At 37.1% G+C, this 144,179-nt stretch overlaps 10 protein-coding genes and 1 pseudogene across 13 annotated transcripts in view; 8 read left to right on the top strand and 3 right to left on the bottom strand.

Annotated features, from left to right (window-relative positions):
* The window catches only part of LOC145564788 (protein FAR1-RELATED SEQUENCE 5-like), a 1,382-nt gene extending 1,228 nt beyond the window's left edge, over positions 1-154 (top strand). The window contains exon 3 of the mRNA XM_081624988.1: positions 1-154. This exon is cut by the window's left edge and continues 55 nt beyond it. Coding sequence (XP_081481114.1) covers positions 1-154 — 154 coding nt within the window.
* Positions 155-3,045: 2,891 nt separating this feature from the next.
* On the top strand, positions 3,046-7,128 carry LOC145564787 (uncharacterized). Its single transcript, XM_081624987.1, has 7 exons — positions 3,046-3,417; positions 4,554-4,919; positions 5,356-5,420; positions 5,617-5,719; positions 6,369-6,599; positions 6,672-6,850; positions 6,990-7,128. Exons 1-7 carry the CDS (start codon positions 3,046-3,048, stop codon positions 7,126-7,128), a joined length of 1,455 nt encoding a protein of 484 aa, XP_081481113.1.
* Positions 7,129-57,496: 50,368 nt separating this feature from the next.
* Positions 57,497-58,113, bottom strand: LOC145564786 (nodulin-related protein 2 pseudogene; annotated as a pseudogene).
* An 8,205-nt stretch (positions 58,114-66,318) lies between these two features.
* LOC145563515 (uncharacterized) lies at positions 66,319-67,468 on the bottom strand. The gene has a single exon (XM_081623962.1). The coding sequence runs from the start codon at positions 67,361-67,363 to the stop codon at positions 66,635-66,637; it is 729 nt and encodes a 242-aa protein (XP_081480088.1). The 5' UTR covers positions 67,364-67,468; the 3' UTR covers positions 66,319-66,634.
* Positions 67,469-72,844: 5,376 nt separating this feature from the next.
* LOC145563514 (thiamine biosynthetic bifunctional enzyme TH1, chloroplastic-like) lies at positions 72,845-80,402 on the top strand. The gene is made up of 10 exons (XM_081623961.1): positions 72,845-72,982; positions 73,328-73,561; positions 74,824-74,898; positions 75,649-75,724; positions 75,812-75,887; positions 76,379-76,513; positions 77,623-77,687; positions 77,807-77,934; positions 78,128-78,378; positions 79,522-80,402. Exons 1-10 carry the CDS (start codon positions 72,944-72,946, stop codon positions 80,051-80,053), a joined length of 1,611 nt encoding a protein of 536 aa, XP_081480087.1. The 5' UTR covers positions 72,845-72,943; the 3' UTR covers positions 80,054-80,402.
* A 1,876-nt stretch (positions 80,403-82,278) lies between these two features.
* On the top strand, positions 82,279-93,152 carry LOC145562224 (uncharacterized). Of its 3 annotated transcripts, none has more exons than XR_014094298.1 (6): positions 82,279-82,529; positions 82,618-82,750; positions 91,431-91,555; positions 91,679-91,825; positions 92,608-92,817; positions 93,000-93,152. XR_014094298.1 is itself a non-coding variant. In XM_081622430.1 (6 exons), exons 1-5 carry the CDS (start codon positions 82,341-82,343, stop codon positions 92,740-92,742), a joined length of 729 nt encoding a protein of 242 aa, XP_081478556.1. In that variant the 5' UTR covers positions 82,279-82,340; the 3' UTR covers positions 92,743-92,750; positions 93,000-93,152. The 3 variants fall into 3 exon arrangements, 2 of the variants coding, with proteins under 2 accessions (XP_081478556.1, XP_081478557.1); XM_081622430.1 differs by having other exon boundaries at positions 92,608-92,750; XM_081622431.1 differs by having other exon boundaries at positions 92,608-92,750; positions 92,997-93,152.
* A 955-nt stretch (positions 93,153-94,107) lies between these two features.
* LOC145562226 (uncharacterized) lies at positions 94,108-95,451 on the top strand. Its single transcript, XM_081622432.1, has 4 exons — positions 94,108-94,465; positions 94,571-94,660; positions 94,830-94,926; positions 95,202-95,451. Exons 1-4 carry the CDS (start codon positions 94,117-94,119, stop codon positions 95,338-95,340), a joined length of 675 nt encoding a protein of 224 aa, XP_081478558.1. The 5' UTR covers positions 94,108-94,116; the 3' UTR covers positions 95,341-95,451.
* Positions 95,452-96,790: 1,339 nt separating this feature from the next.
* LOC145562223 (uncharacterized) lies at positions 96,791-103,511 on the top strand. The gene is made up of 15 exons (XM_081622429.1): positions 96,791-97,003; positions 97,477-97,868; positions 98,312-98,389; positions 98,807-98,862; positions 99,341-99,460; positions 99,543-99,613; positions 100,341-100,434; positions 100,568-100,777; positions 101,544-101,795; positions 101,995-102,103; positions 102,200-102,267; positions 102,452-102,521; positions 102,635-102,709; positions 102,815-102,906; positions 103,117-103,511. The coding sequence occupies exons 2-15, from the start codon at positions 97,551-97,553 to the stop codon at positions 103,190-103,192; spliced, it is 1,689 nt and encodes a 562-aa protein (XP_081478555.1). The 5' UTR covers positions 96,791-97,003; positions 97,477-97,550; the 3' UTR covers positions 103,193-103,511.
* An 896-nt stretch (positions 103,512-104,407) lies between these two features.
* Positions 104,408-106,751, top strand: LOC145563513 (pentatricopeptide repeat-containing protein At2g03380, mitochondrial-like). The gene has a single exon (XM_081623959.1). It carries the CDS (start codon positions 104,577-104,579, stop codon positions 106,728-106,730), a length of 2,154 nt encoding a protein of 717 aa, XP_081480085.1. The 5' UTR covers positions 104,408-104,576; the 3' UTR covers positions 106,731-106,751.
* A 2,338-nt stretch (positions 106,752-109,089) lies between these two features.
* Positions 109,090-116,040, bottom strand: LOC145562222 (uncharacterized). Of its 2 annotated transcripts, XM_081622427.1 has the most exons (5): positions 115,623-116,040; positions 113,390-113,569; positions 112,667-112,902; positions 111,721-112,522; positions 109,090-111,523 (listed from the first exon to the last, which is right to left on the bottom strand). In XM_081622427.1, exons 3-5 carry the CDS (start codon positions 112,898-112,900, stop codon positions 109,473-109,475), a joined length of 3,087 nt encoding a protein of 1,028 aa, XP_081478553.1. In that variant the 5' UTR covers positions 112,901-112,902; positions 113,390-113,569; positions 115,623-116,040; the 3' UTR covers positions 109,090-109,472. The 2 variants fall into 2 exon arrangements, with proteins under 2 accessions (XP_081478553.1, XP_081478552.1); XM_081622426.1 differs by lacking the exon at positions 113,390-113,569.
* Positions 116,041-125,801: 9,761 nt separating this feature from the next.
* Positions 125,802-130,214, top strand: LOC145564785 (uncharacterized). The gene is made up of 2 exons (XM_081624986.1): positions 125,802-127,515; positions 128,155-130,214. The coding sequence occupies exons 1-2, from the start codon at positions 125,802-125,804 to the stop codon at positions 130,212-130,214; spliced, it is 3,774 nt and encodes a 1,257-aa protein (XP_081481112.1).
* Positions 130,215-144,179: the final 13,965 nt, after the last annotated feature.

Raw genomic sequence — 144,179 nt, 5'->3', positions numbered from 1 at the left:
TAAGGATGTCGAAGCTTATGTGACTGGATTGTTCAAGGACAAGACGGTGGGTGCAAAGTTCAAAAATGGTAGATGGAAACGAGTCATGGATGCTGCAGCTGAGCCGGAATATGAGTTAGCCTTGCAGAGATTGAAAACAAGTTGGGGTCGGTAATCTGATATCAAGTTGAGATTATAACATTTACTCATTATAAAGCCCTATTATCTATTTCTGCTTATCATCACTGTTTTGAGGCAAATGTAGAGTCTGTAGACTGATGCATGGTAATTTCATAGGATTTTCCTTGTTATTCTTCGTGAATCAATGCTTATTTTGTGATACTAGGTTTATTTTTTCTTCATCTTGTTGTAATTGTACAGCTGATGTTGCTCCCCTTTCTGCCGCTCATTTTCCTCTTCAACTGCTATCCTTTCTGCTGCTCACCCTCCTCTTCTACTGCTCCCCTGCTTCCCACTCTCCCTTATGCTGCTCCCCCATTCTGCTGCTCCAAGCTGTAGCCCCCCATTCTGCTGCTTCCTTGGTTTCCAACCTGCTGCTCCCCTGCTACCCTTTTGCTGCCCTGTTGCTTCCCCTTGCCACCTGCTGTTGTTGCTGCCCCCTAACGCCGTGTGGCAGTTGCTGCTGATGTTTCAGGCCATGTGGCGTGCACCGCTAGATTATTCCGTTACGTTTGAGTTGTTTATGTAGCTATGTTTAGTGTATATGTACTTTTCTTTTTCAGCAGTTTCTTAACAACTAACACATTACTAAAATTGGTAAAATAATATATACCCACTTTCACTCAAACATTCTACTAACTTCACTTTAATGATGAGTAATGATCCATGCACTATTTGTACAAATAAAATAAGATGCCATGGATCTTATTTTATTTGTACAAATAGTGTATGGTTACTTCATTTCCATTTCAACGTGTCAATTAAATAAGAACGGAGGGAATAATTTCTAACTACATGTGGAATAATGATAATCTGTATTCAATAATTATTGGTTTGTATGATTTTGACACTAAATTTAACAAGTTACTTCCGGTGGTAAGTGTACCGGCTACAACGAACCCAGCGGCGGGGTCAGCGGTGTACTTGCTTCCGGTGTCCAGAGAGGCAGAGATCGAACTGCACTTGGTTGTAACTGTATTTTTGCTAGACACAAGATTGGAGGGAATTTAAACTGGATATCCTACATTTTTAAAGGAAAGGGGATGAAAATGCTGATACTTCTTCCCTATGAAATTTTTTGTAGTTCAACATCCCTTTATAATAGTTCAGGTCTTTTATATTAAGTTTTCACGAATAAGAGAAGCTGCTGGTTTGTTCAGGTTACTCGAACATTATTACATTACTTTGTGATGACCAAGGGTCTTGTTATCGGTAAACTTAATTTGAATCTTTTGCTACTGCATAAACATAGAATTGCTTCAGTTATGTCTTAACTGTTTTTGTTAATTGATTAATCACTCCAGTTATATTTGGTAAAGATTCTATGCTTTTCTGATCTCGTGGTAACATCAAGCAATGTATCCGAATTCCTTGTTGGCGATCACAAATTAGTGAGATATTTGATTAACAAGAAATTCATATTGCTCTTAACTTCTGACCAAGTTGAGGATTAAGTAATTAGGAATTTAGAAGATATGTCGAGGTTTGAGGCCAGCATATAAGAGTGGGTAAGCCTATAACATGATTATAGTCCTCAAAACTTCAACTATGTGGTTGAAGAACAAGCAATGATAATATTTTGTTAGACACCTTAGGGCATATGCTTTTTGTATTGCAACATAACATACTTATTATTTAACCTGTACCTATGGCCAAGTATTCAAGTAATTCTTAGTAAGTTCTCAGGCTGAACATTAGGCCTTCCCCCGTTCCTTTTTTTTTTTTTTTGTTTTTTTTTTTGATGCTATCAATCTCTAGTTGTTGAGCTGTAGACGATAAGGTACCATGACATTAAGGCTCTTAAGTCTCAACACCGAGACACACTCTTGCATTATCGCGTGTGACCCAAACGATCATACACTAACTCCAAACATAATTACATCATTGCAGTTTTCGTAATGGTTTTTAAACCCTCAATCATTCGAAAAAAAAAATAATAAATAACCTAATAAATAAATTATACATTTAGGGGGCGTTTGGTTCGGAAAATAAAATGGAGTGGAAAGGAAACAAATAAGAAGGGGAGAAAAGGAATCATTTAGCTATACCTTTTCATTTATTTGGTTTAACCATGGAAAGAGTATTTGTTAAGAGGAGGTAAGGGTATTTGTTACCCCAAGTTTTTAAGAGGTAGCAAATGAGAGGTAACCATTACCCTTAGGTAATGGTAATTGTTACCATGCCTTCAAACCAAACACACGGTAATGGTATTAGTTTAATCAAATCCGTTTTCAATCCAAAAAATAAATACACTAATCAAACACCCCCTTAACTCTTTCGAAAAACATGTACAATCATTAATTTTTAATGTAATTCAATTTATCAATATGTACGTTCACTAATTAATCTACATTTAATTATAATTACCTAAAAACCCTATAAATTAGCCAAAAAAAAAAAAAAAAAAAAAATCATACTTCCAATCTCACACACTAGCTTCTTAAAAGTTAACGCCACTACCATATTTATTTTCCAACCGATATAAACTTCAACTTAGTAAAAAAAAAATTTTTAAATCAAGTTATCAAGTGAAAAAATAATTTCCAAACTTTGGAATAAGACAAACATCCACAAACCTTTTAAAAAAAAGAAATAGTTCCTGTAGTCACAACTCACACATCCCGCGCATTTTATAGCACGTCCTTAATTTTCGCTGATCACCTTTCTTTTCAGTCTTCTTGACATACGCTTCCTTTCATTTCCACTCCTTCCATACTCTACAATTCTGGGTTTCAAAAACCATGAAAAAAAATCCAGAAAAAACCCACCGGAAAACCCGGGAACAACACCAGTAAACCCCACCTTAAACCACCTCAAGGACACGTGGCATTCCGCCTACTTTCCCCCATTCAAGCCGGCAGCGCCGTCATCGGGCACGGCGGTGCCATGTCCCAGAAGATTGCACGTGAAACCGGTCTCTCCTTACTTCGCGTGGAAGACCCACTTTCTGGGTGCGACGAGCGTATCGTCAACATCGTAGGACCTGGAAGCTTGGATAAGACTCTTGTTTTGAGGGATGGTAATGCTAATGGTGGAGGAGGAGAGAGAAAATTCGAGGTTTCTTCGGCGCAGTTGGCGGTGTTTAGGGTTTGGGAGATTCTGGAAGAGAATACGGCGGAGTGTTGCCGGTTGTTGACGGTGAAGGGAGAAGTGAAGATTAAGTCGTTGATTGGAATTGTGGGTGTAGCTATTAGGGTTTTGCCTTTGGAGGAGCATCCTCTTTGTGCTGATACTTCTGATGATTTGATTCAGATTTATGTTTTTCAACTTTTTGTTTTGTTTAATTTAAGTAGAATTAGTGAAATTAGGAATATTTTTTATAATCCATAATTAGTATTGTTGTGATCCACGCCTGAATTTTAGTTAATTTTGTTCATTATATTTTGGTTATCGTAGGATTTTGGTTCACGTAGTCAACCCATCGTTAGGATTAAGAATTTAAGACTGATAATGTCGTTATTGACTTATTGTAAAATGATTTATGTTTTCAACTCTTCAAGATACGAGTATAATTAATCTGATTATCTGAGTTTATTTTTAGAATTGGGAAGTAGGGACTTGGATGTTGGTCCCAATTGTCTTCCCCACTTGATATTCCAAAAGTATACAATAACATAAATCTAACAACTTACTTTTTAACATTTTATTTTATATAATAGACAAACAAAGTTATGAAAAAGTCTACGCGTGTCAATTATTATGGAACAGACAGAGTAAAAAAATTTGCAATGAGGTGTGATATGAAGACACTAATGTTAGATTTTTTTTACTAAGAAAGGTGATTATAATTTGAACAATTTATAAAATGATTGTAGAGTTTATTCTAGTTGCAATGTGCATCATGTTGATTAGGTTTTGGTTATTTATTTGAACAAATTCATGTATAATCTCGGTTGTAGTTGATGATATGTTAAACTCATATATTGGCAATATTGCTTTGTTGTCAAACACATAGCAAACCATTTTGGGAATTTCTAAATGGAGTGGTATTTATTCTGTTGTTGCTATTTGAACAGGAGAAAACCATTGTTTTCAGCTCACAAAAGTCACAACCATTGCATTCAGACTTCAGTTAGGGACAGAAAATGCTAGCCCAATATCAACCTTTAATGGTATCAACATGTCATCTTTGGACCTTCATGGCTAAATAGTTTTGACCGTACTTCCATTATAGTTGAGAAGAGAATTACCAATATTCTAAGTGCTTCAAATTTTACCCCAAACCTTGATATGCTTGAGAAACCTCACTTTTATTGATTTTTTTCTTATTTTTATTTTTGTAAAATGTGGTGAACTCGCGTCTATGTGACTGAGCCTGTTTTTTATTGTGTCCATAAGATCTGGTCATGAGTTCTTTTTTTGACTGATTTTTCAGATGCACTTCTGTGTTACAGATTACAGGTGATTCCCTGGCAGTAAGAAAGGCACTGCTTGCTGTTACATATTGTCTTCAAGTAAACAGTTCAAGAGCTTTAAGTCAATTTCGTGGTTCAGTTTCCGATTGGGTATCACATGATCTGCATGCACAAAAACATCTAAGCATTGATACAGATGCTGGAGAAAGGGGCCAAAGTTGTGTGGCTGCAGGGACCAAAGAAGTGGCTTTCAGGCTGCTTTTCCCCACTTATGCGGCTGATGGTTTGATTGACTGGGGAGGGAGCATAATGAAAGCCCTAAAAAGGGAAACAGGAACTCGTATAGAAGTGTTAGACCCAGTAGTGGGTAGTGATGAGTGTGTTATTATGGTGTCTGCTATGGAGGTTTGTTAATAACATTTTTGATGTATATTCTGGTTCCTTCTTGTCCCTTTTAAGTTTTGCATGGTTCTATTACATATACTACTATCCTAGATTTTTAACACTTTAGAATTTGATATTCTACTTGCTCATTATTATCATTCAGCACCTTGTTGTTTCAGTTTGCCGAAATGATAAGTTGTACTTAGATTACGTTTAGATAAATACCCTACTTGCATTTCAAAATTTACAAGTATAATGATTAATGTCTTTTAGAGCTCCTTCTTTCATCATGTCTTGTAGAAATGTAAATTTTGCAAGTAAAGGGTGCGATGATATTGAGGTAAATCCACATAGTGTAAATTGCCAAAACTGAGATTTTTTTTTTATTTTATTTTTCAAATTCTCTTATCTTTGCTTCTGCTGTTATTGTATGTTTAGTATTATCATTAATTTTTAGTTTAGGCCTAAGTATGTTTACAAGCTATGCATATTCAGCATTGTGTTTTTGGGTAAGAGACTTGCGTGAGCTTGATCTCTGATAAGCTTCTTGTCTTATGCATGGTGGCTTGTCATTTTTAGAACAAGGAATGTTAGTATTCCCCAGCTCAAGAAGCCACTCTCCGTGTTTTCACAAGATTAGTGGAAGCTGCCTCAGGATCTGGGCATGCATGTCAAAATAGAGGAGACTCTGTGACTGCAAACTTCTGATTTCATGTAGTCAAGTCAACATGTTGGATATGAAAGTTACTGCTGGTGCTGAAGTGCAGATATTAGACACTCATTGTACTTCTGCTACTTTGGTGGGTAAGAAAATTATACAGGTATGATTATCTATCTGTGAAGGATGATGCCTATGCTCTGACATTTTCATTCTGATTGTTGAGCTTGGGGGATCAACATCATCTGTTTTATACATTCTCAAGTTCTCTTTGCTATTGTTTACATGATCTTTGCAAAGAATGCTGATGAAAGTTGTCTTCTGTTACCAATAATTTAATGGTAATATGTTACATGCTCATTTTGTCCCCCATTTATGACATGAATAGCTGTCCCCAAGCTACTGACAATTTTTATTTGAACCATAAATCATGTTAATATTTGTCCCTCCCTCGCCCTTAACCCTGGGCGTACTCCTATAGCAAAGAAGCAAAAAGGGGCAATATTCTTTACATACCAAGGCAAAATTTATTAGTCTTATCCCCTATATCTCTTTGGGAATTTCTTGCTTCTTATCAGTGCACTTGACCCCCCCCCCCCCCCCCCCCCCCCCCCCCCCCTTCTTTTTTTTTTTTTTATGAGTTAAGTAATAAGAAAGGTAAGTTTCCTAGTATCAGTTTCTTCTGTTGATTTCAATAACTATGGCATTTATATTGCACTTTCAAAGCGTATAGACCATGATATATGCGCTGGATATGCCTTGTCGACATATTTAATTCCCTTTTAAAGATTGAACACAATACCTTCTTGTAGATAGTTGGTGAATATTCTGATGTGCATACTTGTCTGCTTCAAGTCACATGGACGCTGAGGAAAAGCATATTTTCTGACAGAGCAATAAATACACCTCTTCTACCACACACACTTTACAATGTTTATGGTCGGCCTCCTCATGTCCAGGCAACAACTACCTTGTCAAAGGAAGAAAACCGTGTGATTTCTTATGATAAAGACATGTCATCATCCACAGTTCAGTCATCTGAGGTGAAATCTCATTAGTCAATACTATTGGATTTGTCATCTATCATTAGGTTGTAGTTAAACTTAAGTATTTAGGTGGTTGTTGATCGCAGTGTTCATTTGGACATTCTCAGACTACATTTAAGAAAAATTGAGGTGATTTTATGGCATTTTGCAGCTCAGAACTTGGCAGGTCAGTACTATATGGATCTCATCAATGTAGCTCTTTCATGTTTCATCACTAGTGTTAAGGGCAGTCGAGAGACCTTGGAATGGTAATAAAATGAATATTTTCCTTTTTCATTCTGAGTGTTTTTTTTTTCCTCCTGCTTAGTTTTACCGCATATTTTGTTTCACTTGCTCCCCTCATTCCGAAGGACTATTTAGTCTGTACGCTGTTGCACCCTTGCACAGTCTCTGGTTACAGCACTGCAACCGTCTTCCTGCAGTCCCACCGCCATTGCAATTGTCACATCTAGCACCACCACCTCACCCTTCCTCTACCCATACCATCATCTGCATCCTCTCCATTTCAGCCCAGACTCCTCACTGATCGCAATCTTCTTCCCTACCACCACCACTGTCTAACCCCTAAAAACACCCCCATACATATCAATTGTATTACTCATTAATAAAATCCATGATAACCATCATCTCTCATCCATTCCAGAAAGTAATCAAAACACCACCTCAAGGAAGTATATGAGACTTGTAAGGGCAATAAAAAATTTACCGGCTAACTACTCTCCTCCTAAACACTTAGTCTTATACTGCATGAGATATTCCTGAGGAAGTTGGCCCAGATCAGATTTACTGTTGGTATAAATCAAGTTTATGGCATAAAGAGGCCAAACTTGCTATGATGGAGGTGGAACGTACAAGTGATGAAGGATGAGGTTATTGTAGTGATGAGAAAGATAATGGTGGTGGCATAGATGAAAAAGAGCATTAGAGCAGTGGCAGAGGAATAATTCTTTTTTGTATCTGATATGATTTGATCAGTGTGTGTAACAGCAACAATATGTCTACCGTGCAAGTGAGTCAATTAGATCTTTGTATTCTTGATTGACGCCTTACTTTACTTAAGTGACTATAAGAGTTGTACTAATTGATGTAATAGTGACAATGTGGTCTACATTTGCATGAATGATGATTTGATGTTAATTGCTGGTTGCAACTGTCTGAAGTGAGCTTTTGATGATTTGATGTTAATTGCTGGTAGCAACTGTTTGAAGTGGGTTTTTGATGATTTGATATTAATTGCTGGTATCTTCTGAAGGAAGAAATTGTGATTGTTTTGGTTTATCCGTCAATGATGTGATATTCATAATGTAAACAGCCATATTGGATATTTTCAAACTACTATTGTATTATTTTGATTGTATCTTTGTGTTTAAATTAGCGGCAAGAGTATGGAAATTGCAAGTATATTGAGTGAAAATTTTGTTTGACTCCATTTCTTTTTAATGCTTTTGAGCTACCTGCTTGTGCAGTGGGGATGAGTGTTCTGTCATCAGAAGTATGGAAGTCGAAATTGTGGTTCCTGCTCATGTATTTGGTCTTGTGTATGGTGAAGGCGGTGCTAATCTGTCTCGTCTGAGACAGGTAATCAGCCTTTCTAGACTCTTACTTTTCATTGGGGGTGTGGGGTGGAATTTGGGAAGGGTGATTCAAACAGAATAGTATCTTGAAGTGATTACCTTGGATGCTGTCTTTCTGCATTATGCATTATGTCATAAGATAGCTGCTTGGAGTCTAAAATTTAAATCTGCAAAGATTTCTGGTCACTACTTCTTCGTATCTACACCTTTAACCTTTTAGTGCTTTTTTGAATATGTACCTTCTCAAAATTCTTGTTTTAAAAATCCTTTTGATGACTTGTGCTGTCTGATCCTTTCTGACATCTGGTACCCAAGATCACTTAAGGTCTGGGATCTACAATTCTACATGAATGCATTACATATATAGCATGCTAAAAAAAAAGTTACGATTCTTAGTAAATCACACCAAGCTGTATTAATGATATGTAGCTTGTCCAACATAAAAGTGATGTGCTTTAATTTAGCAATATGTCAAAGCGTAATTTTTGTGATTTTCAAAGCAAACTACAAACACTCCTATCATCTTAATATCTTATGTATGAGCTTACGAAAACATTACTATTTAGAGATGCATCAAAATTTGTTAAACAAAAAGCAACAAAGAAACACACCTTGCAATGGTTTACACCACTCGGTGTAGAATAATTGAACCTTTTGGCTAAGAATCCACTGCAAGCCGCTATAGCAATGATTAGCATTGGCATCATTTCCACGGTGAATTAGCCAATATTCTGAAACTCAAAATACAGTGAAGCTTAGATCTTCATTCTTTATAGTACAATAATCCGTTTGACACAATATTCTTTACACTTTCTTTATTGTGTGTTGCGAAGTGAAGCCCAAAAGTCCCTTATACATATAACTAACTTTTAACCCTTCTGAATTTTAAAATGCATGTAATAAAAAATTAATGAATCTATGATTAATGTCATAGAATGTAGATTTCAGATACTATAGATTTATTTAAAACATGGTTTTCCTAGCAGCCCCATCTTTTTCCTTAAAAAAAATCTAAATTGATAACAATGTCTAAATCTAATGACTTGAGATTTTATCATAATAACCTAATTGACAAAAGACTTGAGCGTATGACCAAATACTTCGTAATTGTATCCAAACATACCTCATTGAATCAAAAACTCATGATAATCCTTATTCCTACCCATGTACCCGATTATTAAAAGAGAAAAGAAAACATTAGAAAAGAATAAAAGTTTTTTCCCATAATAATAGATTAATAGTTATATCCTATGAATCCTATCATTTAGTATAGTACTACTTGACTTGGTGAACCTTTATACAAAGTATATATATGCATAGATAAATAAAGTATTGCTAAAGTTATGCTAGTTTTTATCATAAACAATATGCAAATAACACTATTTTGTTAACATTTGAGCTATGTTTTCAATTGCAAAAGAGTATTCAATTGTTCTCACTTAGAAGAATCAAACAATTTCGAAAGTTCTATGTCAACTAAACTACTTAAAGCAAGATGATTGAAAGAGGACACTCAAAAGTTCAATGTCAAATAAAATTTAATAAAACAGTTAGTGGAGGCGATAATTCCAATTATTAGAGTTGGGTGGAATTACGTTTTTATTTCCTATATTGAATTTAGTTTATGAATGAACACAATGACGTTTTTGTTTTCTATGATCAAGTCTCAAGTGTTATTGTTGGTTTTCTACCTGATTTATCCAATACATTACTTTTTGCGAAATTCGTATTAAATTTATCTAATATATTGCCTTTTTAACCCAATCCTCCTTCACTTTGTTCTTACATTACCAATATACCTAACGTTCTTACACTACCAATATATTCCATCCTTATCAATAATGTCAGGTCAGTACACAGAATTCCTCTTTTTTCTTCTTATATAAATCATCCTTTTTTTTTTTTTGAAATAAGGGATGCAAATTTAATTAGTAGTTAAGTTACAAGGAGGTTCAGCCGAGACATCACCAGCACAAATGAGAGGAGAGTTTTCACTACTAGGAGTTAAATCTTACAAAAGAATCATTACAAATTAGAGGTGGGTGTGACAAAATACAGATTTGGTTCATGATCTCCAAATTTCTTCTTGCATCCTTAGCTAGAACATCTGCTACCGCATTGCTATCCCTTGCTTCAAAGCGCATATCCACTCGGAGCTCCGTTTGTAGGTCCCTGCATTTTTTGATTAATGATGGCGCGTTAGGGACATAATCAATAGAATTAATCTCCTCTACTACCCTTTTAGCATCTGTGCATAGGATAACATTGTTCCAGTTTTTGTTTCGAATTAAATTCAGAGCAATTTCCAGAGCTTTTAATTCAGCGTCATGACTGGATGGTAAGTAGCCTTTCCAGACTAGACCTACAATCCAATCACCCAGACTGTTTCGACAAATCACAACGCACCCCGCTTCTTTTGTAGAGTCTATGAAGGAAGCATCACAGTTAATTTTTAGGGAGTTTGGAGGGGAGGAAGCCAGCGAAGGGGGATGGGATTTTGACTTTCAAAGTTGGGCTTGGAGAAGTGGAACTCTAAAGCAGCCCAAATACACTGGTGGATTGATGAGATTAGGGGGGTGTTGATGCGAGAGAAAGACCATGAATTTCTTCTTAGCCAGATATGCCAAATAGAAAAACAGAATATCACATTCCAAGGCAATCCTTTATTATTTTCTAATGTAAGGCTCAGGTTTTGAGTAAGCCAAGTAGTCCATGATCCGTGATAAAAAATGGGAGAAGGGCACGGGACACAATCCCAAAACTCTTTTGCTCTTGGGAAATGAATGAAAATGTGGGGAGAGGACTTATCTTCTGCTGGACAGAAAGGACATTTTGGAGAGATGGGGCTAATTCTTTTGTGGAGATTTTTTTTGTGAGGGATGCGATCCCAAGCAAGCAACCAAATAAAGGATCTGATTTTTGGATGATAGGGAGAAGCCTAGGCTAGATCCCAATTGAAAGCAGGAGGGTGGGTGTTATCCACTGTCATCTAAAGAAGAGTTGTTTTTGCTTTGTGAGAATCGAACTTACCTTTATATGACCAAGTGGAGAAGTGAGAATCAGGGCTGTTTGAGAAGGTAATGGAGTGGATGAGAGTGAAGAGATGGTCATTTATCTAAAAGGACAGGAGGTCTTCGAGCTGGTGCTTGGAAAGAGTTCTTATGGCATTAAGAGTGACAGCAGCAGCTTGGAGATTAAGGGGGCCATGAAGAAAGTCCCTAAGGGAAAAGTTAACAAGCCATTTATCCTCCCATAGGCTGATGGAAGTACTATCCCCTACTTCCCAAGCAAGGCTCTTTTGAAACAAAGGCCATGCCTTACCAATACCACTCCAAATATATGAACCCTTGTTGATATGGGTGGGGTTTTGTTTGTTGTCAATATAAATTTCTCTAAGAAGATGGGCAGCCCACCCTTTCTTATTATAGATATTCCAACATAACTTGGCTAAAGAAATTAGATTGAGGTGATCATGCTTAACGAACCCCAAGCCACCTTGAATCTTCGGCTTGCACATCTTATCCCAAGATATCCAAGATATCTTCCTAGCCTCTCCATAACTACCCGAATAGAAATTAAAGCAAGTAGAATCTAGCCTTTTGCAAATAGATGTAGGGAAGAACAATGATTGCATGTAGTATCTAGGAATGGATTGGAGAGTGGACTGAATAAGTATTTGCCGTCTTGCTTTTGTCAAAGTTCTACTTTTCCAAGAAGCAAGTTTAGCACCTTATTTATCCACTAAGAATTGGAGGGTCTTTTTGCTCGGTTTTTTTGAGGATAAGGGAAAACCTAAGTATTTCCCTAAATCCGAAGTTGCTGTGACATTGAGGTCTTGCTCAAATTCATCAATCATAGCTTGTGGTGTATTTGGTGAAAAGAAAATAGAGCTTTTTTCATCATTCATTCTCTGACCGGAAATTTTGAAAAAATCAAAAAGAGTTTTGGTCATGGAATGTAGGGTTTTCTTATTTGTTTGACCAAAAAGAATGACATTATCCGCGAAAAGGAGATGAGAGATTGATGTTTTCCCCCCCAAACCGAAAGGGACTCCACTTATTCCCCTCACACTCCTTATGAATCATTCTCGAAAGGTATTCCATGCAAATAATGAATAGGTAGGGGGAAAGAGGGTCACCTTGACGCAATCCTCTAGAAGGGGTGAAAGGTTGAGAAAGGCGGCCATTTATTAGAATGGAGGAGGAAACGGAGGTCACACAACTCATGATAAGATCAATTGTGTCAATGGAGAAATTGAAATAAAGGAGGCAATGGCGTATGAGAGGCCATTCAAGGCGATCATACGCCTTCTCAAAATCGATTTTAGAGCAAAAATGCCCTTTCTACCCTTCTTTTTTTGCCCCATTGAATGGATGATCTTAGAGGCAATGACAAAATTGATGTCAGTTCCTCGGCTCGAGAGGAAGCTATTTTGATTTGGAGAAATTATCGAATTTAAATGGGGTCTAATTCGATGAACAAGAATTTTAGACACAAATTTATAGCAAGAGTTGACGAGGCTTATGGGCCTAAAGCTGGTTATTTTAGTTGGTGTAGGGAATATTTCAAGCATTATGATCCCAAACTTGAACCCCACTGTGATCATACACTAAAGTATGGTGGCGTTCCAAAGGGAAAGAAAAGAGAGCAAAAGAGTCGCCAACAAGTTTTAGGAACTTGTAAACCCAAAAGACAATCCAAAAGGACCATCAACTCCATAAGGTCTTGAACCAAACAGGGTCCGGGGATGAGGGTACGAATCCAATCTACAAAAGAAAGGACCCGCCCTATAAAATAGGCCTCTACTTTGTTCTACTCGTATTCATGCGCGCTTTTCGAATAACATACAAACATTATATTAAACCTAACCTGTTTATCTATGTTGATTGAATATTAATGCACAAATAATACTATTATTGGCGATCACTTGAGTTAAAATCACATTAACCTAAACAAGATTATTAATTATCTTATTAAGCGTGATTTCAAGTACAAATTCCCTTTAACAATCATAAAAGGTGTGATCAAGCAATAACAATAAAATATATCAAGCAACAATAATAACAAACAAAATTAAATAATAACGATGATAATAGCATGATAAGGCATAATAAAGCTTAATAATAATAGCAAGATCCTAAGCATGATACTAACAAGATTAATAACAAATCCTAGCATGTCACTAAACGATAAAGATCAAAGCTTTAAACCTAACATGGTACTAACATACTAACATGATATTAGAAATAAGTAAAGGCACCCTAAACATGATTCTAGAAAGCATAAAATAACATCCTAACATGATACTAGGAATCATAAAACAATAATAAGCATGCTTTCTACATTGTTAATAAAATAGGGAGTAAGCTAATCTACTTACTTTGAAGCCTCGTACCTCTTTCTAATAACAAAATACACAAGTTAGTAAACTTCAATGAAAATAATAAAGAACAATTAAATAATTAAATTGAAATCAAATTAAATAAAGTTTTGACTAGTTTTGGACCAAACCCTCAGAAATTATCAAACTTTCACGTCTAGGGCGAAGGCAACTTCGAACTTGGCTAAGAGACTCTAAGTCTTGTGAATGCGGAATATTGTATGTAAAAAGGTTGGTTTAGAAATAGGGAGAGAAAGAATAAGCTATATTGCTTAGAGGGAGAATAGAGAGAATTGATGATGAGAGTTGATGAAAGTTGATGCTCTGAAAACAGAAGTTCGGGACCCTATTTATAATGAAAATAGTCCGGAAAAATACAGAATTTGATAAGGAATAAAACTACACGCTGTCGCCAGGAATCGACTCTGTCGCGAGGCGACAGGGTCAGTCGCGAGGCGACAGCGTCTGTCGCGTGGCAACAGACTTGTCGTTTGGCGACAACCTGTATTAGCGCGTTTTCTTCACGCGGAATTCGATCTTTAATCAACTTGATCTACGGAATCCGTACAGAAGATAAAATACGTATTTTTAAGATAATATTAATAATAAAATAATGTTTTACTCCAAAGAAAAGTCTATTTTAAAATAAATAATTATTAAATCTAATAATACTAGAATTAAAAAGAACCTTCTAGAAATTTCTAGAAAATTATAATTAATCCTAATGATTTTAGGAATAATAATTAACATTGGGCCCTCTTCTAGATCATTGGGCCGTATGTAAATAATTAACCGGGCCCAGTTTAGTATTTTGGCCATAACTTCCTCAATATTCATCGGAATTGGGCTTATAATATATCGTTGGAAAGGTCTTTTCGAGCCCCATCCAACTATTCTATTATTGGACCTTAATTATGGACCAAACTAAACTGGTTTGGCTATTTTCATAAAATAGAGTGGGTTTTCGAAAACAGAAAGAAAGATTTTAATAAAAACTAACCGCAACATTTTTCACATTTTCACCTCATTCGTTTATGGTTCGACGTGAAAGGTATTCATCACTGGGTTTGGTTTTGGGGAGACACAAATGGGTGTCTACAGAAGCCCCCACTTTGACTGAGTTTGGAGAAACTTAGGTTTCGAAAACAAAAGTCAAAGTAGCGATAGGGACGGAGAATGATTCAGAACGTTCTGCGATTCCAAATCATTCTTGTAACGCCGATACCTGCAAACATTGTTAGTTAAACAGATAAAAGAGTTAAGAAACGCGTATCTTGCACCGTCGAGCACACGTCTCTGAAAGTAACCATTTTGCTGCTTCATCTGTTGTTTGTGACAACATTCACAGTATTTCGTGAACGCCATCATTGAAAATAACCGTATGTCGTCGTCTTCAATATTCTTGGTGACAATCCTCCACAGTATTTCGGGAACATCGTCGAAAATAACTGTATGTCGTCATCTCCAGGGTTGTGGCCGTATGTCGCCACGGTAGTGTATCGCCGCTATAGACAATTTCTTCTTTACCTTGAGGGACCGTCGAAGGTGACCATATCTTGTCATCTTCAGAACTTGTGACAACTCTCCACATCCTAGGGAATGCTGTCTATCATTGCAGCTACATCTCGAGCTTTTCCTTGAATCATGGTGACAACCTTCCCAATCATAGCGAATGTCGTCGAAGACCGCCTCATCACGAACCGCTTTTCTTAAATATAGGTGACAACTTCCACAATCTTAGTGAATGTCGTCGAAGAACGCCTCATCACGGACCGCTCTTCTCAAATATAAGTGACAACTTCCACAATCTTAGCGGGCGTTGTCGAAGATTGCTCATCTCGTGCTATCTTCTCAAATCAAGGTGACAACTTCCACAATCTTAGTGAATGTTGTCGAAGATCGCCCATCTCGTGCTATCTTCTCAAATCTTGATGACAACTTCCACAATCTTAGCGAAGGTCGTCGAAGATTGCTCATCTCGTGCTATCTTCTCAAATCTAGCGATAACTTCCTCAATCTTAGCGAAAGCTATCAAAGACCACTTCATCTTGAATCGTTCTTCTCAAATCTAATAATAACCTCCCCAATCATAGTGAAAGCTATTGAAGGTCGCTTCATCTCAAACCGCCCTTCTTAAATCCAAGCAATAGACTCTTTTAAATCTTAAAGCCCCCTGTTGAAGGCTTTGTCTTCTTGAACCTTCAAATCATCTTCCATCCTAGGAAATCATTGTGAACCGTTACTCCGGTGCTTGCGATGAGCCAATGCTTAGGCGCTTTAAGCTAAGTGAGACGATCTTTTGTCAGGTCGATCACTTATTGTTGATCGTAATCGAGCCGATTACTAAATCATGTCAAATTGCTTAGAGGGGCTAACTGGCGTACCAAGGAACCCGAAATTTCTGTAAAAGGTCCGCATAATCCAATATGGGGCCACACATTCTGTCGCTGCAGTGGCGCATACCAGAACCTTCTGTCGCCGCAATATCGTTCTGTCGCCAGGCGACAAACCTGTCGTTTGGCGACAGATTCCTTTTCCATTTCTACTGTTGCTGCTGCTGTTCATTGCCTTGGAAAAGTTTCATACATCTATATTTGCGGTTTTTCGAAAAAATCCGGAAATATTCTTGCTCGCTGGAATGTACCTGCATCTATATTTCAGACTATAGGACTTTGCTCATCTTTTATTATCTTAGGGTTGACCTAAGGCTTAGTGTTGCTTGACTCATTGACTTGACATGACTCAAATCAAAGCGTTTGACACATGTGTTAGCTAGACTCCACTCGATGTGATATGACACGACATGACTCAATGTACATGACTCGTGTGTAAAGTGCGACTTGAAAATGCAAAAAAGCAAAAATTTTCCGTCATTTTTGTGGAGGGTACCGACTTTCTCCCGAAAAAGAAAGACGCGAAAAAGAATCGAAGTGTTTGATGGTGCATGTTGAATGAGCTTGATCAAGTATATGCATTTGATACTATCCCTCAAGGTGCAAGGATTAATTCCTCCTAAACTATCTTAGTTGACTTGATTATGAAAGTATTTAGGTAACTTAGGCACGGAGGCTAAGCACTTCATACTTTGATACAATGATGATTATAAGTGATGAGTGATGTTGATATGACAAAGCATGCTTCAACATTATGTTAAGACTTCATGACAAAGGGTTCCTAATTGGAAGTCTATTTAGTCATGTATATGTGCAGTGTGTGAAAGTGACACTAAAGTTAGGCTATAAAGGCTAAGTGTATGAAAAAGTATTATTTGATAAGAGTCAAATAATGATGACTCTTAGGCTAGGTAGGCTAATGATGTAAGGATCAAGCCCCCAAGTCTAGCTCTAAGTAAATAGGGATGAGCATTGGAAATCCCTTGATATGATCATGGTGTAAGTGTGTGAATGTGAAAATGAATGCATTTTTATTATGGCCGCACCTCAATATAAGGTTGCCTACGTATCCGTTAGGAATCAGGCCAAACGTAGCTCTAGCCGAACCTCGCACAAGTATGTATACCTCAAAAAGGTCTTTTTAAGGGTTGTAACGTGGTTAGGCTAAAGGTTAGAGAAGAAGGGGATAAAGGCTCAAGACCCTAGATAAGCCCCCAAGGTGTGCAACCTTGCTTTTGAATCTTTGTATTTTTATGCTTGAGGTTTCTCATTTTTGAGCTCTCTCTTTTTTGTTTGCTCTTCTTTTTTGCTTTTGCATTTTTTTTCATATTCGCATTTTTTTTTATAAGTGTGGGCAATCCCGATCATGCGGTCTATCACTCACTTGGCATTCATGTTTCTCAGGCACGGTACCGAGCACTCGATAAGAAACGCAATCTGAGACATGTTCTTATCAAAGATATTTTTATATCAAAGACATTGGAACACTTGCCCTTTTGTACACTTTTATTATTTTTATATTTTTTTTATTTTATTCTTTTGAGATCACTCAAGCTTTCATATTTGTAAATTGCATAAGTTACACACCATCCCATCCCAAGGTTAAGTAGATGTGGGTTGAAGAAAAAAAAGGTCTATCGTTAGACGAGGCTCAAAGTGGTTTATCAAGAAAGGGATTATATATTTGAAGGGTAAGAGATATGATATGGCTACAAGAGGTGCCTCTAATCATGGGTATACCTTGTGCTTAATTCGACATGGATTTTTTTTTTTTTTTTTTTAATAATGCAATGATCATATGCAAGAAATTAAAATGCTCATTTTTTTATTAAAAGGAAAAAAGTACATGAAAGTCCTACAAAGTAAAAACTAGGGGAAAATGAAAGGTGCCTATGCTAGACTTTATTGGGGAAAGGAATAAAAAAAGAAATAGAAAAAAGAGGTCACGAAATCTTGTCGTTGAAGCTCGCCTCTTGTCTTGTGCTTTATCATCACCCGGTCTTCTTGCCGACTGGAGGTATAGGAAGCTTGTTATTGTCGATCAAATATTGGATGGCCTCCTTTAGCTTCCAACAGCTCTCAGTAGTATGACCCCTACCTTGATGGTACTTACAATGTGCATCTGGATTCCAACTAGGTAATCTCTTTTCAGGTGCGGGATCTTGAATAGGTCCAATGGGAGTAATGAGCCCCTTAGTATGGAGTCGATCGAAGGCAACATCATAGCTCATCCCAATAGGAGTGAATTCTTTCCTTAATTCTTTCTTAGATTCTTGGTTATTAATGGCTAAGACTTCATTGAGGTCAAAGGTACTAACATTGTTACTAGAGTGGGTGTTTTCAGAAGAAGGAGGATTGTCGTTCTTCTTTCCTTTCCAGCCACTGTGGTTACTATTGTTAGTAGCTTTTTGTTTTGCAAGGTCATCTTCAATCTCTATGCCTATGTCGTAGACTGCCTTGAAAGTGTTCAAGTTGTGTTGATATCTCAAATGCTTCAAATACTTCTCTTGTAAATTCTTGATAAACAACCTCACAGACTCCTTCTCAGTAGGGACTTCAATCATATTAGCGGAAGTTTCCCTCCACTTGTTGAAAAAGGAAGTGAAACTTTCATTTTCTTTTTGTCTTAGCATCTCAAGTTGTCTATGGTCAGTTTCAACTTGAATGTTACATTTATATCTATTGATGAAAGCATTTTTTATTTCTTCCCAATTGGAGGTCTTCTCTTTATCAAGAGAAAAGTACCATTGTTGACATATAGCTTCTAAAGACAAAGAAAATAGAGAATGAAAGACTTTCTTGTCTATCCCCTTAATATTCATTATAGTTTCAAATGCTCTTAAATGAAAGTAAGGGTTATCCATAGGCTTAAATTTAGGGATGTCATTGGGATTGAACTTCTGCGGGAGAAGGTCCTTATCCACCGAAACCCCTTGTGAGCTAATCCCTTGGAATCTAAAGTCGTTGGACAGCTTGCCCAAGCTTTCCTGGATTAGGTCCATTTGTTTCTGTCTTGCAGGGTCACTTATTTGCAGTGATAAGTTTTGTAATGTCTCAGCCAAGTTGGCTACCTGTCCCTTGACTTCATTAAGTTCTTCTTGACTAGCCATTGCCTTCTTAGCTTTCCTTTTCCTACTAACCGGATTGTCAAAAAGTGCTACTTGAATGAAAGTGTTGTCCTTTATTAATCGCCCTTCTCTCCTTGACCAAGTACTGTAGAAAGGGAAATTAGGGATAAGTTTTATACCAATTATTTTGACTCAAGCTTCATTCAACATGCAATAGATGGGAAAAGATTATGGAAGAGTGAGAATTATGATATGCATGGGGAGAGAATGTAGTAAGTGGGAAGATAATGGAGATGGAGAAATATGGAAGAATTAAGAATAGAATGGACCCCCAACTCAAATGACGGAAGAACGACTCATGCATGAACCTAAGACATGGTCATAGTGTGACAAACATGTTATGTGTGTGCTAAGACTAATGAGTGTAGGTGACATGTTAAGACTTGTTTCATGACCATGTGGCTAGACTATGTGACTAGACTCAAGTAAAGACTAAGTTAAGACTTCACGTATGTGCACTAAACTGGACAGGCTGTGGTATTTTAGTCATAATTTTTTATCTGTGACTCTGATTGGGACGAAACCAACGCCTAATTAAAGATAAAATCCAGGGCTACAGATCCATAGGTTGTACGACTCGTGGTTCTTCCTAGAACTCCGGCTATGACCAAAATAAGTTGACGCATGTGCAGTATACGGGAATAAAAATCCGGGTTGACTAAAAAGAATTATGACTCGACTTTAGGCTTTTTTATTAGTTCAAATTAATTAATTAATTAATTAATAAAACAAAGTTCTTTAATCATTGGTTAGTTTATTTAGACTTATTTACGAACACAAGTCAAACCAAACGGTTAGTTTAGTCACATATAAGCTGTGCACAAGCAAATAATGCACAAGTAGTTCACATAGTCACAATATGATGCAATGAGTTTGCAACCTAACCATGGCTCTAGTTCTCTAAAGTTCAAGGATATGGGTTAAGTCAAAAAAGTTCCATGGTTATGAATCCATATGCATTGCACACAAGCCTACCGTGAGGGTTGGAGCGAATGGACGGGACCCCGCGAGTTCGTGATGAAATCGAACTCAACTCCGTGGTTTGGTGGATTCACAAACTTTGCACGTACCCAAATTTGAACTTTGCACATGATAGTGGGATATTCCATTGGGCAGGTGAAGCAGGAACCCCCAGAGGGTTATATCCATATGTAGAACACATATGGGTTCAGAAAAGTGAGAAAAGGACTCAATCAATAAGTAAAATCAAGCCAACAATGCTAGAAATGGTCAAAGCAAGAAGGCAGACCCCTGGCTCGGTATTGGAAGAACTTGGCGCCAGACTACAGGGACTGTCGCCGCGAAAAAGCCTCTGTCGCCAAGCGACAGAACTGTCGATAGGCGACAGAAACTTTTTACGGGCGACAAGCCCTGTTTTCTAGACACTAGTTCCTACATGCCTTGGCAAGTTTCTATGTTCTTAGAATTTTCCAGATTTCGCATCATCTTTTCGATTCTAGTCATGAAAGATATTTCTCAAATTTCCTACGTGTAAAATTCCTAGGTATTGACTCACGGGGCTCTCCCATGAGAACCTTTTAATGCATATGACAATGATGTTAATCAAATCACGCACATGAAATACTTAGAATTTTTCGAGTCTCATCCGCTCATTCTAAATAATTGCCAAAATAAATTTCAGGAATATAAATAGAAATCCTCCCCAGTGGAGTCGCCAAAAAACTGTAGGGAATATTTCAAGCATTATGATCCCAAACTTGAACCCCACTGTGATCATACACTAAAGTATGGTGGCGTTCCAAAGGGAAAGAAAAGAGAGCAAAAGAGTCGCCAACAAGTTTTAGGAACTTGTAAACCCAAAAGACAATCCAAAAGGACCATCAACTCCATAAGGTCTTGAACCAAACAGGGTCCGGGGATGAGGGTACGAATCCAATCTACAAAAGAAAGGACCCGCCCTATAAAATAGGCCTCTACTTTGTTCTACTCGTATTCATGCGCGTTTTTCGAATAACATACAAACATTATATTAAACCTAACCTGTTTATCTATGTTGGTTGAATATTAATGCACAAATAATACTATTATTGGCGATCACTTGAGTTAAAATCACAAACCTAAACAAGATTATTAATTATCTTATTAAGCGTGATTTCAAGTACAAATTCCCTTTAACAATCATAAAAGGTGTAATCAAGCAATAACAATAAAATATATCAAGCAACAATAATAACAAACAAAATTAAATAATAACGATGATAATAGCATGATAAGGCATAATAAAGCTTAATAATAATAGCAAGATCCTAAGCATGATACTAACAAGATTAATAACAAATCCTAGCATGTCACTAAACGATAAAGATCAAAGCTTTAAACCTAACATGGTACTAACATACTAACATGATATTAGAAATAAGTAAAGGCACCCTAAACATGATTCTAGAAAGCATAAAATAACATCCTAACATGATACTAGGAATCATAAAACAATAATAAGCATGCTTTCTACATTGTTAATAAAATAGGAAGTAAGCTAATCTACTTACTTTGAAGCCTCGTACCTCTTTCTAATAACAAAATACACAAGTTAGTAAACTTCAATGAAAATAATAAAGAACAATTAAATAATTAAATTGAAATCAAATTAAATAAAGTTTTGACTAGTTTTAGACCAAACCCTCAGAAATTATCAACCTTTCACGTCTAGGGCGAAGGTAACTTCGAACTTGGCTAAGAGACTCTAAGTCTTGTGAATGCGGAATATTGTATGTAAAAAGGTTGGTTTAGAAATAGGGAGAGAAAGAATAAGCTATATTGCTTAGAGGGAGAATAGAGAGAATTGATGATGAGAGTTGATGAAAGTTGATGCTCTGAAAACAGAAGTTCGGGACCCTATTTATAATGAAAATAGTCCTGAAAAATACAGAATTTGATAAGGAATAAAACTACACGCTGTCGCCAGGAATCGAGTCTGTCGCGAGGCAACAGGGTCTGTCGCGTGGCGACATACTTGTCGTTTGGCGACAACCTGTATTAGCGCGTTTTCTTCACGCGGAATTCGATCTTTAATCAACTTGATCTACGGAATCCGTACAGAAGATAAAATACGTATTTTTAAGATAATAATAATAATAATAAAATAATAATACTAGAATGAAAAAGAACCTTCTAGAAACTTCTAGAAAATTATAATTAATCCTAATAATTTTAGGAATAATAATTAACATTGGGCCCTCCTCTAGATCATTGGGCCGTACGTAAATAATTAACCGGGCCCAGTTTAGTATTTTGGCCATAACTTCCTCAATATTCATCGGAATTGGGCTTATAATATATCGTTGGAAAGGTCTTTTCGAGCCCCATCCAACTATGCTATTATTGGACCTTAATTATGGACCAAACTAAACTGGTTTGGCTATTTTCATAAAATAGAGTGGGTTTTTGAAAACAGAAAGAAAGATTTTAATAAAAACTAACCGCAACACTTGACTTTTCACATTTTCACCTCATTCGTTTATGGTTTGACGTGAAAGGTATTCATCACTGGGTTTGGTTTTGGGGAGACACAAATGGGTGTCTACAGTTGGGTTTTGAATCTTTGGCACAAGGCAAATGACTGTTTTATTGAGAGAAGGAGGGACAGATTTGGAGTGGAAGATGGACGAGATTAGGGAGTGGCAGTCAGTTTTTATTAGCTCCCAGTATTTTTAGAAGAACAAGGCGTGAAAACCGTCTTCTCCCGGAGCTTTGAGGGCCCCAACAGAGAAAACCGCTTCCCTTAATTCAAGGAGAGAGGGGATGGAGGAGCAACAGATAATTTGTGAGGAGGAGGTGGGAGGGGGAGTGTCAATGTTGTCTGAAGTGAAAAGAGAGGAGAAATGGGAGAGAATATGGTCATGGATTTGAGTAGGATCAGAGAGCCAAATGCCCACATCATTTTTCAGAGATGTGATTTTATTTTTATTTTTCCGGATGGTTGAACTGAGATGGAAAAATTAAGTATTTCGATCTCCATTAATTAACCAATTCGTACGAGCTCTAGCCGGCCAATACATCTCTTCTTGTTCAAGAAGAAGGTGTAATTCATCACATAGGGATTTTTCCAAATTAAACAGAAACAAATTTGAAGGATTATTTTGAAAAGCAAGTTGAGCCCCTTCCATTCTGGATTTAACTCTTTTGATTTTCTTTTAAACTGATCCAAAATGATTGCCGGCCCAACTCACTAGAGACTTGGAAAGATCCACTAATTTGGACGGTAAAGGGGTATGGATCGTAGCCCATTGGTTACCAATAAACGGTTCAAATTCTGGATCCGACATCCACATGGGTTCAAAACGAAATAATTTTTGACTTGGAATTTGAATCCATTTGTCAAGAGAAAGCAGAAGCAACGGGTTATGATCCGAAGACATTTTTGGTAAGTTTTGGGCCACCGCCTCTTGAAATTGGTGGATCCAAGTGGGATTGGCCCAAAACCTATCCAACCTTTCAAAAATGGGAGAATTTCTCCTTTTATTAAACCATGTAAATTTGTGGCCTGTATAACCGAGGTCCAAAAGGTTGCATTTATCCATGGTTTCCTTGTACGCTCTCATTTGAGTTATGGGGTGGGGGTTACCCCCCCCCCCCCATTTCTCGCGAGCGAAACAAATATCATTAAAATCGCCACACATTAACCAAGGGATTGTAATGGTTGGCGCTAAATTTAAAAAATCATTCCACATTTCTAACCTAGAATTAAAACATGTGCTAGCATACACGACTGAAATAAAAAAAAAGGGGGTTTATTAGTCACCTGCACAACTGCGTGAATGAGTCTGCGATCTTTGTTCACAGTGGTGATGGAATTCACTCCACTGTTCCAAAGAATAAGAATGCCCCCCGACAAGCCCATCGGGTCGACCACCTCAAAGGAGTTGAATGGCAGATTTTGGATGAGTTCCTCCACCCCAGATTTCTTGACCTTTGTTTTGGTAAGGATCATGATTTCGGGGTCGTGATTCTTCAATAGCTGCCAGAAGTTTTTCTTGAACCCCCGGCGAGCAATTCCCTAGCGTTCCAGAACAAGATCGACATTCCCGCTTTCATCACAGGGAATTTTGTCATCTCCACCTTTGTTTCGTAGGCCGCATCGTTGTCTAGAGTGACATATTGGCCTGAGTAATGGCTGAATTTCTCCAAGGTGTTTTTCTTTATTTTGGTTCCCGACATTTCCAAATTCGAGTTTCTCTTTGTCCCCCAGCCACAATGAAGTTGAATTTGAGTTGCTTCCCGGGTTAGGTGAAGCCATTTCACATTGTTTGTTCTGGCGACGGACTGAACCACTAGCCATTCGCTTGCAATAGATAGAGCTTTTCATTCTTTTGGACGAACGGGCTCCGGGTCGGACAGTAGTTGGAGTTCCCACGGCATCACCAACCCCGAGTAGTTCTTCTGCAACTCGTTTATCCACCACTTTAGGAGGATGCCGAGCGGTTTGCACATCAAGGTCATGTCCGCCAGAGAAGGGACGTGTGCTGGCACCAACACTCTCGGGTCCACAGGGTCCCCTATTTTCAGATTGGTAAATATTGGAGTTGTTGAAGCTGGTTCCAGGAGGATTTTTCAAACAATTCCCGCCGTAAGTGCATGCCACGTGCCTAATATCCCCTGGGCATCGAACGACTGAAGATTTATCAGCGCTTCTGACTCGGTGAATTGAGGTTTTGTTGAGGTGATTAGGTTTCTCGCCGGTGAGAGGATCACCATCACTGGGTTGCTTGATGGGCAGCGTTGTTGAATTGCTCTGATAAGAGCCTGGGTTTTTTCCTTCTTTTCATTTCTGTTTTCCATCTTTCTGGAGAGGGGGTGAAGAGAGAGGAAGATTTTTGGAGTTTAGGATAGAAAGAGAAAGGAGGAGGGTAGGAGAAGTTAGGGATTCTGAGATGAGAGGAGTGCCAGATATAGGGAAGGGAACTTGGGGTAAGGCGATTTGACATTGGAGTTGATAGGACGAGTTTAGGCGGCTTAGTTTTGAAAAGAAATTGGGAAGGATGAAAAGAGGATTGTGGAAGGATTTTTCGTTCAGGGAAAGAAGGGGATTTTCAGAGCTATTATAATTTAGGGTGGGCCTACTATCTTCAGTTTGTAATTGGAGCAATTGGAACTTATTTGTCGTATCCACATGAGGTGGATTAATTGTTATTACCTAGTGGGCCCCTTTGTGCTTTGCTGGATGTCCAATGGGTAATAAGGCCAAATTGAAACTTTTTCGTGACACCATCTGCCATGCCTGCTGGTTTTTTGGATGCACATCTTCTGTGCTGTTCCGAACGCTGGTAGGCTGCTGGTTGTTTTGAGAGGTGGTAGGGTGGACTGGCGTAGGGGTTGGGGTTGTGGTGGGAGTATTTTGTGGTTTGGGGGGTTGAGGTTTCTTTTGGGTGGGATCTTTGTAGCAAATTTCTTGTTTCACTCTGCCTAGCCAAATATGGCTTTTTCTTGGATGGTCTTCATTGATCAGAACAAGCAATCTGGCTGTTCTTAAGAAGTTTATGCCTCGGGAGGTATCCGTTTCACAAAGGAGCCAATAGCATTCCCTATCTTTACGAGCATGGCATGGGTATGAAGCTCAGCAGGGAGTTCTGGTAATTCTACCTAGATAGATGTTCTGTTTGGTGGAGCGTTTGAGGGCTTGAACCCTGGTTTCCAAAGTTCCACATATATGAATGTTCCATTCAAGAACCACGGCCCTGTAGAAAGGACACGATCAAGGTCTTCTTGGTGCTTAAACTTCGAGATGAAAAAGCCCTTACCAATTGGATAAGTGGTAATTTGAGCCTTGGTTTTCCAAATTTTGCTAAGATTGTCCACGTAGAACTCCGTGGAGAACGATTTTCCACAAGGTTTGGAGATGATTGAGTCTAACCATTTATCACAAAGGGTTTCATATTCCCTTTCATCAATTGGGATAAACACTTCTTTTTCAGCATTGAAAGACTCGAGGGGGAAGTGGCAGCTTGGGGGCACGTAAGGGGCGACAAATGTCTATTTATCACAGCATCTAAGAAAGACTAAGGATGGGTAGTAGGGGTGATAGAGGGTTGAAGAGTGGAAGAAACACTTTCATCAATTGGGATAAACACTTCTTTTTCAGCATTGAAAGACTCAAGGGGGAAGTGGCAGCTTGGGGGCACGTAAGGGGAGACAAATGTCTATTTATCACAACATCTAAGAAAGACTAAGGATGGGTAGTAGGGGTGACAGAGGGTTGAAGAGTGGAAGAAGGGGTGGACAGGGAATGGAGGGAGGAGGAAGGGAAAGGAGGAAGTGGAGCAATTGGTGAGGGTTGAGTAGGGGGCTGTTGTTTGGATGGGCTTTGGGACTCTATCTCACTAGGTTTCTCTCTCATCTTTGTGTCAAAATAATTTATTCCACCCATATATAAATCATCCTCATTCCCAAAATAACTTCCCATTTCGAAATCAAAATGCTGAAATTTCATCTGATTTCCAAGTTAGTTAGACATTCGTCAAAAGATGGGTTGATTAGTAATCTTAAACATCTAATTCCCACTAAACTAAATCGACAAATAGCTCAAATTCCCAGAAAACTTCCAATTTCCAGAATAATTACTCATCAGCCTTAAGTTTCAGCTAAGTTTATACCTAATTTTAAGCTTCAAACCACTCCTCTTAACCGTCAATTTCAACTTGCCTCAACTATTCAGATATATTCAACTTACTCATTAATGATGAATATTGATCTCGAATGTCCAACTCTTCAAACTAAATGATATACCAACGCGATTGACGAGCTCAGAAAAATTTTAGCCGGAAGCGAGTTGAATGGTATTAAATCTCTGAGTTCAAGGAATACACCTCCATTTAAAGAGATACATTTAACTATTTCAACTAAAGATAACCATCATCAAATCGAGGTTCAGATGAAAATAAGAACAGAGGATGTCTACATTATGGGATCTAAATTGCTCTATGAGGATAACTGGCAAAGTTTGAAGGACCTGCAATATGGTTTTTCTGGGCCTGTAAGAATAGGGCCAACCACATTCAATGCTGCTGTAAGCGAAGTTTATCATTTTCTTCGGAAAAAAAGACGTGAGTACTCCCTATTTGAGAGTCATGTTAATGTGATTTGTATCCACATAGCTGAAGCAGTACGATTCAAACTGATAAAGAATTTGATAGTTGATCTAATGGCTACAGGGCACGATGACTACTTAACAGCAAAGCAGATGAATTTGATCAAAAATTGGGAGTTTGTTTCTAATAAAATGAGAGAAGTCATAAACAAGAAAATAACCGAATCACAGTTTAACGAAGATGACAAAGTGAAAGCGATGGAGCTACGATTTGAAAGTCTGGCCGCGTCATCGGACTACTTAGGCCCTTTTTGGTTGAAGGGATTTGGATGGAAAAGAAAAGAAAGGAAATTGTTTTAATCATATTCCTATGTTTGGTTGAATAAATGACATAAAAATCTAAAGGAAAGGAACGGAAGTGGAAGGAAATTCTCTTAATAAAATTTTGGCTTTCCTTTCCTCCCAAAATTGGAGGAATTTGACTGGAAAGAGAAAAATAAAAGTAATTTCCTTTCTCTTCCCTTTATTTCCTTTCATCAACCAAATGTTGGAAAATAAAATCACATTCCTTTCCCTTCTTTTCCTTTCTTTTCCCTTCCCATCCTTTCTCTTCTTTTCCTTTACTAATATTGAACCAAATAAAGCCTTAAAGCCGATTGAGTCTTGAAGATGGTAGCATTATGGAATCCAAGTGCAAATCAGATAATATAGATGGGCAATAATGGTAGAGAAAGTGGGTTAATGTTAGTATCATATGCAAATGTGCAAATCAGCTTAATCTATTTGAATGTTGATTAGGTTTTGGTTATTTATTTGAACAAATTCATGTATAATCTCGGTTGTAGTTGATGATACATTAAACTCATATATTGGCAACATTGCTTTGTTGTCAAACACATAGCAAACCATTTTGGGAATTTCTAAATAGAGTGGTATTTATTCTGTTGTTGCTATTTGAAGAGGAGAAAACCATTGTTTTCAGCTCACAAAAGTCACAACCATTGATGTTTCCAATTTTAAACTCATAGTCTAGGATTGATGTTTCCAGTATTCAACTCATTATCAATTAAATGAATTGAATTTAGATTTAGTGATGAAATAGCTTGTTTATGTTGACACGAACCTTTTTTTTTTCCCTCCTATTTCTAAGCACCTTGAATAGAGAACGCCAACAAGCAATAGCTTATATATAGATCTATAACAATGTTTGTAAGTGAGCAATTTTTATGTCTCCTCCAAAACCAAAGCATACACTTACAAGTTGTTGAGTCAGACAGAAATATAATACAAATTTTGCTATTGCAGACCTACAACACGAAGAAATCGCAGTAATTTTCTGAACGCCTACATAAGAACATAACTTATATCAGTATAGATGCAGGAAAATATGAAAGATTTTTCGATATATGCTAACTGAGTATTATTTGTGTTCTTATGTTCCAAGTTTCGTACTACATACAGTATGTCTCCTTTTGTACAAGACAAAGCAAATAAGCAGTTCCACTACTTTATATAGTCTCCTATTGACCCCCTCTCCTCCAACTTTCTAATTCCACAAGTTAGCACTAAAAGAATATAAAATCGGCTAGAAACAGCAGGAAACTCATCTACAGAATACAATAAGTCCACACAATTAATCAAAAGAGTTTAAGGTTTCCTAGAAGTGAACATGAATCATCCAAGTAGGCCTACGATCATGGAGTGGAAAATCATTGAGTGGTGCCATCTTGGGAAGTATCAGCATTCTTCTTTTCATCTTGTGATCCATCTGATTCTGCGGTTGCCTTGTTTCCATCCGTGTTGGCTGCAGATAACCCGTCTCCAGCAGCTACTGTGACTGGTCCCTCGGACTCATCATCATTCCCTGAGGTGGAACCAGGACCACTCCTAGCTCTCATATCAGAAGGCATCTCTGCATCAACTGAAGGAATAGGCCTAATCTGCCCACCTGAACTACAGCTTATGTCATCCTGAGAAGTGCTAGCATTCTTCGCCTTTGCATCTTGTGATTCATCTGGTTCTGTAGGTGCCTTGTTTCTGTCTGTGTTGGCTGCAGTTAACCCATCTCCAGCAGCTATTGTGACCGGTCCCTCGGACTCATCATCATCTTTCCCTGAGATGGAACCAGGACCACTCCTAGCTCTCATACCAGAAGGCGCCTCTGCATCAGCTGCAGGACTAGACCTTATCTTAATACTCGAATTACATCTTTTGTGATCAGTTGTAACTTGTCCCTCTGATGACTTTCCCAGCTCAGCTTGCAAGCCACTACTGCTACCCCTCAGATTCTTTACCACATTCTCCAGTGATGAAACACGGCTTTGGCAATGTTCCACTTCTAATAGCACGCCATCAGTGACATCCTCCAGAATAGACCTCACGTCATTAATGTTACCCTTCAGATGATTCAACTCAGCTTCCAGCTTTGTTATGCGACTTACGATAGCATAATACGGATGTAAAACACCTCCAGCTTGGTGCATTCTTTGTTTTTGAGCTACACATTTCATTCAACACCATAAGTTTTTTCATGACAGATGTTTGATATTATCAAAAGGCAATTGGCCAAGCAAGTAACAGATTCAGCAGATTCATTCTAAACAAAAAGCAATGAAAATAAAAGTGCCCATTCATTTAGAAACAAAAAGAAACATTTTACTACCTATGTATATATGCTGCTTGCCCTTGTCAACTGCGAAATAAAAACTTTGTTTTTTTTTTACTGTTATTTATGATTCCCTAACAAAGACTTTCAGAAGGCTGTTACAGCTTCAGTTGTAATTCGAATATCTTATCCCAAATCAAAGTGGTCAAATATAGGTGTCATGTGAGCAATGTTAAGATATAACTTCATGATTTCAAATTCTAAATAACACCAGACAGTTACAATACAGCAATGACTAATAGTGTAATTCGAGTAAAGAAGTGCTAATCTACAACAGACCAAGTAACTAAGGTTATCGAGTCCTCAAGCATACCTGAACTAGGATCTTTAACTCCCTGCTGACTACCAACATTAGGTGGGCTTTGGCTTCCAGATCCGGCAGCACTTGTCTGAGGACGTTGCTGCCCCAACTCTAGACTCGGCATTGATCCAGGTGGTCTAGGAGGTCTAGGTGCTCTCGAAACATTGCCAACTCCAGGAATTGACAATGTATTTCTTGGAGGCATTGGAGCAAAGGTTCTGATATGAGTCCTCAACCATGACTCTATCACAGGTATAACTTTGTGACAGATCAGATCAGTCAGTGCATCAGCTGGTGGGATTTCATGAAAAGCAGAACTCGTCGATATCTCAGGACTATTTTCCTGATATACTGGAAAGTCCTGATCAGAAAGGGTACTGTCAGGTGAACTGCTACCATATCTGGGTCTTTTCCCCTCAGGTTCTACTTCTTCACTAGTTGGACTTATAGACCGCCGGTTTCGTAAAGATTGTGGATCAATTTCAGAAGCCTCCTTTTCAAGACCTTCCTCAGTAGATGAGGATTCGACTGAATGACACAGATATAATTTAAACTTTAAAAGCAGGTATAAATTTCAAGAAAAACCATCATATGATAAATCAAGAAAAACCCTAATGAACCAGCAATATAAATAGTTAAATACCCAATCTACTTCTTTTTCTAAATCCACCATTAATTAGTCATTTCAAAGGTATAATTAACATGAAAACTCGAAATGCAGTGATCAATTTTAATAAAGCAGGACACAAAAATGTCATAATTATAACCGATTAATTAAATCAACCTGGAAAATATTTCAAGAAAATCATGGTATTAAGAAATTTAAATCAAAAAGAACTAAAATCAACCAGCAATGTAGATAGATACCCATCTATTTTTTTCTCTATATCCACCATTATTATTAACCCAAAAAATCGAAATGCAGTAATCAAAGCAGGACATGATAATTTCATAGTTCTAAGAAACAATCAAATAACAACACCAAGAATCTGATAATGAGAGTAAAAGTAATCAAATTCGAAACATGAAGAATTAAGCAGAAAATGTACAGCAAGCAGTTGTTCTATTTGTTAGGTTTCGGGAAAACTCCTTGATCTGGAGTGTATACCATTGATCAAATATATAGAGTTTACAACGCTAGGCCTAATCACGTTAGGAATCCTAGATACGATAAACATACAAAATATACATTTAATATATCCTAATCTGCGACAAATATTATCCTAAATATAATATCTATCACACCCCCGCAGTCGTAGCGGGAGGAGGTCGTACGCTAAGACTGGACCTAAATTCCAGAAATAATTCTCGTGGTAGGCCTTTAGTGAAAATGTCCGCAAACTGATATCTAGTAGGAACATGTAGAACCCGTACTTCCCCCAAAGCAACCTTTTCTCGAACAAAATGAATGTCCATCTCCACATGTTTGGTGCGTTGGTGTTGTACCGGGTTTCCAGAAAGGTAGATAGCACTGACATTATCACAATAAACTATAGTAGCCTGCCGTAGAGGACAGTGTAACTCAAGTAATAAATTACGAAGCCAACACGCCTCAGAGACAACATTCGCGACGCCTCGATATTCTGCTTCTGCACTCGATTTAGACAAAGTATGTTGACGCTTAGATGACCAAGACACGAGGTTGTCCCCAAGGAAACAACAATAGCCCGAAGTAGAACGCCGGGTATCGGGACAACCTCCCCAGTCAGCGTCAGTGTAAGTAATCAATCGATGTGAAACAGTAGGATATAAATGTAAGCCGTGATCAATGGTACCCTGAACATAACGCAAAATGCGTTTCAAAGCCTCATAATGAGGTTCCCGGGGATCATGCATAAATAGACACACCTGTTGTACCGCATAAGAAATATCTGGCCTGGTAAATGTGAGGTACTGAAGAGCACCTGCTAAACTGCGATATAAAGTAGGATCCCGAAAAGGTGGTCCTGCATCTGCACTAAGTTTGGACTTAGTATCAACTGGAGTAGCTGCAGGCTTACAAGAGGCCATACGTGCACGCTCTAAAATCTCCTGTGAATACTTTTCCTGTGAAAGTAGCATATAAGCAAAGAAAGCAGAGAATAAGATTGCGGAAATAATGGTGAAAACAAGGTCCCAATAAAACAAAAAAACCAAATTAATTGGAAAAATTAAAAATTGAGATCTAAAACCTAAACTGTGATACCATGTTAGGTTTCGGGAAAACTCCTTGATCTGGAGTGTATACCATTGATCAAATATATAGAGTTTACAACGCTAGGCCTAATCACGTTAGGAATCCTAGATACGATAAACATACAAAATATACATTTAATATATCCTAATCTGCGACAAATATTATCCTAAATATAATATCTATCACTATTTAATGTCGAGTTGAATGAACCAAAATTTAAACACCCTTTAATTTGTTTTAATCTTAATTTGCAATTAAACGTTAATCAGAATATGAGTAACCCAGAAAAATCGAAAATGCAGAAATAATCAAGAATTAATCAAAGAGCATTAAGAAAAAAAGAAAAACAGAGATGAAGGAATGAAGTAGAAAATCTTACAGAAGAGGCTGATGTTTGTGAATCTTCATCACAGTAGTCGATTAATTTGCCCTTCATCTTCTTGTCTGCCATGATGATTTACAGTCTTCAAAGATTTAGTTGTAGGGCAAGGAGAGAGGTTGAATTTTATTGAGAGCAAGATATTGAAATGTGTTTTTTGGCGGTAGAATATAACGATTTGTAACTATATTTCTCTTTACTGTTACACGGCTTCACGTCACCACTTCATTGGATATTTTGGTAAATACAAAGTTTCATGTGAGTGGTCATACCGTATTATCGGTGTTGATCATTTAAGAGTTACTCGGTCAGAAATTACAAGTTACTCGGTTAGTGGTTACTCGATCTGGAATTATTCAATCGGTTAAGAAAAAAAAATTGCTTCCCCTATTCTGTTGTTAGTTTCCAAACTATTACTCGTATGATTTTAATAAGTTTAGCCATAATTGGATTTTTTAAATGACATATATCATACTACTCTGTATATTTTTAAAACCAAAATACAGAAAACTACATCGATACCAAACAAACCCATGATTTTTTGTTTTTTGGCTATTTGTTTTTGAAAATCAATGATATATGTCATATAAAGATTTTCAAATTAGTCATACCTATTTGAATCATAATAATTTAGAAAACTGACAACGAGTGAAAACAACTTTTTTGAATTTCTGTTTTTAGTTTGCATTGAAAACTGAAAACATAAATCAATAACGAACAAACCCTAAATTTTAAATTGGTGAGTTGAATGGATTAAATAATAATGTATTACTACATGTATATATAAATCGAGTATTTTGGAAAATTAAAGTTATTTTAAAAGATATTAAGTTAATTCTTTGTTCAAAATTAAGTGAGAGAGTTATTAAGATATTAAGTTATTTTAAAACACATGAGAGAGTTATTGTAAAAGATATTGAGTTAATTCTTTGTCCACATTAAGTGATAACTCAGTTGGTAAAAGATTCCCTCTCGATTTCAGGGGATCTTAAATTCGATCTTCATCATTCTCTAGATGTATTTTTTTTTATTATTATTTATATAGGAAAGTTGACCCACAATGATATTTTTGTTTAGAATCTTTTTGTGAGACAAATCTACTCAAAGTAGGAACATCATTGTGAAAAGGAGGGAGCATTAGTAGAAAAAATGAAAAAGGCACCCCTTAATGGCCTCCGGTTCAGTCTAAACCGGTGGCAAAAAAGGCGAAAAAATGGGCTAGGAAGCTTAATGGCACCGGTTCAGTTCAAACCGGTGGCAAAAATATTTAGCCCACCGGTTTGAACCGGTGCCAATGTGAACCGGTGGCAATTTTTTTAAAAAAAAACCCGCCTTTCTCCTTCCCCCTCCTTTCTTCCTTCTCTTTCCTTTTCATTTTCGTTCGAACCCTCAGCTCACTGTTGCATTCGAAAACACGAAAACCCTCACTGTCCTTCTCCCCTATTCCCTCCACCATAGCCGCCACCTTCAATGCCGGCCGCCACCTGCATTACCGGAGGATCGAAAACCCTCCACCACAGCCGCCTTCTCTTTCTCCCTTGTCCTTCTCTTTCCCCTTTCTTTCTCTTTCATTTTTGGAGGTTTGAAAACCACTCCACCACAGCCGCCTCCACCACTCCACAGCCGCCACCACCACTCCAACGTCGCGCCACCGCCGCTGGGTCGTCCTCAATCTCTCCTCCCCTTAGCTTCCACCTCCAACTAGCTTAGGGTAAGTTTTAATTTTTTTGTTAAAATTTGAACAATTATTTTGAAATATTTACTTATATTATTTTCAATTGCATTTTGAACAATTGTTAAGCAAATTAAAGTTAAGGTTTGAATATAATTTTACCCTAATTTTTCTTAATTTTTGGTTGTTTATTGGGAAATTTTGAATACATTATAGATTAGATAGTAACCTTGTTCCTTAGTTGAAATTTTGTATGTTTTAATGGGTAATTTTAGGTTGATTTAATGAGTAATTTTGAATATATTAGAGATTAGTAAAAGTGTTACTTAATTAGTTGAATTTTGGTATGTTTTAATGTGTAATTTTAGGTTGTTTTAATGGGTAATTGTGAATATATTAGAGAATTAGTGACCTTGCTACTTAGTTGTGAATAAATTAGAGAATTGTGAATACATTAGAGAATTGTGAATGATTTAGAGAATTGTGAATAAATTAGAGGATTAGTGATCTTGCTACTTAGTTGTGAATAAATTAGAGAATTAGTGACCTTGCTACTTAGTTTTGAATAAATTAGAGAATTGTGAATACACTAGAGAATTGTGAATAATTTAGAGAATTGTGAATAAATTAGAGAATTGTGAATAAATTAAAGAATTAGTGATCTTGCTACTTAGTTGTGAATAAATTAGAGAATTGTGAATACATTAGAGAATTGTGAATAAATTAGAGAATTATTGACGTTGCTAATTTTTGTTTTTTTTTTAATAGATTCATATGTGAAGCACGAGTTTAGCTTGAGGACTACATATTTAGCTCAAGTGGGAAGTTCATAAGTGTACATCCATTGTACTTGCTATATTGGTATGAATTATAAACTTTACTAAGCTGTATTTCTTTCTACTTATCCATTTAATAAAAGTTTTTTCATGATATTACAACTTGTGTATTGTGTAATTGCAAATAAATACAACAATATATAGAATTCTTGCATCATCATATGCCTAGATACCCGTTCAAGGCTTTCTCATTAGGAGAAAGTCTTGAATAGTCTCCGGTTGGGACTGTTCTTGAATGTGTACTCTCACTTAGGTGGTGAATGTATGTCTTCTTTTCAATTTTAAAGAACATCTTGGCTTACCATTTCCTCACTATGTTCTCTGGGTACATATGTGGGTAAGTAATTATCTACATCGTGTACTTGGAGAAATAGGAGGAAATGCTGCCAGATTTTCCTTAAAATTGAAAAGTTGACATACATTCACTAGTGAGAGTAGACATTCAAGGATGGGTTAGGTTGGAGTGATAAGGACCCTTTGGAAACATGCATTTTTTCACTATATGAATGGTATATTCACGATGTGTACTTGAATTTGATTTACATAAAATATGTAGCAATTACACATTATTCATAATATGTTGCTATATATGTTTAGAGACAATTTACTAAATGGAGAAGGATCGTGGTAGGAAGCATGGTAGACGCGATACATTGGAATTTTGAAATGGGGTTCAAGAGTTTTGCGAGAGGGCTTTATCTTATCAACGCAAACTGGGTGACAAAGGCTTTTATGAAGGATTTATGTCTTCATCATGTGCAATTACTAGATATATAAATGGATCAAATTATGGAGATAATTAAGTTCGGACATTTGGGTCGTCGTTTTATCATAGCTAGAGGTACTAACAATCTTTGGGCTAGTAAAATAGCCCAAAGTCCAATTGGACGGATCCTATAAGGTCACACAAAGGGTCTAGATCGGGCACGAGAGGACAAGGCCCATGATGGGCCTCATCCTCTAGTATGGCCGGCCATGTAGAGTGAGTTTGAAGGGTTTTGGGCTTCCTAACCCTAGTCTAGTTATAATGTGATTATAAATAAACTAGGTGCCTAGGGTTTGCAAGTAAGCAATTCAGTTGATCAGTAAGATCAAAACCCGAATTAGCAAACACGAGACCAAGCTCTCAAACTCTCCTCTCTTTCACGGCTCTCTCTCCTCCCTCGGCGCCAGTGTGGTGGTTCGTGGTGGTCGGCTTAGTCCATTAAAGGTGGTGATCGCGGTTTTCCTCAATCACTTGACCAATCTAGTATTGGTGGACGGCTCGTTCGAAGCTCGTGGACTAAGTAGAGGAGCAACGCTTGGGGCTCTATTCTCTCCCTGATTTGTCAATCAAATAGCTACGTGGAATTCACGCTTCAAAGGTATGATTATGTGTCTTGTGTGTTATGCATGTGATCTTGGGATTAGGTACTTGATTGAATATGATTCATGATTTTTCCGTTGCGTAGTACCTATAAACTCCTACAGTGATATCAGTTAGCCTCTTGCATGAACACACTTGATCATATTAATACTGTAATACCCCGTATTTTTATGTATTTTTATAAAGTATTTAAGTATTAATAAAATGTATTGTTAAGGGCTCAAGTATTTTAATTAAATATTTTAAAGGGTTAAAGTATTTTAAATATAAGGTTTTATAAAAGTAAAATATATTTTGGGCCAAACGTTTATTAATTATTGGGCAATGTAAATTATTCCTACATACTCTTATTGGAATAACCCATTCCAAAACCCATAACTTAATTCCTATCCCATAACTTAAGCCCACATTTTTATAAGCCCAAATTTAACCCTACACTCTCTATTCTATAAATACACCATGAATCCCCAAAAATTTCCCACAAAAAAAGGTTATTCTTATTTTCTTTCTCCTTTATTTTATTAATTTGTGTAATTATAATTATTGATTTATGGGTTTTGATTTTATTGTTTGAAATTAATTTAATTAGTATCAAATTGTATTTTGATGATTAAACTTTATAATTTCAGATTTTATACATGTCATAATTTTCAGATTTTGTAAATTTTATAACCTAGGGTTTTTAATTATTGAAAATCACGATTTCAGGGTTTTTACGAACAATTGATTTCGGGCTTTTATAGTAATGATGTTTGAAATTTTGGTGATTATAACTACTAATTAGTTTAACTTAATTCCAGATTATTTTGAACACGTAAATTCGTGTTTTAATTTTTAGATTTCCGTTCGTTAATATTAATCCTGTTTTAATCCCGATCAGGTTCTGAACTCATCCGATTTTGATAAAAAAAAAAAAGTAGTGTTTTCCATGTGGAAACAACGTTTTAAGAAAGACTCACTACCTATAGTAGTGAGCACCACCCTCTCGTGGCCAAATTCAGCTTCTAAATATGATTTTCGGGCAGTTTTTGATTTTTAACGAAGTTTTTTTTATGATTAAAATTTTATCCTTGAGTTTGATTAATAAAATAAATTATGTTTAAAGTTAATTAAGCATATATATATGTTTTTATTGAAGTTTTAAGAGGTTTTTCATCATATTATATTGTTGGGAATTACTTGGGTTAGTAATATTAATTGTTGGTTGTTTTTTTTTTTTAGGAAGTGATTATTTCCTAGGAGACTTTTAATTGAGTATAAAAGTGATGTGTTGATAAAGTTTTGAAGGGTTTTTAATTAATCTAAAGTGCTAGAAATAGTTTTTAAGTACTACTTTTGATGTTTTATAAAGAGGGTTTAATCACCCATTAAAAAGGGAGATTATTAGGGGTTTTTAAATAATTTTCAGATTTTTATTAAACTTTAAACTTGCTGTAATTTCATGTATAAGAGTATATTTTAAGGTTTTTATGAAGAAAATTTAAAGAATATATAAGCCTTTAATTTTAACTAAAGGGAAGGTTTTAAAGTGTTGTTTAATTGGATTTTGAAGGTTTTTAAGTAAGATAGTATTGCTGTAAATTTATTTGCTCGGGTATTAATTTAATTCTCGTTGTTTGGTTTAGGAGAGGATTTTATAGAAGGTGATTTCTAGTGAGTAAAGTGGCATACCAATTCGTTTACTCAAGGTACGTACGAGTTACGAAACCTTGCCTTTAGAAACATGTTTAGGGATGTATCGCGAACTTAGTATCATGTATATAGAAGACTGGGAATGATTGTTTGGTTGTACATTGTGATTTCCGTATGATGTGCACTATTTTACTTTGCAAATATTATTTATGCATTAACTTTTCAAGATGCGCTTAGAGGCAAAGGTATGTGAATATGTGGAATGATTTATTTATTACTCATTTATGATTATTGAAATAGAATGAGTAAAGGAAGAATTCAAGTCTTATGAGACGAGGTTAAGGTTTTGGGGGTGCCTTATGCACTCAGGGTGTTTATACACCGAGGTAGTTAAAGGAACCAATAATGAACATTGCTTGTCACTAATTAATCAAGAATTGAATTGGAAATTTGGTGCACTTGATTGAATGGATATTGGATTGATTGTGTTGTTTGCAAATGAGTCATCACCAAGTCTAAACTTGTAAATCACGTAAAGTGCAAGATGGATGAGCAACAAAACTCTAGATTTGTGCACATCTGGAGTAATGACAATCAGGGGTTGGGGTACACGGGGTATTAGCCGTGCACTTTTCTCGAGGCCGTCTGATTTACAAGTCTCTTATTTCAAATAATTTTCAAAAACTAGGAGTTAGATGAGATCTCATACTAGCTACAGTCACGGAGTCGCGCCCGTGGTCGTTGGATGTTTTATTGATGTTTCCGAAAGGAGGCATGGGGTTTTCTTTTATTGATGTTCCAAATGGAGCATGGGTTGGACAACCTTGTCTATTGTTTAATCCAATGAATAAAAATGATGAGTTAACTACTTTTAACTAATGGAATCTTAGTAAATTGATAGTTGAGTCTAGGGGTGATAATGAGACTGAGCTATTCGTGAACTATTCGAGCTCGATTCGGTCAAAGCTCGGTCAAAGCTCGATTCGTGGTGGCTCGACTCGGGTTTGAGCTCGGCTCGAGACCTTAACGAGCCAAGCTGAGTTATGCCAAGTTCGGCTCGAAAGTTCGTGAACAAGCTCGATTATTTTTTTCATATAAAGAAATCATGTATATAAATATAAATATATTTATCAATAGATATTACACAATAATAAGTTAGTGTTTTCATTATTAAAAAAATAAACTTGTTGTAAAATAAAAATAATTAATAATAAACAATAAAGAAGACAAGTAAACTAGGGATAAGAATAAATCAAGTTTGTTCGTGAACAGTTCGAGTTCGGCTCGGTCAACGCTTAGTCAAAGCTCGGCTCGGTCAAAGCTCGACTCTTAAAGGTTTGAACTCGGTTCGAGTTCGAACAAATTTAAACGATCACGAGCCGAGCTGACCATAGTTCGGGCTCGGCTCGCCCGATTAGCACCCCTAGTTGAGTCATGTGTTGAGTCTACAAATTAATGATGTGTGTTGATTGATTATTAGTAGCATGCTAGGGATTTCTTATTATGTTTCGCAGCTTGTATGTACTCAGCTTTGCTGATTGCGTGCTTTGTGTGTCTTTCTTTGGTCATGGCCTTCGCCTTTCAATGACCCTGTGATGATCCAATTTTTACACTTGTAATATTGGGGAGCAGATTAACCACAGGTTCTTACACATGCAGCATCCGTAGCTAAGTGGTGGGATCTTGAGTGGAGTGTTGGTTGCTTTTCTTATTTTTATTGCTGTTTATTTTTGAAGTTATTTAAACTTAATTTCACTTTTATACTACTTCTATTGGTTTGAGTTTTGAATAAGGGCCTTAATGGTTCTAAGTTGTAAAACTTAATTTGGTTTTGGTTATTGGTTTTGAAACTTATTTATAACTAATTTAGTTTTCCGCTGCTAATTACTGATATAGCCTTAATGTTTGTACACGTGGCGGTAGCACACCAGTAATTTTCTTGAATATTGTTCAGGTTACTCCCAGGTTTAAAGAGAGAATTATTGGGGTGTTACAAATACGATTAATTTGAAGTCCATATTAATTTTATAATCAATTAAGAGGGAGAAATTAATTTAATTATGGTTCAATTATTATTTTTAATGTGATTAAAATTTTGGAATTGATTAAATGTGATTTAATTATGCTCAAAATAGCCATGAAGAGAACCGAATTAAGCCCTAGAGTTTTCAAAATTTTCGAACCCTAGAACCCTAGTTTTGATTTTTTCGAAAAACCCTAACCCTAATTTTTGAATTTTTCGAAAATTCAAAGCCTAAAATATGATTTTAGTGCTTGATTTTGATATAATTCGAATTGTTTTATGTTTCATAATTTTAATCGGATTGATTTATGCATAAAAATGTTTTGTGTATGATCATCGATTTAATTTTAAGAGTTAAAATTAAATTGGGATTAATTTTATGATGAACCCTAATTTTAAAATTGATTGTTGATTTAATTTTAATTTTTGGACTGATTTGATTTAATTTTTATAAAAGTTATTTTAATTAAATTGAAAAAAAAAAATCTGTTTTGAAAATATATATATATATATATATATATATATATATATATATATATATATATATATATATATATATATATATATATATATATATATATATATATATATATATATATATATATATATATATATATATATATATATATATATATATATATATATATATATATATATATTTCAAGATAAATATGATTTTATTTTGGAATAAAATAAAATATTTTAAAAGATAAAATCGATTTTATTTTGGATAAAATCTTTTATTTTAGGATAAAATCAAATATTCAAAAGTTGTTATATTTGATATTATCCACATTTAAAGTTGTTATAGAGCTGTGCCTATCACTTGCTTGATGATTGCTACCATGGAACCTAGTCTTTAAAAGCGTTTTGAGGATCAGGATGCGTACACAATCATGCAAGAACTCAAAGCTTTGTTTAAGAAACAAGCTAGAGTTGAAACGTACGAGCTCCATCGTGAGATTCTGGATTGTAGGATGGAGAAGGGTGCCACAGTTCATGATCGTGTTTTCAAAATGATTGTCCTTATTCAAAATATGGAGAAACTGGGGCACCCATACAGTGATGAGATGGCAACAGACATCATTCTCCACTCACTTCCAGAAAGTTTCAACCAGTTTATCATGAACTTTAACATGACTGCGACTGCAAAGACTATGAATCAATTGCACGCAATGCTGGTTAGTGCTGAAAAGCAAATCCCTAAGGAACCTAAGAAGGAAGTTCTTATGATTCAAAAGGGAAAGAGGTTCAAGAAGAAGGGGAAAAAGGATAGTGCCAAGAGCAAGGGCAAGCAAGTTGCCAAGGCTCCTGAGAAGCCTAAGGCGAGTCCAAAACCCAAGGCTGCAAGTGAAAGTGAATGCTTTTACTGCAAGAAGAAGGGGCATTGGAAACGCAATTGCCAGAAATACCTTGACTTCCTCAAGAAGAATGGAGCATCAACCTCAGGTATTATGTTATAAACATTTTAACTTTCACTTAGGTATGTGATACCAAGTTGCAGTGCTTAACATTATGAATGTTGTGCAGGAACTGCAAAAAAGTGAGGCTGCCAACAGAAATGGAGTTTGAAGGTGCACTAGAAGTGTTCGAGTGGCCAGAGATAGCTTCATAGTTTTATTTTCTGATTAGTTTATCATGATTTTAGAACAATTTCCAGTATTGATGAGACAATTTTCAGTGTTAGTTTGACTACTGATTTGGTTTTACTTGGCTTGGACAAGTGTTGATCCATGACCAAGATAATAAATTGTTTTCATTTTGCTAGATACGAGTTAAAATTTGTTTTATGACATTGATATAAGTAGATCACAAAAGTAATTTAGATGATTCAAAGATAAACTTACTTACAACAAAGTAAGGTTAGGTCACATAACCATTTTGCACATCCAAAGTAACAATTGGATGGACTCTTATTCTAAATTGATTATGAATCACTTGAAAATTAGAAGTCATGCTTGATAAGGTAAGATGACCAAGTTGCCTTTTAGTTGAAAGGGTAAAAGAGCTAAAATGACCTTTTGGAACACAAACATATGATGTGTGTGGACCATAAGTTCAAGAATTAGTAAGAGATTTAACTATTTCATTGCTTTTACTAACTATTTAAGTAAATATATCGATAATTACTTAATGAGTAGAGCTTGGAATCATTGAAATGTTTAAAATTCCAAAATGAAATGTAAAATCACTTTGAGATAAACAAATTAGCACCACAATATGATTGTTGTGATAAATATTTAACTCTAAAGGAATGATCATCTAAAGGGAATTGTTGAATTAGTTCCCAATCCAGAAACATTACAATTAAAATGTATGTTTATGAAGAAGGAATCAAACTTTTCTTGTCATTGTTCGATCCAAGATTTAATGATTTACAAATATCGTTTTGAGGATATGCATTACAACAACAATTGCGAATATACTAAACAGAAAACTTAACCAAAGCAGTAGAAAAGATGTCATAAGAGTTATGATTTGGAAAGGTTCCACAAGTTATCTTTTCTAAACAGGATTAAGGGTTATGAAATCAATGTAAAATGTTTACAAAGATGAAATAATAGACCCTAAATTAGACAATAGTTCTTCATGGGTTTTCTCATGGAAACTAAGAGGTATTATTCCTACAATTGCGTAGAAATAAAGTGTTTGTTGCTCGCGATAATGTCTTTATAGAAAGAAATATCTTCCTACAAAGCCAAGTGGGAGTAAAGTTAGATCTCGATGAGATTCGAGATGAGCAACAAATGGATGTGGATAACACTACATCAGAGACGAAGGCATATGAAATCAGCTAATTTGATAAACCATGTGTCGAAGCAAGCTAATTCCACTAGCGAGGCTTCTATCGTCCCACTTGAATGAAAGGCTTCAAAGAGTTGAAGAGAATAATTCTATTGTTGCTCATACCTATTGTAGGTTACTTTGGATCAAAACAAATAGTTGTTGAAATTATGAGAAAAGGTGGATTATAAAATTTTCCTATTGAAATGGTTAGAATCCATGCCCTACAAGAAAGTTTTGGATAAGTGCCAACTCAAGAAGTGGCTTAAAGCCAAGAAATCTAGTAAGGACTCCATGTCTGTAAAGATGTGTTAGTCCATGATAGTCTTACAAATAGGGTCAAACCTATTAGATGCGTAAGCCTATTCGGATTATTCTAGTGATTGCTGATTTCGATTACGAAGTTTAGCAATGGATATCAAAATCACCTTCTTAAAATGTTCTTGATGGAGGATATGTATATGATACAACCTAAGAATTTTGAAATCCATAAGTCCTAGAAAGTTTTGCAAACTACAGAAATTCATTTAATGGATTAAAGTAAGCATCAGGGAGTTGGAACATTCGTTTCGATTAGGCGATCAAACAGTTTGATTTCCTTAAAGAGTGAAAAGGAATCTTGTAGAGACAAGAAGTTTAGTGGGAGCAATTAATCTTCTTAGTCATGTATGTAGATGACATATAGTTCATATGAAATGACATATCAATGCTTGAGTAAGTCAAGCAGTGGTTAGAGAGTTGTTTCAATATGAGAGACTTAGAGATGTCGAGTGCATATTGGGAATCAAGATCCATGAAGTAAATCTTGAAGAATGATTAGACAACATCGAGAGACTTATGTTGATAAGGTTCTTGACAAGTTCATGAAGCAAGAATCTAAGAGAGGATATTTTCCCATGTTTCTTGGTAATACACTCAGTAAAACTCAGTGCCTTCAAAAGCTAATAGAGTTGAGTTGTATGGGTAGTGTACCTCATGCTTTTGCAAAAGGGTCCACTATATATGCCATGATATGTACAAAACAAGATGTTACATATGACTTGTGCATGTGTAGCAAGTTTCAAGTAAATTCAGAACAAGCATACTGAAAGTTGCAAAGAGCAAATCCTTGAGTACTTGAGAAGAACTAAGGGAATTTTTCTAGCTAATGGTGTTAAAAGTGAATAAGTTGTCAAAAAGGTTATACAAATGCAAGTTACCAAACAGGCAAGATGACTCTAGATGTTGATCTAGATGCATATTCATGTCTGTATGTAGAAGGACAGTAAGCTTGAAGTGTTCAAAGCAGAGTGTTGTCGCATACCCAATGTTAGAATATATGCATGTAGCTACAGTAAGAGTAGTTAATGAGGAAGTTTGGATCAACTTGTCTTGTGAATAAAGGATACCTTTGCCAAAACAAAGGAGTCAGGGTCACATCACAAATCCAAACAAATAGATATGAGATATCACCTCATGAGATCAATGACAAGCAGGATGTCGTGGTCTGCAAAGTTTTATTATGAGTGAGAAATCACTAAACCCCTTCCATAACTAAGGTATGAGAGTCATATTAAAGTCTTGGATTGAAGCAAGATGTGTAATTCAAGGTGTATATGTTTTGAGAAAACATGTTACATAAGGAATGCATTAATTTGCAGAATTATGTTTAAATAGAAATTATCATTTCTCTTATTTAATTATGGTTTTGGAAATTGAATAAATGTCCAAAATAATTATGAATTGATGGGCTCATCAGGTTAATGACCTGGTGAATGAAACCCCACAGGTGAACAAAATTCATATATTATTTAAGTTCCTAGTTCGAAATCATTAAAGTGGACATAAATGATTTTAATAAATGGACTAGCATGTAAGATTGATTGGGTAGCGCAGTTTCATGGGCTATAGGGGCATAGTGATGCTCGGTCAATCACTTGGATATAAATGAATGATGCATGATCGAACTATTGACCTACTTTGAAGTTCAAGTGTAGAGCTTCCGGATATATTAGTGGATTCCTTTGACATGAGTGGAACATTGATTTCATTCAATGGATGTTATGACTGTGGTACACTCAAACGTCTGTCCATAACTGGAGATTATAAAGTGTGTTTCCCGGTTATTTCAAAAGTAGAGTAGGAGCCTTGTTGCCACAAGATTGGATTGAGTCTACCTATTAAATTAAGAAATGTGTCATGGCCGCTTGAGGAGGGAGAATTCAGAAAATATGTGGCCGCCTTCAAATGCATTACTTAGTAATCATTTGGTTTTGTAATTCTAACTTAGATTTCAAGAAATGATTTGTAGATTAATATGATCTCGACATGTGATGCAATCATATTATCAAATCGACACATATTGACTTAAGGAATTTGAATATTGCACACTTGTCTCAAACAAGTGGGAGATTGAAGGATTTATGTCTTCGTCGTGTGCAATTACTAGATATATAAATGGATCAAATTATGGAGATAATTAAGTTCAGACATTTGGGTTGTCGTTTTATCATAGCTAGAGGTACTAACAATCTTTGGGCTAGTAAAATAGCCCAAAGTCCAATTGGACGGATCCTATAAGGTCACACAAAGGGTCTAGATCGGGCACGAGAGGACAAGGCCCATGATGGGCCTCATCCTCTAGTATGGCCGGCCATGTAGAGTGAGTTTGAAGGGTTTTGGGCTTCCTAACCCTAGTCTAGTTATAATGTGATTATAAATAAACTAGGTGCCCAGGGTATGCAAGTAAGCAATTTAGTTGATCAGTAAGATCAAAACTCGAATTAGCAAACACGAGACCAACCTCTCAAACTCTCCTCTCTCTCACGGCTCTCTCTCCTCCCTCAGCGCCAGTGTGGTGGTTCGTGGTGGTCGGCTTAGTCCATTAAAGGTGGTGATCGCGGTTTTCCTCAATCACTTGACCAATCTAGTATTGGTGGACGGCTCGTTCGTAGCTCGTGGACTAAGTAGAGGAGCAACGCTTGGGGCTCTATTCTCTCCCTGATTTGTCAATTAAATAGCTACGTGGAATTCATGCTTCAAAGGTATGATTATGTGTCTTGTGTGTTATGCATGTGATCTTGGGATTAGGTACTTGATTGAATATGATTCATGATTTTTCCGCTGCGTAGTACCTATAAACTCCTACACTTTATGGTCCTTGTGTTAATTATAATAATGTGAATGTGGTCAACAGTGTTGAAATCCTTAGAGATCATGTATTATGTCGTGGGTTTAGGCATAAATACCATGTATGGATTTGGCACGGTGAAGGTGGAGAGTACAGTGGGGATCTTGATCGGAATGATGTGCGTGTTAGAAGCAATGAGATTCATGTGGACGAGGAATACGAGAATTATGACTATATTGTTGATAATGGTAAGGATGGAGCCGATGATGATCAGGCGGATGAGGTCGAGGATGAAGACGTGGATGAGATGTTGCATGGTGTTAAAGGTGGCGTGTTTGAGTTATTATCGGAGGCTTCCAAAAAGCCTTTGTATCCTGGGTGCAAAAAATACTCCAAACTATCAGCCGTGCTAACACTTTTCAACATTAAGTCGAAGCATGGGTGGACGGACATTAGTTTTACTTCTTTGTTGACCGCATTAAGTGATATGTTGTCTGATGGGAATGAAATTCCTAAGTCTTACTATTATGCAAAGAAGCTCATGTGTCCCTTTGGTTTGGAGTATAAGAAGATACATGCATGTCCTAATGATTAATTGTATTCTTTATCGAAATGAGTATGAACAATTGCAGGAGTGTCCACGATGCAAGCTATCGCGCTACAAGCGCATGAGTTGCAATCCTGGTACGGAGGGACCTCTTGCTAAGGTGTTGTGGTATCTTCCCATTATTCCAAGGTTTAAGCGTCTTTTCTCAATACCAAAAGACGTTAAAAACTTGAGGTGGCATGCAGAGGGAAGAAAGAAAAACAGAATGCTGAAGCATCCAGCTGACTCCCCGTAGTGGAAGAACATTGATTTGAATTTTGGGAAATTTGGTGATGAAGTCAGAAATTTAAGGCTTGGGTTGTGCACGGACGGGATGAATCCATTTGGCACTCTTAGTACCCAACACAGCACATGGACGGTACTTTTAGTGATCTATAATTTGCCTCCTTGGTTGTGCATGAAACGTAAGTATGTAATGCTTTCATTGCTAATAACGGGGCCTAGGCAACCTGGAAACGACATAGATGTTTACCTTGCACCACTTATTGACGACTTGAGAAAGATGTGGGACGAAGGGGTTTCCGTTTTTGATGCTCATAAGAACGAGATGTTCACATTACGTGCAGCCCTTATGTGGACCATGAATGACTTCCCTACATAGCCGGGAAGCATCGACACCATGTGGCATCATCCAACCCCTGTAGGTACATAAGGTTGGTGTATGCCATGAGGTGGTCTTCCGGGTTGGAGGTACCATCATAAGTACCTACCAACACGTTTTTAACCTTGGTCGGTTGTGCCGCCTCGGTTATTTCCCTGGTGAACGCAGAAGGTTGTTCACCAAGTCGGAGCAGACGAAGCTGTCAGTCCAGTGGCTGGACATTGTTGTATGCCGCCTGACCTCCATAGAGGGCCGGCTGTATGAAGTGAGGAGAATACGGGCCGTAGACCATAGGCAGTACGTACGGTGCATTCCCAATCATCTGAAGGCTAGAGTGGACGGTATTAGCACATGTATGGCTGTCATGTAAGGATTGAACGTTCCCTGCTGATGTATTTTTGAAGCTGTCTGGAAAGCTCGAGGTAGAGGCTGACTCAGACAGTTCATGACTTCTCCTGTGGGTGATGATTTCTCGGGCGTCAGGAGTAGATTTTTTGTTTCCCACCGGCTGTTCACCCCGGCGGGGGTTTCTTGTATTCTTCTGGGGTAGAAGAATTTTGGACCAGTCAAGGGTCCCGGCTGCCTTGTCCTTTGGATGCGGAGTCGGCTGCCTGTCCCTGACTGGCTTTCTCCTCTCCGGAGGAGTCTTCCTTGCCGACTGACCCTTGCTTGGGCCAGCCCTACTTTTGGTGATCAGATCCTTGATTTCACCCTAGAAACTAGTCATGAATTTCATGAGTTCGTCCTGGGTGACTGGGGCGGATCCGCTCGCCATGTGGGTTTCCCCTTCCGACTGGCCAGGGGGCTTGCTTGTACCTGCCTGGCTTGCACCCCGCTCCAGAGTGTCTCTGGGACGGATGCGCTTAGTGATCAGAGAGCCATCCTTGGCTATGTAGGTTTCGACCTGAGGATCATCATCCTCATGGTCAGTAAAGACCTCCGGCTGATTAACCGGGTGGTCAGGAGGTGGTACAGACTCTTGAACCATCCTTGAGGTACTCTCCCCACAGACGGTGCCAAATGTTTTGGGTGTTTTTGTCCTTCGGGAGAGTTACGGCTCGAAGACTGGTCCGGCTCGAGTTATACCTGCAAAAACAACGGAGACTCCTGGTGGTTGGAGCTCTGCCTCCAAAGATCAAGTTAGAACTTGAATAAGAGAAAAAGGTGCGGAAATTTAGGTGGGATCTTTTCGAATTTCGAGATCAGGTGTTCTCTGATGAGAGAGAAAGTGGGTGTAATAAATGATTGAGTGTGTCCCCAAAATGGGGGAAATATCTCCCTATTTATAGGGTCATTTTGGAAAAGTGTCCCTCCCTAGGTCACTCTGACCTAGGTTTGGTGGGCTGCGCCGCAATTGCGGCTTTTCTCGGGAATTGGGCCTTAAAGGCAGCAATTCTGCTGATGTATCTGAGGCTGCCACGTGTCAGCTGGTGAGAGGTCTATGGTAACCTGTCCAGACTTGATACGTGGACCTCTCTGATTGGTCCACATGTCTAGGGTATTTTTACCCTAAACACAGCCCATTCTACTTGGATTCGTGAGCTTCAAGAGCCCAATGTATGGTTCCGCCTCATTCATCAAGTCACCATCATCATCTATTATGCTAGCTATTCATGATAATTGAGTTCAATTTAATTTGTTCAATCATCTACTCCATTAATTTCTTCAGTTCAACTTCTTCAATTATCATAACTTATTATGATGTATGAGTACCAATCTACCAAAAAATTAGTCACTATAAACACTACACTTTTTGTAATATTTATAAACAAACAATATAGAGTACGAAGTACTAACTTTGAATTAATTTTTTTTAAAAAAAAAAAAAAAAAAAAAAAAAAACAGGCGTGCGACGAATAATAACCGCATAAAGTTGTCTTAAAAAGATAAAAAAAATTGCCCGAAAATAAAAGAATAGTTACTCCTGTATAAATAAATTTACCCCATATAAGGTTTTATTGATAAATACAAGAAAAAATTGTCTTATAAGGTCATCAATTAAATGTATAGTTTGAAAGCCATCAATTTTTTTTTTTTACATAGATATGTATAATACGGAGAATTTTTTAAAGCATATTAAAAGATGTTAGCATATGTGCATTAAAAATAAAATCAAACAAGAGACAAATATAAAAAAAAAGTATGGAGTTGTCTTAAAAAAAATATATGGAGTTGAAATAATAAGTGGATAATTGTTGAAAATGTTATAGTTTACAAATATTAACATTTTATGATTTACGAGTATACTTATTTCTATAATAATTAGAGATATTATCAATCACAACTTTATTTTGGCATACGTGCCCAGTGAAATTGAGACACTTTATAAAATAAAACAAAAGGAGTATTGGATGCCTTATAACATCAACTCGTCAAAGTCACACACTCACAAGTTATAAAGTAGTTACTTACATTATCCAACTCAAACTTATTGTTAATTTGGCTTTTTAAAAATTGGATCAAGCCGACCTCGGAGTTGGTGACTTTAAGGAGGGGCGAATGTTATAGGATTGTCCATTGCAAGGCCTAGGACTTGAGTCCCACATCGATCATATGGGGGGTTGATGTGGGGTTTATATAGGATAATGGGCTCTCCTCCCCTTGAGCTAGCTTTTTGGGAATGGCTCTCATATTGTCCTATAACAGTTTTATTTATGTATTTTATAACATTACATAGTATATGAAAAATCTGTTTAATTAACAATTGTGATATAAATGTTTTATTTTTTTATCGAATTTTTTAAACATCAATTGTTTATGCCTTTTTTAAAAATGTAGTATTAATAGTGATGAAGTTTGTGCTTTAAAAATCGTTACAAGTCAAATATTATACTTTCTTTTTTTTTTTTTTTTTTTTGAGAACAGTCAAATATTATACTTGGTATTACACATATATTAAACGAAAACACATGTATATTACATGAACAAAAACAATAATTTTACACACTTAAGAAAGCCTACAAATTTACGAAGTAAATAAAAATAACACACAACTAACAACATTTTTTTTGACAAGTATACAACATCGATCTTTTATAACTAGATTGGTCTCCATGAAATCCAGTATGTAATAATAAATAAAAATGATGAAACAATGATTACTTGAATAATCTTTTAGCTTTATTGATCAAACCTCCAACACCACCACTGCCACTAGTAGACTCAACCTTCTTTTCACCACCTTCCGCAGCCGCAGCAGTAGCAGCAGACTCAGCCTTCTTTTCACCACCCTCGGCTGCTACAACAACAGACTCGGCGGCCTTCTTTTCACCACCCTCGGCTGCTACAACAACAGACTCGGCCTTCTTTTCAGCACCCTCAGCTGTTACAACAGATTCGGCCTTCTTAGGTTGATCAGAGGGGGAGTGAAGCTGGTGTAGATAATCCTCAGCTTTGCCAACATAATGTCCAACACCGCTATCTCCGTCGGGCTTCCCGTAGCTCTTGGCAGCATTTATAACATCTGTAGCAGCTCCGGATACCTGAACCTTGGCACTTGCCATCAACTCAGATGGGGTTTGGCTTTTAGGAGTTTCTTCTGCCATACTAAAGTTTTACGTATTATTTAACAATTTAGATGTAATTATTTTGTTGGAAGTTTAAGATGATGTTAGCTTAGAAATGGCCAGGAATTTAAAGGGGTTTAGGATATGATCATATATTATATAAATGATGTGTAGGATTAGATATTTTCTATCGTATAATAAAGTTTGTGAGGTGGTGTTTAATCATGGGCCCATTGAGATGATTAAACTCTTAAGAATTAAGAGTTTTTAATCTGTTAAAGTCATTGCCGACATGTTAAATTATAGAGAAGGCTTAGGACCTGTTCACTTCAGCTTAATTTCAGTTCAGTTTCAATCAGTTCAGTTCAGTTCAGTTCAGATTTTAATTTCCTTCTCTTATAAAATTTTCATTTCAGCTCAGTTCAATCAGTTCAGCTCTAATCAGTGTTAGATTTCGGGAAAACTCCTTGGGTTGGAGTGTGTACCATTGAATAATATATATAGTGTTACAATACTAGTCCTAATCTTGTTAGGAAACCTAGTACGATAAGAATACAAACTATATCACAAATATATACAAATATATCCTACTCTGCGACAAATATTATAATAATCCTATAATATCTATCACACCCCCGCAGTCGTAGCAGGAGGAGGGCGAACGCTAAGACTGGACCTAAATTCCAAAAATAAATCTCGTGGTAGGCCTTTGGTGAAAATGTCTGCAAACTGATATCTAGTAGGAACATGCAAAACCCGAACTTGTCCCAAAGCAACCTTTTCTCGAACAAAATGAATATCCATCTCCACATATTTGGTGCGTTGGTGTTGTACCGGGTTGCCAGAAAGGTAGATAGCACTGACATTATCACAATAAACAATAGCAGCCTGCCGTAGAGGACAATGTAACTCAAGTAAAAGATTACGAAGCCAACATGCCTCTGAGACAACATTCGCGACGCCTCGATATTCCGCTTCTGCACTCGACTTAGACAAAGTATGCTGACGCTTAGATGACCAAGACACGAGGTTGTCCCCAAGGAAACAACAATAGCCCGATGTGGAACGTCGGGTATCGGGACAACCTTCCCAGTCAGCGTCAGTGTAAGTAATAAATGTAAGCCGTGATCAATGGTACCCTGAACATAACGCAGAATGCGTTTCAATGCCTCAAAGTGAGGTTCCCGAGGATCATTCATAAAAAGACACACCTGTTGTACCGCATAGGCAATATCTGGCCTAGTGAAAGTGAGGTACTGAAGAGCACCTGCTAAACTACGATACAAAGTCGGATCCCGAAATGGTGGTCCTGCATCTGCACTAAGCTCTGACTTAGTGTCAACTGGAGTAGCTGCAAGTTTGCATGAGCCCATACCTGCACGCTCTAAAATCTCCTGTGCATACTTTTCCTATGAAAGTAGCAAATAAGAGGGAGTACGGGTTACCGCTATCCCTAAAAAATAACTCAACGGACCCAAATCAGTCATAGGGAACTCAGTTTGTAATTGAGATATGATCCCTGCACGCAACTTGTCAGAAGAGGTAGTTAATATAATATCATCAACATATAGAAGCAAATATGCCATATCATCACCCTGTCGAAAAATAAACAGAGAGTTGTCACTCTGAGAGATGACAAAACCCAATTTGATGAGAAAATTTGCAAAGCGTTGGTACCAAGCTCTGGGAGCTTGTTTCAAACCATAGAGAGCCCTGCGGAGTCGACAAACATGAGTGGGAGCTTTCTAATCAATAAAACCCGGAGGTTGGCGCATATAAACAGTTTCCTGCAAGTCACCATGTAAAAATGCATTTTTGACATCTAGTTGATGTATCGACCACTTTTTAGCCATAGCTAAACTGAGAACAGTACGAATAGTGGCCGGTTTAACTACCGGACTGAAAGTCTCATCACAATCCACACCAATTTCCTGCGACCTGCCATCACATACAAGACGAGCTTTGTGCCTTTCAAGGTCACCATTAGACTTGTATTTATGTTTAAATAGCCACATGCAATTAACAATATTCACCCCCGCAGGCCTAGGCACCAATTCCCATGTCCCTGTCTTAATTAAAGCACTATATTCATCATTCATCGCCGCATTCCAATTATGGTCATTTAAAGCTTGTTTATAGGACTTTGGAAGGGGTGATTTATGAAGAGTGGGACCCGAAGGTTGAACTGTAAGGTTACAATATTTCGGGTTGGGTTTAAAAATACCACGTTGACTACAGGTGACCCGGGGCGAGGGAGGTGGTGGCCGAGTTGGTTGTATGGGAGGAACGCCACGCATCGGTGGCGGAGAGTAGGCTGCTGTGGCTGGGCCGGGGCTGCTGGCCGTGGGAGGTGAGGGCAGTGGGGTCCGCGGGCTACCCGCGGCTGGGACTGGGCTGCCGCAGCCAGCCTGCGGAGTAGCCTGCTGGACAGGCGTGTGTCTGGGCTGGTGGGCAGGTGACACGGGGCTGGGATGCTGGGCAGGTGGGCCGTATGTGGGCTGTTGGATAGGGGAGATTTGTGGGCTGACAGGATTGGCAGTTGGGCCTTGTGTGTTTGGGTTGGTTTGTTGCGGGCTATGGAGTAAGGGGTGCAACAAATGGGGTGAAGGTGTATCATCATCACTTAAAAAATCATAATCCTTACTTCGGGATTGAGCGAGATTTCGGAAAGGAAAAGTCGCTTCATCAAAGGTGACATGACGGGAAATGATTATTTTATTTGTGGTGAGATCAAGACATCTATAGCCTCTATGGTCAATAGGATAGCCCAAGAAAACACATGGTGTAGACCGAGGAGCTAGTTTATGTGGAGCTGTTGCGGATAAATTAGGAAAACATAGACACCCAAAGATACGAATGTGATCATACGAAGGAGTTTTTCCAAACAAGGCAAAAGCCGGAGTATTGTTTTTAAGAGCTTTTGTGGGCAAAATATTTAGGAGATAAGTGGCCGTTTCAAGAGCATATAACCAATATGAAGGGGGAAGAGACGCATGAAAAAGAATAGTATGCGTAATATTATTAAGAGTACGAATCATACGCTCGGCTTTGCCATTTTGTGAAGAAGTGTGTGGACAAGAAAAACGAAAAAGCATCCCATGGTCAATACATTTCTGCTTAAAGGGGTCATTATCAAATTCCCTACCATGATCACATTGGAAGCTTTTAATTTAACGTTCAAATTGGGTTTCAACATATTTTCGAAAATTGATAAAAGATTGAAAAGCTTGAGATTTGTATTTTAACGGAATGGTCCACACAAAATGAGTATGATCATCTAATAAAACTAGATAATATTTGTGACCTTGAGCACTACGAATAGGAGAAGTCCATAAATCGGCATGTATAATATCAAAAGCACAAACTATAGTATTATTAGAATTATCAAAGGGAAGTCGAGTGTGTTTTCCTAATTGACATGAATTGCAAAAATGGGAGACATGCTCCTTATTACAATAAATATGATTTTTAGACTTAAGAAAGCTAAAAACTTGAGCACCAGGATGTCCTAAACGACTATGCCAAGTAGAAGGGGAAACGGCATTGAGGGTAGTAGCAAGACAGGTTGATGGAGTGGACTTGGTGGTTCTGACTGGATATAAATCTCCCGAACTATCACATCTCGTTATTAGCCTCCCCGTATGAAGATCATTCACAGAAAAACCAAAAGGATCAAACTCAATAGACACAGAGTTATCAGTAGTAAATTTACGAACTGAAATAAGGTTCTTAATGAGTTGAGGTGCTAGGAGGACATCACGAAGGATAAGAGGTGTGTTAGGATAGGGAAGGGAGCCATGACCATAACCAGTTACTGGAATACTATGACCATTACCAACTAAAATATGATTTTTAGTGCTTAAATTAAACAGGGGTAAGAGATTACCAGCGTTATTTGTCATATGAGATGTGGCACCCGAATCCACGTACCACTGATTGTCGGGATTTGGAAGTGTCATTGTGGAAAATGAAGAAGCCAAGTCTGTTGGAGTCATGGGCTGCCCATATTGGGCTGTATAGGCCTGCTGAGGTCTAGGCTGTCCAAGAATGGACTGTTGGTGCTGCTGAACAGGAAAGGGTGCTGGCGGCCTGGCCCATGTTGCCTGCTGGGCCCATTGCTGGAAGCTCGCCCATAACTGTTGCTGCGTTGGGCCTGACGGATTAGGTGGGGTGGTATGGGCTTGGGCCGATTGATGCTGATGTGTCTGGCCACGGCCCTTGCCCTTTCCCTTGGGTTTTCCACCCCGGCCTTTACTGTTGCTGCCACGTCCTCCGCCACCACCACCCCGGCCTTGCTGTTGCGGTGGCTGCTGCTGGGCGGCTGCCGCGGGGGTGGTGGTGGTGTTGGTTGTTTGCTTGAGAAACGCTTGCCCGGAGTTGTCCTTTGCCGATTTTCGAGACTCCTCTAACAAAATTCTTGATCTTGCTTCATCAAATCCGGGTAGAGGTCGAATTTGAGTGATGGACTGAGCCACTCCATCATAGTCTGAGTCAATTAATCCGGCACAAAGACGTAACACCAAGGTTCTCTCGGACACGGGTTGACCAACGTTAGCAAGTTGATCTTTTAATTCCTTCAATTTCTGACAATAAGAAGACACATCTGGAAAATTCTCAATAAACAAATTGTTAAACTGATTTTCAAGATAAATAGCACGAATTTCACCATTGTCTTGAAAAATATTAGCGAGCCTATCCCAAGTTTCTTGTGCCGTAGCATTCTTGTACAACACCGTGCTTCGTAAATCTGCAGAAATTGTGTTATAAATCCACTTTTTCACAATTGAGTCAAGGCGGTTCCACTGCGCCGTGGTGAGGTCCGTAGGACGAGGTGATTTTGGATCTATATGGTCGATAACATTGCAGGAATGACAATGAATCTCAAAGAGTTCTACCCAACTACCATAATTCCCTTTGTCACGATCAAGAATTTCAGGCACCTCATTCTTGATATTGCTAATAGAATTAGCAGGGTGATAGTCGTTGGAAGGTGGAGGAGGAGGTGGGGAAGGTGGTCCATCATCTTTGGCCATTGTTAATTAAGGAAAAAAAAAACAAAAGGCTGCTACTGGAAACAAACAATCGTCAATCTTGCGGCAAGAAGGACAAAGAAGGTAGCAAAATTTGGTGATGAATAACCACGTGAAAGAAGAGTGTTGCGGAAGAAAGGATCGGATTTTTTTAGAAAATTAAAAATTTTGTGGAACCCTAAAAAAATCTAGGCTGTGATACCATGTTAGATTTCGGGAAAACTCCTTGGGTTGGAGTGTGTACCATTGAATAATATATATAGTGTTACAATACTAGTCCTAATCATGTTAGGAAACCTAGTACGATAAGAATACAAACTATATCACAAATATATACAAATATATCCTACTCTGCGACAAATATTATAATAATCCTATAATATCTATCAATCAGTTCATTTCACTTTACTTTAACTCAGTTCAGTAAATATGAACAGTCCCTTAGCCTTTATGTATTCTACGAGTATAAAACTAGAGCTCTATTATTGATTTTGTTTTTTTGACATGAATATTACTGATATTGATTGAAATATAGAGTATTATACTCAAGTACTCCAATCCACTAATAATTTACTTTAATATTCACAATAAGTAAAGAATAGATGATTGAATAGTAAGAGATCAAGATATCTGAAAGTGGCAAATTTGTAAAAGTTGTGTGCTTCGTATAGTATGTCATTATTAGTGATGCGAATACAGTTCAACAAAAACTAACACGGAGTGAGTTTTACTTTGCATAGGTCCATTTAACTGGTTAGATTGATTTTCAATGTTCATTAGTACCCCGTAATTAATTCTAAAAGAAATTTTTATTTTAATATCTTGATTTTTTTTAAAGGTTACGTAAGTGCATGAGTACATAATAATCTGTATTGAATAATCTTAAAAACTTATTCAAACTATTTTCAATAAATTGAAAATTATATAAATTGAATGTATGTGTATGTAATTGGAGTATTGGACTAATTATTATATAGCACATAAGCCTTGTGTAATAATTCCTATTTGACATATTATATAGAGTAATTTCTTGTTAATAAGATTTCATATTGGATATAAATATAGAAAAAGTAATACTCCATAATAATAATAATAATAATAATAATAATAATAATAATAATAATAATAATAATAATAATAATAATAATAATAATAATAATTCAGGTTATTTTGTTGTATTTCCTATAGCAAAACTTAAATTCATACTCCTACCGATCATTTTAATTTATTGGAATTTTTAACTGGAGAGTAGAGAAAAAATATAACATGTTCATAGGAGAAAAATTATAACATGTTCATAATGGAGGATCGGATCTTGTTATATATAGTATATATTGATACTTAATTTGAGTATATAAAAACTTGTGTAAAAAACAAATAAGACAAACATAGAAGAATAAAAGGATTTTATTTTACTATCTCGTTATATGCATCAAATGTAAGAAGTAGTTTATTTTACTAAACTTGCTTTAACATATTAATTAAATTAGTTGGTCGATTTTTATATAAAAAGTAGTGTAATTCAGTCAAATAATGATAATTAACAACTCAAGTACACGACGTATTTCATCAAAAATAATATTTCCTTACATAATATGTTGAAAACGTACAAGATTACAACTAATTTAACTTACAAAGAGTAGTACTGTTTTTTTTTTTTTTTCTCACTAATATACAAATCTAGTGTATCACCAGCTACATCACACAAACACAAACAAATTACATTACTTTAATTTACACACCCATATCACAAACATTTTTTTCTTTCTTTAATTTATTTTTCTACTTAATAAACAACGTACCATGACAACGACAACAAAAACGTACAATAACTAACAATTACTCCGTAACAAACAGGATATACTAGAAGAATTTATTCAATATCCCATAAAATTAAGTTAAATATTATAAAGTGATCATCCGATGATCACTTGAAAAGTCCTTTAGCCATACCCATCAAACCACCACCACTAGACTCCTTCTTGTCACCACTCTCCGGCACCGCCGACTCTGCCTTCTTTTCACCACCCTCCACCGCAGCAGCACCGTGTTCGCCATGAAGGTTATGGAGATAACCTTCCGCCTTACCAACATATTGTCCAACACCGCTATTATCGTCGAGTTTACCATACGTCTTAGCGGCTTCTAGAACATCTTCAGCAGCTTCCGAGACCTTAGCCTTGTCGATCTTATCAGTCTGGTTGGAGCAGGCAAACTGTGCCGCCTCGGCTACGGTCTTGGCGCTTCCCATCAGATCGGATGTGGATGATGGTGCACTGTGGGTATTAGTAGCTTCTTCAGCCATAATGAACAAAATATGAATGAGAAAATTAGATAAAGTTGGCTAAGTTTTAGAGAATGAATGAACCTTTTTTTTTTTTTTTTTGGTTGTTTGTTTGTTTGGTTTATGGGATGTTAGAAAATAGTAGGGGATTTAAAGGGGTTAAGGAATGTGGAGTATAGTGGATAAATGTATGATTGAGATATTTTTTTTTGGAAAAATTATGGTGGTGTTTAAAATAGGGCCCATATTTGAATTGCTTTGCCAAGTCGTTACCGACACAACCATAAGTTTAATGCAATTACGTATACAACCTTTGATATTAAAGTGCTACGTGCCTTTTTCTTCTTGAACCTTCTAACGACGTACTGTTTACTCATAAGAGGTGAGAGGGACTGAGGCTATTCCTTGGACAATTCGAAGGAAAGTATGTATCAATGTATGTGATTATGTGAATGTTGTGGCCATGTCATTGCATGCGTAGATATTACTCTCTCCGCTTATTTAACTGTTACTTCATACAATTTAATTGACATATAGCTAATTTTAAAAGGTACTCCGTAGTTTAAATGACTACTGACTTTGTGAGTAGAAAGTTAATATGGAGTAGTTAATTGAAAGGTATACAAGAGTAGATGTACAATAAGAATGCAGTGATTTGTACAAAAGTAGAAAAAAATACAACTTTAATACTTTTAAAAAAAAAAAAAAAAGGTCAATTACAATAGGTGTAACATTTTTTTAAAAAAAAATTACAAGGATTGGAGTAGTTATTAGTTAAGATTGTCATCATCGAAGTATTTATAATTGATATTACTCATTACATTTAGGTTATTGTTAGTCAAACTATTTCTAAATATCCCTAATTCTTATCCAAATTAAATCATACATAGCCATATTTTGGGAAGCTCATTAATACAAGGATTTTTTGTCAGAAAATACCTAATAAACCCCATAATTTGTGACAAAATTACCTAATAAAAAAATGTTGTAAGAAACTAGTACCTAATAAGGTAAATTAATGTTGTAATAGACTACCTCTATCTAGATATCCATTGTTGCCAACCTTTCCAGCGTTGACCCACCAAAAATTGCCTTCGAAACTGCTTGCTTTGGGGATGGAGACTTGGAGGGTGGATTCTGCTTGGTGGAGGCAATTTTAAGCAAGTTGTATTGATTTTGGGGATAAAAGTGAGTGATTTTGAAGGTGTTTTATGGTGGGTCAACGTCGAAAAACTAGGTCAATGGTGGAAATTCGACCAAATGTAGATTTTTTTTACAACATTTTACCTTTTAGGCAGTTTTAACATTTTTTTATTAAGTAGTTTTTTACAAATTCTAGATTTTATTAGGTAATTTTTGACAAAAAAAATCCTTAATGTAATTCAGCTTTTTCTGGTAATTTTGTCAACAACTATCATTTAAATGACCGCTTTTGGAAACAACTACCGTTTAAATTTTTTTAAAAAAAAATCTCCACAAAAACACAAAAACTTTGAGTAGTACTACCACATTTTGTTTTTCTAGCAAGAATCTCTGTTTCAGGGGCGTATTTTATAAAATTTCCCGCCAAAATAACCAAATTAAGTGACAATATTGGTCTAAATTTACCCTAAATTTGGTAATACACATCAATTGCCCTAAATTCCCCAATTTTACAAAACCCTAAGTTCAATTTTTTGCTTATGAACCCTAAGTTTAATAATCAATTGAGAAATTAAAACATTTACAATACGAAATTAAAGACAATTTATATGTAATTATGTTAGGCTACCGAATTCCCTTGTTTTCTCTACCGCAATTGATTGAGCTCTTATAAATTAAGCACCCTCAACCGAAGTTTCTTGCCGGAAAATTAATTTTAGTAGTGCTACTCAAAGTTTTTGTGTGTTTTGTGGTAGTTGTTTCAAAAAATAAAAAAAAATAAAAAAATTAAATGGTAGTTGTTCTCAAAAGTGAACATTTTAATGGTAGTTGTTGGCAAAATTTTTGATTTTTTTAAGTCTATCTTCATTATTCCCGAAAATTAATTGAAATAACAAATGATAATCAATTATGAATTGTGATTACAAGTATCACATATTTTTTAAATTTTATAATTCAAGTAAATTAATTGACATTTATTCTTAAGACTAAAATTCTTATAAGCCTTGTTAATAGCCTCATATCTGTGTGTAAAGGTGGGCACGGGCCGTGCCGGCACGCGGGCGGCACGGGCCCGGCACGGGCACGGTGGCGGCACGGCACGGCACGGCACGGCGGCCCACCTGTGGGCCGTGGGCCGTGCCGTGAACAAAATTCCTGGGTCTGGCACGGGCACGGCGGGTGGCACGGTGGCCGGCACGTGGGCCGGCACGGCCCGGCACGAAGCCAGGCACGGCCCGACACGGCACGGCCCGTGCCTTATGGCCGTTGGAAAGTAGCCGTTTATGGCCGTTTTCCAACAGCTATAAACGGCTACTTTTCCACCCAATTTCCCACCCAAATCCCCTATAAATACCTCATATTTTCCTCCAAAATTTTCACAATTCATCAACTCATCTCTTCTCTCTTATTCTCTAATTTTCTTACTCCCAAATTCTCAATTCTCAATTCTCAAATTCCTACAAATCATACAATCTTCCTCTCTTTTGTGAAAAGAAAAAAAAAAAATCCTACTCTCTTATAAATTTTACAATTTTACTATTATTACTTTTATTAGTCTACTACCAAAAAAAAAAAAAAAAAATTGTTATATTTACATTCGGGAAATTAAAAATTCGGGAAATTATAAGTTCAAGAAATTATAAATTTGGGAAAGCATTGAAGCGTCATTGTAAGATCTAACTCAACTTTATTCTAATTTGTTATTGTTATTGTTATTATTATTGTTGTTATTATTATTATTATTATTATTATTATTATTATTATTATTATTATTATTATTATTATTATTATTATTATTGTATTCTTGGAACTACTTAATTATATAAAAACTACTTTCTATTTTAATTGTGGGTTATTTGGATTGTTGAAATCTGTCTAAGGCGGGATTTGGGCTCTGGACAACGTCGATCCTAACCTCTCCTACCTGGGATCTCATTGATCCAAGTAATCTACTATTATTATAATTATTTTTGAAAATTTAATTTATATAAAAACTACTTACTAATTAATTCTCATTGATCTCATTGTTGTTAATTGTTACTTTGTTATTGTTAGTTGTGTTATTATTATTAATTAATCATGGCATCAAACCAGAACGTTTCCTCCTCCTCTAGAAAAGCCAAGTCAAAACGTAGGGAATCACCAAACCCAAACACTTCAATTCTATGCCCCCCTCCTAACATGCCCTTTCCCTCTTCTAACATGCCCTTTCCAAACACTTCCACCCCTTTCTTTCATCCCCAAAACACGGGAGGGCAAGAACAAATGGATGATATGGCTCCTTGGACCCAATTTCAACAAACCCAATTTCAACAAACCCAATTTCAACAATATGAATTTCCTTTTCCTCATCCTCCTCCTCCTTCCCAAGGTAGCCAAACACAAGCCTCCAGGTCGAGTGAACCATCCACCCAAAATCCTAACATATTAGAGTGGTGTACCGAAGAGGATTTTGCTCAAACCAAAGAAAGAGTGAATGTTGGGCACATTATCAATTAAGTAAAGATGGAAAAAAATGCAAGTGTCGGACTTGTGGTAAAATTTTCTCGGCCGATACCAAGGGAGGGACGGGACACCTTACTAGACATACAAAAAAATGTGGTGGACCATCTAGTGATCCAACCCAACCTAAAATTTCTCAATTCCATCCACAAGGTTTCATTTACAATTACGAGAGAGATAGGGATGAACTTGGGAGAATGATTGTACATGCAGAACAACCTTTTGTTTTCGCCGAAAATGATGCCTTCAACAACTATATTAACCGAGCACTACAACCAAAACACAAAAAAATCTCCCGAAAAACCGTTCGATCTGCTGCCATGAAGACTTATCTAGAGTACAAATTGAAATTAGTAAATGAATTAGCTAATCTTCCTAGTAGAGTTTCTTTAACCGCCGATGCATGGGATGGTGGGTACGGACTTCACTATTTATGTGTTACTTGTCATTGGTTAGATAATGAGTGGATGTTACAAAAACGCATCATTCATTTCAAAATGCTTGAATACCCTCATACCGGTCTTAACATTTCACATCATTTAATGGAAGCTATTGATGCATATAGTCTTAGGGATAAAATCATGTCTATGACTTTCGATAATGCAACTTCTATGACATATAGTGCGAATTTGGTCAAATCCCAATTGAACGATGTTATATTAGATGGAGATGCACTTCATGTTAGATGCATTTGTCATGTTCTTAACTTGTGTGTGAAGGATGGAACACAAGCAATTGGTCCATTTTATCACAAAATAAGGAATGCTATTTGCACTATTAATAGCTCTAACATGAGATATCAAGAATGGAAAGGTTTTTGCAGGCAACAACGGATAAAAACCATAAAAATAGCACCGGATTGTCCAACTAGGTGGAACTCCACCTATGAAATGTTGAGTCAGGCAATCGAGTACAAGGTTCATTTAACACTTTTTTATAATATGAAATTTCCACAAAATGCTTTACTTGAAGATGATTGGGCTAATTGTGAAATATATATGCAGTTTTTACAATTACTATATGGTATGACACATTGTTTTTCTTCTGTATATAATCCTTGTGCTCATTCTTTTCTTAGCAATGCATGTTTACTTGCACAACTTTTTGCGGAACACCGATCACAACATGTTTATCGTGGATATCTTCCATCCATGGAGGATAAATGGCGTAAATATTACACCGATATTCCTATGATTTATATTTTTGCTTCTATTTTAGATCCTAGACAAAAATATGATGGCACCTTTTTATTAATTGATATTTATTATAGTAACATGAATTTTGAAGATGATGTTGAAACTTTTAAGAATAAGGTGACGGATGAGTTTTTTAATTTATATAATGTTTATGAAAGTAAATATGGAACCGTGTCTCGATTTGCCCCTTCTCAAACATCCAAAAATGTAAGTAAACGGGCCAAAGGTTTATTTGCACAAGCTGCTAACTTGATGTCTAAGTATTCAGGTACAGAATCATCATCATCTAGGAGAACACAAAGCGATGTTTCGGAGTTGCAAATGTACTTAAGTTACGACTTCATGAAAGGCATGGACGATGAAGAGAAGTTTGGCCTCGACATCCTCGATTGGTGGAAATCACAAGCCGTGAAACATCCAATTTTGTCGGCAATGGCTCGTGATATTTTTGCTATCCAAGTCTCCTCCGTTGCTTCCGAAAGAGCTTTTAGTGCGTCGGGAAGAGTTCTAGACGATAGAAGAACAAGACTAAAACCCGAAACACTTGAAATGTGTGTTTGCTTCAAGGATTGGTTGGATGCCGAAACTCGTTCTCAAGATCGTACTTATGCACAAAACGACGACGATGAAGGAACATCGACTTCTTTTAGTTCTCATACTTCTCAATCCACTCAATTGGCGGATGAACTTGAACCTCTAGGAGACGAAGACGAAGACGACCAATAATAATTACATGATTACATATTTACATTATACACTATTGTATTCTTTTTGTATTATCGAACTTCGTATTCCGTATAATAAATGAAGTTATTCAATATTCATACACTATTGTACGATTTTTAATTATCATTACTTATTTTGTAATTTTGTATTATTGAATTATCGTACATTCCTACCGGCTACCGTCATATAATAAAATAAGTTATTCTTCAATTTTTTGTGTTTTCGGATTATCGCACTCGTATTTTTTTTTATTATATGCATTTTTGTTTTTAATTCGTTTTTTTTTAACATTTATTTTTTTTAAAAAAAAAAAAAAAATTAAGGTAGGCACGGTTTGGCCCGCGGCCCGGCACGGCACGGCCCGCTAGGCACGTGGGCCGTGCCGTGCCGTGGGCTGGGGTGTGCCAATTTCAGGCACGGCACGGCCCGCCGCGGAGCCGGCACGGCACGGCCAGGCACGGCCCCCACCCCGGCACGGGCACGGCCCGTGCCCATGTTTATCTGTGTGCTTGCTTTACTCTTTATCTTTGGCTTTAAAGAGACCCATCCTGAAACATGCCACGATACCATCTCGCAATTTGAGTACATTTTGTCACTGTCCCTCATGAATAATTTACCTAAGCCCATGCTTAGTGCCCACCATCCACCAATCACGGACCTTATCAGTCGACTCACGATTATGATTTTTCACTTATAATATATTCACGGGTATATTGTCTTGCTGTGTTACTTTTGTAAAGTTGCATTCGAGTACATCTTATGAGCATGAACCAATTTGATGGTTCATAGTCTTCATACACATTGTAAATAATTATAAAATGTTCAAGTTTATAAACAAGCAATTTTATTTGTGGAAATGAACGAGAAATTAAATGAGATGTTCAAGTCCAATTCGTTTATTAATCATCATTGAGGATAAGGAAATTGAATTCTTCCTAATAGTGTAGCCATGTAGCCTGTAGGGATTCACTTACTGTAATCAATTTTTAACTTCGGATAAAATTTCATGATTTCATCTACTATATTTTTTCCTCAACCCACTAGTAAAAGAGAGCACACTATGAACATTCACAGTTGCTACGAAAGAGCAAGGGTCAATTGCATTTCACTCGTCTATTTAATTACTGTATTTGTCAACGACGACGAAATTGATATTTAGATAGGCTATTGCAAACATCAATGAAAAACTACTCCACAACTAAATGTGTCCCAATTGCCTTATTTAGTCCTAGGCTTGTGTAGGTTTGATTTGTGATCCAAAATAAACCCAAGGCCCAATTGACGTCATCCTATTGTCAACATTAACAACAATAATAAGCCTCAATCTCAATTTGACCAAGAAAATAATCATACAAAGTAATTATATGCTCCATCCTAAGATAAATACACCGAAAATTATTTCAAAACGTAGCACATTCATCAATCCTACAATTGAAACTATATAAGATGTATATAGTAAAATAATACTTCGATCCGATGGTACTCTATAATATACTGTATATACAACATTGTCCACCCAGAATCACTTATAACATCATTTCTTTAGAATTCCTTGAGCCATTTTCAAATAATCTCCATACCCTCCTCCACCTCCACTATTTGAATGTCCATGATGATCACCATCCCCACCTTTTTTAGCACCATCTTTCTTTGCTCCACCATCATTACTTGAATGTCCATGATCATCATCTTTCTTCAAAAACCCTTGAGCCATCTTCACATACTCCCCATACCCACCACCGCCGCCGCCACCACTTGAAGAATGCCCGTGCTCTTTCCCACCTCCTTCGACGTGTGACCCACAATGCACGGTAGAGGAGGTGGAGTTACTAGAAGAATGATAATTATGAAGGTAATCCTCAGCCTTGTCTAGGACTTTTCCATAGCTTTTGTCCTCCAATTTGCCATACTTTTTGGCAGCTCCTAGAAGGTCAGCCGCGGCTTCAGCAACTTCATCCTTGTTAATCTTGTCATTCTCTTGACGAAATGAGGATTTCGCCGAAGCAGCTATCACCTTGGCGCTAGACATTATATCTGCATGGGAAGCCGGGGTTTGCTTAGTGTTGCTTTTGGTGGTTGACCGTTCTTCTTCCATTATTTTAGCTATGTGCACTTGATATAATCCGGATTAGTCTTGGTTGTTTAGATTACGGAGTATAATTGGAGAGGAATTAAAAATGAAAAAAGTTTGAGGCAAGGAAGAAACATGGATTATAAAACAACCTGATTTTTCTAATGATTATTGATCTTCGATGAAGGGTGGTTAAGAGAGATTTTAGCTGATTTTAAGCGTTTTTAGATATTTGACTTAGCCAAAATACTTTAATTAGTACTATTAAATTCTAATATTATTGTCCCCTCATAGAGCTATAGAAGGACATGCATTGTAAAATCTTAAGGTATCATATGGAAAGGAGAGTATAGAGGGCTAAAATCTTATAAGAAGCCGAATGAGCATACTTTATAGGCTTATAACATTACATTTCTACTGAGTTTTGAATATCATTCATCTCACTTGATCATACAATACAAGTAATACACATATATACTTCGTACTCTGTAGTATACAAATAGATTGATCGTGCTTGATAAGATCATAATATCGTAAACCCTCAATTTGTCAAACCTTCTGGGTGCCACAAATTAAATAATACAAATATAATAAAAAAAAAAATTATTTCACGTTTGACCAAGAACCGATCAAAATTCCTCATTTTCTCGTCTGTATAAGCCAATTCACAAAATTATTGTACTAGAGCAAATGAAAGGAATTGGTCAATCGGAATACAACTTCAATTCTAGTTGCTCAAGATTACAAGCATAATTCTTCGCATAAGCTAAACTTAGAAATAACAAAGTACAAAATTAATCAAGTAATTAACATTCATACAATAACCATACTCATAATCCAATACAACAAGTCAGTATGTAACACAATTTCAAACAACATTAACCCAAAACATCAAATTAATTACTCAATGTTTCTTCATAAACCCTTGAGCCAATTTGATATAATCTCCAGCACCACCACTTCCACCACTAGAATGACCCGTTCCACCGCCTTCGCCGCCATGATCCTGTTTCTTATTCAACAACCCTTGAGCCAACTTAATATAATCCCCAGCACCACCACTACTAGAATGTCCCGATCCACCGCCCTCGCCGCCATGATCTTGCTTCTTATTCAACAACCCTTGCGCCAACTTCACATACTCCCCATACCCCCCACCACTTCCACCACCACCACCACCACCACTTCCGCCGGAATTACCACCGGAATGACCATGACCATAACCATGGCCGTACTTCCCTTCACCGCCGTCGTGGGGCTCTCCGTACCCGGAGGAATGCGCGGTGGTTGAAGAGGTATACGATGAGGAATGAGATTGAGTTTGAGAAGAAGAAGCTGATGAGTTATATTTGTGAAGATAAGTTTCAGCCTTACCAACGTATTTACCGTAACTCTTCTCATCGAGTTTACCGTAATGTTTGGCGGCGCCGAGGAGGTTACCGGCGGCTCCGGCGACTTTAGCTTTATCAATCTTTTCGGTGTCGTGGGCTAAAGCCGATTTAGCTGCGTCTGCCATGAGTTTGGCGCTTGCCATGAGTTCTGATGTGCTGGGGGTGTGACCCTGACCCGGAACTTGGCCCGGACCCGAGTGGGGTTTGGTGGGTTTGCCTCTGGTGTAGTAATCGTCTTCCATTGTTTTGGATCTGAGATGGGGTTTTGGAAATTGAATAGTCAATGGAGTTGTGATAATGGGAAAGAGAGGTTTAATTTATTTGTGGATGAGGAAGAAACGTTGGTTTGTTGTATTAATAGTGGACTATTACGCGGTGGAAGAGCGGGGAGGTTGTGTGCGCGCTGTCGCAAAGACTTGAGTTGAGTTGTCAACGCCGAGGGTGAATGACTTAACAAACAAGATTTAACCTTCACTAATTTTCAGAAAAATTACACTTCCTCTTTTTTTTTTTTAATTACACCACGCTTATCAATGCATTTTTTTAGCTATTAATATCTAAGATTATACTTTTGTAAAAATTATAAAAAAAATTGATATTTAAAAAGAAGATTTCTAGAAGAATCTAACTAGATCCCACATGACTATATTTTTCCGAATGGATAAATCACAAATGATGGTTAAAGAAGATTAAGTGAATAGTGTAAAAGTCCTAATGGTGCAATAAAATAAAAACGGAGGAAGTAAATTACTTTATTTATTAGATTGTGTAATACTCCCTCTGTCCTATAATACATGCATGAGACGTTGGGCTTTTTTTCACTGTTCATGCATTAGGTTTGACCATAATTTTATACTAATGTAATAAAAATATATTTTATTATAGAATATGTTGTTAGATAGGTTTTAATATAAAATTTCATAATATAATTTTAAAAATAATTTTCATTAATATTTAATTATATAAAAATAAAGTCAAATTAGTGCATTGGCATGTGTGCAATATAATGTTTGACTGTGTCACGTATTATGGGACAGAGGAAGTATATGAATTAATAAGAATATCTCAGTTTTGGCAGGGATTATTTATTCAGGGGTTACTTGTATGAGTTACTCATTCAGGGGTTACTTGTATGAGACTATGAGTTACTTATTTGGGAATTACTTGTATGGGTTACTTATTCAGGGGTTACTTACTCAGTCGCTTAGCACAATTTTCATGTGAGAGTAACCCCTGACGGACCAAGTAACCCTTGAATAAATAAATCCTATAATTTACCCCTGACCAAACATGTAACCCTTGACCAAATAAGTAGCCCCAAAATAAGTAACCCTAGACCAAACAAATAACCCCTTACAAGTAATCCCTGACCGAATGAGTAATCCCCTACAAGTAACCCCTGACCAAACGAGTAACCCCTTACAAGTAACCTATGACCAAACAAGTAACCCCTGTCACATGGTATGGCCAACCACATTTAAAAATTGTGTAAGAATATTATATTTGGAATATTAAAATGATAGATTTAAGTTCTAAAAAAAATGATTAGTTTAAAATTTTGAAACATATTGAACCTATTGAATTAATTTTTACTATGTAATACTTGGTTTAATGGTAAGTATGTATCTCATAAAACACAACCTCAAAATTGTAGAATTGATATGATTTTTAGAAATGCGTATTGAGAAATGGAAGAAGATTTTTTTTTCCATAAATAACAAGAAAAGAGAAAAGTGAATATTGATAGTTTATATGCAATTACATTCTTTGGTTATATCCATTCAAAAAAAAAAAAAAAAAAAAAAAAAAACTTTGGTTACGTTATTTATACTTCAAGATCCAAAGAGCAAGAGTTTCTTTCACTTTAGAAAAACTAGATCATAATAAATAAGAGTGTTAATGAGTCGTAGACACTTGTGATTTCAGGCCCAAGCTTGACACTAGTGAGCTTAGGCTTATCTCAAGCTCGAAGCTAGTCGAGTTTGAGAAAATCGAGCTCGACTTTTATTCAACGGAAGACAATGAAATCAAGTTCAATGTTGATTCATATATTTTTAAGAATTCAGTTCTTAGTTTGCAGAATCGCTATAGTTAAACTATTGATGAATTAAGAACAAAGTGTAATACCCCGTAATTTTGAATATTATTTTCTTAATTAATTTAATTTGAAATGAGTATTTTAGTAATTTTACATTATTTGAATATAAGATCCAAATTAAGTTTTCAAATTTAGGCGCCAAAATATTGGAGTAGATATAAATATTTTATCACTTTTGGATTTTAAAGTTTATATAATTAGATTTGAATTTTAATTTAGTGATGTCTAATTTAATAATTCATCACATAATAATATTCCAAAACTTTATCTAAACTATATAATTTAGTTTAGTATTTTATGAATTCATTAATTAATTTTCATATTGTATTTATTTAATTTTGGATCTATGGATTAATTAAATATAATTATTAATAATTATCTTAAAAATTCCGAAAAGTAATTATTAATTATGAAAACTATTTTTCTGATTTTCTAACTGATTTTATCTTTTGGAATCAATTTTTAATTAATAATTTTTAAATATCTTGAGCTTTTTAATTATCTTTTACCTTGCAATTCAAAATTAATCATTTTCAGTTTATAAAACTTATCTAGCTTCAAATTCTTGATCATGATAATTATTAAATGATATCTTATTAATCCTAAATTTTCAGATTTTATAAAGTTATTTTCGGATTTTAAGTTATTGAATTTTCGAATTAATTATGATTTATGATTTTATTATTATTTAAAAAAATATATGTGGATGAAGATAATATTAGAAAATAATCATAATTTATGGATATTTTCATCAAAATAATTTAAAGATATATTTTAGTTATTTTCCTAATTATATATGAATTAAAAACCAATGTTAATCTTATTTCTTTTCACACTCTAAATTCTATCTTTATTATTAACCATAAAACCTTAATCCCATACTCCCTAAACACTATAAATACCCCTTCCTCACCTCTCATATTCTTCGCACCGAAAATACAATCCACTTCTTTTCTCTTAACTTTCTTTTCCCTAAACATCTTCCTACTTTCTAAACCTTTTTTTGTAAGATAATCAACCCATATACATTTAAAGCCGGTTTTCGGACATTTTTGGTCATTTTTAGCATTTTACTACTTCTCATAAAGTTTTTCCTCTAAAAAATCCTTGAGGTTAGGCACAAGAATCACCCAATTCCGAATTATATTCTAGGACTTATGACCTCTGCAAGTTATGCCTATTCTTTCCAACGGAAATTCAACCTTTTAATCCTACCTTTAATTCTTCCATGGAGATCATTGTGATTGTAATTGATGGGATAATAATTTTTTTTTTCTTTTTGAAGGTTGAGGTACGTATAGATGGCTAGACCTTTGAAAAAGATTTTTCTATATATGTAAATGTTTGAATAATTGTTTTTATGAATGTTTGAATAAATTGTTTAATGGATCGATTTCGAAATCATGTTTGAATTAAATTGAATTTATGTATAATTAAAATAATTGGATTAAATTTGCAGCTCATTATGGGCCCGAGTATTTATTGTCCCTTTACCTGGGACTGGTTAAGTAAGACCATGAACTTTGAATGATCTGCTATTTCCTCGAGTATAGTTTGACTTACTTGGAAGGGCACACTTAGATGAGGAAAATTGATTTTTAAAATGTCGATGAATTTTTGAGAAAGTCATATTTTAAAAGCTTTTACATGTCTTGCGCTTATATGTACTTATCGTTTTGCTAATCCATTTTCCTTTTTGTTTTTGATTCGCCCTATTTACCAATTTTGGTAAGCAGTTGTGTTTTTAGGTGGAGTGTATGTGCTGCATCGTGCATTGGGAGTTCAGAATTGATCACATAGTCTAGGGTCTAGTTTCATATGAGTTTGTACTCAACAATTTTGGTCAAGTGATTACTAATATAAAGTTGGTTATGTTTTCCGCTACTAAGTTAGTTGGTTTGAGTTAGCCTTAGCTTACGTTTTTACGTGTAGGTAATACGTCAAAGTCTATCTCTACGGTATCTTATACGTATAAATATAGTATTTACATAGAGGGAGATTTGGGGGTGTTATACAAGGTTAAAAGATGGTCAAGTTTATGGTATAGCATCTTGGTAAAGAGTTTCATCTTCATCTCGAAACCAAAAGTCGGGAGATATTAAGCTTATTATCAAGATAATGAAACATGATGCTTACGGAGTAGCTAGCAAACTTCCTGAACACAATAACACAATCAGTGTTATAAGTTTTCAAAGTCTAATACAATTAGGGTCGTATGCTCTTAACCATGCTGCTGTTGCTAATCTGTATTATTATCTGAAGAGAAGAAAAAATATATAAAAATGATGAGTAATCTATCAATGCATATAATTATATGTATCAACAATGTGTAATATAATATATATGTAGTTTCACGTAATTTGTTAATTTATAAATTATTTAATATAATCAAATAATAGTATTTGAACTTATAATTTTTCAATATCGAAAACAAGAGGAATATGACAACAATAGCCAAAACGGTGCTTGATGTCATTGTCATTATTATTGATTAAAACGGAGAGTGGGATTTGGATTTTGTTTAACCCGACCTCAAATTGAAAAAATGAGTCATAGTTAATAATTTTAGAGAAAGAGTGAAAAAACTCAAAAATTTATCATCAAGAACTCAATTAAGGATGACAAGAATTAATGAGTAAAAAGAAATAAATTTGGAGAAATTTCAGGAATTAAACGAAGAAAGGAAGAATTGATGAGAGAGTGGTTGGAAGAAAATAAAAATGATGACGATTATTTAAGTGGAGGTGGATTTAAGAAATAAAAGGGCAATTGTGTCATTTTTCTTTTTATTTTGTCATTACAAATTAACCACGATTAAGAAATTGATAAAAATCCTCATTAATTTTATAAAGAGAAAATTAAGGGTTACAAAAGAATTTCTAAGAATATTGTATTTGGAGTTTATAAATGGAGTAAATTTAAGTTCTAAAAAAAATAATAAATTAAAAAATTTGAAACTTATTGAACATATTGAATTAATTTTACTTTGTAGTACTTGGTTTAATGGTAAGTATTTTATAATTGATTTGAATTTTAGAAATGTGTATTGAGAAACGAAAGAGAATTTTTTTTTTCCATAAATAACGAGAAAAGAGAAATGTCAATATTGAAAGCATATATACAGTTACATTATCTGGTTACATCCATTTAAAAAAATTCACAAAAAAAAAGTAGACACTTGTGATTTCAGGCCCGAGCTTAACACTAGTGAGCTTAGGCTTAGCTCAAGCTCGAAGCTGAAGCTAGTCGAGCTTGAGAAAATCGAGCTCAAAACCTTCGATACAAGCTCGGCTTACGGCTCGAACATCAAATGCTCGATCCTAGTCTCAAAATTACTTGTGTTTTTATCAAATGATAATAGGAATCCCTCACTAAAAACCCAAATATGATAATAAATTAATAACTCTCAAAATCCAAATGTTAATAAATAATTTTAGACTACAAATTTTATACTTTAACTTTTGAGTACAGTAAAAAAAATAAAGTTTGTTCACAAAATTTCAAGTCTAACCAAAGATAGTTCAACTCTTACCTTCTTAAACTTAACCTGATCTTGAGACAGAGCCCACTCGAGCCGAGGTTTGACATATATTCCATGTTTTGTAATCCACGCATTGTCTTGGACAGAAGAGTTCATTTAGCCATTTCTAAGCAGCTCGCCTTCCCGGCTCCTGACGTACGTTAGAAAAGTGACATTCTGGATTCAGGAACCTCTTTCATCTTCATGCTGCATTCTCACTCATTTTCTCTCTCCTCCACTCTGGTATTTTCTCTTTCCCCTCTCTATATTTTTCGCTCTAATTCCCCTCTATTTTTTAATATTATTCTGAAATCGAATTGCTTGATTACGACCCAAATTACAACATTTCATTTCGGAATTTGATTGAAGCAATATACGATGATTTACATAAACCCGAAATCTTGCTCTTAATTTGTCTTCGTTTATCGAAATTTGGACCTAAAATCACTGATAGCAATTCTAATTTTCGTTCCCTAATCACCCCAATTGATGTGTTTAGAGAACAAACCAAGTTAATTGCTAAAATTTGTTGGTTTTCATGAATTATTAATAGAAATGGGTATTGATGATGTTTAACATTTGGACTAGGGTAAATTGAGTTTACCTAGGGCTATCAGAAGCTCTAATTGCCCTAGATTTTCAATGGTTTCAACGGAGAACAACGGCCACAAGATGAAAATACCGCATGTTATGACGGTGGCGGGTTCGGACTCGGGGGCGGGTGCAGGAATACAGGCTGATTTGAAGGCCTGTGCTGCACTTGGGGTTTATTGTTCAACTGTGATCACTGCTGTTACTGCTCAGAATACTGTTGGGGTTCAGGTCTATTATTTATCTTCATTGTTTTTGATGTATATGTGATATAAGAGGATGTGCATTTTGGTATGTTGTTGTGTGTCTTGAAGAGAATTTGAACTATGTTCTGTTATTGATCAATGGTCTATGGAATTATAACCTCTTATTAGTAATTGTAGGGGATGACTAACAGTTGATTGTAAATGTAATGGTAATGCTTCGTAGATTTGACCTTGTCTAATCCAGCATTCGAGGTTGTAGCCTTGTTATTAAGGTTGGTGGTATGTCGAAGGAACATATGATAAAATATATCATGATAAACTCTATAGTGATATTAAAAAATTCAGCTTGGTGCTCACTGACACTTGTGAAATCTTAGAAAGTTAGAAGTTTAGTACGGAGTACTATGTTCGCCACATATACTGATAACACTTGGGCAGGGAATCTAAGGTGCCAATTCTTGATTTGACATTGGTAGAAGGTTATCTATAGTCATTCAGAGCCTACACTTTACAGGATTAGTTAATAATTATATGATTGTATCTTGTATCCATATGGGTTCCACAATCGTTTTGATCCATACAAATGGATGATTGTAGGATAGTGATTGGTTTATTTAGCATGCAATATTGTTCGCATACCTTTGAATTTTGAAGGTTCTCAATTGATGAGTTATGTGTGAAGTTTGAAGATAACTCGTGGTCTAGGAGTTTTAATGTGCTAAGAGATTTTGCCAAAGTATCAAGCACTGTTATATATCGGGGAGTGCAACGTGTAAAAAGTCTCCAATCTAGCTTGAGTTGAGGAAAGCACAAGCTTTTATTGAGGGTGTAACAGAATTTCTGGATAAAAGGAGTGCACAATCCACGTAGTATGTAGGGTGTACAATTGCGCATAATATTTACACATTAGTTTAACTATCTCTCAGGGTATTAAATGTATTCTTAGGTGAGGGTGAGAAAGTGCAATTATATTCGAATAAAGCTGCCATTGTATTCCACTGTTATTTATTTATTTATTTATTTATTTATTTTTAATGGGGACTAACCTTTGCGAAAGAGGTTGTGGTGTAGGTCTATTAGGAGACTAAAGCTCGTACTTATTGTGTGGTCTCATTCCTGTCTTCCTAGATGTTTTACTATTGGTTGATCTAGTTGCTTGAACACTTGTGGAATCCTATAGGGAACTATTTTTTTGTATTGTGTGCTAACATGTCATGTTTTAATACAATGGTGAGCTGTTTGCGAACTTTGATGTTACTAATGGGAAATATTTGGCTTGTTTTATAGGGTGTCAACATATTGCCAGAGGACTTTGTGGCTGAGCAAATGAAGTCTGTGCTTTCAGATATGGAAGTTGATGTGGTAAGTTCAGTTGAAGTTATTTGAATCCTTTTTGTGAAGGGTTTTTCGTCAAGAGGTATATTAGTGGCTGAACTTGGTCCTGATAGGACATTTCCTTGGGTTAGGTTTTGCTGAGCTGCTAGGCCTGCTACTTTATGCACCTTCGTTGATTGCTTCAACTAAACATGCTCTAGTCTCTCATGATGAATGAATGTATTTATGTCAATTTATTCAAACTGTGTGGCCTGACATTCATCAGTTAATTGCTTCAAAATCTTTGAAGAATATCACTATAGACCTGGGTTCATTATTGTTTCCATGCTGGTATTCATTAGCTAATCAGTTGCTAGTTGCTTAATTTATCTGCATTTAAATTAATAAACTTTTTTTGAACTATTGCCAAGAACTCCCTGTGGTAAAACTTAATTAGCTTGATACTTATTGCATTAATGTAAGTCGAACCAATTGAAAAGCATTCGCCGAAGTATGGATTTTTGTCCTGCTAAACATCATTTGATTATATTTTAGAACAGGAGAGCATAAGTGATTGAGATTAGATGCTTTGTTTCAAATTTGGAGTTGAAAGAGTCATTTTATTTTAAACTCTTGATGTGATTTCCACCCTTCCCCCCCCCCCCCCCCCTCCAGCTATCACCACTTTCTTTATACTAATTTATCTGTTGATCCTCGAAAGCTTACATTCCTACAACTACATGTCCTGTCTCATGTTACTAGACTGAAGGTTTGTTGTAATGATTTAAAATTTCTCAGGTAAAAACGGGTATGCTTCCTTCTGTTGGTATGGTCAAGGTCCTCCTCCATTCCATCAAGGAGTATCCAGTTCAAGGTATGTATGCGTCTCTGGATTTAATGATTCTTAGTTTTTGCTGCAGTTGTGTATTGTGAGCTGAGTTAATCATGTTATTGAAGGAAGCTTTGGTGGTGGATCCTGTGATGGTAGCAACCAGTGGAGATGTGCTGGCTGGTTCGTCTGTTCTACCTGTATTTAGGTACGTGCCAACGTGTGACAGTTCTATGATGCATTGCCTCCTTAGGGGAAGTGAATATGATATCAATGTCTATGTGTGATGTATAATAAAATTTCATCCTAGAAATAGGAAAGCAGAATATTGTTCAGTGCTGATATTTAACCAAAGATAGTCACAAAGCAATGAAGAGGCAAAATCAAATAGAATTTGTTAGACTGTAGTTGCAAAAAGAGGCTTGTATGGAACTAATGGAAGGTAGCTTTGTTCTTTCTGCCACTATGTTTTTTAGGCTTTTTGGCTCGATTAATGATTTCTTCCCTTTTATCAAGGCTGTAGCATTGATGCCGTGTCATTCAGCTTTTTATAATAATTTTCCGTTTTCTGTCGCTTTCTTTTGAATTTGTATGTTCTAATTATAATATTTGTTGCTTTCTGGAATTAATTTTGATACTTCTACTTCTACATGCTACCCCTGTTTCTTTATTAATCTTTAAATAAACTATATAAAACAGGCAAGAGTTGCTTCCTATGGCTGATTTAGTGACACCAAATTTAAAAGAGGCATCATATTTGCTTGGGGGCATGCACCTTGAAACAGTTGCTGACATGCGGTCTGCTGCAAAATTGATACATGATATGGGTCCACGGTAAGACCTTTACATGCCTTTGATTTTCTTATTATACACTTCTTTTCTTTACTGTGCTTATTAGTTTATAATTAGGATGTTTTCCTTTTATTCAGATGATTGTTATTTGTAACTGATACATGTGACTACTTTAAGTGTGGAAACAAAATTTGTATCTTTTTAGTTGGAGCTACAGAACTTGATGTAGTTTTTGTAGCGAACCTGGGCCTGTGAAATGGGGAGACAAGTGAAGAAATATTATTTCCATCTGATCAGAGTTGCCATTATAATCCCAAGCCTTGGGCTTATTAAACTATAGAATTCTCAAGCAAATTCTATGAATGATTGCAGGTGCCCTTTCTAAGAAATTAGCATGAAAATTAATGTAGAATATCATATTGCAACAATAAGCTGCAAAATGATTTCAGACCTTTAAGAATAAGCTGCCAATTGGTTGAAGGTAAACAAATCCAGCTATGTTTTGGGTGTTTTCAGTGATAAAAAATCTTTTCTTGCAGTTTGTTTTAATTTGAAGTATGTGAAATTGTGTTCTTCATTCTTCTATATCTAATACTACTATCAGGTCTATCTCTATATCACAGTTCTAAAAATCTGATTAAATGATCTCTTTATTATTTTTTTTCTTAAGCTATATTGCCTTGTTGTGTTCTTCATTCTTCACCAGTGCACATTTAAGCCCATACCAATTATATATTTCTAGATCACTATTTATCTTCCCCCATTTTTTTTCCTAGATGGCCAGCCAGTCCCAATACTATAAATGCTTTGATCAATAACTGGCTTGGGTGATGATCACCTGGTGTTTTTGGTGCATGTAATAATGTCTCATGCAGTTGCTATTTGTAGGAATGGTTTTAAAACCATCACTCTGTGGTGATGGGTCTTTGGTTAGTTGTTGAGATTGAGGCCCTGGGTCCTGGACCTGGACTCTTTGGTTTGACTATTTGTAGAAGAATTGCAGCCAAAAAAAAAACAGTGAGAAAATTAGATGAGGGATGGATAATAATGTAAAATTGTGAATCGATTATTAATTTTTATGCCTGATGAAGAACACTAGCCGCAAAGGTTTTTCTGCTAACAAATACGTAATATACTTTTTCTTATTTCAGAAATGTGCTTGTGAAAGGGGGTGACCTCCCTGCCTCAATGGATGCAGTTGATGTATTCTTTGATGGTATGCTATTACATCCCTTCAAGTCTACTGAGGTCATGAGAATGACCTTTTCTCTCTGCTATTTCACCTTTTCTTTGTCAGGTTATGCTTTTGTTTTCCTAATAAATATATATTTACAGGAGTAAATTTGTATGAATTGGGCTCAACACGCATTAATACCCGTAATACTCATGGCACTGGATGCACATTGGCATCAAGTATTGCAGCTGAGTTAGCGAAAGGTTTACCAATGCTTTCAGCTGTTAAGGTAATTTTTTATTTTTATTTTTTTGTGTGTCATGGTGAGGTCATTTGTAATCCTTGATTTTTGTGTCATTATGTTCATTTAAGATCTGCTATTTTATAGACTACTAATCACTAATGGAGACCCATTTGGTAGGCAGTAATAAATATGGTTGTTGTAATGAAATTCTAACATCTTTTTCTATTTTCTTTTGCAGATTGCCAAACGTTATGTTGAGACTGCCTTGAATTACGGAAAAGATATGGCTATTGGTAGAGGACCTCAAGGCCCTTTTGATCACTTGTTAAAGCTTAAAGTCTGCAGATCAGTTGCGCCTCGTGCTTTCTGTCCATCAGATTTATTCCTCTATGCTGTTACAGATTCTGGGATGAATGGGAAGTGGGGCCGTTCTATTACAGATGCTGTTAAAGCTGCTATAGAAGGAGGAGCAACCATTGTTCAACTCAGGTATGTTTTGATAACTTATACATTCATTTTACCCTTTTGCTTCAACAATAGACTTGAGTGTGGTGTGAGTTCAGTTTGGCAAGAAACTAATACTAAGTAAATTGCAGCTTGAGGGAAATTATTCTATTCTGTACTAGGAATATGCATTTATTTGTTCAGCTGATTTTAGTTTTTAAATGGAAGTTTTCCATAACATTGGGATTTTCTTTTAAGTTCTGATTGGTGCTGCTAGAATATTACTTTACACTACTGGGCTACTGGCTGATTTGTTTTATTCAATTATAAACAAGGTCCTTAAGTTTATAGACCCTTTTCTCCAAGATAATACACGAAGTATGGTATTTCACTAGTTGAAACGTGAGCATAACAAATTATTTAAGAATTCTCAATTATGAAAGTTCTGAACTCATAAGTGGTGCTAGATCTTTAAAGTCCAGTTGCTATGGCATAGTTAAGATTTTACGTTGTTGGGACTCTTGTTCTTTTACTTTTCTCCAGATCATCACCTTCACTTGTTCCTCTACTTGCAGTCTCGCACCAATTATTATCTCTCTCCACCTCTTCCAAAGAAGTTTTTTTTTTTCTTTTTTTTTTTCTATGATAACGAGCTCTCCATTTTTAGGTCCGGTGCTTTCTAACTGAGTTCAAAATGAAGCTGAAAATTGGCAGGATAATAGCCAAGGGTTCTATTATCATGTTCGAAAAAGGATTCTAATGATGGATTGTTTTGAACTGAATTAAATTATTTAGCCGATGCTTATTCCCCAGATACCGTCATTGTTTCTTCTCCTTAGACAGTAAAAGAACAAAGTCTTCTCAGAGAAGTGTTTTCTGCTTTTTATTTAGTATTTGTTCTTGGCTTGTTGCTATTGGCTTGAGAAAGTTGATAAGGAATTTACGAACGATATTTATTTTCAACCAGTTGGCCTTTTTCTCCTCCCTTTTGTGTGTTGCCTATCTTCCCTGTTTCTCTTTGTTGTTTGGACATTTTCACTTTGTTTGTAGCTAACAATTTTGCAGCTTATGGTAATGATTTATAGTTTTGTTTCTGGACATGATAATGTTTCCAAGATTTGCTGCTAATATGTGCTGAAAGATCTGGTTTTAAGTCCTCTTTTTATTTTTTTATTTTATTTTTTTTAGGGAAAAGAATTTGGAAACCAGGGACTTCATTGAAGCAGCCAAGGAGTGTGTCAGGATTTGCCACTCTAAAAGAGTTCCAATCTTAATAAACGACAGAGTTGATGTAGCATTGGCTTCTGATGCTGATGGTGTGCATGTTGGCCAATCTGACATGCCAGTATCTCTTGTTCGATCTCTTCTAGGACCTGAAAAGATTATTGGTGTTTCATGTAAGACCCAAGAACAAGCTCATGAAGCTTGGATCAATGGGGCTGATTATATTGGTTCTGGTGGTGTTTTTCCAACTAACACTAAAGCAAATAATAAGACCATTGGCTTGGATGGCCTGAAAGAGGTCTGCTTGGCATCAAAACTACCTGTGGTTGCAATTGGTGGTATAGGCTTGTCCAATGCTCATTCTGTTATGGAAATCAATGTGCCAAATTTGGAAGGTGTTGCCGTTGTCTCAGCCCTTTTTAATGCTGAATGTGTTTCTTCGGCAACTAAGCAGCTGCATGAAATTCTGAAGCAGGCTGTACAAACAAGAAAGTAGGGAAAGAAGAGTCGTGATGGAAATGCTGTTGCTGTTCATAATTCTGATCATTTGTGTACTCTAAAATGCATTTTTTTTGGTGAGGTGAGTTTAAAGCCTAACATACAATGCTCAACAGATGAGAAAGATCATGTGGAAGATACTAGAGATCTCATGCCTTTCATTGACTCATTCTATTTGCTCTTGATTATTGATTTTGGATTCATGGCTAAAATGAGGAATGGTTGATCCATTTAGCGCGTTGTGATTTGCCCATCTTTTATATTCTATTTATTTTTGTTACTTATCTTTTTAAAATAATGTACTTAAAATGTGGCAATTATAAATTTAAGGGTGAGCTTTTTGAACACTTGTAATCTTTAAATCCAACATTTACTATTGTTGGTTTATCATTGTGATTTGTGATTTTGTGAAGCAGATTGATGTACTGGTAGATTATTGAGTATTAGGATAAATGGTTTTCGATGAAGGGTGACTTGATTTTGGGATATGGCCCATATGTGACGATCTTTCATTAAATTTGGCGTTACTTAACTTCCTACTTTCCTAGTTGGATGTATTTATGTTATGCACAAATTTGCAACTTGGCCAATTTCATGAATATCTTGTGTATGGAGTATGGACCCAATTATTGGTAGATGTAACAACTAATTATACCAAAAATTAATACTTTGTATTAAGTTTACAAACTAATAATAAGAACTAAACAATGACACTGATGGATTTGTAGTCCCGATCACTTTTTTTTTTTTTTTTTTTTTTCTCTTCCCTTGTGCTTGTCAGCCGGTGCACGAAACCTTTCTAATTTTCTTTTCTATGGACTTCCCCAGTTCCCTCGTGTGTGTGTGCGCGGCTTTTGGTGTGGACATGTTACATTTACCTCTACTATCACAACATATGGTGAATATTTTCATAAATTAGTTGTACCTAGTTTCTTAGAAAATTATGGAAGGGTTTATATGAGTTTTGTACAATTGTACGTAGTCTTTCAACTCCTTACTCTTCTAACTACTTGTTGCCTTGCTTTGTTGGTGAAGAGTGGGACGTTATTAGATGACAACATAATGGAAGAATTATGTCAAATAACTACCAATGTCGTCATGTGACAACATAATGTCATGATTTCAACCTTATAAAGAATCAAGAATATCAATCATATGCAAACAAATGTATTAAATCGATCAAGAGGCCAATACAAATGAAACAAGAATTGAAGTCCTAAAAAGAAAATAGGAGATACACCCCAGAGGAGTGAAAACTGAGAACACAGGATGTAATTAGCTTAATTTGCATTATTAAGATTGCTAATTATCTCTTGTGTTCTCAGGTCACCCCTTTGGGGAATATCTTGTTCTTCAATATTATTATTATTATTATTATTATTATTATTATTATTATTATTATTATTATTATTATTATTATTATTATTATTATTATTATTATTCAATATTCATACAGTCAATTGCTTAAGGTATGAGTTTCTCTTGTTGTATTGCCTATTTGTTATAATGTAAGTAATGTTTATAGGCTATAGCATTGCTATGTGTGGCAAACCGGTTGTTCGATAAAGAGTGTCAAAATCAATTCAATTTTGATATTACTACTCCGTCCCTCAAAGAATGTCTCAAGATCTACCTTTTTTCCCCTGAATCCTTTTGTATTGCATGGTTCTTTATGTAGTGAGAAGACAAAGGTTAGAGGGAAAAACAAAATTTTCATCACAATTTATAAACAAAGAGGAGAAGAACCGTGGTAATTTTGGAGTGAAATTTTTTTCTCACCAAAAATAGGAAGAGGCGCCAAAAAAGTTAAAATATGGAAAACATAAAACTAACAGAAGTCCTTAACGAAAGGTTAATGGCAGAGATATAGCAGAATACCAAACTGTTTTTGATGGGTACCTTGTATAATATTGAAAATAGTGGATTCAATTTTAAAAAGTTATTTTTTTTGACAAAAGCACTATTTAGAAAAATTCAAAGGTATTAATTCGGAAGTTAGAGTCGAGTTTGATTAGATTGGATTAGGTCAAAATTTAAACTCGAGTCACGTTAAATTATTATGTTCATATGAATTAAAATCGAAATTTTGAGTAAGATATTTTTTTCGAGTTGGTTTCGAATTAAAAAGGTCGGATCAGATTTTGACGAAAAGAATTTTAAACCTTGTGGCCTTGTGGTTACTCTACTTGAGTTAAATTTTGAGTTTCTCTGTCCACATCCTACATTGTACAGTACCAAAAATACGAAAAAGAAGAGGAAAAACTGAATAGTGATCTTCTGCTGAAATGGAGATGGAGACAGAAGCTTCAAATGACACAGAAATCACCTCAACCCAACTCTTCAAAGCCGCCGAATCCGGCGACGCTTCCCTCTTCAACTCTCTCTCCAAAACCCAACTCTCCGAATTTCTCTCTCTTCAAAACGACGACGGTCGCTCGCTCCTTCACGTCGCCACTTCCTCTGCTCATTCCAAGGTTGCATTCTTCAGTTCTTCAATTTTGATTTCTGTTTTTTAGGGTTTTGTTGGTTTAATCAAATTCAATTTTTCTGGGTTTTATTTAGGTGGTTGAAATTCTAGCTGAAGCTGATTCAACAGGGAAAGTGATTAATAACAAGGATGAAGAAGGGTGGGCCCCAATTCATTCTGCTTCTAGTATTGGAAATCTTGACGTTCTCCAGATTCTCCTTACTAAAGGTTTGTGATTTCCTTTGTAAATTAAGTGGAATTAACCTGGGATTTAATTTTATTTTAGGATTCTTGTCATTTACGCTTCAAATTTTAGCAAGGTTTGGGTTGATTGAGGAATTAAGGGTGTAATGGAATTGGTTGTTGAACTTTTAGATTGGTTTATAATTTGAAATACTTCATATTTTTAGTTCTTAATAATATATACAAGTACTTATATTTGGATTGTGATTATATGTGAACAAGCATTTGTAGTGATATGTTTAACTCGAGGGCGGAGGCACAATGTGTTTGGCATTGTAGATTTGCTTGAGTGCTGGGTTTATCCAGTAATTGCACTTGGTTTTGGGGTGCATAAAAACTGAATGATTCTAATTATATACGTTGGTATGAGGTCTGTCACGCTGTTGTTTAGAAAGAGTGTTTTGAACTTCATTCCCGTTGTCACTGGCAAGATGCATGATGCATGTCGCTGATATTAATGTTGTTGTATACTTGTTTTAGTATTCGGTGCTGTCTGATGAAGTTGATGATAAGTTTGGGCTCAATTGATTGATGACAATGGAGTAAGTTTATGAAATGATAAGTGATACTTTAGGCTCCATTGTTTCAATAGAAAATCATTTTTCCCATGGAAAACAATTTCAAGGAAAAACATAATATAAAAATAGTTTTTATTTGTTTCTTTACAAGATAAATTATGGATGAAGGGGAAAAATGTGAGTGGAAGAAAGAAGATGGATGGGAGGAGAGGAAAGGGATATTAGTTGTGAGAAAAATGTGGCAATCTATCTTTTTTAAAAGGAAGATGTTTTCCACTCTTGGAAAAACTATTTTTCACACTTGAGAAGATTATAATAAAATGTTTTCCGCCAAAACAAAAGCAATCTTAGTGAATGAAGTGATTTTGTAGCAAGAAAATCATAATATTTGGTTCTTAAGATTTTGTAGTTGACCACCGTTTGCGGTGTGATCCCTTGATTCCATCTCTCTACTTTCTATGTTTTGAATATCATAGTAATATATATAAATTGACACTCATATATAATTATATTGTCATGCGATGAGTGGGCTTTGAATCAATTTAGTTATCTAATATAATGTACTGATATGTCCTAGGTCTCTAGACAAAACCTTTCAACACTTTTAGTTTAGATGGCATTGTCATAGAATTTAAAAGCCTCCAAGGAAACTACTGAAAAGGCAAGGGGTGTTGATGTGCTGTGTCTGTACTTCTGTGGTAGGGTAGTAGTAGTACATTAAGAGAAAGTTCTCTGAGTGATGCAACAGGTGAGAGAGTGGCTTTAGTTTCCCTTGTTCCTATGTCCTTGGTCCATCATAAGAAAATTAAAAGGTAGAAATAGGTTTATACAACTGGAAAAATGAGGATTATTAATGAGCGAAATGAAAAAGAATTTAAACTGTCTTTGGTTTCAAATCTCTTGCTAATAGGATCAGCTTGTGGACAAATGCAGAGGTTGTAAATTGGCAATTAGAGTAAATTATATACTAACTTTTCTTCCTCATGTTTGTGTGTCAATTTCTTGTCTTTTGAGGTACTAAGTACAAAAGAAAACATGCGTTTATGAGTTAATGAAGGGCATGACTGGTAGTGATCAAATATATAGATGCTGAATGCTAGGAGTAACCGACCTTTGTTCAAAGCATAGGGAGTGAAGTTGATGTGGTCAAGGCCTACTCATAACATCAACAGTTGAAACTAGGAACCAGGAGGGTTTCACCAATGACAGAAATGCAGCAAAATTAGGTTGTAGGTCAGTCATGTTTAGGTTGTCCCATGAGGAGTAAATGGGTCCATATTTTGGAGTCAACATTGAAGTATAGTGAGGTCCTGATTATTTGTTATGGATTGGGTCAACGGGGCCGTTACCGAAAGTCAGCTACCACTTTTGGTGTACACGAGGCGCGCCAATATGGGACAGCAAGGGCAAGGAACAAGGAACAACATGACAAAGCCAATTAAGGGGAAGTTAAGGAAAGAAACTAGCCTACTTTAATCATACCCCTTATGGGTTTCTATTTTAGTTATTTGAATGTCACATGTATTAGTTAAGCTTTGAGTATAAGTGTAGTAGTAGAGGAGTAGAGAGATCATCCAGAAAATTAGAGTGAATCCTTGAGAGAGTTGTGGCCCAAGTCACCATGAGATTCATAGCCTAAAGTTATGCTTATCCTCTGGTAATCTGTAATTCGGTTTGCTTAGTTCAATCAAATACTCAAGCTTGTCCTTCATTGTGTGAAATTCGTATTAATTATACTGTGAGAAATTGGTACATAACATCTTGGTATCAGAGCGGTGGTGCGACCGCCGGTGCCGGAAACCACCAGGAAAGCCACCAGTTAAAAAAATAAAAAAATAAAAAAATCAATCCGGTCAGCCATGGAAGGAGACATACCACAACGACTCACCGCCATAGAAGAAGCGCTAGCCAACATCCAGGAGAAGTTACAGCCGCAAGATGACAACCTTACGCGTACGGTCGCGGCGGCCATTAAGGCAGCCATGGAAGAAGAGAGGAAGGAAATCGAAAAAGAACGGAGAAAGACAGAGGAGGTGGTCAATCGGATAGAAGACCGCCTTGACCAGTTCCGCGCCACCGTGAATACTCAGGCCACCCTTGACCGTACGAAATTCACGAAGCTTCAAGAGGAATTGGAGAAATTGAAGCAGCCCAAATCGCCCCAACCTCAACAACCGCAACAACCGCCAGTTATACAACCGGTGGAAGGAGGATTGAGCGGAGAAAATAGCTTTCACGAGGAGAGGTCGTACGAGGAGCCGGGATGGCACCCTCCTGAGAGTAGGGGCTGGCTCGGCGGCGGAGGAGGCGGCGGCGGTGGGCATTGGAAGCATCGGAAGTTGGAAATGCCAATTTTCGAAGGGGCTGACCCGGATAGTTGGACCGCCAGGGCCGAAATGTACTTCGAATTCTACCACCTGACGGAGAGGGAAAAAATGGAAGCATCCGTGGTTGCCATGGACGGATCCGCACTCAAGTGGTTCCAGTGGGAACAGAAGCGGCGACCGTTTTACGGATGGCCGGACCTGAAACATCGAATTTTGAACGAATTCCGACCATCACACGTGGGGACATTACACGAACAGTGGCTGGCAGCTTCGCAGGGCGGCGGCTCGGTGGCGGAGTATCGCCAGCGATTTATCGAGTTGGCGGCACCATTGGAGGATATCCCAGAGAGTTTGATGCTTGGACAATTCATTAATGGTCTAAGCAAGGTGATTAAGGCTGAACTAAGGTTGCTTAATCCTTCGAATTTAGAAAAGGCCATGGAAATAGCTAGTCGAATTGAAGAGCGAAATAGGGTGCAGCAGAGTAGAGGGCCAGTCATGAATTGGAAGGGAGGTACTAGTAATGGGCCTCCAATTACAAATTCAGCCCAAAGTGGATCCTCTGGGAGTAGAGGGCTGGTCCAAACTTACGGGCTACCCAGTAATGGGCCGCCCAAGACTTGGCCTAAAGCCCCAGAATCTCAGGGCTCGGTGAATATGGGCCGACCCAGCCCAGGCCCGACCCAGAGCTCTGGTGGAGGGACCCGCCGGCTTACGGAGTTTGAGTTGGCGGAGAGGAGATCGAAAGGGCTATGTTTCAAATGTGATGAAAGGTGGGGTGTGGGTCATCGGTGCAAACGGAAGGAGCTTAGTGTGTTGATTGTGAGCGAAGGGGCGGAGGAAGAGGTAATCGAGGAGGAAGATGAGGTAGTCGTTTATGATCCACCACCGGTGGAGGTGTCACTTTGCTCGGTTGTGGGGTTATCAAATCCTAAAACCATGAAAGTGAAGGGAGTGGTGAAGGGACGAGAGGTGGTTGTTATGGTGGACCCGGGGGCCACTCATAATTTTATTTCCACGAAGGTGGTGGAAGACGCCGCAATCGAGGTGGAGAGTTTTCGGTAGCATTGGGGAATGGGGATAAGGTGCATGGCGTAGGAGTTTGTAAGGGAGTAAGGGTGGATTTGAAGGGAGGAGTCACGGTGGTGGAAGATTTCCTACCACTAGCACTTGGCAACGCGGAGGTGATTTTGGGGGTACAATGGTTGGAAAAGCTAGGGTCGGTGGTCATGAATTGGCGATCCGTCGTTGGAAAAATCCCAAATATCCTTGAAGGCTATGCTACGGGTTTTATCCAAGGAAAGGCAAGGAATTCCGGTGGAAATGAACATGTTGGAGGAAGAAGGGCTGGGCAAACAAATCAGGCCCACCTGAATTCTTGAAGGGTTTATTGGATCAGTACAAGCAAGTGTTTGAAATGCCTAGTGGGCTTCCACCCCAAAGAGGCCATGAACACTCTATTCTTTTGAAGGAAGGGTGTGACCCAATTTCAGTTAGACCCTATAGATACCCTCAGGCCCGCCCCAGAAGGACGAGATTGAGAAGATGATCTATGAAATGCTTGAGGTCGGGATCATCACCCCGTCGAGTAGCCCGTTCTCGAGCCCGGTGCTTTTGGTTAAGAAAAAAGACGGGTCGTGGAGGTTTTGTGTGGATTACCGGGCCTTGAACAAAGAAACCGTCCCCGACAAATATCCCATTCCCGTGATTGATGAGCTTTTGGATGAGTTGCACGGGTCGAAAATTTTCTCGAAGCTAGACTTGAAATCGGGGTCTCATCAAATAAGGGTACGACCGGAGGACACCCACAAGACCGCATTCCGTACTCATGAGGGGCACTACGAGTTTTTAGTCATGCCTTTTGGGCTTACTAACACTCCGGCAACCTTCCAATCGTTAATGAACGATGTTTTCCGGCCATTTTTGAGGAAGTTCATCTTGGTGTTCTTCGACGATATTCTCATTTATAGCAAGGGGTGTGAGGAGCATCGGGAACACCTCAAATTAGTGTTGCAAAAATTAGAGGAGCATAGCCTCTACGCTAATTGGAAGAAGTGCGAGTTTGGTGAGAGGGAGGTGGCCTATCTAGGCCATGTAATTTCCGAGCACGGGGTTGCCATGGATCAAGAGAAAATTAAAGCGGTTCTTGAATGGGAGGTGCCAAAGAATCTCAAGGAGCTCCGGGGGTTTTTAGGACTCACGGGGTATTACCGTAAGTTTGTGCACCACTACGCGCAACTTGGGGAACCTCTAACCTCCCTACTGAAGAAAGACTCGTATGGGTGGTCAGAAACAGCCACGCAAGCCTTCAACCAACTCAAGGCAGCCATGACTACTGCACCTATATTGGCGATGCCCGATTTCAAAGAAAAATTCATCGTTGAAACGGATGCTTCGAGGTATGGTTTTGGAGCGGTTATGATCCAAAATGGGCGTCCGATTGCCTATTACAGCAAGGTTTTGGGAGTGAGAGCACAAGGTCGATCCATTTATGAAAAGGAGCTCATGGCAATAGCTCTTGCTGTTACGAAATGGCGGCACTATCTGCTGGGTAGGAGGTTCAAAATTCGGACAGACCAACAAAGTTTAAAATTTTTAATTCATCAGCGAGAAGTCGGAAGCGAATATCAGATATGGATTAGAAAATTAGTGGGGTTTGATTTCGAAATCAATTATAAACCTGGAGCAGCGAACAGAGTCGCGGATGCTCTGTCTCGCAAGGGGAAGCTGTTGAATGGAGAAGACGAGTGCAGCTTCAGGGCTGAATTGAAAGTCATGGCCCATTCCCAATTCGTGGACTGGGCCGAGTTGGAGAGAGAATTGGAGGCTGATAAATGGTTGAGCAACATCGAGGGAAAAAGTGGGCCCAAGGGTTTTCATCTTGAAGGAAATAGAGCTTTTTATAAAAACAAAGTAGTTTTACCCAGCAATTCAAAGTTCATCCCTGTTCTTTTGCGAGAGTATCACAGCACCCCCGGTGGGAGGCCACGATGGGGAAATCAAAACCTATCTTCGCCTCACCGCCGATTGGTTTTGGACGGGTATGCGCAAGGCGATCGGAAAATTCGTGAGGGAATGCGAAATCTGTCAGAGGAACAAATCAACCACCAAGAATCCGCTTGGATTACTTCAACCACTTCCCGTACCCGAAGCAATTTGGGAGGACATTTCCATGGATTTCGTGGAAGGGCTACCTCTGTCTCGTGGTGTCGACACCGTGTTGGTGGTGGTCGACCGACTCTCCAAGTACGGTCACTTTATTGGGCTCAAACACCCTTTTAATGCCCTTAAGGTGGCCGATTGTTTTGTGAAGGAGATTGTTCGGCTTCATGGTTTTCCTTCGTCCATTGTCTCAGACCGGGATCGTGTATTCATGAGTATATTTTGGAAGGAACTTTTCCGATTGCAAGGCACTCACCTCAAACGAAGCACGGCCTATCACCCTCAAACCGACGGGCAGACGGAGATCGTCAACAAGTGCTTGGAGTCGTATCTCCGATGTTTCATCACAGAGAAGCCACGGACTTGGGCCAAATGGCTGCCGTGGGCTGAATATTCGTACAATACATCCCCTCACACCTCAACTAAGATGGCTCCATTCAAGATTGTGTATGGTCGGGACCCTCCGAAATTATGGCGCTTAGGCACTAATCAAACAGTGGTCAGTAGTCTGGAGGAAGGGTTGAAGGAACGGGACGGGATATTGGACGAGCTTCGTATGAATCTCAACAGGGCACAACAAGTCATGAAGATAAATGCCGATAAAAGCAGAAGAGATGAGCAGTTTTTGGTGGGAGACAAGGTGTTTCTCAAATTGCGACCGTACCGTCAGAAATCCCTCGCAAGAAGGCCTTTCGAGAAACTTGCAGCGAGATTTTATGGTCCCTTCGAAGTGTTGGAAAAAATCGGACGAGTGGCATATAAACTTCAGTTACCCGACACTTGCAACATTCACCCAGTCTTTCACGTGTCACAATTGAAACGTGCTCTAGGGGACTTGGCATCTCAACCTCTCATTCCTCAACAATTATCTCCCGACTTGGAGATGTTGGAGATGTTGGTTGAGCCGGAAGAACTACTTGCAACACGCTGGAAGAAGCAGGGGACCACGCGCGATCTTGAAGTGCTAATTAAATGGAAGGACTTGCCCGAATTTGAAGCCACATGGGAGGAGTATGCAGCCATTCAGCGGCGGTTCCCGTCATTCCACCTTGAGGACAAGTTGAAACTCAAAGGGGGGAGTGATGTTATGGATTGGGTCAACGGGGCCGTTACCGAAAGTCAGCCACCACTTTTGGTGTACACGAGGCGCGCCAATATGGGACAGCAAGGGTCAGCAAGGGCAAGGAACAAGGAACAACATGACAAAGCCAATTAAGGGGAAGTTAAGGAAAGAAACTAGCCTACTTTAATCATACCCCTTATGGGTTTCTATTTTAGTTATTTGAATGTCACATGTATTAGTTAAGCTTTGAGTATAAGTGTAGTAGTAGAGGAGTAGAGAGATCATCCAGAAAATTAGAGTGAATCCTTGAGAGAGTTGTGGCCTAAAGTCACCATGAGACTCATAGCCTAAAGTTATGCTTATCCTCTGTTAATCTGTAATTCGGTTTGCTTAGTTCAATCAAATACTCAAGCTTGTCCTTCATTGTGTGAAATTCGTATTAATTATACTGTGAGAAATTGGTACATAACATTATTCTTTTTACTGGAGAAATTAGGGGCACTTATGCATGACTAGGGAAAGAAATATGATGATGTAATGACAAGCAAGGGATGCTGGTGGGCATTGGTTAGGTTAAAACAACCTGTGAGGATAGATGTATTCATGGAACTTAACATCTATAAAGGTAAAACATTGTTTTGTGACTTTTGTCAGCAGATTGAGCAGTTTAAACCCCTTTAGTGTTTAAATTTATCCAAAAGGCACAACTTTGGTGAGAATTTATCCTTTTTTAGTTCTTAGGACCTTCACGTGTGAGGGGGAGTGTTATTCCTTATGTTATTCTCATGTGAGCCGGAGAATTGGAAAGAGATTTTTAACCTTATAAGCTCTAGGAGCTACTCTGCCCAATGCTAATTAGTTTTGGGATGGAACCTGCTTTGGGGTTTAAGTCTGTCCAAATTTTAAATTTGTCATTTTCTGTTAATTAAAACATTCACATTATTGGGTAGAGATGAGATTATAAGACCAAAGAGCCCTATTTATTCTGTTTTAAGTACTTGATTGACCTAAAAAGCATTTCGAGGTGTTTGAGGACGTTACACTTATTTCCTTTTTCCTATATCCAATGTCGTATCTTTTTTAACCAACATCTGGATTTGTTGGATTTAATTATCATGCATGGTATAATCATTGTTATTTTTGTTGTTGTTGTTTATATTTTATTGTTTTTCAGAGTGTGTTCTATTTACCCGATTTTTACTTCTTACCTGAAATTATTAGAAATTATTTTAGTTGTAAATTAAACATGATAATCTTTATCAAAACTTATCCGAATTGTTTTCCCCGGAAAAAGTGGAAATAAGGTGAACAAATGGGGCCTTGTTTATAAAATAATTACATAGTATTCCCTCCGTCCCTTTATTAGAAGCCTATTTCTAATATTTATTACTCACATAATAAAGAGATATAGGCTTCTAATTTAGGGACGGAAGGAGTATGAATTATTATATTATTTTATAAACACACAAAACTTAGTCGAATTAATATTTTGTGAATCTAGTCATTCTAGTGATTTTTTTACAGCATGATATGAGTATATAATACGCGGTTTTGATCCTTCTAATAAAATTTCCTGGCTCCACCCCTGTGGACAGGAGCTGATGTTAACTTGAAAAATGATGGTGGTCGAACTGCTCTTCACTATGCTGCTAGCAAGGGATGGGTGAAGGTTGCTGAGTTGTTGCTTGCCCATGGTGCAAACATCAATGCTAAGGACAAGGTTTTTTGTCAAAATAACTTTTTATAGAGAAAAGAAGCATTTTATTTTTTTCAACTTTATTGTACTTTTTGATTTAAATACTCGTGTTGCACATTGTGGCTAATGCTCAAGAGTTTGTTTTAGGTTGGATGCACACCACTGCATCGTGCAGCTAGCACAGGGAACTCAGAGTTGTGTGAACTCCTCATTGAAGAAGGAGCAGAGATTGATGCCCTTGACAGAGCTGATCAAACTCCTCTAATGACTGCTGTCATTTGTGAAGACAGACAGGTAATTTTTAGATGACTACCTCTTCGTGATGTCTTCTTACCAGCCTTAGCTATGTGATTCTTTTCTTTCCATATTCTTTCTTGGGTCTTCCCTTCAAAATATCACTAATAAATGAAAATTTAAAGAGGGTTAAGTTGGGTAGTTTTTCTCCTCAAAAATAAAGTTGGGTGGTTTTCATCTTGGTCTGCCGCTTTGAAAATTGGCCCTGTTGCTGCTCTTGTGATTAAGATTTCTGAGATGATTGACAGCAAACATCTTCCAATAAGAATTTGTCGTTACATTGTCCACCCCTCTCATAGTTCATGTTGTTTATAATTTTCAAATGCACCCTATATAATCACTGTGTAATTTTTTTCTTCTCCCCATTACTTGAATAGTAAGGACATATTAGGATATCATATATTCATATTCCCTATATATTAGAATGGTAACGGCTAGTATATGTACCAACCAATATCAAACAGAGGAAGCTGATTCTATTCTAGAATTAAATTAGTAAGATTTAATGCCACTGTCCAGTCTGCAATTAAGTTTTTAACGATGTGACCAATATGAACTCTGTCATTCTTTTTTAGACTTTGCTGTCAGTCAAAATTGTAGCAAATTACCTTGATAATTTTCTTTCCCCTATTGCTACACGCCCACACCTATATCACACTTAACTTTTTAACTGCATTTACCGGTTTCAAAAACAGCACTTCATTGCTATCAGCAGTATGTACCTCACCTGTTTCACGGAACTTGGCTTCATAATCTGATTTCTGGAATTGATTTGGTGACAGGTTGCACTTCTTCTAGTAAGACATGGAGCCGATGTGGATATTGAAGACAAAGAAGGTTATACAGTCTTAGGTCGCGCTCCAAAGGATCTTAGGGATGCTATTATTGATGCTGCAAAAGCCATGATGGAAGGCTAAACCAGAAGGTGACGTGATTACAAACTTGACAAGGGAAACTCCCTCCTAACTCCTAAGTGGTTTTGGCATGCTAAGGTCATGCGTTCATATCTTCCTTGTTGATGTAAATGGTGTTGGAAATTCAAAGGCAGTCCTAATACTTGTTAAGACTTCCAATTTTTTGATCAGCTTAACTTCAACACCATTTACAGAATAACATGTTTTGCTGTTACTTGTACACATTACTAACATTGTAATGAATCCACTTCTATCAGCAGATTGCATTAAAACCTTGACTATACAGAAGGGAGTAAACCAAGTTTTCACTTGAACTTCAGAGGTGAACATTTGCAGTGTTGTATCAGTCAAGTGGTTTAGAAATATTCAAGCATTGTCAAATCAATTTCATCTTCAAGAAGAAAGCTTTTTCATATTAAGGAGACTAATGCTCACCAAAAGTTGATAGTTTTTCTTTTGTCGTTGTGATTCCATTGTATTGTGCTTGGCAATTACCGTGGTATAGATGAAGATGCCTATTCCTGCATCGAATAAACGAGTGTAAAAAAGGAGTGTGCCCTTACGTTTGACAATTGTCCCATCTTTGGTATACACGAGTTCTTACAATTTCTAAGCCTCTACTCCTCTATTTTGAGCGATATATTTATATTTCCTCAAATACCCTATTTTCGCGAAAAATTCCCACATTCAGTCCAAGTAAACATTTTTTTATTAAATACAATTATAATCATGAATCCGCTCTTTGAAAACTCAACAACTTGATTGAATCAAGATTCCACAAAATTAAAATCTCCTTGTTAAATGACTTTTTCTCCCCGGGATAGAAGGGTCAATATAATTGATGTTATATGAAGAAAATAATCGATAAATCAATTTGCAGTTAGCAGTGTACCAACGAAAATTGTCAATTCGATTAGTGGTTTATCTGGGAAAATCGTGCATAAAATTCAGTCATGGTAGATAAATAGTCATCCATTAACCACTAATTGAATTAGAGGTTTATTAAATTAAGAAACACCAATTAATTTAGTGTTTTAGTGTAATATATCACTAGTTGCCTCAACGATTTTTTATAGTCTTATTTAATAATGATTCACTTGCTAGCTTCCTTCACCAAAAAAAAAAAAAAAAAAAAAAAAAAAAAAAAAAAAAAAAAAAAAAAAAAAAAAAACCAATTGTTAGCTTGGACAATATGAGATTGTAAAATCAAAAGATGCATTTGGAACCTTAAAATTATCTAGGAAAATCATTTTATTAGATAAGGAAATAATTTCTCAAATCAGAAATTATGTCCACGTATAAGACAAACTAAAATAAACAGAGGGAGTAGCAACTAACAGGCCTAATGCCTTTGAAAAGGCGAGACAATCAAAACTAATGCCAACCGTTTATTTTTGTTCTCTTGTTATCTTTTCTCTACTCTCTTGTAGTCTTGTAAGAGAGGGAGTTGAAAGGAAGAAGAAAGAAGGTGAGAAACACCCCTACTTTCCAATGATTTCTTCATCTTTCCACTCGTCCTTTCATGGCTCTTCACTTCAACTTCCTCTTTCCAATCAATACCCAAAAAAATTCCAATCTACAATTTTCATTTCCCAAATTAAATTTCAAAAAAACTTAGTTTCCAATTATGTTAACAATCCTCCTACTGCAAAATTCACCCAACAAGGAATGCAAAAATATTGTGTTCCTTTAGCTATTTCATTAGTCCTTTGTTGGTCAAATCCAGGTAATCTCATTTCTAATTTTCTTTCATTTTTATTCTTTGCTGAATTTGGGATTTTACTGATTTTTTTCATAATTTTATATGTATTTTTTTGGTGAACTTATGTAGCTCAAGCAGGGTTTTTGTCTGGCTCTACTGGAATTGAATCTATTCCAGGTCCTGAACTTCCCAAGGTTGAATTCCTAGATCGCTTTAATGGTATGTAGTCCATAAACTCGTACTACCCTAGTCCGGATTTTATCCTCATGTCACGTGTTAATAGAGTTATTTGAACTAGTAATCGTGTTAATAGAGTAATTTGAACTAGTAATGTGACAACTAAACTAACTGTGATTGCGCTGTTTGATTACTTTGATGATACCTGCAGAAGAGAACCAAAAGAAGTACGCTGAAAATGATGAGAGAATCAAGTCATCCCCTATCATCAAAGAGCTACTTGAGCGGTCCAAAAAGAACAAGGAGAAGTAAATTTCTTGTACCCATTACCAAGTTCAAAGTTATTATTTGATGCACTTAACATCATGTTTATATTGTTAGGAAATTATTGTTTATATTAATAACATCATGTTTATATTGTTAGGAAATTATTGTAATGTGATTGAAATCACTCCGCTAGTCTACTAGTTCAAAATTAATTGTCACGTTGATAGCATGTAGTAATTTGCATCAATAATGTGACAACTGAATCTGAGACGAAGGTGGTAGTATATAATTAGTTTGGTTATGGTAAAATTGACAGGAACAAGCAAGAAATATTGGACAAGTATTGCTTACGAGGAGCAGAGTGGGGAGTTGGAGATTGCTCCACCGAAGGAATGACAGCAGAGGAAAGAGATACTTTCATAGAAACGCTCAAGCAGAAGATTGGCACCAAATGATTTTTCTTTTTTTTTTAGAGGAAAAAAAAAAAAATCTTTTTGTAAGCCATTAATTAGCTAGTCATGATCCATGTACACAAGTTATTAAAGTTTTACTCTTGTTTGATCTCATTTGAAATTTTGAATCTAATTTTCATGGAAGTATTCTTATAAAATTACTTTGTTTTAACTTATACAGTTATACTGCATACATATATAATTTTTATAGAATATCTTTATTATATAAGGAAAATAATAGACGTAATAGGCCCTATTAAGAAAATTCCATATTATCAACTTACCATGAAAAAATATTTTAAAAAACCATTAATAAATATAGACATTTAGATATTTGACTTTAACGCTATTATAACCACATTATTATACTTGTATATTTTAATTGTTACGAAGTATATATTTATATGCATGTAGTTGCACTATGAGAGAAATATTCAAACATTTAACTCAATACTAGATGTTTTGAGAGGTAGGTATAACTGTATAAGTGATTAAACTTGATGCATAGATTCAAGAGTGAGTATTACAGACTTTCAATTTTGGGGTAACTAAGGTGACTTTTACTCATGGTTAGGGAAAACCTAAAAATTGCAATTAACCAAAAATCAGGGAGGAAGCAAACTCCAAAATTCAAGATCAAAACACATACAAGATCAACATAGTTGGGTGTATCTTGAAGGGAATTCTAAGAGGGTCACTATTCAGTATTCACTAATAATTAGGGCATGTTCTGTTCAGTTTAATTTTAGTTCAGTTCAGTTCCTAATTTCTTTCTTTTATAAACAATTCAGTTCAGCCCCGATCAGTCAGTTCAGTTGTTTTCAATAAATCGGAACATACCCTAACTTGTTACTTGTATAAGTTCTAGGATTTCGATGATACACACGATCAACATAGATGTAAAATTACACCCTCTCACATTCTACACACAAAAGAAGAATACGAGAGAAATAATAATAAGATGAACATCGTATTATAAGCCATCATGAAACTCTTTTTTGCTTACAGAAATATTACAAAGGTTTGAACCAAAGGCTCATGAATTATGTAATTCATGAAGTAATGTAAAAGTCTCGTTAGTAAACAATATATAAGAACACAGTCTACCCCAAAACAAAAAAATTATCAAAATGCTCTTGAATTATAAGAATTAGTCATCATTTCATCAACCATATTACCACTAGACGGGGAGTTGGGGACTAGGGACCCGACCCCCCTTAATAAATTTTGATTAATTAGTTATTAAATTAAATAACCCTATCTTACTTATAAAATATTGCGTTATAATGATTAGCTTTGAGTAAAAGGTTAGAGATTCAAATTCCATTCTTTCTATATTTTCGACAAGATCCGCCATTAAGTACCACAAATACCTAAGCGATAGAGAATCGAACAGTCAACCTTTGTGATACGATGCTATTTGATCCTCCTACGAGGCTTAAGAAGCTAGGCTGGCAAACAAAAAGAAAAACAAATGGAATAAGCCAATATCCAAGTCAAAATACCCAGAATAATTGCAAACGAAAAAAGAAAGGAAAAAAAGACGTCTTCAATCATATGTCGGGTTCTGGTACAAGTTGATCCTTTCAAGCTCATCGTTAATTCTCCAAACTCATCTTCGCCGACCTTTCTTTCTCTTTCTCCATCTCCCTCTTTCTCTCTCCAGGTATTTTTCTGTTCTACCCACTTCTTTTAATTATGAATTTGTTAATTTTTTATCGCTTTACTTCATTATTTTCAATTCTTTCTTAATCACAACAATTTTCAGGTTATATGGTTGCAAAAAGTGTTAATCTTGCTTGTTAAATATCCCCCATGTTTGATTGTGATTCTGCCCTTCTTTTTATTTTTAATTTGGGTTTTTTCTGTGGTTTTTGGGATGTTTTGGTGTACTTTGATTCTAATTGCTGACACAATATTTTCTGCAATCGATTATTTGATCATTCTTATTTGGGTTTTGTTTCAATTTTGTTCTAAGTCTAGATTTAATTTAAATATGTGAAATTAATTGTTTATGTGCTGTTGAATTATGGATCTGTATTGGGTCATTGCTCGAATAAATCCTTTTCATGGAAGTTGAATTGTTGATTTCTGCAATGCTGAAGAAACCCTTTTCATGATTATGTATTTGGTGGGCAGGAAAATGAGGTGTTAGTTTATCAGGGTTTGAGGTAGAGGAGCCCAGGAAAGCTTTGTTGAGTAATTGGGGAAACATGTATAGATCAATGCCTACTGAACCCACTAGGGACGGGTCACCAGCTGATACGGTAGATTCTGTTGTGACTTTGGATCAAGTACCTCGGTGGAGCGATACTGAGGTTCGTTGGTCTTCAGAACACCAAGGTGATGACTCGGTTTATCCTAGTTCTCATTTCCCTGATCCTCTTGCATCAGCTTCTACTTCAGAGAATGGAAGTAATGTAATGGTGTCTAGATTTCCTGTTGACCATGAGATTAACTCGAAGGTTTATCTATGGAGGGGAAATCCTTGGAATATTGAAGTAGATGCTGTTGTTAACTCCACGAACGAGGTAACTTACCATCATACTTTTGCTGTGTTTCTCTTTGCCTGTATTGCATGCATAAATTTCTGTACAGTCAATACTTTATACGAAGTAAATTATATAATGACATGATTTACTTCATTATTATCTGGTTTTTGGCGTCAGTAAGATGGCTTAAATAATTATATGGATAATTACATTTACATTTGGACCTGGAATATGATCGTGGTGTACAAATGAGGTTGCATTTTTTATTTGAATACTTGAGCGAGCAGTAGAATGCAATGGGGTCACTCGTGATTTAAGTCACTTTGCTGCTTTTGCTTGTGTATGGTATTTTTTCAAGTCTAGATTATAAAGGGATTACTGTTTTAGGTAAAAAAATAGTAAATATCGCTCTTGAGGTGAACGTATGTATGAATGCTTTTTCCCTGTATTGTCTTTACAAAAATGGCCTGGTTTATGGACAGAATATGGATGAAGCACATAGCAGTCCTGGTTTACATGCTGCTGCTGGTCCTGGCCTGGCTGAAGAATGTGCTACACTGGTAGGCCTTTCCACTCTCCAAGTCTGGATCAAGTTTCCCTTTCAATTGATATAAGTGTCAGTTTAATGTAGAGGCTCATTACCTTTGGCTTCCTTTACACACTCCCTTCATTTCCAAGTATTTTTGCAGGTTTTTTAGACTATAAATTAATTTCAAAATATAATGTTTACCAAAAAAAAAAAAAAAAAATAAAAAAATAAATAGATTATTCAAATACTAAGCTAGAAACTTGACTTCTATAAATTAGGATGGAGGGATATTCTCTTTAATGTTCATTGTTTGATCATTTCTTGTCTGTGGTTGATATTACCTAATGGTCTGCTATCGATCTTATTGGTGTAGCTACCCATTTACTTGGTTGGGGGAATATTTGTACAAAGGTCGGAGTTGAAATTAATATGGCCTTGTCTTTGGCAGGGTGGGTGCAGAACTGGGATGGCGAAGATGACAGGTGCTCATGAGCTTCCGGCTAGGTAGGTTTAACATAAATATTTTAATCTGATATTTATGATAAATCTTGTTTCATGATTAACGTGTAGAAGCAATGCTTTCTATTGTCCTGGAATTTCAGAGCAGTTTTTCAAGCACTAAATATAATTCTGTTTTGATATTTTTAAATGTTTTGGTCCATCTGTTCATCATTCTGTTGCATTTGATGTTTACACTAATTGAGCCAAAACTTATGTCATGCTTGATTATATGGTGGATCAATGCTGTGTGACATATTATTCATTTCTGGGAGAGAAAAGTAAAGATAAAAGAATATAAGATATCTAATTTGGAAGCTCTCTATTCATGTAATTCTAGATTCTAGACATGTCGGGGCATTTTCATCTGTTGACTCTATGACCTTTTTTTTATTTTTATTTTTTTTTTTATCAATTTTCTTCCCCTCATTTGATGCTTTCTTTCCTTTTTATTAGACTGACTTGTGTCCATTAATATTCTTAGGAAGGTAATTCATACTGTTGGCCCTAAGTATGCAGTCAAATATCACACAGCCGCAGAGAATGCTCTTAGCCATTGCTATCGATCATGCCTTGAGCTGCTTATAGAAAATGGGCTTCGAAGGTTTAAGAGTGTATGCTTGTTTTTATTTACTTCTGTGTTATTTTTCGCTGTTGTATAAATTTGTATATTTTTTCTTGTGCAGCATAGCAATGGGTTGCATTTATACAGAGTCAAAAAACTATCCTCGTGAACCCGCAGCACATGTGGCCATCAGTAAGATGTTTCAAAATTTCTTTTCTTGCCTTTTAGAAAAAGTGACTTCCTTGATGAACTCCTTTGAATATGTAATACCGCTAAAATAATAGAACTATATAAGGCTTTCAGACAAAGTGGCAAACAATGTTTTTGCCAATTTGCCTTACCGTTGTTCAATTTTATGGGATTGGTGTTCTAACATTCTTGTTATATGTGAAGATGGGTAGCTCTTGATCTTCCAACCTCCTTATAGTGTTTAATGTCATATTGACTCATCATTTCACCTCTTGTACCTTTGTTATAATGGCTACCTTAGAAATTATAACTACTAATATATGGAACTATGTAAGGCCTTCACACAAAGAGGCAAATAATTTCACCAATGTGCCTTACTGTTGCTCACTTCTATGGGTTTGGTGCTCTAAAACTTGTCATATGTCAAGCTGAGTAGCTCTTAAACTTCCAATCTCCTATGGGTTCAATGACACATTGACACTTGGATTCTTCATTTCACTTCTAGTACCCTTTGTCATATTCTGGACACTCTAACATGGGTATGGGTACTTGATGCTTCATTTTAGACCAAGAATATGGACAGAAAATTAAAAATATAGCTGTTTCACTTGAATTTGACATGGGTATGTGTCTTAGATGCAAATATTCTAAGTGGATTGTTCTCTTATTGTCAGTTTTGTAAAAAAAATCTGGTCAAAACATTTTTCTGAGTACTGCTTATATTTAATAGGGACTGTAAGACGATTTCTCGAGAAACAGAAGGACAAAATTACTGCCATTGTATTTTGCACTACCACATCAACTGACACGGAGATATATAAAAGGTAAATCACTTCTTTTCATAACCCTTTTTTTTTTTTATTCATACAAGTCAACTTAAATACTGGATGCTTCTAATTGATTTCTGTAGTTTATGTCCTTATATGTGAATTGTTTCCATGTGCTTTTTATGTTTAGACTACTTCCTCTCTACTTTCCTCGTGATAAACATGAAGAAGAGGTTGCTATATCAAAACTTCCTGCTGATGTTGGGGACGAGAATGGTGAAACTGTTATAGATGAGCGTAAAATCAGAATAAAGCCACTTCCAAATGCTAAGAAGACAGAGCCCAAACCTTCTCAAGTATCAAATGAAATTACTCTAAATGAGGTTGGATTGGCTAGAAGGTTAGTTTCTCTAAAGTCTATGTTTTATAATCCTACATTTGTTTACCTATTAAATTTTATTTTTACTACAGTGCGTATATAAAACAATGTGAAACACCAGTTCTTACTTTTGGAAGGCCTGGGTTCCTTTTAAGGTGAGAACCTTTGTGTGGACTTGGGCATTGAGTGGAGTTAACTTCAATGATGTTATCTGAAGGATAGACCAAGGATGGCTATTTACTGTGTATGTCATGATATGTCATGCCTATAGCAGGTTTTGCATCAATGTCTTCATTATGAGATGGCATTTAATACTCTGAGGAAGCTTTAGGTGAGTGTGGGAAGTCCTGGGTTTTCCTTTATAGTTTATACTATTTGGAGTTGCTGCAGATTCATTCTGTGGGTTTTGGAAAGGCCAAGGAGAAGGTGTTATGCCGGAATTATTTATGGCTATTCTGTGGTGCTTACTGGGCATCTTTGTGGGCCAAGGTGGCTGGGGCTTTTAAGTTTTGAGCTTTTGACAGTATTTTGTTGGGGAAAGTAAAAGGAACTGGGTTAATCTGTAATAAATTTTCTGATGTCTGAGGACATCTTTTCCTCCTTCACACTTTGTGACTTGGGTAATCTCTGTTCGCCTTTCATCTATTATATAATATAATATAATTGACTATAGCTGTCAAACTTTAGACAATTTCATGACTTGCCCTTTAAATTTCGAAGGACTTAATTTTGTGTTGTATGAATCAATATATTGGGCCTAATTAAGTTTTTTTACACAACCTGACAGGAATCCCTCCTATTTGGACACTTACTTGGATCCTGCATTTATGTCACTAATTAAGGATCCAGATCAAAGACGAAAGGAGCAGTGGGAAAAGGCTGCTCAAGCTCAAAGTGGATGGAATTGTGCAAAAATGCTTGGATATGGAAACCTTGGTGGCCCTCCACTATCTGCTGCTGAAGAATATTCTCTCCATTCAAGATACCTCGCTAAAGCTAATTCTACTAACCTCTCTGAGATTGCAGAGATGAAAATTGTGTAAGCATTACTATGCGTCTTCCCACCCCCAACTATTAAATGCTTTGCTCAGCCTTTCTAGGGAAAAAAATACAGTATTAGAGAAAAATTTTAGCTTCAGTCTTGATTATTTGCTCTTACTTAGACTAAAGGTATATTTATCGGACCTTGGTAGATTGGGGATCCACTTAATTTAAGTTATGCTACTGGTTTTCTTCAGATATCGTGGTGGGGTTGATAGTGAAGGACGTCCAGTTATGGTAGTAGTTGGAGCTCATTTCTTGTTGCGCTGCCTTGATCTTGAGCGTTTTATCATGTATGTAGTGAAGGTATAGTACTTTTTTCTTTGATGATATTTCTTCATTATGTGGACGTAATGAGTTTGTGGTTTCTTATAATAACATATGCTCATGATTGTTTTTTAGGAGTTCGAGCCTATAGGTCAGAAGCCGTATTCTATTGTCTACTTCCACTCTGCTGCGTCTTTACAGCCGTAAGGATCATGTCTCTTTAAAAGTTCGTATGAGATGCTGTTTACTTTTAACGAGTGTCATTGATGTCCTGTCTTCATGTGCTTGAAATCTAACATTTCTAAGCTTGTATATACTATGTATTTCTCATGTATAACAAGTCAATTTATGTCTTAACTTTTATTATCTGTTCTTCTGGATGTACAGTCAACCAGACTTAGGGTGGATGAGAAGATTACAGCAAATACTTGGCCGCAAACACCAGCGAAATCTGCATGTATGCTACTGGATGACTTCAGTCTTACAAGATAATCTATTGCCTTACCTGATATTTGTTACTAAAAAAGGGATCAATTTAACTTATAGTTTTGTTTGATTTGATCGATATAGGCGATATATGTACTACATCCAACATTTGGATTGAAAGCAGCCATATTTGCCTTACAAATGTTCGTGGATAATATGGTATGCATCCATCATATTTTATCATTGTTTAATGGGTTGTTTTTTCTCTCACTTCCCAGCCACCAAATTCTTCATTCTTTATAATGCATTAATGTGATTGGCTAGGTCTGGAAGAAAGTTGTATATGTTGATCGACTACTACAGCTGTTCAGATACGTCCCTCGTGAGCAGTTAACCATCCCTGATTTTGTTTTCCAGTTGAGTATACACTTTCACCCCCTCTGTTCTTTGAACATACACTCATTTGTATTTTGCAGTCTCCAATTTGCACTTTGATCATTTTTATCATTAGTTTCATATTATGAAAATACACATGAAAACAAATTTAACAAGATGCTTCATGATTATGTCTTTTCTTTATATAAATTACGTAAGTTTTTATCTATTAATGATGATGGGTTAAGCAGGCATGATCTGGAAGTGAACGGAGGAAAAGGTCTTATTGTAGATCCCAGAACGAAGTATGTGTATCAACGACCTTAAGCTAGAGATTGATGGTCTGTGCAGTTAGGGACTGTATTCTTTATTTTATTTTCTCTGGACCATAATTTGTTTGAAATTTCACTACATCATAATTTTTTTTTTCTTTCTTTGAGATAGAATTTATCATTAATCTTGTATACTAGATCCACATCTTTCTCTTTAGTTTTTCCTCTGCTTGATTTTTTCTGTTCTATGTTTAGTATAGCTATCCAAGAAATATCTTGATGTAATAAGATGATAAGAATAAATTTTTCATTTTATTCAGTGTATATATTTTGGTCTTAATTGTAAATTTGTAACATAGAAAGGTTTTTAACTACACTAATGGGCGTCGTCTCATTCTATCGTACAATTTCTTATGACAATTCATGTTAGCCGATCTCAAATCATTTTGGGACTAAGGCTTTTGTTGTTGGCGTTGTCTCATCCTATTTGCTTACATTTATTTCCTTTTACTTCTATACATTTATTTCCTTTTACTTCTAATATTGGAATGTCATAGTTAAAGCCACAACTTCAAGCATATTTACCCACAAATTATATATTTTATATTTTATTAAAGATATTAATGCTTTAAAATGTGCAGTAAAAATTGTAAAAATATAGATTGGCTCGTGGGAGATCAATGAAATCTTAACTGAATGTTTTTTAGTTGGTGAGAATTTCAACACTACTGAATGTTTTTCACATTATTTACTCCGTAAGATTTTGCAGGGAAAAATAAAAGGACTTGACTAAAGTAAAATGTAAATTTGTGAGGCTTGAGTAGAATAAAGAATTTAAAGTTAGGTAAACTTCTGATGGGAAAAGTGATTAAGATAAAGACTTGAGTAGAAAGGGTTGATCATGGAGAAGACAATTTTTTTAAGTATACCTTTGAAAAAAACTGGTAACTGATTACACATAATAAGCGACCTAGCATGTTTATCTGATTGCATTGATTACCATCTAAAAAAAAGAAGAGTATGACACAATGAAAAAGCCTAATTATTGTATGCGTATGGTCCTTGAAGCACCAAGGATGTGCTTCAAATAATCCGTACTATTCTGCTTAACATAACCTTTTTACAATTTAAAAAGTTTAGCTTAAGTACGACTTTGACTACAATTTATAATTTCGATGATACAACACAACACGTAATTTGTGAGCTGGTCTGTGGACCACGCCTAGCTAGCCCCAAAACCCATGGGCTCGGCATGAGACACGGCCCGGCACCATCTTTAGCTATATGGACGTACTCGTATTAATTGCCTTCAAACCAACAGGCAACAATCGATTTTCCGCCAATGCCAATGCCAACAACCAAAACCTTAAAAAGTCCCAATTAGAAAATGGCGGCAGCAATTTCTTCCCCCAAATTAGAATCATCTTCTTCAAATCATCATGAATCAATTATTTTCCCATTTTCTGAAGCAAATTCCTGCTTTCATCACCAAATACCCTCATCAATGGCGGGCAATTTCTCTCTCTTCCTTCCCATTTCTCAATCCTCCTCCCAAGGAGTACCACACTTCCCAGCAATCTAAAGCTTCGTTGCTCTCCATTTCTTCGAACCCAGCTTACCTTCTTCTGGGTACCTGCAAAAATCTTTCTTCTCTCCAAAAAGTTCATGCTTTACTCATTGTTCATGGTGTAGTTGATAATCTTCTTTGCCTCACTAAATTGGTGAGTTTGTATGGTTCATTTGGGTATTTGAGGATTGCCCGTAAGGTGTTCGATAAAATTCCTAACCCAGATCTTTATTCTTTCAAAGTTATGATTAGATGGTATTTTTTGAATGAATTGCATCTCGAAACAATTATGTGCTACAGGTGTTTGAGGAAATGCCTCAGAGAGACCGATGATATTGTTTTCTCTATTGTGTTGAAGGCTTGTTGTGAGTTGAGGGATGTCAATGAGGGGAGGAAGGTGCATTGCCATATTGTCAAGGCAGGGAGTCCTGATAGTTTTGTGCTTACTAGTTTGGTGGATGTGTATGCTAAATGTGGGGAGATTGATTCTGCTCGGAGAGTTTTCGAAGAGATAGAGGATAGAAATGTCGTTTCGTGGACTTCGTTAATCACGGGGTATGTGCAGAATGATTGTTCTGAAGAGGGTATGATTTTGTTTAATAGGATGAGGGAAAGCCTTGTTGATGCAAATCAATTTACATTGGGGAGCTTACTGACAGGTTGTGGGAAGTTGGGAGCTTTGCATCAAGGGAAGTGGCTTCATGGGTATATGCTCAAAGCTGGGATCAATCTGAATTCCTTTCTAGCTACCGCACTTCTAGATATGTATGTCAAAAGTGGGAGAATTAAAGATGCTCGTTCTGTATTTGACGAGTTCTGTTCTACTGATGATCTAATCTCTTGGACCGCTATGATAGTTGGGCACACTCAATGTGGCCAGCCTAGTGAGGCCCTGATGTTATTTGTAGACAAGAGGCGAGCTAGAATTTTTCCTAATTCCATGACCATAGCTAGTGTACTTTCAGCTTGTTCTCAACTCGGAGATCTGAGTATGGGCAGGTCAGTTCACTGCCTTGCAACTTTGCAAGGTTTAGAAGATGTTGATGTCAAACATGCCCTCATTGACATGTATGCAAAATGCAACTTGATGAGAGATTCTCAGTATATCTTTGATTCAATACATAACAAGAGTGTGATTGCTTGGAATTCAATAATTTCAGGTTATGCCCAAAATGGGTATGCTCTTGAAGCCCTTAAACTCTTTCATCAAATGACTTTAGAATCTATGTCTCCAGATGCAGTGACTTTGGTCAGCGTAATCTCTGCTTGTGCTTCTATAAGTGCTGTTAAAGTTGGTTCTTCTTTACATGCTTTATTAATCAGGGAAGGTTTGTCATCTGTTAACACCTATGTTGACACGGCACTTCTAAATTTTTATGCCAAGTGTGGTGATGTGATATGTGCACGGAAGGTTTTTAATGAGATGGGAGTAAAGAATGAAGTAACTTGGAGTTCTATGATTAGGGGTTATGGGATGCATGGTGATGGCAAGGAGTCTGTTACACTGTTCAACAATATGTTAAAGGAAGATGTGGAACTTAATGATGTCCATGTTACTGTTCTTTTATCAGCATGTAGTCACACAGGAAATGTCGGTGAAGGATGGAAATATTTCACTTCTATCTGTAGGGAGCATAACTTTGTGCCCTCCATGAAACATTATGCATGTATGGTAGACATATTAGCTCGTGCAGGAAAATTAGAGGAAGCTGCAGACATCATGGAGAATATGCCTATTCGTCCAGATATCACTGTCCTAGGAGCATTTGTTCATGGATGTAGCCTTCATTCCCAGTTTGAACTGGGAGAGATTGCAGCACGAAGAATGTTAGACATGCATCCTAACGAAGCTTGTTACTATGTGCTTTTGTATAAGTTGTATGCTTCAGATGGAAGATGGGACAAGGCAGATGAGATCAGAAATTTAATGAAGGAAAGAGGGTTGAGCAAGTCACCTGGTTGGAGCTCCTCAGAGATGGAAAGCTTTAACCAGCTTCCTTCCTTGCAATTATCTTCTACTAGGTAATCGCTCAAGACAGAAGATGGTGAAATCTGTTGTGTCACCGACTGAGTAAAAGATCAAAAAAAAAAAAAAAAATCTGTGGTGATTATCTCTGGAGCTTCCTTGCCTATGAATATCAACAAAATCTGTGTTGTAGTGTTGTGTATGCGATGCAGCTGCATGGAGTAAGAGTGTAGAAAAAAAAGTTTTGCATTCTGGACCTGTGTGCTGTGGCAAAGCCATCTAAAAAGACTACTTTCAAGAATGACTGAGATGGCTTAGTGGCTATGATGCACAAATTTGTCAGCAGGAAACAAAGTGTTCTCTCTTCAAAGATGATTGTGATTTTATAAGTTGATCTCTGTGAAAGAGCGAATTTTTGGGGGCATTGAGCTGGTGAATACTGACTATAATACAGCTAATTTTGTTCTGGTTGCAGATGTTTACGAAATACTTTATCTGACATGAAATATATAGAGTTCCTCCACATTGTAATTATGTAACTGTGTTATATGCAAATGGGGATTGCCCAACGCTTATTATCCTTGATCACTTAGCTAGTTCATCATATAAGAGAATTGTAATTTTAGCTAGTGTAGTGAGGTTTCTGTGCAGTATCCAGACCATTGAATTACTAGAATGAGAGAGGAAGTAAAAATTAGTGACCATTGTACTCATATTGAAAACCCTCTTCCGATTCTTACTTAAATTAGACCGTAAATCCCAATTCTTTCTTGAGCTTGTTTTTTTCATCTAATTTTCACTAAACTGAAATTTACTCCACCTTTTTTTTTCACTCCCTCCGTCCGTGGATGAATGCAAGACACAACTCAAGAAAAAGAAGAATGAATTTGTTTTTTCTAAAAGTTAACTTGCAAAAGTAAATTATGATAGTCCAAAAAGGAAAATGGACCTAGTAAATGGGATGAAGGTATTAAATAAATTACCCCGTAATCACCATTTTGACATTCATGTTAGGAATGCACAATTTTGACTTATTACTTCCTTGTTTTTTTATTCTTTTTTTTTCTCCTTTTCTTTTTGCACAATTGTAATCCAATTTGTAAAAACTGCTAATTACCAACAAAAAATACAAGATTATTGCATACTTAAAAAATAAAAATTAAAACAAATCTTACAAGATTCCACATTACTATTTTTTGAAGTATAGAAAAATCATTAAAGTACTAGATTTTATTTCCATTGGAATCTCTCAATATCACAAATGAGACAAACAACATAAAACAGTGGGAGTATGTTGTAAATTTTTCTAAAAGTTGATATTCTTAAATTAGACTTTGAGATACATCCACCTAAATTTCTCTATATTAAAATTATTTTTACTTAAAAGAAGGGTTAAATTTAGTGAATTTATAGTGCAAAAAGTTAAGTTGGTGCAACTATTTCTACACGGATGCATTGTATAGAAATTGAAACTGGTAGAAGTATATTTGATTTGGTATTACTCGCATTATTTATTATGTGAGGTTGATGGTTCGTGAGTCGTGACATATAATGACTCAAACTTTTTTTTCATTGATTGATTAAATAAAATTCATTTATTAATTTAAAATATGAATTGTGATTCTCTTTGTGGTCCTTACGCTTGAAGTCTGGAGATGCCTCAAAACTTGGTGCTTGTTCTTTTGTAAAATTATCCATCCATAATATTTCCTTTATTATTTTCCTATATACTTGTGATCAAATAATTCTTTACAAATAAAAATAAAAAAATAAAAACCCACCAATAATTTACCTTGGAAGTAGTAGATTTTTTTGTCAAAAATGTTCATCAAGAGTGTTTTTCGGTAAATATTATGAACACATTTTGCGTAAATACAAAAATCATCAATTTTTTTTTATCATTGCACTCCCATTCTATATCTAACCATATTAAATTTCGTATCCATTTCAATGCAATTTATAGAATCACCAATAAAACAGCGTTTCTTAAACCCAAGTCAACAATCTTAGGACACACAATCACGATTCTATATGTATAGAGGTTTATTCCTAATTAAGTACTATACAACAACTCAAAGACTTTAGTGCAATTAGATTTAGTTGAAATACAAGTTTGTTCATTCTAATTAAACTCCTATATCAGGCAAAATCAACACTGCTGTTACATTAAATAGACAGCAAAATCCCAACCGAGTGAGTCTGAGTAGGGTCCAAATAAAAGGATGAAATCCCGCAACAAATGCGGTAGCACATGGCCACATTCAAGATCATACTTTTAGACTGAGTCATAGGACATTTATGAACATTTTTATATAACTTATTTTAGGACAAAAGGGACTATAACATTTATGAAAATCTGTCACAATATCTTAAAAGTATATGAAACTCAAAAATGATTATATAAAATATATGTCCTAGATTTGAGCAGAAAAAGGCTTTGTTAATAATCATCAGAAAGATATGAAGAAGACAAGCACACAATACAGGTGCATGATCTACTATAGTTCAAATTAGCTCATGCACAAAAGCATAAGCTAAGGACAAGAAACCCCATGCAACATTATTCATGAAACAATACAAAGTTGGTTGCAAAAGACAGATAATTAAAAAGGGGACCCAAATTTTGGGCTAAGGAACATGTACAAAGACAATCCCCTTTTGTGACTAAAAAGAAAGAGGAGAAAGGAAAAGCTCAGTTCCGAAGGTCTTCAACGAACAACTCTACTCGAGTATCTTTTTTTGTTTTGTTTCCCTCTATAGGTTTTATCCCGATTCATGAAATCAGAGCCTCGATTCAATAAATTAGGTCAAAGGTACGGGAGGAGGGGCGGATGCAGGATTACCTGCAGGGCACCTTTGTCTTCTGGGACGTCTAGTTGTTTTTCCCCATCCCGTCAGGCTTCTATCTTCCAAAACCACTTCTGTATTACTATTCTGTAAATGTTGCTGCTGCTGCTGCTTCAATGGAAGGGCACAGACTGCATTTGCTGTTGCAGGTGCAGGTGTTGGTGTTGGTGCTGCTGCGACAGACCGTCGCCTGCCTCTTGCACCTCCGGATCTAGTAGCATTCCGCCTATTTGGCCCAGATTGCCAAGGATGACCTGTAGCTCTCATTAGACCACCAAACATTTGGAGGTCTTCGGTTACTTCGTGCCTTGCAAGTGATGTTAGGCCAGGAAGAATGTCTCTTTGAAAGTCTCTTCTTTGTCTTCCTCTACGACCATGTCCCTTTCGTGCTCTAGTTGTAGTTAAGACACACGTCCCTTTTTCTTCAATGTTAGGGACTTCAGGAAAGCTTGGTTTCGGGAAGGACTCTTCTGCAGTGCACTCCTTCTGTCTCAAAGTCATCAATTCAAAATCATCCAAATCTTCGGGTACCCCATCAACATTTTCAAGATCAGAGCCATTAGAACAAGCGATATCAACAAACCACTGAAGGGGATCATCCAAGTCAGTTTCGACTTGTAGGAAAGTTGCTTCCTTGGATTGATTTGGGTTAACAAATGATGAAATGGCAACGATTGCCACTGCTGCTGACTTGGCAAGTTCGGTTTCTCCATCACCAGCATTATGTTGGGGTAACTCTGGCTCTTTCTCCGTCTCTTTTATTAAAGAATCTTCATCCGGAGGAATGACCTCCTCGTCTTCAAGAATGAAGGGAGCTTCCAAATCTATACCAGTGCAATTCCTCAAGGAGGTTTTATTTTCTGGAAGAGGGGTTTCACTCGGAATTTCCTCCTCAAATATGCAAGAATTAAGATCAAAATGATGTCTGAGACTAGCAGATTCAGTTTGAATATTCTCTTCTACAATCACAACTTCCTCTTCAGTGGGGTCACAAGGTAAATTCATATCAAAACCACCTTTTCTCCCACTTCTTTCACTCTCCTTGTTTCCTGAACATTTGTGAATAAGCAAAGGATTGGAAATCTCCTTCTTCGGTGTTGGAGGGTTTTCAAATATGGGTACCCCAAGAATTTTTCTGCTGCTATCAAGAACCTTGGCTTTAACATCACCCTCACATGAATTTGAAGCGACTGAACCCCATCGAGAAAGAGCTGAATCCAGTGAGTTAAGACCTTTCCTTGAATTCTCTGCCTCATTATTGCAAGCGCCCTTTCCTCTGAGCCATGGCAAAACAGCTACAGGATCCTCGGATCTGTAATCCTTGTCTGAGATCCTAACACCTTGCCTGCTATAATGATCTTCAGACATACCATTTGGAAGTGCCACATTCAAGTTCATATCTTTTACAGGATTCATATTGGAGCAACTTGTAGCCTTGAAGTAGTTGATACTGGAACAAGGCACCTTTTTCTCACTGTAATTGCCATTTGCATAATCAGCGCCTTTATAAGAATATGATGAACCTTCATAAAATCCGTTTCTCACAGGTGTGTCAGTCCCCAAAGCTGAAGGGCTGCTATTTAGATTCCACTTATTATTGCCAAACAAATCATTGCTTTGGGCAGACGACTGGGGACTCTTGCTCAAGGTAGCAGAAGTTGGATATGGACTTGTTTGAACTGGTATGGGCTTTTGGCCAAAAAAGGTGCCCGGTTTCCCCCAAGATGAGGTACATTGATCCCATGGCTGAAAAAATCCAGGTTGATTTGGAAGATGAGAAGCACCTGTTCCAGGAACATTATAGCTGGATAGAGAATAACCTCTGTCAGATTTTTCTACGATGCCACCAGATTTTGCTTTCCAAAGATCTCCCTTGACACGATCACTGGTCAGAAAAGCCGGAGGTTGACAAACTTGATCAAGCATAATATGTACTGGCTGAGATGGTACAGGCACTTTTTCTGGACAGATTCCTTGATTGATGGATCTAATGCTACCTTTATTATCTGCAATTTAAACACAGAAAATAATCATCAACAGTACGCACAACTACCTTGATAATACAATAAATATAACACATGAGAAGACTCAAGTGTACAACACTCGTCTAAAAGTGAAGTCATGCCTTAAGTTCCTAATTCTAGAGATCAAGAATCCAAATGCAGGAAAACCAAAATTTAAGAGCAATGTGATTCATTATTACCTTGTTCTAATGTACCAAACCAGTCCGCGCCATTTGATCTATTTTCTAAGTGTACATTGTTCAAAGCCCCATTCATGCTGCCATTATTCTTGGGGTTCTGAGGAACATCATTAGATGACCTTAACAACCGTGCAGAAAGATCCCTGTACTGAACATCAATGTGACTACCACCACGGCGCAAAAAGTCAACAGATGAGACAGAGGTCGTTTCTTCCATAAGTAACGGCTCATTCAAGTCCGCCAGAGCCCTAGGTTTACTGATGTGCAAATTAGATCTTGAAGCATCTCCCTGAAATTCAGTCTTTCCAGGATAGTCCATTAACCGTTTTCCATTCCCCACTGCAAACTTTCTGTTTTTATCAGGGGAAGGACTAGTATTATCAGAAATTTTTACACCATTAAACTGATCCACTTCATCTGTGTCAATATATTCATCAGCTGGGAGTTGCAGATCAAGCATTCGTCTTCTAAGTTTTGTCGGTCTAGACTCCGACTCCGAGTTCTTTGGGCTATAGCAATTCGGAAGTGAACTTGGACTGGCTTGTATGCTCTTTCCTTTGGCAGATAATGGTGACGATTGAACAGTATCTGGGGCTGAAATGAGAGGTCTACCACAAACAGAGTTTGACAATGGAAGGTTTGGACCATTCCATCTTTGCACATCCTCATATTGCATTTGGGATGGTACAGGGCTTGAAGAAGATGATGTTTCATAAGGAATTCTCCGTTTAAATTGCTCTTTCCTCCTGGCCTCATCCATCAGATCTCTTTGTACTCTGTATAGTCGATGTAACTCACTCACCTGGATAAATAAGCATGTGAATGGTCGATGGAAGAATCTTCGAGAAATAAATTAGGGCTTAAAAAATCTTCATTAATTCCATCTATTCCAGAAAAAAGGTTATCATGTCACACTCAGATGACTGAATTTGGTAATAATACATACCTGATCTTTAAATATGGCTTCATGCTCCAGCATTGTTTGCTTTACAATATCCTTGTCATACCCTGGCTGTGATTCGGCAACAGTCCTAGGCAAAAAACCGTAATAAAATTGTCCGTTGGATAAATTGCTCTCACCAAAACAAGTAGGCCAATTAGCACCATTAGATTCACGAGTAAGATCCTTCATTGAGTAATGTGCAGGCAAGTAATTCTCAAACTGCACTTTAGTTCCCATTCCTGTCCATTTATGGAAACACTATCCAAATAAGAAACAAACACTAACAGATTACACATTTACACTTGAATACTGCAGCAACTACGGCTTGCACAAACATATCACCAAACAAAAACATTACAGAAATATACTTTTAAGCAATGCCTTCTGTACACCCACCAGTCTACCACCATATGTTCCCCTAGTCCTCTCATGACACATCTTGCAATTATTTACATGTAACAAGCATAACTGATACAAACATAGACATCATTGCAGAGATCAATTCGTTATCTAACAAAATATGCAAACTTGTTCAGAATCATGACCAATTAGGACTTCGATGAAAAACATTTATGTGTGTGTGTGTGATATCATGCATCCAAACGTTAACAGCAGGCAGATTGCATCTGATTTGTGGTTGTCCGAGATCAAGATGCAATAAAGGTAATGGAGTGTGTACATATATATAACTCGATGAAATACAAGTTTCATGGGGGTTAGGGTTACCAGCAGGGACCACATTTCAGATTTTTGTATGAACCAGCATCCCCCAACACCCACCAGGATCTTTGACTAGAAGTCATATTCAGCTTCGGGAATAAGAGATGCATTTTAAGTCAGTCGTATACTCGTATCTATCATCATAAGCAGATAAATCTTCAGTGCCATAAAAGGACATACTCACACCTGGATACAAACTTAAAAGGTGAATCAAATGGAATTCCATGGAACAATGTACTCAAACAGCCCAACATATTGAAAAGGGGACAGAGAGAAATATGCCAACTAAAACTCCCCGCTGATATCACAATTAAACTTGAACATAACGATGCCCAGTATAAATAAGACTTGAAATCTATGACCTACAATGCGTCACCATACAAACATCATTCTTTCATGTTTAATGAATCTATCTCTACTAGAACCATACTACTGGTACATTCCAATAAAAGAGTATCCTAATTTGTCAAGAGCAGTTCCTACTATGCCATTCAAGTCTTTCATGAGCTCATGTTTACACAACTCTATGAAAAGAGTGCATTAGTGTCATCCCTTCCCTCTTCCAAAATCACAGAGAATTCACAGAAAACCATCTTTGACATTCTCTATTTTACCAAGTTGCGTGACAACCTTGTCATTTAAAAAGGCTCTATCCTTCAATCAAATGTACACCACCAGTACCCCAAAACAATTTATTTAAAAAAGAAAAGGAAATAAAATAAATTAATGTGGATATATTTTAGGAAATAATCCTTGTATTGAGGAAAAAAGGATTTGTTTCCTAATCTTAGTATATTTTGCCTAATTTTGTACAGGTTTCAGGTACAGCTCATATTCGCAGAGCTATATATATTGTAATGCTTTCACTGATTAATGCAAGATCAATTGACTCCCTAAGCTTATCAAAATCACCTCAGCAGTATTAAGAAATCAGTTCAGTAAATGAAAAGATGTATTTATAAATCGCAAGCTATAAGATTTGTTCATAAATCTAACGTGTACAACTCTATGATGATAATTTTGTTGGATTGACAATCTGCTAATTGATAAAGTGAAAAGCTAGCTAGCAGAAACTACGCTACAAACACAAAGCAACTATGCAACAACATAACTGACACTTAAACACAACGTTCACATTAATCCTTCGCAAAGAAAGATTATATCGTTGTCTCTCACCCAACATAAGGAGCAGCGCAACACCATGGATATCCCAAGAACTCCGGTTCAAAATACAGAAATATAAGCCACAAACCTCAAAGCCACTACCAGACAATAGCCCAAGTTTTTGTAAGCCTCTAACGACTCTCCTAATCAACACTGTCTTCCAGACATTCAATAAACTGAACAAACCAATTTTAGTTATCATCCATCCACCGGAAAACAAGGTGTCGCTTAGCAAGCAACCACGTAAGTCCAGAAACACCCCCCCCTACCCCCAACTACTTGAATGCAACTCCACGTCAATAATATAACGAACTCCATTTTGTCACGAAGCATCACTATATAACAGAAAACGATGAAATCCTAAATGCGCTCAAATTAAACCTATTAAGTTTAGAGAACAGGATAACAAAAGCATCAGCATAGCCTTCAGCTAAATGCCCAAAATATCAAGTTATCCTAAATTTAGCTTAATTTAACCACTTGAATGACTCAACAATCAATCACAAATCAACGGAAAATGCAAAGATTCACCCATTTTACACATAAACAACAATTCCAAAGAATGTTAAGAAAAGTATATTCCGTAGATAAAAACAAAAATTCAGCTAAAACACCAGTTAAAACACGATTAACAGTGATATCTAAGAAACAAAAGGAAAGGCAATTCTTCTCATAAAAGGAAATTTACCCAAAATTCCAAGTTGAGACTTATCAAATTGTCAAAACCCTACTCAAACAACATGAGTAAAGCACAAAATTTTCAATGACTATTGATAAGGGAATATTCATTCAAAACAGATAATGAGGCATTAGATCCCCAATTAGATATAATACCACAAAATTGAAATTAAATGCAATTCCCAAACCCCAAATCCAAGCAATTATGAATTAAACAAATGCAAATATCATCTAAACAACCAAAAACAACACCCAATTATATCAATAGAACAAGAATTATTAATTACAGAACTAGAATAGTACCCAATTGATCAAAAAAACCCATAAAAATCAAAAACCCACAAATTTAATTTCTGGGTAAATAGTAGAAATTAAAATAAATAAATAAAGATTTTACCTTTAGACCCACATCCTCCAATCACTCTCCCTCTCTCTCTAGAACTGTGTTTCTCTCTCTAAAACAAAGGGGATTCAATCATTCATGAGTAAGAGAGGTTTTTCAGAGATGATAATAAAAGAGAAGAAAAAAAAAAAGTCCCATCATGAAAATTCAGTCCTCAGAGACTGAAAAAGGAATGAACTTTACAAATGAGTTTATAAGAAAATTAAATAAAGATAAAATCTTTAATAACAAAACTATAAGTAATTAAAATAAAATAAAAAACCCACCTTTAGTTAGAAAACAAAAATAAAATATTTATAAATATATTAAATAAAAAAAAGATTTTGAAAAAACCCCATTGAATGAAGAGCTAATTAGATCGTCATGAGATTAAGAAGGGAGGAAAAAGATGAAGATTTCGATCTGCTGGGCCAGTGTCTGAAACAAAGAGTTATTTTTTTTAGAGAGAGAAAGTGAAGAAATGAAGAGAGAGAAAGTAGAGAGAGAAAGTAGAGAGAGAAAGTAGAGTTTTTATTTTTTGTTAGAGAGAGAGAATGAGAGAGATCCCAGATAAGAAATCTTCACACAAACAAACGACCTTCTAAGAACAGTGACATGAAATTTGTCAACATCCGGTCTCTTTTTATTCTCTGCTTTTTCCATTTATCTTTCTTCTTCCTATCTCTCTCTTCTTTCTCTCTCTACTCTACTCTTCTCTGTCTCACTTAATTAGCTTTTGCATTAACTTTTAATTATATTTTTTTTAATCTCCTATAGACCCGGTCCATAATAATATAAAGTATAAGTATTATACGGAGTACGGTATAAACAAACTTAAGTTTATTTTTTTGGTACACTAGTATAAGTTATGTTACTGTATCATCTTTTGCAGTTAAAGTTTAAAGGTGTGTCTTTAATACTGCAATATTTTGAGTTGCATTTCAAATGTGATTACTTAAATGCACAATTAATATAATATTTAATAAAAGTAATTATTAATTACTTTCAATTATTGAATTGATTATTATCATGATTATTTAAAACCTAATAATACTTGTATAAGTTATGTGTGAGAAAATCAGAAAATTAATAATCTTATTGAATTTTCCTAAAATGCAAAAAGGAAATAAACTAATGGGTTTTGGGGGCCATTTTCTAGATTCTCTCCACCTTCCTTGCTTTTGGTACTTGGTACAGATACTTATAATCCATTATAATATTACCTTTTTAATCTATATTATTACCATTTACAAAAATTAGTCTTTATTTACATTTTACATATATTAGGAGTACTAATAAGAAATTAATTTTTAGCATTTGTACTGCGCACCCAACACGCCTGCGGTACTGCAAGCAGCAACAATGCCAACAACACAACAAACTGGACAAGTTGCAACTATTGCTTTTAAACATTATTATTAGTACTAATTATAATGTTAGTAATTAATTTATGCCAATTTATCCTATGATAAGTGTGATTAGATTCAAATTCTGTTGCCATTGATTAATGTCTTACTGGAAAACGTAAACTGAATAGAATAAAATTTTAATTTAAATCATGAATATAAATTACTCCATCCGTTTCAGTTTGTTAGTCCCATTCCCATATACTATTTTGGGCGTTTCAAAAAGACCTACCCATATTGAATGTATTCCACTTTTAACTTAGTTTTTATTTGCTATTTTATATATACAGAAAATCTTGCATGGACCTGGTCTACAATAATATTATTGTGGACCTAAGGTTTATACACACGTAACTGGAATTATATTCAACATAATGACCCCTAATTTTAATATAGTAACTTTATTTTTAACATAGTAACCTTTTTTAAATCTTGTGTGACCTTAATGTTATAATGAACATAAAGTACGACATTATGTTGAATAGTGACCTAATTTTAACATAGTGATCTTTATTATTCATATTGACCATTATGTTAAAAATTTGATTAAAAAAATTAACCTCTTATAGCTTTTATAATTTCAAACTAACTTTTATTTCAACATAATGACCTTTATTTTAATATAATGACCTTTTTTTAATAAAACAATTGTATTGTCTCTAATATTGGTGGTGCACAATAAATTAATGTGAACCAGGTCTGTCTAAGAATTTGTACTTGAATTATGCAATTATGGTTGACGGTTTCCTAAAAAAATCAAAAAAATTTAAATAAGGCAAAACTATTTATGAATTGTTTTTTACTTTAATGTTAAATTCCAAATATTCTTCTTTTCTTATTTTATGTGATTGATTCCATATAGGACTATCATATTGAAACGGAGGGAGTATTAAAAAAATCAGACCTAAATTTAATATAGTATATTTCATTATTGATCTTCAATAGAATAAATCCAGTCAACCAATTATTTTTATTTCCTAAAAGTATTTCTTTCATCTTTAATACTACTTTGTATGTGGTTGTAATTTAATCACATACTTTTGATACCTGTAGTTATTATTGTTACTCGTACCAAATAATACCTTCTTTATCACATTTTATTTACAGACATTAGTCATCTTTCCTTTTTGTTTGTCACATTTTATCTTCAATATACTTTATACTTATCTTCAATATACTTTATACTTCGTATTTGGTACTTATATATATATATATATATATATATATATATATATATATATATATATATATATATATATATATATATTTACTATAGTACTATATTTCTCAAAAGTTGGACCCCACATTCCAATATTCCACGATTTTTTTTCTATCTAATTTAATCTCTTCTAAAAGGGGCAATAAATATGTGATAGCACTTAAGTAAAATGTTCAATAATAAACACAGACTTTTCATTTCTCATATTTGAAGCAATAATGACATTACTTAACAAAAACGTGGATGTTAATTAGTTAATTTGATTTATGCATTATGGGTGGTACGTACTCAAGCCATGAGATAGAATTTTACTTACATTATTTGTCCGTTATGACTCTATGCCTACATAAACAATACAACACAAATCTTCATTAATAAATAATAATATCAAAATTGCAAGATCCAACATGATTTGTAAACATAATTTGGCCTTAGATAAGCTTGAGAAATTAAAAAAAAAAAATTGCTCATTTGAACTTCAGATTTGGAGCAACCTGGTCAAGCACTCAAGTAATAACAATAGCAGGCATGACAAATATCAAAGCTTTTACAAACTTTTTAATTTTCATTTTATCATATTTTATATTCTATAAATGGTCAACAAAAAACATTTCTGTTACTTTCAATTAAAAATAAATAAATACTACCGAGTAATTATTAGTATAAAATCTATAGAACTTCTTAACAAGTGTAGATTAATTCCTGTATCCACTCAAACCAAATCAAAAGATGTATAAGTAGCTTTTATTAATTTTATTTTTTTCTATTTTATTTTTTTTAAGCTAAAGTATTTAATTGGCTAAATCTCGATAGAGAGACAACAACTGGATCCCACACTACTGTCTAAAATCAGATGAGGTGTTATTATTTTATGAGTTTTTTTGGGTTGGTTGGTTTAACAAATTGACCTTTCTTTTTTATATTTTTTGAAAGGAAACAAATTGACCTTTACATCGATTTTTTTTTTTTTTTTTTTTTGTTTGTTTGACAAATACATCGAAATTTTATTTACGAAAAAAAGGCAGATTTTTATTCAATAGACAAACTTTTAAATAAATTGGATGTACAATATTTTTATTGTACATCCGTTATAAAGTTACTACTAGAATGAGCAAAATTTACCCTAATATGAATAAAAGTTAATTTGATATAAATAAAAGGTACGAAATATTTATGCTTTATTGATAAAAGTAACCTAAAAAATATTAAAAGTGGCCCTAAATTTGATTAAAAAAAGTGACCCCTGACATACAGTAAATTATTGTACACCAAATGTATACAAAAAACCTCATAAATTTAATCAATAAAATGTTTGATTTTCATTACTAAGAATTGCAATAATTTACATATCTTAAAATTATATACGAAGTTTTGAAAAATAATACAATTATATTTTAAACTCCGTACATGTGCCAATGAGAACTTTAAGCATCAATATATTTTATATTTTATTATTTATTAGTAAGACTATATCTTTCAAAAAAAAATTATGTAAAATTGATTTTATGATATGTGCAGTTGTGATTAATTCTACTATGTATAACATTTTAGTACATTATAGCAAAAACATTTATATACAAACACAGTTATATTGATTTAAAGTTCATTTATGAGCAGGGCAAAATTAAATTAGAACACTTATTAACTTTTTTTTTTTTTTTTGTAAATAAGAAGAGTTATCTTACCGGTATACAGAATTGACTTTTATAACGGTCATGGGTTAATCAAGCTCTGGTTAATTGACAAGACAATAATATATCTGTTATTTCTTACCTATTAAGATAGAAGAGAGATTATTAGTGTATATAAAATATAAATAGTGGAGTGCAAAAGTCTAGATGAAAAGTTTTTATAGGGAGAGAATAATTAAAAATTATTAAGGATGATAATGATACGAAGATAATTTTGATCGATGATACGTATGTCTGTTTTATAATTGGCTGATCTTCACGCTTATTTGTGTGAGCTAATGTACCTTAATAAAGCCGAATTTTTTTAACTTTCGTATTTATTATTTTTGAAATATGCTTCCACGTGTCCAAAAGTTTAGAGAACATCAAAGCCACACAATTGTAGGGACTTAAATTCATTTGAAAATCAAAAATCAAATGAAATGTCACATTTCTCATCTACGCATGTGAGATACTTTAGGTCACATTTCTTATAATCTCTCCTTAAATAATTACAAGGTACTCCCTCTGTTTTTTTTAGATGCATCACTTGAGTTTTCACACTTATCAAGACACAATTTTGACTATTAATATCTTTAATTAGATATTAGTAAAAATTATAACAAAATTATATTATGATAGTAGACATTGTAACAAATCCAACAATATATTACATGGCCATGTTTAAAAATTATATAGTAGTGAAAAAATTATGTCAAATGTAACATATGAATAGTGTAAATTCTCAAGTGATTCATTTAAAAAAAAAACGGAGGGAGTACAAAGTAAATGTTTATTTTGAACATCTCTTTAAAAACCGTTAGATTATTGAAGATTATCCGGGGTGCGAAGTAAATGTTACTTTGAATTGCTATTAACAACTGTCTTTAAGTTCTAACACATGATATCCTCTACTATATTAAAAATGTTATACCCATTTTCACATTTTATATCAAAGTGTATTTATTTATCTGATTTTCACTTTTTTAACATGATTTTATCTTATTTGAATATCATATCTTATTATAATTAATCTTAAGGCCTGTTTACATTTACTGAACTGAGCTGAACTGATTGCAGCTAAACTGAACTAATTGAAGATAAACTGAACTAAACTGATTGGAGTTGAAGTGAATTGAACTTAACTGAACCGAAATTAAGCTGAAGTGAATAGGCCCTTGGTCAAAATTTGAACATGGTAATCCTTATCAACAAACTTAATTTTCTTGAAATATAAAATAAGTAAACACAACATGTCCTTAGTTTGACCAGCCATAATTGTACATACTACCAATTAAATAAATTAAAAATGTGGTTTTTATAAATGCAATAATATTATTGGACAATAGAGTATTAATTTAAACTAGTTACACATATTACTGCATTTAAAATAGTTATGCATAACCTGTCAAAAAAAAAAAATTAGTTACACTGTATAGTATGTCATTGTGAATATTAATTCTTCGATTTAGTGTTTTTTTCTTGCCACTTATACTTTAAATCTTTTGTCAAATTATTTTATCTTACACATTTCTATTCACCTTTACATATTGAATCTCATTTGGTTGATCCATCTTTTATCTTACACCTGCTCACATGAAAAGTAATGGCTACTTAGAATATGAAGAAGTGGCCAAAAATTAATTGGTCAAATATGGATTATTGGCTTATGTACATTTTTAGGTGTTTTCAATCGTCCTTAACTTTCTAAATAAGTTTTTTGCGTGATTTTTAATTTTCAATTTTATTTTAGTTATATACTTATATACATAGGACATGTCATATTCACTTTATTTGATTCATCAAAACTTAAATTTATTGTTTGAACATGTGAGAATGTTTGAGATTTATTGAAACTTATTTTGTTTGAAAATTATTTAAACTAGCTGAAAAGAATACACTGTTAGTGTCCTAAGTGCAGATGTGACACACAAAGCTATTCAAAAATAAAAAAATTAAATAAAATTGTGATACACAAAGTGTGGCAAACTGTGGGCTTTATTTCAAAGAAAGTGTGGCAAATAAAACACAAGTGCAAATTTGCATGTAATGCTGTCCACTCAAAGCATCGCAAATCAACTCAAAGTTACGCAAATTAACTCAATAAAGTTGAGCAAATAAATCTCCACATTTCGCAAGAAAGTCTAAGAATGTCAAAACTCAAAAGAGGCCAATTTGCGCAAGTAAGTGGCTCGGATAATTGAGAAAGTTTGTTGCAAGTAAAGCAAATACGAAGTAGATTATTTTCCTTATCCCAATACATCCATTAAACTTGTTTTAATCCTGTGCAATGCACGAGTTTATAAAGTAAGATTTATTAATAATAATAATAGTCAATTGAAATTAAATGACTTATGTAATTTTTTTTTTTTTTTTTTTTAATTTATTAATCTCAATCCTTTAATTTTTTATTTTTTTGAAACATGTCTATCCTTTAAATTAATAAAAATAAATAAATTAAATTAAATTAAAAAAAATTTAAGTGAATGACGAGAATAGTCATCCGTCATTCTTTCCCTTGCTCATCTTCTCCAACTTTTTCTCTCTTTTAGTTGACCCTTTATATGAAGAGGGGATTCAACGTTTAACCAAATTAACCTAATTATTGGTCCGCTTGTGGCAACATTAAGCTTAATTATCTAGATGTTAAATTATCCAATAAGAATGAATGGTACTCATATGAATATATGGGTGCACAAAAAGTGAAATAAAGTATTCGAATTCTTCCAACACTAAACACCCGTTTTCCAACAAATCTACGAGGCTGTCCACATTGTATTGCTAAATTGCTTCTAACTTGATTGATTTAATGGGCTTTACTCTTCTTTTCTTCCTTCTATTGGGCTCTTTGCCATGTTTTTAACTTACTTTTTATACAAGTAAAATTTTACATGTTCTATCAAAATACTCCCGTAATTATTACCGCATTGGCGCACTCCATGATAAATCTAAAATAAGATGATGTCAATGTCATACGTTAGGGAAAAAAAAAAAAACTGGTTGATAAAAAAACTTATACAATTATGAAATAGTATAACCATGAAAGTAGTATATATAGTGCATCAGGGTGCACCACGAGCTTGGTGCACCCGAAAAGAACATTAGACATATTTTAAAGATCATGGTGAACAAACTAACATACTAATGTTTGAAAAATAACATAGTAGTAATTGAGAAAGAACATACTTGTGTTTGACAAAAAAACATGTTTGTATTTGACAAAAGAACATGTTTGTGTTTGACAAAGAATTTGACATTACAAAAAATTTAAAGTCTTTACAAAAAGAATATGTTCTTTTTCATGGTTAATCAGGTGGTTGAATGTGTTTGAAAAAGAATCCTATGTTTAACAATAGAACATGTTTGTGTTTGACAAATAACGTGGCATTAGAAAGAACGTAAGTCTTAAAGGTGATCATTGGGCGGGCCAAGAGCAAAACATTAGCCCACTTCTCGAGCCAGGGCTGGGTCAAGCCAAGATTCGGGCCGAAATTTTTGTGCCTTACCCCACCCAAAATGGGCGGGTCGTGCTAGAAAAACCACTACAAAAAAATGTCCATATAGAAACAGAATTCTAGCGACGGAATTCAATCCGTTTCTAAATTAGAGACGAAATTTAAAAATCCGTCTCTAAATTAATTTAGTGAAGGACTTACAAAATCCGTCTCTAAATTAGAGACGGAATTAAAAAATCTGTCTCTAAATTAGCAACGGAATTGAAAATCCGTCTCTGAATTATAAACGGATTTTTTTTCCGTTGCTGAATCTAGCAACAGATTTAATTTATTTTCCGTTGCTGAATTTAGAGACGGATTTTTTTTTCCGTTGCTAAGTTAGAGACAGATTTTTTTTTTCCGTTGCTAAATTAGAGACGGATTTTTTTTTTTCCGTTACTAATATGAGCGACGGATTTTTAATTCCGTCTCTAAATAATTTTTGAAACGAATCATGTAAAATATTACATTAGAGACGAATTATGTAAGTTAAATTAGTCTCTAAACTAGAAACAGATTTTCAAATCAATCTCTAAACTAGAAACGGAATTTAAATCCGTCTCTAAACTAGACACGAATTTGAAAATCCGTTTCTAAGTTAGAGACGGATTTTCAAATCCGTTTCTAAGTAAATTCCGTCTCTAATATTTCTTTCACTTATTATCAATTATGTGCGTAGAAGTAAACAAATAATATTTTGTATAGTTGGTAAGAGTTTCACTATGTGACTTTGAGGTCACAGGTTCGAGTCCTACCTTCTTGCAATTGGGGATTCAAGGAGCCTTACATGCAAAGCCAAGTCGGGTTGACCCGAGTGAGGTCAAACAAAAGAGACTCCTCCTTCTAGAGTCAAAATATTTTTTTTCCGTTGTTGATATGAGCGACTGATTTTATTTTCCGTTGCTGAATCTAGCAACGGATTTTTTTATCTGTTGCTAAAGCTAGAGACAGATTTATTTTTTCTGTTGCTAAATCCAGCGACGGATTTATTTTTTCCGTTGCTAAATCTAGCGACCGGGATTTTTTTTCCGTCACTAAATCCAGCGACGGATTTTTTTTTTCCATCTCTAGATCCATTTAGCGACAAGGTTTTTACCAACGGAGTGATTCTGTCGATATATCCGTAGCTAGCTATGTCTAGCAACGGATTTTTAGAATTTTTTTTTTCCATCTCTAAATCCATTTAGCGACAAGGTTTTTACCAACGGAGTGATTCTGTCGATATATCCGTAGCTAGCTATGTCTAGCAACGGATTTTTAGAAATTAGCAATGGATTTCACCTGTCGCTAAAAGGCCAAATTTTTGTAGTGAACAGTTAAATATGCAACAAAATACAGTCCACAAAAAAATAAAATTTCGGACCAGGTCGGGCCTGACCCGATTTCGGACAGAAAAAATCTGCCCAAAATTTGGTCGGGTCGAGTCGGGCTAAGTATGATCAAGTATATAAAGTCTTTACAAAAAAGAACATGATAATACATTTGGTTGAATTTAACTATTTTTTTTACTACCTCTGTTTCATATTTTTTGCAACTTTGGAATATTTTACATCTCACAAATAATACCCCAAAGTTGCAAAAAATATATAACAGAGGTAATATGTGCATACATTATATTAAAGAACATATTGTATAATGTAAAGAACATATAATTCAAACTCAAAGAGCATAATGATCAAACTTAAAGAATATAGTATGCTCGCGTTTTTTATAAATATATATAATGTCCTTTTTTTTGCTCATGTTCTTTTAAATATACCTAACATTCTTTAGATGCACCATGTGAATGGTGCACTGGGTGACTGAGTACACCAACCACACATTAGTACAGTCAACAAAAAAAAATTGTTAAATACGAAGGACTTCGTAAGATTTAATATGACTTTTTTTCTTTAAAAGCACAAAAAGAAGTTAAAGCAATTTATAAAAATAGTGACCATAGTCAAATTTTGTCAACTAAATTGATCTAGATGAAGTATTTGTATACGAAATAACTAAATCTTTTAACTTATTCATTCTAACAAGGTGTGCTTTGTTTTTACTGGAAATTTAAACTTTGAATAATTCAGAAGACTTATTATTCTTTGTTTTTATTGTGTGCACTTGAATTGGTCACTGTTAAGATAAGATAGTATATCTTAGGGAATATATTTTGTTATCTTTAGGTAGGATAAGATTTCCTAATTATTTCCTAAGGTAGATTATGTAGATTCCTACGTTGATTAGGTTTCTAAGATATGTGTATAAATATTTTACTGATGATGAATGAAGGAGGCAACACTTTGTGATTATCTTGACATGGTATCATGAGCCAGGAATCAAATTTTTCTTTGCCATGAAAATTAACCTGCTATAAACATAACAAGCACAAATCAAGAAACACGAAGATCATAAATTGGTTGGAGATGGGTGACAAAACACCTGTAGACTTGACGTATTATCTCGGTTCCAGTGATGCTCCAGGAAACATAATCACGCCTATACAATTACGTGGTGAGAATTATGATGAATGGGCTCAAGCTATTCGACGCTCATTAATGGCCAAACGAAAATTTGGCTTCGTAGATGGATCGATTAAGATGCCGACGGATGAAAAGAAGTTAGAAGATTGGATTGCTGTCCAATCCATGTTGGTCTCGTGGATATCTAATACACTTGATCAGAAATTACGATCGACGATTGGAGATTATGATGATGCGAGTATTTTGTGGACAAATCTCAAGAATCGGTTTTGTGTTGTGAGTGGTACGCGTGTGTGCCAATTAAAGACGGCGTTGGGTGCGTGTCATCAAGTGTCTACGGAGTCCATAGCTGATTACTTTGGTCGGCTATCGAAGATTTGGAAGGAACTTCTCAATTATACGAGAGTTCCTAAGTGTAAGTGTGGGAAGTGTGAATGCAACATCGTTACACAGGTGGAGCACATTAGGGAAGAAGACTACTTACACTATTTTTTAATTGGCTTAGATGCTCACTATGCTGCAATAAGGACTCAATTACTTGCTCAAATTCCTCTGCCTAGTGTGGAGGTTGCTTACCAAAATATAGTCATGGCAGAAAGTTTGCGTGAAGGTGGTATGAAGGTGGAGAATGCGGTGGCTTTTAAGGTGGATTCACGGGCAAAACAGAAATATGAAGACAATAGTGACAAGTTTTGCAATCATTGTAATCGAGTGGGGCATGACGAAAGTGGGTGTTTTCAGATCATTGGTTACCCCGAGTGGTGGGGGGAACGTGGTCGTGGTGGACGAGGACGAGGTCGCGGAGGAGGACGTGGAGCTGGCCGTGGAGGAGCTCGTAATTCTGGCAGTACCTCGGCAAGCTCCTCATCTCAACAACAAGCTGTGAGAGCTAATAAGGTAGCTAGTGCAGCACAGTCACAATCAAAGGCCACCACTTCCAATGAAGATGCGGCAGCAAGCTTAGCAGGCGTGAGTGCTTCTCAAGTTCAACAGATTTTGGAGATTTTGAATCCCAAAAATAGACAGTTGCATGGTAAGACAAATACAATTCCTTGGATTGTAGATACGGGAGCGTCAAACCATGTTACATGTGAATTTAAATTGCTCAAACATGTGAAGAGAATACAAAATTGTCCCGTAGGTTTGCCAGACGGAAAGTCGGCTAATGCGGATCAATTAGGCACAGTGATATTGCCAGGAGGGTTACAACTTGATAATGTGCTTTATGTACCTCAGTTGACTTGCAATTTGATTTCTGTCACTCAGTTAAGTGATGAATCTAATTGTATTTTGCAATTTACTAACAAAATATGTGTTATACAGGATCCGCAGACGAGGAAGGTGATTGGTGTGGGTGAACGCGAGGATGGATTGTATTTTTTCCGAGGAGTCCCTCAAGTGAAGATTCTAGCAGTAGATGGTGATTCGTTCAACTTGTGGCATCAACGGTTGGGGCATCCCTCAGACTCAGTTTTGAGATTAATTCCAGTTGTGAGTAGTAATTCTAGAAGAAATATTAAAGTTTGTGATGTTTGTCCTCGTGCAAAACAATCTAGGTCTAGTTTTCCTATTAGTGAGAATAAAGCAAGTCGTATATTTGAACTTGTGCATATAGATTTGTGGGGTCCATATCGAATACCTTCTTCATGTGGTGCTCGTTATTTTTTAACAATAGTTGATGATTTTTCTAGAGGTGTTTGGGTTTATTTATTGCAAAATAAAACCGATGTTGAATTGATGTTTTTAAATTTTGTGGCTATGGTGAAACGACAATTTAATCATGATATTAAAATTGTTAGAAGTGATAATGGTACGGAATTTAATTCCTTGAAAGATTATTTTAATACTAATGGCATAATTTTTGAAACATCGTGTGTGGGAACACCTCAACAAAATGGAAGGGTAGAAAGAAAACATCAACATATTTTAAATGTTGCACGGGCTTTGAGGTTTCAAGGGAATTTGCCGTTAAAATTTTGGGGAGAGTGTGTTTTAGCGGCATGTCATTTAATAAATAGAACTCCAACTCCGTTACTTGAAAACAAAACACCTTTCGACATATTATTTAATAAACCTCCATCATATGAATATATTAAGGTGTTTGGTTGCCTGTGTTATGCTCACAATCAAAGAAGTAAGGGGGATAAATTTGCGAGTCGTAGTAGAAGGTGTGTCTTTTTGGGATATCCCTTTGGGAAATAGGGTTGGAGAGTCTTTGATTTAGAAACCGAAGAAATAATTGTGTCACGTGATGTGCGTTTCTTTGAGAATATTTTTCCATTTAATGAGGATTTAGTGAGGGAAAATATGAAGAAACAAGAGCGATCAGGTGGCAGTGTGTGTTATGGTGATGATGATGAGTGGCTAGCAGCATGTGCCGAGCCACAAATGCAGGAACAACAGCCACCCACAGCCCAGCCAGTGGGTGCAGGTGACGCCACAAACCCCCAGCAACCTTCTGCCCAGCCAGAGGGTTTACCAGCGGCCGCTGGGGGGAGCAGTGGGGGAGACGAGCAGCAGCACGATGCTGGCTGCAGTGTACGTGAAGAGCAGCAGCATGGTGTTGCTCGTGTGCGTGAAGAGCAGCGAGAGGAAGAGGGGAATGTCGAGGTCTTGGGGAAAGGTCATCGGACGAAGTTTTCAAACAGCAAATATCGAGATTTTGTTACTCACACAATACGAAAATACAATCCATCATCAAGTACACCGACACCTATATCATCTTCCTCAGGTACTCCTTTTCCTCTCACACATTTTGTTGATTGCTCACGTTTTTCTGAGAAACATAAAAAGTATATTGCAGCTATAACAGCAGGGAATGAGCCTAGATCTTTCAAAGAGGCAATGAAACATGCAGGTTGGCGAGATGCAATGGCTGCAGAGATTAGAGCTCTAGAAGAGCAAGGGACTTGGGTTCTTCAGAAACTTCCACCAGGGAAGAAAGCCTTGGGAAGTAAGTGGGTGTATACGGAGAAACGTGATGAGCACGGGAACTTGTTGAGATTGAAAGCACGGCTAGTGATATTGGGAAATCAAGAAGTTGAAGGGCTTGATTACAATGAGACTTTTGCACCAGTTGCAAAGATGACTACTGTAAGAACTTTTCTAGCAGTAGCAGCAGTGAAAAATTGGGAAGTACATCAGATGGATGTACACAATGCCTTTTTACATGGAGACTTGGAGGAGGAAATTTACATGAAAATTCCTCCAGGTTTCAATAAAAATAATTCTGATTATGTGTGCAGGGTGAAAAAATCATTGTATGGTCTGAAACAGGCTCCCAGATGTTGGTTTGCAAAATTAACTGCAGCATTGAAGAAATATGGATTTAAGCAATCCTACTCAGATTATTCTTTGTTCACATTCACCAAAGAAAAATTGCAGTTGAATGTGTTGATATATGTTGATGACTTGATTGTTGCAGGGAACAATAAAGAAGCCTTATCAAAATTTAAGGCATACTTAGGAGATTGTTTTAAGATGAAGAACTTGGGAGCATTGAAATACTTCTTAGGACTTGAGGTTGCGAGAAGTAAACAGGGAATTTATATTTGTCAACAAAAATATTCATTAGATATTATTTCTGAAACTGGTTTGTTGGGAGCTAAGCCTGCAGATTTCTCGATGGAACAAAATCACAAACTAGCTCTTGCGGAAGGCAAAGTATTAGAGGATGTGGAGAAATATAGACGACTTGTTGGCCGTCTAATTTATTTATGTGTGACTAGGCCGGATATAGCATATTCTGTTCATATCTTATCTCAGTTTATGCAGAACCCAAAGGAAGCACATTGGGAGGCCGCACTTAGAGTGGTGCGTTATTTGAAGAAACGTCCAGGGCAAGGAATACTTCTTCGCTCGGATAGTGAATTGCAACTTGAGGGTTGGTGTGACTCTGATTGGGCTAGTTGCCCTTTGTCTAGGAGGTCTTTGACAGGTTGGTTTGTGTTGCTTGGTTTTTCCCCAATATCTTGGAGAACCAAGAAACAACCCACAGTTGCTACATCATCTGCAGATGCGGAATACAGGTCAATGGCGGCTGCAACATGTGAATTAAAGTGGTTGAAACAACTACTTAGAGCTTTGGGTGTACAACACCCGCAGGGTATGAAATTATTTTGTGATAGCCAGTCAGCCTTGTACATTGCTAAAAATCCGGTATTTCATGAAAGGACGAAACATATTGAAATTGATTTGCATTTTGTAAGAGATGCGGTTCAGGAAGGCCTAATTTCACCTTCGTATGTTCCTACGAAGGAGCAGCTTGCAGACATTTTTACCAAAGCCTTGGGGAAGGCTCAGCTCGAGACACTACTTTCCAAGTTGGGCATTCGAGACCTTCATGCTCCAACTTGAGGGGGGATGTTAAGATAAGATAGTATATCTTAGGGAATATATTTGTGATTATATTTTGTTATCTTTAGGTAGGATAAGATTTCCTAATTATTTCCTAAGGTAGATTATGTAGATTCCTACGTTGATTAGGTTTCTAAGATATGTGTATAAATATTTTACTGATGATGAATGAAGGAGGCAACACTTTGTGATTATCTTGACAGTCACAGTCTTGTTCTAGTAATTTTCTTGGTTTTGAACATTTGGAATAATATATTATCTCTGTTAAATGTTATGTGCAACTTTTGCTAAAAACGGATGATTAATGTTATGTATAACTTTTCATTTTCTTTCTTATTTTAGTAAACAAAAAAGCTTAAAAAGACTGATATACCCTTCATTAAAAAATCAAATTTGAATAATTTAGTGGGGTGGTCCCATTTTCTCTCTTTCTTTTTTTAAGTGAGGTGGTTCAATTTTCTCTTTCCCTCCCAATAAAATCATATTTCTTCACCCCTTTTTAAGTGGAGTGGTCCCATTTTCTCTATCCCCTTTCTTTAATTACTTCTCATTACACTAGGTAATTTTTACCCCTCAAATTTTTGTCTTGGTAACCGCAACTCCCTCTAAAGTTGCACATAACATTTAACAGAGGTAATATATAAGTTGACTCACTACTATTCACTATGTTGATTAATGTTTTATAAAGTAGAATTACCATAATTTTTTTTTTCTTTGTAGGTAAGGAGAATTACCTTGCAAGTAAGGGGGAAATTGGAGATCCTACTTGTTTCGGGGTTTTTTGAGTCCCTTGGGAGAGTTACAACACTAAGACTGGATGCTCGCTTGGATACCTGTACCTGCAAAACAACGGAGCACCGAATGGTCGGTGGTCCGCCTCCGAAGCTTAAGTTAGTCTAAGTCCGAAGAATAAGGTGCGGAATGTAAAGGGTTATCTGCTCAGATTCCGAGCTCGGGTGTACTGTTCTCTTGAGAGTGACAGTTCTAACAATGATTAGTAATCACTGAGTATATCTCACGTAAAGAGTGTCAAGCTGTTTTACGCGTTGCGTATGTATGTATTACGTGGCCATAAATGAGGAGGTCATTTCCTATTTATAGGCTTCTCGAAAACCGTGCACTCCCTAGGGTTTCGTGCCCTAGGGAATACTCAAGCAGCCTTTGCAGACCTCGGGATTTGGGCCTGAAGGCCGCCAATCCCAGGTCCTTTTATCCGTCTGCCACGTGTCGTTCCCTGAGAGGTCCAAGGTGGCGCCCCTTTCAGTGACACGTGGCGGACTCTGATTGGGCCAACTGGCCTAGGGTATTTTTACCCGAATCATTTGCCCCTCACAGGTGACATGCGCTCGCCACGTGTTGCCTGTGACAGGTGTCATCATCCGACTGGTCGGATTTTGAATAGTTACTGTGGAGGGAAAATTTTAGGGTTTTTAACCCTTCTATAAATAGAAAGTTTTCACCCCCCAAATCTTTTACACCTTTGCGAATCTTTGGAGAATCTCTGACTTTTGACTTTAAGAATCTCAAAATTCCCTAAGTGTTTCTTAGTTCTCAAGCATCCGACACTCGGCCCGCTGTCCGACAGTTCTCAGCAAACCAAGCGTCTCTTCACCCTTCTTCTAAAGGTAACGCCTGTTTCTTCTTTTGTTTCTCATTTTTTCTTTGTTTTCGAAAAAATGGTTTCCCAATCGCATGCGGCACAGTATAGGATAGTGATCAGCCGGTCACCGGGGACGGCTGAATCTAGAACTTGCAGTGCCGACTGCTTGACCAGCGACTGTGCTTTGCGAACTTCTCCGAATCCGACTGGTTTCGCGTCTGTGCAGGACACGATGGCCAGAACGAAAAGAACAGCAAGAAAACCCAACTCTGATGGATCTTTTTTCCCGTCGGATGGTTCGACCCTTTATTCTGACGGCTCAATGAGGGTGCCTCGAAGTGAGGTGTCGGAACACCCTGATAGCCCTTCTTATCTTCCTCCTACCCCTACTTATTATCATTCGCCCTCCTCAAGTGGTACTCCTAGTGATAGGATACTGGAGGAGGCAGATGAAACCTATGCAGCCGGGCCTTCTGAACCAGTCGGCAGTCCCTTAGCTCTGATGAAAGTTCTGATGACGAGTCGACCTCGTCATCTTCTTCAGATAATGCCTCTGCCTCTTCAGGGGAGGCAAGGACCAGAATAGACGCTGCCAGGGAGTCCTTGGCAGTTGAGAGGGGGGAATCCTGGGCCGAGCCGAGCGCTTCCAGGCGCTTGGAGAAAGCTCCCTATTATCATCATGTTCCGCAGAGCAGGCGGAACACCATGGCAAACGGCCTTACAAGTTTTAAGCGTAAGGTTGTTCTGGGCCATGGCTTCACTTTGTGCGTCCCTAATAAGGACGACACCATTACTTGGCCGAGTATGGCCAGCTATGCAGACCGAGCATTCGGTTGTTATGAGGCGGCCTTTCAGGCTGGCTTGCGCTTCCCTCTCCACCCGGCCGTGGAGAGGATTTTGGATGGATACCAACTTGGTATCTGGAAACTCGTACCCAATTCATGGATCAATATTTTGGGGTACGTTGCCGCCTGCGAGATGCTGGAAGTGGAGGCGAGCTTTGAAGCATTCGCCCACATGCATTATCTTAGCAGGGCGCCTGCTAGAGGTGGCGAGGGCTGGTACACCTTGACTACATGCAAGGGGTACATGATGGCTGTCGGCAAAGAGAACAAGTGGAAGGACTGGAGAACTAAGTTCTACATAGTCAAAACTGCCGACCGCCGCCTGAACCAAAAGTATAACAGGTGGAATAAGGATCCACCTCTCCTAGCAGGCAGGAGTGCATTGCCAGCTCTTCCTAGACGAGCAAAGGAAGAGATCATGGACGCGGGCTTGTTCACCGTGTCTGTGAAGACGAATGATGAGGGGGACAAGGAAGTCACCCCTCAATGCTATCTCCCTTTGTACAAATGGTTTGAGGAAGGGACGTTCTTGGCCGCTTGTGGGCTAAGTACTGAGATGCCGAGAGGTAGTCGGCCGTCTTTTTAATATGCCATATCTATTTTGCTTGTCTTCACTTGTTAAATGTGTCTTTTAACACTTGATTCTTTTTGCAGACAAAGCAATGGAGAAACTTTCGGCCTCCAGAAAGCCGGCTGTATCTGCTGCCAGATACAGATCAAACGTCCTTAGGACGGAAGCCACCACTGCTAGGGTGGGAGAGCAGCAACCAGCCGGTACCCCAGGGGTGAGCTTTTGTCCTTGGCATTTTTCTGATTAATGCTTGTCCTTTGCTGAAGGTTTACTGACCTTTGCTTTGTCTTCAATGACACAGGGTACCTCCTCCAAATCCCCGTCCAAACCATCCGACCCCAAGCTCCAAAAGACTAGGGCGGGTGATGTGAGCGCATCCGGCAAAGGCGGCCGGAAGCACATTGCCCATAAGCCCAAGAGACCCTCAGACGCCTCTGTTGGTGAGAAGAGGTTTCTGGGGGAAAAGCCCCCATCTTCATCCGGTAAGGAGAGGCTTTTGGGGAAAAGGCCCGCCTCTTCCGCCGGTCAGAAGAGGGTTCTGGGGGAAGAGGAGGTGGATGAGGACGATGGTAAGAACCATTCGCCCCCGTTTCCTTTCTTCAAGTTATCCATACTTTAGTATTTTTCTAACTTTTTTCTTCTTGCAGCTCCCATACAGAGGCCGACTGTAGTTCAAATGGCCAAGAACATGCTGAGGGCAATTGATCCGGATGATAAAGCATCCGTCAGAGGAGTCGGCACCCTAGACCTTGATGGCATTCTAGGGAACCTTTGTGAGGTATAAACTTAGCCTTGCCTTAGCATTCGTCGTTCTGTTTTATCCGACTGGTTCTTAACCATCCGGCTTCTTTTTGTAGGCCATGTTGCGCGTCCAAGGGCTCGGGAAACCCCTCAAGGAGAAGTCCAAAGAGGTAAAAGCTGCTAAGGCTCAGGCCGAGTCCGCCTTGGATAGGGCTCAATTTGATATTGCTCAGAATGAATTTCTGACGCTTGATATGATGTATTCGCAGTCGGAGGCCAATCTGCAGGTGAAGAAGGATCTGGACTCGGCCCGCCTTCAGGTCTCCAACCTCAAGAAGGAGATCAAATCCCTTAAGGCGGAGCTCGAGCCCCTTCAGGATGCCAAGGATGAGGCCGAAAGGGCCCAGAATAAGGTGAGCCGCCTGCAGCACAAGCTCAGCAATCAGGAGCAGCAGCTAAAAACCAAGTTCGAGTCCCGGGCCGAGCAAGAAAGAGCTGAACTGGTCAAGCAAATGATCAGGGACAATGAGGCCATCATGCGGGACACTTGGGCGGCTGTTCAGCCAGACTCGGACTACCAAGTTTGGAAGTCCAAGTTTGACGAGCTCAGCAAAGCTTACGACGATCGCCTCCTTGAGGAAATGGAAGAGGCTTCCAAGGCTGATGCTGAGGCCGAAGGCTCTGGGTCCGATTCTTCTGAGGAGTCGTCCTCTGGGGAGGAGGAGGAAGATCAGGCGGAGGAGCAGGAGAAAAATGATGAAGAGCAGCCGAAGGGTAACAGTCCGGCTGTCAATGAAGAGACTCTCCCCTGATCACTTAAGCTTTTTATTTCTTTTTTCTGCGGCCGAATGGCCAAGTATTTGTGTTTCCGGCCTGTGTGCCGAGTATTTCTGTATCTTTACCGACCGGGGGGTCGGGTAATTTGACAATTTCTCTGGCTTTGCCAGACAACAATTTCAACCAGTCGTCTGATGGCGATTGGTCATTTTAATTTGAATCATTCGGCCATTCGGCTGAAGTTTTTCATACTTTGCCCTTTGAATTGTTTTAAAATATTTGCAAGTTTTTTGGCCAAGTATTATAACCTGTATACCATGCGAATGTTCTTGCCCCTGGACGGATGTCGAGTGGTTTCGGTTTATGAGATTGATTGACTTGGAAATTATTGATACTTAGAAGAGTATTCATAGTTTCTAGGTCAATCAATCACTATGGTGATTGCCCCAAACCACGCGGCAGACGTCCATCCAGAATTTAGCAAAAATAAGTGTTCATTCGGCCATTGGCTCGAACAGAACTCAAATTTCCAACTTAGCTGTTATGCTAGGGAAAAACCCCCGCCTGTTCTGCCCCATAGGCAAAAACGGGCGCATCCGGCCATTGGCCTCATTGAGAATAAAGTGTTAAGTCTGGGACTTAACTTATTTTCGATAAAAAAATTCGTCCGCCTGTCTTGCCCCATAGGTAGGGATCAGGCGGCATCCGGCTGATAGCCTCACATAAGTGCTAAGTAGATAACTTAGCGCATTTTAATAAAATTTTTCCGCCTGTTTTGCCCCTGAGCTAAAACAGGCGCATCCGGCTTTATGCCTCGGTTAGCCTCTACTTATGAAACAGTGACCATTTCTGAACTGTGCTAGAACAGATAGAAAATTTTGGCCTTTTAGATTTCACTTTCGATTAAAACGAACGACTGCGAGTGCTGCCTTAGCATTCGGTTGGGCCGCTTGTATGTTCGTAGAGCAATGTGCCACCCAAATGGGAGATGCTTCTCCTCGACGAATTCACCCAAATGGGCGTCGCCGGTTATCTGACTCATGTTGGAGCAGACGGTCATACTCATGTTGGAGCAGACTGTGACCATTCGGCCTCTTTTTATATATATCTGGCCTTAGGCCTCGCAATTGATTAAGTAAATGTTGGTACAAACTTAATAAAATTTTGTAGGAACGACTGTTTTAGAACAATCGGCTCCTTCAAGGGGTTTGGGACGTCTGCTGTTGAGACAGACGCCTTACAAACATATTGGCCGTCTGTAGCTGATACAGACAGTGCTGAAAATAGTGAAAGTTTGAAAAAGGGAAACATATTCTCATTAACAAACCTTTGAGATAACAAAATTGAAGCATTTACATTCGTACTTAGAAGTAGTACTTTTTCAAGTTGTCTACATTCCAAGTTCTGGGCAGCTGCCTGCCGTCTGGTTTTTCCAGGCGGTAGGTGCCGTCTCTTATTTCCTCATAGATTCGGTAGGGGCCTTCCCAATTTGGGGTTAGTTTGCCCTGCTCATTCGCCCTACCGACTGCTTCCATTTTTCGTAGCACAAAGTCCCCCACTTTGAGAGGACGCTTGTGTACTCTTTTGTTGTAAGCCCGAGTCATTCTCAGACGCTAAATCTCATGGCGCAAAGCAGCATTGCCCCTGCGCTCTGGTAGTGAGTCCAATGCTAGACGCATGGCCTCCCAATTTGCCTCCTCATCATACAACATGATTCGAAGAGTCGGCTCATAGTGTTCAATGGGCAAGACTGCTTCTGCACCATACACCATAAGGAATGGGGTCTCTCCAGTTGCCCCTTTAGCAGTCGTCCTGATGGACCAGAGGACGTGTGGTAATTCATCCGCCCAAAGGCCACCAGCCCGTTCAATCTTCTTTTTAATTCCGTCTGAGATTAACTTATTAAAGGCCTCAACCTGGCCGTTTGCTTGAGGCCGGCCGGCTGATGCGAAGAAGCTAGAGATCCCTTGGTCTCCCAACCAAGTCTTGAGTTGAGACGTTTCAAATTGAGGACCATTGTCAAAAACCATAGACATGGGCACCCCGAAACGAGTGATTATGTTCCTCCAGATGAAGGAAATGACATCTTTTATCTTAATGTTTTTGACCGCCTCCGCCTCTACCCACTTAGTAAAGTAATCCACAGCCACCAAAATGTAGCGCTTGCCGCCTGGTGCGGCTGTATATGGCCCCAAAATGTCCATGCCCCATTTGGCAAAGGGTATTGGGCTGTGAATGGCCGACAGGTCTGTAGCCGGACGATGAATGAGCTTGCCAAATTTTTGACATTTGTCACATTTTTTCACCAACTCCATTGCATCCGACTCCAGCGTAGGCCAGAAGTAAAGCCGCCTGGCTTTGGCAGCAAGAGATCTGCCTCCTATATGGGAGGCGCAGAATCCTGTATGCAATTCTTCAAGGACTTCCTTACCCTTCTCAGGGGTAACACACTTCAACAGAGGCTTCAGAAAACCAGCCCTGAAGAGTTCCCCTTGTCGCAACTCGAAGTTAGCCGCTCGTTTTTTCAAAACAGCCGCCTCCTGTGGTGAGTCAGGGAGCTTGCCGTCTGTAAGGTAAGTCCGGATGTTGTCCATCCAGGTTGAGCTTCGGTCAAGAACTCCAATGGGGTCTTCTTCAGAGATACTCCTTTTTTCCATGACCTCCCAGAAAACTGACCGAGGCGTTTCACAAGAGGCGGATGATGCTAGTTTGGACAAGGCATCCGCCTGATTGTTAGAAGACCTGGGCACTTGACTTAGTGTAAATTCTTCAAGTGTCCCAACTTCAGTTTTGACCGCCTGCAGATATTTTATCATGGCCGGATGAGTGGCCTCATACGTTCCATTGACCTGGAGTACAACCAACTGAGAATCTGAGCAGGCGTCAATTTTCTTTGCCCCTGCTGCCTTACAGTACCGAATGCCAGCAAGCAGGGCTTCATATTCGGCCTCATTATTAGAGACCTGGAACTTGAACCGTAGTGCATATTCAAATTTGTCCCCCTCAGGAGACTGACAGATAATCCCTGCACCACAGCCGTTCGCAGTGGAGCTCCCGTCCACATACACTTTCCAAACCTGACAAGTATCATCCGGAGCAGCCGGCCTTGTCATTTCCACAATAAAATCGGCGAATGCTTGCCCCTTTATTGCTTTCCTGGGTTCGTAAGTGATTTCCAATCCCTGCATTTCAATCGCCCATTTGAGCATTCGTCCAGAAGACTCCAAGGTTGTCAGAGGCCGCTTGATTGGCTGGTCAGTATAGACCACTACCGCATGTGCCAAGAAGTAAGGTTTCAATTTCTTGATGGCCATGTAGAGGGCAAGACCAAACTTTTCAACCATGGGGTACCGAAGCTCAGCGTTCCTGAGAACATGGCTGATGAAATAGACTGGGAGCTGAGTGCCGTCTCTTTCAGCTAAGAGGACAGCGCTGAGGGCATGATCGGAGACGGCCAGATACATGAAGAGCGTCTCCTTGGGCAAAGGGCTAACAAGCCTCGGCAAAGAGTGCAAATGAGTTTTTAACTTTTGAAAGGCCGCCTCTGCATCACCACCCCATTCAAAATTAGTCTTCTTCCTGATTGCTTGGAAAAAGTAGAGACACTTATCGCCTGACCGACTGAGGAATCTCCCCAGGGCCACCAGACAACCTGTAAGCTTTTGAACCTCTTTCACAGTAGGGGGCGACTGCATGTCGATGACCGCCTGTATTTTCTCAGGATTGGCCTCTATTCCCCTTTGATCAATCAGGAATCCGAGAAACTTCCCAGACTCAACACCAAAGACGCACTTTTTTGGATTTAGCATGACCTTGTGCCGCCTGAGTGTGGCGAATGTTTCTCGGAGATCAGTGAGGTGATCCACTTGTAGTTTGGATTTGACTATCATGTCATCAATGTATGCTTCTGCATTCCTCCCAATCTGATTAATGAAGACCGTATTAATCATTCGTTGGAAAGTAGCAGGCGCATTCTTCAAACCAAACGGCATCACAGTATAACAGAACAACCCCTGATCAGTGACGAATGCCGTCTTTTCTTGATCTTTTTTCCACAGGGGAATCTGGTGGAAGCCTGAATAGGCGTCCATAAAACTCATCAGGGCATGACCGGCTGTTGAATCGACTAGACTGTCGATCTTTGGCAATGGATAACTATCCTTCGGACATGCCTTGTTCAGGTCGGTGTAGTCAACACACATCCGCCAAGTACCATTCGGCTTTTTTACTAACACAACGTTAGCTACCCAATCAGGGAAGTTGCATGGCCGAATGAACTTGGCGTCCAACAGCTTTTTAACTTCAGCTGCTGCCGCCTGACTTCTTTCTTCGCCGTGATTTCTTTTCTTTTGCCGAATGGGCTTCTTTTTAGGATCTACGGCTAGTTTGTGGACAGCGAGATCCGGGCTTATGCCAGGCATCTCTTTCACTTCAAAGGCAAAGGTGTCTTTGAATTCTTTCAGAAGCTGGTGCAAACCGTCACCTAGCTTAGCAAATGCAACCGTCCCTACCTTAACAGTCCGCTCTGGCCGAGCGTCATCCAAAGGGATATCAATGTGTTCACCAGTCGGCTGGGGACGGAGATCATCCGACCGTTCCCCGGTCAGTGATTGCTATTTTTTCTCTTTTTTGACCGCCACCAATTGATCAATTTTTCTCTTTTTCTCAGCTGGTGGGGCCGCTTGGTTTTTGTCATCATCCAGGTCGACTGTGTGTTTGCCTCGGACGGCTGCTGCGGCCGCGGGCTTGACATCCGAGAGATAGCACTCCCGAGCTGTCTTCTGGTCCCCAAAGATTCCTCTCATACAAAGATGAGGAATGATAACAGCCTTGCACTCGTTAAGAGTGGGCCGACCAAAGATGAGGTTGTAGGCAGTAAGCTCTTCAACCACGAGGAAACGGATGGTCATATGCCGACCGTTTCCCTTTTGCCCCAGCCGGATGGGCAAATCTATCCGTCCGACAGGGTGCACAAGTCCTCCCCCAAACCCTACAAGGGTGTGAGAAACTTCCATCATGCTGTCTGGCTTGTACTTGAGATTAGACAAGCATTTGAGGCTGATGAGGTCAGAGGAGCTGCCTGTGTCGATCAAGATTCGACCAACCAGTTGGTTGGCCACTTTACATTCAATGACCACAGGGTCATCATGCGGCCGACGGACTTTGCCTCTGTCCCTTTCGGTGATGATGACTTCGGGGAAGACGGATGTGCCTGCCGCCTCCCTTTCTTCAACAGAATGGATCATCCTTTTCAGATGATCCTTGGTGCCCCGAATGGTCGGGCCACCTCCGGCGAATCCGCCTGCTATGGTATATACCGGATCTTCATCGGTGTCGGTACTAACAGTCGGCTGGGGAGCCTTCTTTTTGGACTGCCCCTGATTCGCCTTTGAAGTCACTTTGGACTTCACATAGGACTTTAGCTGTCCTTTGTCGGCCAGACGGTCAAGCTCTCGCTTGAGGCTGAAACAGTCGTTGGTGTCATGACCGATATCTTCATGGAAGTGGCAATGTTTATTTTTGTTCCGATTTTCAACGGAACCTCTCATTGGAGTCGGCTTCTCAAGGGTCAGCCGGTCCTTGATTTCCATCAAGATGGAGCAGCAGTCCTTGTGGAATTCGTACCTTGAGGCGTACGGTTTCCACTCTTTCTTCTTCTTCTGGGCCGGCTGATCAGAGTTATCAACGGCCCAGACTTGCTTTTTCTTTTTGCTTTCTTCTGGCTTGGGAGCCGACTGAGCAGGCCGACTCTCCTTCTGTCGGTCGGACCTCGTAGAGTCCGATTGTTTGTTGGAGGAGCAAAGCTCAGTTGCCTGTATATAGGCTTCCGCCTCTCGCAGCGCTCCCTGCAGAGTGAAAATCTGCTTTCGGACAAGTTCGTACTTAAAAGTAGAACCGTCCTTTAGACCTTTGAAAAAGTCTGTAAAGGCGACCTCGTCAGATAGCCCATGGATCTGGATTCGTACCAGATTGAACCGCCTGACGTAGGAACGCAAGCCTTCTCTATCTCCCTGCTGTACATTGCCAAGATCAAGGCTTGTCTTCTTGGCAGGGATGTTCATAGAAAAGTTGGAGGCAAACAAGAACGCAAGCGTCTTGAAGCTATTAATACAACCAGCCGGCAAGTTGCCAAACCACTGCTGGGCTATGCCCTTCAGCGTGGCTGGAAAGCAGCGACACCATGCGGCATCATCCAGCCCTTGTAAATACATAAGGTGGGTGTATGCTAGCAGGTGGTCTTCGGGGTTGGTGGTCCCATCATAGGTTCCTACCAACACATTTTTAACCTTGGCCGGCTGTTCGGCGTCGGTTATTTCCTTAGAGAAAGCAGTGGGTTGGTCTCCAAGGTGTTGCAGCCTAAGCTGCCAGTCCATTGGCTGATAGCCGCATGCCGCCTGTCCTCCAAAGAAAGCAGGCTGGATGTAAGGTTGAGCAGGCGTTTGGTACAACGGCTGAGCCATGTACTGAGCCGGCTGGATGACATGAGGTCCAACTTGAACCAGGGGGCTGCTCATTGGAGTCTCATGTACGGAATGTGAATACCTCAACGAGGTATGCTGGGAGCTGTCGTGATAAGTCGACGTTGAGGCCGACTCTGAAAGCTCATTCCTCTTTTGCTCGATGTAATGTCGAGCATCAGAGAATGTTTTCTTGTTACCATTCGGCTGAACATGCCGAATGGCTTTTCTTGCAACCGTTTCTGGGAAACGGAGTCTTGAAAGATCAAACTGAGGCCGAGTCTTGTCCTTGGGATGAGGAGTCGGCTGTCGGTCCCTGATTGATTTGTTCTTGCCCGTTTGGGCTGACTTTTTAGCCGACTGTTCCTTGGTAGGAGTAGCCGACTTCTTGTTGGTGAGTTGTTTTATCTCACCACGGAGAGTGCTCACAAGCTTCATGAGCTCGTCTCTGGTTACTGGGTCTGATCCTTCTGGTTGGGTAGAATCAGACGGCTTCTTTGAATGTCCGGATGGTTTGCTCGGAGCATTCTGAGAGTGAGGGCGCTCCCGCTTTTCCTTGTTGCGGATGCGCCTGGAGATGAGGGACCCATCTCTGGCAATATATGTTTCAACGTCACCGTCGTCACCTGAATCATGGTCCGACTGGACCAAAACTTCGTCCAGGGACCGATTGGGATCTGGTGGCTGTTTGGTCTCCGGTGGCCGATTGGTTTCCGGAGGCCGATTGGTTACAGAAATTGGTACAGTTTCCAAAGAGGCCATCTTAGAGGTACTCTCCCCACAGACGGCGCCAAATGTTTCGGGGTTTTTTGAGTCCCTTGGGAGAGTTACAACACTAAGACTGGATGCTCGCTTGGATACCTGTACCTGCAAAACAACGGAGCACTGAATGGTCGGTGGTCCGCCTCCGAAGCTTAAGTTAGTCTAAGTCCGAAGAATAAGGTGCGGAATGTAAAGGGTTATCTGCTCAGATTCCGAGCTCGGGTGTACTGTTCTCTTGAGAGTGACAGTTCTAACAATGATTAGTAATCACTGAGTATATCTCACGTAAAGAGTGTCAAGCTGTTTTACGCGTTGCGTATGTATGTATTACGTGGCCATAAATGAGGAGGTCATTTCCTATTTATAGGCTTCTCGAAAACCGTGCACTCCCTAGGGTTTCGTGCCCTAGGGAATAATCAAGCAGCCTTTGCAGACCTCGGGATTTGGGCTTGAAGGCCGCCAATCCCAGGTCCTTTTATCCGTCTGCCACGTGTCGTTCCCTGAGAGGTCCAAGGTGGCGCCCCTTTCAGTGACACGTGGCGGACTCTGATTGGGCCAACTGGCCTAGGGTATTTTTACCCGAATCACTACTTGCTTGGGGTGAGAATTGAACCCCTCTCACAGGTGTGGAAGGAAAGCCTCCAACCAACTACGCTAACCTTGATTCTCATAATTACCATAAAATAGACACTACTATTTTGGGTGATTCTAGTAAGATGACATACGCAAATAGCCAAATATGTGATGAAGTATTTTTAGCCACCAAAGTGAAACATAAGGTTTTTGGGGGAAAAAAAAAGTGCCAAAGTGATGAAACGATGTAAGGTAGAGGTGAGCATGGGACGGGTATCCGTACCGTTAGTACTAACGGTTCGGGTACCCGATAACCAAAATCTTTAAAAGTGTTATCCATAACCCAAACCGATAAGTTTGGGTATCCGGATTTTCGAAACGGTTATCGGGTACCCAATAAAATATCCAATAATGATAATTAAACTTAATTATGTAGTTATTATGATATATAATTTAACACTAATTAACAACAATATCATATGATTTTCACCAAATTATTAATAATATTACTAATCATTGATATTATAAAGTGATAATGAAGTAAAGTAAGAGTTTAGATTTTTAAAAAATAGATTTAAGTAGGGAAAAAAAGCAAAAAAAAGAATGCTTATCGGATCGGATCGGGTACCGTTAATTTTAAAATGATACCCAATAACCATACCCGATAACAAATTATCGGAATGGGTACCCGAACCGTTATGGTTATCGGATCGGGTACCCTAATTTTCGAAACGGTTACGGATCGGTTTTTTAGGTTTTCAGTTTTTCGGATAGTTTTTCTCAGCCTTAATGTAAGGGCTTGTTTGGTTCACCTTATTTTTGCGTATCTAATCTGATTTGAATGTCTAATTTGAACAAACTTTGACATTAAAATATACGATAATCTATACGAAAAAAATGTTTCACGTGCGATCTTGTTAGTTTCGTAATAATGTGTATTTTATTAATACGTAATTTACAAATTTTTTTATTACGAAATTAAAGATATTTAGCGATTAAAAACTGCACATAAAACGATGATCTGATCTGAACTTATTTTTTCTGATCTGATCTGAATTTTTTTTTTCTGAAATAAGTAAAAATAAGGTGAACTAAACAAGCCCTAAGTCTTTCCTCCAAAAAAAAAAATAAAAATAATAATAATAATAAAAAAAAGCCCTAAGTCTAGAATGAACATTAAAGTTGGTATATATACCAACTTTAATGTTCATTCTAGACTTAGGGATTTTTATTGTATATAAATGCCCCCTCTATCCTTTTTTTTTGCCCCATTATAAATTATTGGGTCAAACTTTTTAAACTTTGATTGTAAATTCTAATTAATCATTAACAGATAATATAGTCAAGTGAGGTCTTATTGAATTTGTCTAATTTTATATTTATTAAAGAAATTTTGTATTTGACCACCCATTAATAACACAAATTTTGAAATTACAACCCCATAACAAAAAAAAATAAATAAAAAAAAATAAAAAAAAATTATCACCCATTAAATTAAATAAATATTTAAATCACCACCTTTTGCCTCTTTCCGGACATTTTTTCAACTGAGGGGCCCCACATAACAACTAGTTTGACCCTTCTGTTACTTTTTGCCCTCGATTTTGTTGTATAAAACTAAACCTTCATATTATTGAA

The sequence above is a fragment of the Chenopodium album genome, chromosome 10 (assembly GCF_948465745.1).
Source record: "Chenopodium album chromosome 10, dcCheAlbu1.1, whole genome shotgun sequence".
In the NCBI taxonomy this organism is placed as follows: domain Eukaryota; kingdom Viridiplantae; phylum Streptophyta; class Magnoliopsida; order Caryophyllales; family Amaranthaceae; genus Chenopodium; species Chenopodium album.
This window is presented reverse-complemented; position numbering and strand designations above follow the sequence as displayed.

Excerpts from the sequence above, each read along its gene's own strand:
- LOC145564787 (XM_081624987.1), top strand. The coding sequence starts at position 3,046 with ATGTCCCAGAAGATTGCACGTGAAACCGGTCTCTCCTTACTTCGCGTG. Across the intron at positions 4,920-5,355 it reads TTATGGTGTCTGCTATGGAG|TTTAGGCCTAAGTATGTTTA; the intron begins GTTTGTTAATAA and ends ATTAATTTTTAG. Across the intron at positions 6,851-6,989 it reads AGTCGAGAGACCTTGGAATG|TCTCTGGTTACAGCACTGCA; the intron begins GTAATAAAATGA and ends ACCCTTGCACAG.
- LOC145563515 (XM_081623962.1), bottom strand. The coding sequence starts at position 67,363 with ATGGAAGACGATTACTACACCAGAGGCAAACCCACCAAACCCCACTCG.
- LOC145563514 (XM_081623961.1), top strand. The coding sequence starts at position 72,944 with ATGCTGCATTCTCACTCATTTTCTCTCTCCTCCACTCTG. Across the intron at positions 75,888-76,378 it reads TCTGTTCTACCTGTATTTAG|GCAAGAGTTGCTTCCTATGG; the intron begins GTACGTGCCAAC and ends TATATAAAACAG. Across the intron at positions 76,514-77,622 it reads ATACATGATATGGGTCCACG|AAATGTGCTTGTGAAAGGGG; the intron begins GTAAGACCTTTA and ends TTCTTATTTCAG.
- LOC145562224 (XM_081622430.1), top strand. The coding sequence starts at position 82,341 with ATGGAGATGGAGACAGAAGCTTCAAATGACACAGAAATCACCTCAACC. Across the intron at positions 82,530-82,617 it reads CTTCCTCTGCTCATTCCAAG|GTGGTTGAAATTCTAGCTGA; the intron begins GTTGCATTCTTC and ends GGTTTTATTTAG. Across the intron at positions 82,751-91,430 it reads CCAGATTCTCCTTACTAAAG|GAGCTGATGTTAACTTGAAA; the intron begins GTTTGTGATTTC and ends CCCTGTGGACAG.
- LOC145562226 (XM_081622432.1), top strand. The coding sequence starts at position 94,117 with ATGCCAACCGTTTATTTTTGTTCTCTTGTTATCTTTTCTCTACTCTCT. Across the intron at positions 94,466-94,570 it reads CCTTTGTTGGTCAAATCCAG|CTCAAGCAGGGTTTTTGTCT; the intron begins GTAATCTCATTT and ends GAACTTATGTAG. Across the intron at positions 94,927-95,201 it reads TCCAAAAAGAACAAGGAGAA|GAACAAGCAAGAAATATTGG; the intron begins GTAAATTTCTTG and ends TAAAATTGACAG.
- LOC145562223 (XM_081622429.1), top strand. The coding sequence starts at position 97,551 with ATGTATAGATCAATGCCTACTGAACCCACTAGGGACGGGTCACCAGCT. Across the intron at positions 97,869-98,311 it reads TTGTTAACTCCACGAACGAG|AATATGGATGAAGCACATAG; the intron begins GTAACTTACCAT and ends GTTTATGGACAG. Across the intron at positions 102,522-102,634 it reads AACACCAGCGAAATCTGCAT|GCGATATATGTACTACATCC; the intron begins GTATGCTACTGG and ends TGATCGATATAG.
- LOC145563513 (XM_081623959.1), top strand. The coding sequence starts at position 104,577 with ATGAATCAATTATTTTCCCATTTTCTGAAGCAAATTCCTGCTTTCATC.
- LOC145562222 (XM_081622427.1), bottom strand. The coding sequence starts at position 112,900 with ATGGGAACTAAAGTGCAGTTTGAGAATTACTTGCCTGCACATTACTCA. Across the intron at positions 112,523-112,666 it reads AAGCCATATTTAAAGATCAG|GTGAGTGAGTTACATCGACT; the intron begins GTATGTATTATT and ends TTATTTATCCAG. Across the intron at positions 111,524-111,720 it reads GTTTGGTACATTAGAACAAG|ATAATAAAGGTAGCATTAGA; the intron begins GTAATAATGAAT and ends TTTAAATTGCAG.
- LOC145564785 (XM_081624986.1), top strand. The coding sequence starts at position 125,802 with ATGGGTGACAAAACACCTGTAGACTTGACGTATTATCTCGGTTCCAGT. Across the intron at positions 127,516-128,154 it reads ACCTTCTTCATGTGGTGCTC|TGAGGGAAAATATGAAGAAA; the intron begins GTTATTTTTTAA and ends ATGAGGATTTAG.